The sequence below is a fragment of the Corapipo altera genome, unplaced genomic scaffold, assembly GCF_003945725.1.
Source record: "Corapipo altera isolate COAL_440 unplaced genomic scaffold, ASM394572v1 1, whole genome shotgun sequence".
Lineage (NCBI taxonomy): Eukaryota > Metazoa > Chordata > Aves > Passeriformes > Pipridae > Corapipo > Corapipo altera.
The window spans coordinates 8,250,324-8,363,073 of record NW_020884873.1 but is presented as its reverse complement, the minus strand read 5'-3'; the positions used below and the strand labels follow the sequence as shown (position 1 = coordinate 8,363,073).

Genomic DNA, 112,750 nt, shown 5'->3' with positions numbered 1-112,750 from the left:
CTTCTGCTGTTCCCATTTTTCGTATTTATAGCTTTTTGTTTATATATAGACCAGTCTAGAACTATTTGTCCTGGTCGGAAATTTATGTGTCACCTGAACACAAGTTATTTAAACAAGTTTTTAATAGTAACATTGTGAATTTTCTTTCATCTACGGAGAAATTCATTTGTTATCATATTACCAGAGTTCAAAGCAGGTAGGAACCAACCATAAGCCAGCAACAAGGACACACCATGAACAATTAGTTCTCTCTGATGTTAAGCATATCAAGATTTCCAGCCTTCATATCCCATTAAGTGAAACTGAAAAAAAATACTAAGCTTTGAAGAATGCAAAGAAATGGGTCCTAAGCGTTACTTTAAATGTCCTAAAATGCAGATTTACATTTTAAATACTAAGTGGAACCATATTTATAAAGAAAAGGAAAAGGGAAAAAAAATAATGTAGCATTATTCCACACTCCTGCTGGGAAAATTGTGCAATGTATATGCATGATTCAGGGTATCAATCCCCCGTCCAACCTCTGGACACAGCTGGAAACAGCTGTCAGTGCCAAGCCAGAAGGAGGTTGATAGGCAGTCTGGCATCAACAGGGACCTTGTTAGTTGCCATTAGTCAGAGTCATCCCCTAACGGTTTTTAAGCTAATTTAGACTATGAGGAAAGTAAGAATAACATTAAATTAATTATTACTTTCCCTCTCAGCAAGCAAAAGCAATATTCCCTGTAGTTGTAGCTGAAAACCACAGAACAGAGCTGAAAATAGTCAGCTCAAACAGCTATGAAGTTAGAGAATGCATTTTCTTTCCCTGATACAGGGAGATGAAACTAATGATAATACAAACACTTTTATGTAGAGAAAAACAAAGTTAGGAGCAGCAGTTCTCTAAGAGAATATTCTAAATTCATAAAATTGCTCTTTAGCTTTCTACACAATAAATTGCTAAAGAGTAATTTTAAAGAAGTTCCACAAGAAGAAATTAGCATCATTATTCCTTCTTAAACAAATAGCACAGGTGCTACAGCCTTTATTTAGTTATGGAGTCTTTAAGCAATGTTGTCCTCCATTAAGGTGCCCTTTTAGGCAATTGCATTCATTTAAAGTGACTTTTGAAGGTTTTTTTTTTTCTAAAACAAAAAGGCCCATCCATAAACATCACCAAATTAATAGATGTAGATTCCACAGTGCCATAGAACCTGGCTAACAACCGAAGATTCATATTAATTTCAAAAATTGGTTCCTACATAAAATCATGGCACTGTCTAGATGAAATAAATAGAAACTAGTATACAAGACTTGCTATTACTGAATGGATTCATATGTATTTATACAAATGTGTGTGCTTCAGATATGTAAGTTTACCATTCCATAGACAACCATACAACATTCCTTCTTTGCCTGTAACCCAGCTCAGGTGGAAATTCAACGAATTTTAACCTCTAAAATCCTGAATCAACTATTGGTAAATCACATCAGGGATTATGCCTAACTGCTCCACTTACATAAGGATAGAAGGTATGTCTGATAGCATCTCTGTGTCATTTACAAGGACTGAAGTAACAAAGATTTTAAGTATGATTTTCAATCAAGAATTTAAGTAGTGGAAGAACAATGCACAACACACTCCCTTAACACGCCTGGCTTAAACTCCTATTTTTCCAAGCAGTTATACTAAGGACTTCACTGTATAGGATTAAACTGCTACTCTGTCTTTCTCACTCTCATATTTTCTCTCTTGAGAACACATAATGCTGAAAAGGCATTATTTCCCATAGAAATGTAGAATTCCACAAATGGGTTAGCATTCTTCCACCAGCATATGTAAGAGAGTGAGGATCTGAATAAATCAATCCTTAATATTCAAGATCAGGTTGGATGGGGCTCTGAGCAACCTGATCTAGTTGAAGATGTCCCTGCTCATTGCAGGGGGCTTGGATTAGGTGGCCCTTAAAGGTTTCCTGCAGCCTAAATCATTCCATGATTGCATGATTCTATAATACTAATTCCACTCTCTAATTACTTTAAGCAGGAGTGTCATAGCAATTTCTGGGGAAAAAGTATCAATTATGAGTTAAAAGGATGTGTATTTGAAGCTATTACAAATCATGATGAACATGTCAGTCTACAAATGAATCTATGATGCTCTGGTTCTGTCTTTCAAAATGCTATTTTCAACACCATTCTGCACACCAGTAATTAGTAATTTGTATGTATCTTTATCTTGCCTCACCTTTTGATCCTAGAGACCATTAATTGGAGCAATTCTTTCCATCACCATTTCAAATAGTTTTGTACAAAAAAAGTGACAGCTGAATTTTTTTTTAACACAGCCAGGACTAAAAATCATTTATGGTTTTATGAGATAAATACAGTGATATTAATCTCCACCAAGAAATGAAATGCACATCAATACATCCTGCAAGATCTTCCTTCAGAATGGCTTCCTGGTCTGTGAATGCTTTGAATGAACCCATATTGCCCTGCTCAACTGATTTATATGCACTTTGTGGGTTTTGAGACAGTTGTAGCTTCAGCCCTTTATTGGCAAAACTTTGCTCTTAAGGACGCGGAGATAATACAGGAGTAGATCTGTTCTTTATCTCAATGCTCCAATAGTTCAATGGGCAGTCTATTGATTTGTGCGATTAGGGCATGTCCTGTAGTCCCTGAAATTGTCCTCTTTGTATGATCTAAAGACAAATCAGAGTTAATGTGCAGTAGATATGCCTGAAAGATAAATTTGTCCCGTTATCCTGACATTCATCACCACTTGCTATGCCCTGTGCACCTTAGATTGTTTCCAGATTCCATTAAGACCAGCAAAACTTGTAATTAATGATTGATTCCATTTGTTTTCTGGCACTGTACCTGTAGGGTTGCTGTCAAAGGAGTGTTGCTGGATTACACCTTTACTTATTTATTTACTTGTTTCATTCTCAGTGGTTTAATGAGCCTGCATCACCTCCAGAAAACTGATGGTAGGACAGTAGGAAAAATGTCTGCTTAGAGGGACACAGCCTCTGGCATTTTGCAGCCCAGCCTGCTTGTAATGCTCTGGAACCTGTGTATGCACACACTCATGGAAAGAGCAGAACATCTGACCATAAAATTATGACAATTTTAAGAACATTTCTTTTTTTCAGGTTAATTCAATTTTTACAGAGTTTAAAACCACAGGAGTATTTAAACTATTCTAGAAATCAAGGCTAGCTGCTTTTCCTACACATACATACCATGCACTTAATACAACAACATTCCAGTTTCTCATAGACATTAGGGAAGGTAATATATGCCTTTAGAGAACATGTGAGACTAGGAGCAGCTATCTATATTTTGTTCTCTCTCAGATTCAGTTTTCCAGATAAGTCAGCATTTACAGTGAATGTACTCAATGCCAAGGCCAGACCTTCAACAGCTCTAAAGGGATGTTCCTTTACCTCAATTACTGATATATATCTCTAAATAATCTTTCAAAACCTTGTCCTTCCACAATTCTGTAACTGGAATTTTTCTTTCCAGGAATCTCTGAAGTGTAAATAAAAACTGAGATAATTTTGCAAAACAGGTCTTCCTCAACAGCACTCGTAGGAAAGGTCTTAAGAATTTTAGAACCCTTCTTAAGTGAGTGCTTTTATTTAACATGCCCATTGTGAAATTGCATACTCACTCTGAATAATTCTATAAAAGTACATGTTTTAAGGAATTTAAATATTGGCTAATTTTATATTGAAGCTAACTATAATATATAGTTTCTACTGCAAGCAAAATGAGTTGAAAAAGCACAATTTAAATAATAGTGTTATAGAATTCATATTATCTTTATGTTTGATAAAATCCTAACATATATATATAGTTTCATTCATACACAACACTTTGACATTCACAATTGAAGAAGCTGGTGAAAAATAAGTGTAAATTTGAAACAAATTTGAAAATTATAACTAATTTATCTGCAGCCCACATACTGATCTTAAGTGTCCTTTTCTCAAAGAACAGTCTTTGCATATCAACCAAATAAATAGTAGTTGAATATTTTGTTTCATTTAAGGCAACAAAAACACACAGGGTCACTGTGAGAATATGTAGGTTGATGCAATGTCCCAGCCCACTGATGAAGCTAAGGAAAGAACAGTCAGCTTAGCCTGATATAAACTCCTGAAGCACCTACATCCTCAGGAAGGAGTTGCAGGTCTACTTGCCTGAGCAAATGTAAAGTATTTTCAAAGTGTGTTAGAGAGTTAAGTGCCCTAGAGATTCCCTCATCTTTTCTGAGTGGTAGAATGGAGTATCACTCCCACTTTTCCCTCTCCATTTTTGTAGTGGTTTTTAGGAATAGCATTATGGCAGACGCTACAAAAGATATCAAGTAAATGAAGAAGTGGAGGTGGGTAGCAGTTGTACTAAATGGGACTTTATTCTATGCTCATGACCTTGACCTTTTGAGATCACAACAATTTGTGTATATAGAATGCTGAATTCTTAGCCTGTTTTATGGAAGGAAAATTCTCCAATGGAGTAATAAGATAAAACATCATTACTTCAAACTCATAATTTCCATATGTCTGCATGAAAATTATCTGCCAAGGGAATAATAAGGCCCTTCTTTGTGCTTCTAGCAGTATAAAGTGTTGCTAGGAATTCAGCTGAACAAGCCGACCTTATTTAAACTTCAGTCTACCTAAATTCTGAAAAGCACTTACATCTATAAAATGGCATTCAGTGGATAAAAGGAGAGAAGATTGGAGGAGTGAAGTTTTCCTGTCTTTCCCTCTAAAATGCCAGTTACTCCTCAGACTGCACACCATTTGCTGAGCCTGGTGAGTCACAACCCTGGAATACTCCAATGCTCACCATACGATTGCAAAGACTTGGTTTGTAACAGACTACCTAAAGTAATCTAGCCAAAACAGGTTTAATTTAATTCTATCATTGATGAGATTTAAAACTGGTCCTGGCAAAGCTGCACACAAGCAAATCCCCAAATATCGTGCCAGGACTGAACACAGAACACAGAACAAAGGTCCAACTCAGCAGTTTTCAGAGCATTTCCCCTTCATGGTATCACTCTGGTTGTGTCAACCAAACCTCCCACCGAAGTCCTGAATGTCATGTTTTGTTCCTTTTGTTTAGAAATTCGATTTGATGTTTCTGTGCTCGTCATGGAGAAATCGGGAGGGAAAAGAAAAATGCTAACAACTCTTTCACTTATAACTGTTGTGTTTTCTGTGAAGTTCTGCTACTCAGCATGTTAGTGCAAGTGTGTATGAACTCTTCCATATCAGTAACAGAAGGGGAGAAAATCGTGAATTCTTAAGAGATGAGAGTTAAACCTGTAGACACACATGATATTAGTACAAAGATATGCATTGAATCAAATTGCCTGAGTCTTAACTCATTCATGGCCTTAAATATTCAACAGGGAATCTACCATAGAAAAAAAACCCCACACTTACTAACAACCAGTAATATTGGAAAGGATGTTGGGACCACCATTCATACCTAATCAGGACATGTTCTAAGTTTTTATTATTTCCTTGGCTAGTATATGGTTCTCATTTCTATGGAGTTACTTTATGGAATAGTCATTACTGTGATAAAGCCTAAACCATTATTCTTAATGATGCAGTTGTTTCTTAAGTCTTCTCCCTTGTTCAAATGCCTTTAAATACTAATCATGGAAGACACAGTTGCTCAAATTCTGATCTCACTAGAAGTGTCATAAACTGAAATATTTAACTACATTGAGTCAAAGGAATGTATTCAAATTTATAAAGGTACAAAAGAGAAAACTGATCAAGTATATCAAAGATAACCAAACATAAAATTCAGTGCTACATCCTCATGAAAACAGCAAACTACAAGGACCTGTGGACCTTCTTGAAGAAAAGATAAATGAGTGGGTAACTGATCCAGAAACAAAACAAAATGAAAACAACATTTATCAACAAATATTTAAAAAGTGCTGAACTGCTCAGAACATAAAAAACATTACACACGGACAACATCTTCACTTCAAATGAAAAACCTACGAAATCAAAGCACTCTCTGAATAAAGGGAGCTAAAAGTAAACAAATTCCAATCCAGCCAAAACAGAGTAAAATATTGAACAGATCTAGGGAACAAGGTAGACTCTGGACCAGGCAAAACATTAGTAAACAAAATGTTAGTAAAATTAAACATAATTTTGAAAAGATTAATTTATAAACTGTCTAAACTATTTCAGTGCACTCTTCTTAAAGTATAAAGAGGGTGTGGTTTCAGAACTGTCAATTGAGGGGTGTTTTAGAATGCAAAAGCAGTAAAAAAATAACATGGTACTGCTTCTGAAAAGAGGAGCTGCTCCTCTCCCCATTTTCTTCACCCTCAAAATAAACTAAATGCAGTCATTTTGTTTTGTTTGAAATTATTTGGATAATGGTTGTTCTTGTAATCTTCTGTAGCTTATACTTCTTCCCAAATTTAACTCACTGTGTACTATCTGAACTTTGATACATCATCTACATACCACTGTACATAAAGAGAAGTAGTAGATCGATGTGAACTCATTTGATAACAATGGCACTGAGCAGACAAAATACTACTCAGCTGCCTGTGGTCCTCAGGGAAAAAAAAAAAAACAAAACAAAACAAAACAAAACAAAAAAAAAAAAAAAAAGCAAGCAACAGTCTAAAGATGCCTTCCTTTCTTCAACTGTCAGGTGAGGAGTTTTATGTGTAGACACATAAAACAAAGTGTACAAAATGCTGCTCTTCTTGTACCAGTTAGATTGGTAACCAGCTTTCCTAGATGATGACCCTGACTTTCTGTGTCACTTAGCATAGATTAAAAACACAGCAACAAAGTTACAGATCTACCAGTGAATTTCTTTGGACTCCTGTAGCTGGAGATGTGCAGGTGGAGGGTCTCAAAGCCAATAAAGACCCTGAAGTAGTGCCCTTGCTTGCTAGTGGGCTTCACTTTGGGGGTTAATATGGTTAACCTGTCTTCCTAACTGTCTAGAAACAGATGATTGCTCTTGCTTGCAGACACTGCAGAAGGTAAGGACTGTCCTTTGAATACTGCAGATTGTCTCAGTGTGAGCAATTTTTCTGCCACAAAGATCACCTTGCTGTGATGAATTTTTAAATCTCCAACATTTAGACATCTTCTGGGAAATCTTCAGATGATTAGTTATCTTGACTTTCCAGGTTCTTTGTTTCACCACAATCATTCAAAATAAAGTCAAAGATCAAGTCCCTGACCACCTATTATTGCCCTCTGTGGTTTTTGCATTCAAACTTTGCTTCTTTGCTATTTTTTCTAAAGTCTTTCAAAAGTATTTTCTTTAATTCAATGAAAATCGTTTGCTTCTTTATCACAGCTATTTATATTTTAATATTTACCATTTTCTAGCTTTGAAGAAATGAAATAATAGAAGTTTCACTTCTTTATTTAAAGTCAGGCTAATATGTGATGCATGTTTTAGACTGTTAAGGAGGCATAATGCTTTCCAGAATTCATTCAGTTCTTGTGTTTAATGTCATAAACAAGCTTTTAGGTCTCTCTTTTCCCAACTCTGATAATTACTATATTATATTTTTTCCTGCATAGCGAAATACAGATTACATTGCAGTTCTTTCATTCCAAATCCATCAGGAACACTTTTTAAAGCTGTCACTTTGTTAATCATTTTGTGGAATCTATAGCAATAGAGAGAATTTTTTTTTTGTTTCAGTTGATTTTGACAGGCATTATGAATTGTCATTTATGCATAACCTTTTCATTGCAATATTATAGCAGCTTCAAATCAACTGATAACATATAACATATTATCTAATACCTGCACCTGGGATTTTGGGCAAATCTGTACTGACCATTTGTCACTTGTAGAAAGCCCTGGATGAAGAAAACTCATCTTTTTCCTGTCATGATGCATAGACAAAGCAAAATTTAACCTAGATATGCAATTGGACCCTGCAGTTGCTAACATATCTGAAGAAGAATTCACACACACTGAGTCTTCATATAGAAATAATATAATTCAATTTAATTAAACCCATCTTTGCCTTTTCTGCTTTTGTTTCCAAATACTTCCTGCTGAAGATCTCAATCTGTCACCATGTCCTATCTGGTATAGTTCCTTTTCCCACCATTGGTCTCAGAAAAGCTGGTCACAAGCAAAGTAACTCAAAAGATGGTGTGATGGGTTGACTCTGACTGGATAGCAGTTGCCCACCAGAGTCCCTCTATCACTCCCCTTGCTCAGCTGCATGGGGGAGAGAAATATTCGAGTTTACCCTGCATTTTCTCCCATTTGTTCAGCATATGTTTACCTGTAATTTACTGCCAAATGCTGCAAGTGTTGGCCAGATTCTGGCAATCTCATTCTCACCAAAACATGTCATTATTGTTAAAATGGCCACATCAATTTCCACACTGCCAAATCCGTACATACTTAAGAAGCTACGGAATGTGCTTAAAGTGCTTCATATGAGTAACCAGAAATAGCTCTTGTAGAAATCCTACAGAATGGAACAATCTTGTTCTCAAAATATTGGTGCGAAAGATCATCAGTGGAAAGTTGTTTGTTAATGGATTCCTCAAAGATTGATTTTGTAGTGTTATTTAACAGACATTGCATCTGGATGGACCTAAGTTTCAGGCAAAAATTGTGCAACTCTAGGATTTATATCACTGCCCTGGGATAGACAGTTGTAGTTCCAAATCAGAGGTGTAAGTAACAGGGCATCAAGGTCTCTCCTGGGCTCCTTGGAGCTGGACTCAAAGCTTATTGCAGTTACTTTTCTGGCATCAGAGCACTCTAGTACCTTTCAAAAATTAGATGACAGGCTTAGATTTTTACTACCTTACTTGATTGGTGTTCTATATTTATAATTGAATTATTCACTGCAGTATACTCACTGTTCTGTAGCTGAAGTATTATTATTTTTAGCCATTGATGATTAGCACTTTGTGTTGCTAAACTACTGTTAAGGTAGGTAGCCAGAGAGCTCATGAAATGACCCTCACAAGCTCATGAAATCATGTTGCCAACCCCCTTCAGTGTTTATTTCAGCTGCAAAGTCCCTTACCTGATTTCTTCTTTGTTCCAAAAAATGATCAAGGAAATACTTTGCTACAACACCAAAGCGAAGAAATTGATTTAATTGGAGGGGAAGATGCCCTCAAAAGCCATTCACTTGCTTTCACTCGTTGTCCTCTCCTTGTTAATAACACTTTGCAAATGGAGACAGAACTACAAAGAGTCCTGATCATCGCAAGGCTCAGTATGTCAATACTATCATTATCTTGGGACTTGACCTACAGTGAAGGATCAACGGTCTTGACCTAGGCCCCTGAGTTCCATTTTAACAGAAAAAGGAAATCAACTGCAATATCTCTAATTTTAATGATACAAATGACACCTTTACAATGATTATAAGGAAAATCTTAATTTTCCCTTCTGTAATGCATCTATATGATGGGTCTGTTTCATAGGAACAAGAGCAACAGTTAAAAGAAATTTTAACCTTAAAGTACTACATTTCTAGGAGAGCTTTACTTTTTACATTTCTAAAGAAATTAGAAACACTAGACTCCTGTATATGTCCACATTTCAGAAAGTATCAGAGGAATGCAATATTAATACAGCTGGAAGTCTCTATATAAAGTAAACGTAAGTTTCAAAAGCAGAAGCTTTGAAAACTTTATTGTCCTGACTTTGGGAAAAATTAACCTCCTTACGTAGCACTGCCTGGTTCAGAATGTTCTCTTGCATCTATAACATAGTTTTAACCATGCAGCTGCACACCATTCTTCTCTCTTTTTTTCTGCAGCCTGATCAAGATGGCATCCTCCTGGCCTTATAAATAACAAGTACCTCACATAGAATCACACACTCAATTTTTCATTCTTTTAAGCATAGCACTTTGTTCCTGTATCAAATAGAATAACAAATTCTGGAATTCATGTAGGAAACTTCGCTATTTTCTGTAAAAGGAAAATCTCATGCTATCTCACCTGTGTGCTTAATAATCTTGCTGCCTTATCAAGCCAGAGTCAGTAGCAGCCATTCAACTACATTTCTCAGCAGTAGAAATGATAGGTGAGCTTTGGAAGATCTTGCTGCAATAATTTAAGGCATGACAGTGCCAAGCTACTTCATCCAGTCTCTTCTCTTAAAGTTACTGCTTTCTTCCCTCTAGCCCTCCAGCAAAGATGGCAGGGGGCTGGCCATGATTCATATTGTTGCAGTCATTGATCAGCATCTGCACTGAGGGTGAGTTTGCACCGTGTCACCAGACTGCAATACAGAGCAGCCAAGCTATGATCACACAAGACCAGTGTGACCTTGCTCTGCATCGTGATCTGCACCGGTAAAAGGCTGGACCAGACTGCTTTGGTGCTGCGATTCAAAGTTCCATTTAGAAAATATATAAAAATGTGTACATACTATGGATTCAGATTATGAGTCTAAAATATAATCCTCTGGGGAACAAAATCTTAATTTTTTTAAAATTTTATTTTTTTTTTTTTTTTAAATCAAAGGCGTATTCTGAAGAATCCTGGCTCTGGATCTGGAAAGAAAAAGTCAAGAGGGAGAGGTCCTTTGGCAGCTACTAACGCAGTTAATTGGTTGTAAATCAGGAAGGTCATTAGAAGCTGGTGGATGGAGAATGATCTTGCACTCTTTTCCCAAAGGAAGTGCAAAGAACTCCCCATATTTCTTGCAGCCTTTCTCAAAGCATCAAATACTGGGTACTGTCAGAAATGAAATAGGGAACGAGATGGACACTGGTATTAAACAGTCTGACAGCACTGTGACTACATTCTTTTGTTCTCCTTATCATACCTGTGCTGGCATCGTTAAGCTAATGCACAAAAGAATGTAAGTTTGGGGTTTTTCTTTTTCTGTTGAAATATTTGCAGTGACTTGTGGCTGTAAAGACGTAAAATGTTACAGCACAGTCAAATACAATTCAAACATAAGGAAGTTTACAAATGCCTAATATTTACTCTGGAGGTAGAAAAATTATCTCAAACCCATTGAATCATAGAATGATTTGGGTTAGAAGGGACCTAAAAGATCATCTAGTTCCAACTCCCCCTGCCATGGCAGGGACACCTTCCACTAGACCAGGTTGCTCAGAGCCCCATCCAACCTGGCTTTGAGCACTTTAAGGGATGCGGCATCCACAACTTCTCCAGGAAACCTGTGCCAGTGCCTCACCACCCTCACAGTAAAGAATTCATTCTCTCTTCTCCAGAGCCAGGAAAAATCATAACCCATTCTAAGACCAATGTTATTTTACTTCTGTTGTAGAAATTAGTAAGTAGGACAACTAGTATCCCATGTAAATGTCAAGTAGAATTGAAACTAAAAGTGTTTACTGGGATATATCTGATTTGAAATCTGATGTTTCTGGCCTGTGGAAGTGTCCTAAGAAGCTTTCTTCCAGAAAGTATTATTTCAATGCAAGCTCTAAATAAAATTATAAAAGGTGAGATTTAAAAAAACTGTCTGTATAAGTAATAAACATATTTATTCATTACACAAGAACTTAAGGTATGTATTTTCTTGAGGTAAATATCAGCACAAAGTTGGTGTTACAAAAATTCCATCTCAACACTGGGAAATAAAAGGTGCCAAACCTAACACATGACTAGTTAGCTATAGCTTGGTAATTGTTCTGCCTTATGCTTACCATTGGTAAGCAGAGCCATTAAATCTCTAAATCTCTTGAATATCGATTGGATAAAGCGGTGCAAAGACCACAGTTCTGCAAATGGCTTTGTGCTCGTGATCTCCTGTAACTACACAGAGACCCAGCAATAGAAATCATGTAGGAAAATTTGCAGGGTAAAGTCTTTGCTCTTTTACCAATATATTTTGTTGAAAAAATAAGATTAATATAAAAAGTATTCATATAATGAGTGTTGGTTTTGATTTCTATAATTCCTCATGAAGCCCAGAAAACCCATGTTGTTGTGGCATCCATCAAAACTTGTGCACATTTGAAAACCTTTTTTGATGTATCAGGCAGTTACAGTTTCTTCTGCATTCCCACTTTTTATTCATTTATCTAGGCAGTTGTGCCATCTTGACAGAAAAATCCACATAAGACAGTTTACAAATGTGTTTGGATGAGGACAATGACATATATAAGCAGGAACAGACATTTTGAGAAATCATGTTTTTAATAATGTAAAACGTGTTATGTTAGAAAAAAATAGATAAAAGTCTTCTCGTGTTTTATTGTGCGGTTGCAGTACATGGTATTATGTAAAAGGACAATGATTCCTCCAGCCATAATTAACATTTTATTTTTCAAGTGAAAATAATTAAGTTCCCTGAGGTTATTAATATTTTAACATTATAAATATTTTTTAAAACAATCAAAAACTACGTTGTCTGTTATTGAAAAAGCACACAGACCAAATTAGTTCTGGGCAAAGAGTGTAAAACCATTTCTAAGAAGATTAATTTTCTCTCACAGTGCTTATAATCATGAACCTTTTCACGTTTGACTTTTACAGCAAATGTCCTTTTGGTAGAAATATATAAAACATTGAACTTTTGTTTTTGTGGAAAACAAACTGAATTTATAAACATAAATATTCCATTCCCATCCTCAATTAATCAAGATATGACGCTTACCATCTGATCTGAATATACATTTCAAATCAACCAACACAGTACAAATTTCAGATTTTTAATGCTTGTGATAAACTGCCTCTGCATGATTTATGGACCAAGAAATATTACTGAAAATTTTTAAGATACCTGAAGTGTATAGATTTTGGGGGTTTTCGGCACGGTCTGTGTTACAAGTGGTACAGCACAAAAGAAAAGTCACACAGGGTGAAACCATGGGTGCTGAGAGCCCAGTATCCACATCATGTTTTAAGGAGGATTAAATTGTTCCCCTGATGAGTGAATGAATGACTGAGTAAATAGTGGATGGAGGATGTTAAGCACTCTCCTGGATCTCTTCTTCCAGGTTCTTTACTTTAGAAGGGAATCCCATTCATAACTCTGACACCACCCCGAGATGCAAACCAAAGCACAGAAAAAGGGAAAAACTGGAATTACACACCTGATCTGAAACAAAACCAGGGCTGTAGGTGTACCTTATATGTGCATTGCTTGTTGTCAGTATTTATACTGCAAGGTACTTCTATGCAACATGGAACAAAAATTACTCATTTTTCTCTTTATTTATATTCCTGCAGTAGTCCTAAGTATTATTGTAGGAATCTCAAATACTTGCACATATACCTAATATACTATAAACATACAGATATTTCAAAGAGCTTAACCATGTATATGTGTTTCTTTTCAGGTCACAGTCTTCAAATATAGCACATAATTTTACAAAACACATTCAAATGACTTTAATAAAGATTTTTTTACCCAATAAATCTAGAGCACAGACTAGATTCCTTTTATGAGAAATGGTGTGTTACTTTAATTTCACAGTATGTACCTTTCTGACATGGAGGAGAGATATTATAATAAACTTTCTTCTATGATGATCTTTTAAGTCAATATCTAAATCACCAGGGTTATATATTTCAAAAAATAAAAGCCTTGAATTATGTCACACAGAGATACAGGACTGGCTAAACCCTTAGAGTTAGCAGTATGGTAGATTAGTTTTCTAGCTTTTCACCTCTACAGAAGCAGCTTCACATCCTGGTGCCAATTTAGCTCAAAAATAAAATGAGTTTGCAATTTTCCTTCTAATACCCAGTGGTTAGTCTCAAAGAACTGGTGCCTGGTTCTGGATGATAACCAGTGCTAGTTTATTAGACACTTGTCACTGGCATAGCAGGGATAGTGCCATATTAGTGAAATAGCTACTACTGTCAGTGCTTCTAGTCACCAGGTCTCAAAAACAGAGTGCTAGCAACCAACCTCAGCATGGCCATTTTTCAACAAGTTATGCCCAGAAAGAATCAGCAAGCAGGTGGAATTTCTGTCTTCTCCAACAGATCAAATTTGAATCTCACTTTGGGAAAAGTGTAAAAAAATTTACTGTTTTGATGTACCTCCTCTGTAGATAAACAGTGGCAGTTTTTCTATTTTGCAAGGATAAAAAAACCCCTGTAAAAATGTATAAAAAGTATCATTTGAAGAAATAAGTAAAAGTCTGTGATTAATGTTTCTTTCAATGAAGGTACAGGTGAATGCACCCCTCTGTTTTCTGGGTTTAATCCAGACATAATAGATGATAGACACTTCTTTCCATGTAAGCATAGAAGACCTTCCTGAGCAAAAACTAACTAGGTGTTCATGGAACGCTTTTGTGTGTACGAAGCTTGTGGGCTCATGTTAGTGAGTACAAACTCACAAAGCATCCATTTCATAAAGTACAGATACATATTTTGAGTTTAGATACTTGTATGAAAAAATAAAGCGAAACCAAACCACAAAGAAATATATCTTCTCTTTCTATTTATAGAATAAAATGGAGCTCTTATATAACAACCATATGAAAAGTATCAGAAGTTTTCATCCTTTAAATTTCTGTACGTTTCACATCCCCTTGTAAAAGGCTTATAAGTGTCATAGGTCGATTATTTTCTTGAATTTTATTTAGAATATCAACATTTTCATAAAAGCTCCTTTGAATCTGCAGTATTTCTTTATTAAATGCAATATAATCAAATTGCTTATCCAGATTTACACTGCATTACTCTTTTTATAACGGTTTGATAGCTGCATTCACTAGAGTTATACTGGTACAAAACCTAGATAAAACTAGTGAAGAATCAGGACCCTTTTATTCCTACATATAGATCAGTTTTTGCTGGAAACAAAACCAGAATGTTTTCAACTTTGCATATTTTAAATTATCTGTACCAAAAAAGGGAATAATGTCTGTTGCCAAGACCTATACACACTATTCATTATGTCTGGAAAGAGAGGACAGCCTTAGTTCATTAAAAAGTTGTTAAATTTTTTATTAGACCCTGGCTAGTTAATCCATTAAAAGGAACAAACCGCTTTTTCTCAAAGTTTAATAGCTTGCTTACATCACGCTGTGAAACACATAAGAATGTGCACAAAAGACAGCTCAAGTTTTGAAAAGTTTTATCTTTTTATACCGTTGCTTATCATATTAAATAGATGTAAATATATAGTGGTCTTGTTTAAGACATGGTAGGGTTTGTTATGAATATCTTGCATTATGTTTAGTATCTTTTATACGTTATTTTGATCTATGATTTGTTCTGAGTGCCCTCTACTGAAAAGTAAGATGAAGTGATTAATTATTTAGTACCCAAAGATATAATGCTTTCAAAAAACATTAGAGAGTTGTACATTCTTAAAAGACATACCTATTGATATGTGAAAGGCTTTAGAGAAAATTTACTGCTTCAAAGATTAGTGGTATGTGTATGTGTTTATATATATATTAAAATATGGTGTGTTTGTTCCTTCTGCTTCCAGTTCTCTGAAAATATTTTTTTATTTTTATCTAAGATTGTATAACAGCAGAAATCCAGTGCAATTGTTGAGTAACAGACATCTCCTGAGAGCTTGCTCCAAAACCCCTGGAACTCACTAAGAATCTGCTCATTAGTTCAAGTGCCTTTGAGTTGGTCCTAAGTAGGTATTGTATAATATTAATCAGTTACAAAGACAACGGTTCTGCTTCTGTAGGACAATATAAATTAGAGAAAGCAAAAGCAGCAGGTGGTTGAAATTTGGAAATTTAGCAATCAGTTATAGATGCATATGTGTGTGTTATGCATATATACATAAAAATATGCATATATCTTTCTCTACAGAAGTCAAAATGAAATGTTCATCCTCCATACTAATTGAATTCTTACTGTTCAACAAGCTTCCCATCAACTAGGAACCACCATTGTCTTACTCAATAGAGATCAAACAAAATTTATACTTTGAAGTGCTGTATTCTAATATTTTTAAAGATTTTTAAAGCATCATTTCATATATTTTTAAAACACATATTAATAAGCATATATTTTTAAAGCATGTTTGAGAATAGCATTTTAATCAGTGCTTAAAAAAATTGCTCATGAACTGTAGGCATGCACTGTTTTACTGCAATACTATCGATGTGCATTCCCAATCTGTATTTCAAAGGAACAAAGAGGTCTCTGATGTGATCTAACTTCACTCCCAGGCAAAGGACATACAGATTTTTTTGTTGAGATAGAAAAAAAAAATGGTTTTGCATAGTTTGCTGGCTAATAAAACCAGCAAATTATGATGTTTCCTCAGCCTACTGTTCACTAAGTGTAGGTAAGAGTGATTGCTGTCCGGTACTGCCAAGCAAAATGTAGGAGCTAGAGATTCCTTGCTAGCAGAACACGACCCCAAACTCTCTCCATCATACTGTAATAAATATGATGTGTCACCTACTCTTGAATCAAAAGTTCCTCAGAACTTTATTGGCCATCTTCACTAATTCTCTCTTTACATAATACATTGTTCACTAATATATTGGTGCCAATCTCAGCCCCCTGTTCTAGCCTGCTTTTCTACTTTAGTTCCTCTCTTACCTTTTAAGCAAAGTTTGTTGCTTCTTTGGGGTTATTTTTCTAGTCAGAACAGGCATAACTTTATACATTCATTTATTTTTTATTTCCCCAGTTTACTACATTTTCCTTTGATTCTACCTTTTCCAATGTTTTTCCTTAGTTCCTCTGAAGAACTTCTTCTTGCTAATTTTCACCACTCAGGTAGCTGATTACAACTGATATTACATCAGTCTTTTTTCTAATTTACACTGCATTTGTATTAGGTTTGTTCACCAAATATCACATAAATGTTGTGTATTGCAAGATTTTCTAAACGTGTTATAATAAATCTCTTAAGCGACTGTCTCCATTATGCCTGCATTCTGATTTTTCCATGAAAACCATTTTCAGTTCATGAGTTTCACCATCACTTCCATAAAAAATACTGATAGAAAAGGATTAGTTCAATAGCTCCCAGTCTCACTGTCCTCTCTAATGAGCTCAGATTTCCTTCATATTTAGAAATTATAGAATGTTATATTGTTTATGATGTGCTAAAATTGCCACAAATATAATTACTATTTAGGTTTGTTCCTCATACACAATGTGTATAACACACGCATTTGCAAGTGTGCAGACACACCCATTTACTCTATTCTTGTATTAGGGCTGTTCCAGTCCAGCCTATTCCAAGTCATTCTGTAAACAGATTTACCACTCCATAGAGGGCACACATATATTCGTTAGAAATAATTCCACATAGCCACATAGCAATATCAGCTGTATCCATGGATCCATATGCTTTGTCAGTCAGATTCTCATCCTCAGTCTAAACTCTGCTGTCATTCAGGCAGCTTAGCAAACTAAGGAATTGCTCTGACACACCTAAAATATGTGGGGTTCAGGGAAAAGAGCGGAATCCCAAAGAAGGTAGTTCCCCTTAGTGATTGCAAAGCCATTATATCAACAGTGGGCTCTCTACAGATGTCGGAACTGCCAATTTTAACATGTGCTGCCCACGTGGGCCTGTACATATGCAGGAAATCTATTACTTTTTTAGCCTTAGGCTCACAAGACCAGCATGAATCAACTGTTTGTCACGTGGATAGCTAGTCTTTGCCAGGGAGCTTCAGAAGATATGCGATGTCAGTCATGTTTTGAGATCAAACCCCGCTCCTGTAAGACAGATCTATCAGAGTGTGCTTTCTCTTACATTAGATCACTCAAGCAATTTAGAAAGGAAAGTGTCCCTTTCCTGATGAGGATGGGCAGTATGCAAATACCATATCAGTACTCAAGAATCTAGTTGCTATAAGCATCTCATGACCCACAATAGAGCCTCTGCATGTTCTTTCAAGTGCCGGTCACAATCCCCAAAACTGAGACATGGTTGCTCCAGGGGAAGGGAAGTTAGGCAGGGAAAACACAAATGTTTTCAGTTCTCCCTCCCAAATCAGTCCCCACCCCATTTCCTGCCCACCCAGCAGCTGTCCTTTTGCCTCTCTGCAGCAGGCTGCCAAAGCAACCACTGTATGCAGGAGGTCAGTGGAAGGGTTCTGGCTTCCTGGCAGATGAGTAGCTGAAGGACAAGGTTGTACAAGGGGACCCCAGGACTACCTTGGCCCGTGGCTTCCACCATGTTCATCAGGGAAAAAATCCAAGGACTCCCATGAGATCAGACTGTGTGAGGAGCTGGAAAGCTATTGAAAGGGGAATCACTTTCCCCAGAAACTCTTGTTTCTATAGTTTCATGGTATATTGCAACATGTTGATGCTTTCTATGAGCGTCATTACCTTAGAGGAGTGAAATTCTAAATCTCAGAATTGGACTTATTGTCCTGCACTGGGGTTCATGTGCCTGTTTGAGCCGGTCATCCCTTCACAGTCAATGGAGAAGACTGGTTATACTAAATGACAAATTTATCTCATGTTAAGGCAGACAAGTAAGAGGGCTCAGATAATTCACAGCACAGTACCCACTTCTACAAACAGATGACAGATGAGATACATGCATCTACACTGTAAATAGTTAAATGTAGGTAAGACAAATCCTACTCCTAAATTGTTCTGCAATCTTTTTTTTATAGGCTAAGGTCTACAGCACTCAAGAGCTGTGATTTCTAGCTGATTTTCAGCTGATGGACAGGCATAGTGGAGTCACAATCTATTAACTTATCTTAAAAAAGCTTTTAGGCTGCTCTCAAATAGAGCAAAACATCAAAACTTCATCAAAACCTGAACATAGTACCAGTCTCACAACTAGACCTAGACCTTTTTGTGAGCTTCTCTCTATTAAATCAAATGACAACTCGATATGGAGAAGAGTGTGGTGGCATTTTTATCTCTTTTGGGCAGAGGAAATTACTGTCTATTGCCTGACTGAGAATTTATGCAAAAGCTTTTGAGTTTACAAAAAAACTTGCTTTAATTTTTTTTTTTACTTCTGCTTTAAAACCTGCATTTTTAAAGTTCATCTTCTTAGAAGTTCCTCCCTAAGTGCATCATTCACTGTTATGAAAGCAATATGAAATGTTCCATATTCACGGTTATTTGGCAGTGATTCTACCCTAAAACTGTGGCTCGATTTCTGAATTTTGACAGTGACTGAGAGATGCTGTATTACAGTACTCCAGAAGTTTGCTCTCAGCCAGTTGATTAAAGTTATCATTATATTATTTTATCATTATATTTGTTGCCTTTGACTATGTGCATTATAAACCATTTGGGAAAAACTCATGTTTTTAAGAGAAAAAGTACTTGTGACAACTAAATGTGAAAAAAAAAATAAACGTAGGAGTGCCATTTTGCAGGTATTGATTTTCTTAAGGAACTTTGAAATGGTAAAGAATCTTCTACAACTCTATCATGTTCCTTCTCAAATAGGTGTTTTTTGAATGAAGTAAATACAATATCTCCCTGTAAGATCACAGAAACCAGATATCAAAAGAAGCTTCCCGTGAAAGTTAATGAGCCACATGTTTTAGAGACTCAGATGTACTAATAAGAATGTCTGACACCACTTCCAGCCCTTTGACTTTGTGCCTCACCACAGTTTATTTCTTTAAATACTGTTCATATATATGCACAATGATTGAATGACAAGTTAGAAACCCTGATATGAAATCTTGATACGACTATTCATGATTCAGCCATGCTTGAAATATGATTTCTTTACATGCTTGAGTTGTTACTGTGGTTATCCTGTCCTATATCCTTATCCATTCTGACATCTGCATATACATCACAGGACTCCTATTGATGTGGTGGGCCAATATGACAGCATATTCAAACAGACTGAAAAAATATTTTCTTTCCTTAAACACCAACAAAAATTTCCTTAAAATAAAATAGCCTTCATACAGCCTTCACAATTACCAATAGCTGTGACCTTTAGGCAGGTTCTGATGCTGTGAATTTCCTCAATGGTCACACACTAGATCAAGAGATTTGTAAATATTGTATTTTGCGATAAGATGATAAATTCAAGATGGGTCACCAGACTTTGGGGTGGGGTGGAAGGAACCAACATTCCTAGCATTTAGTTATGCCATTTGCTAAACCACAATTATTGTGGTTTTCCATCAGGAAATCTCAGCCCCCTCAGGCTGATTTGCAGCACACTTCTTCCAGTGCACCAGACTTGCCCATTTGGTGAGTCAGGGCTGAAAGAAAAACTGATACCATGGGTCTATGTGCACCCTTCCAGTCCCTTCTGGGAAAATATGTGCACTGCCAGCCCCCATCCCTTCCAAAAACTTCAGCCAGTAGCAACCCCACTTTGCTGATGAAAGACCCCCAGTTCTCTGCATGGTGCTAACACATTATCTTTGAATATTTTCTGACTTATTCCCTGACTGTAAACAAAAGGGGAAGCAATGATTCATGGCTAGAAATAAATCCTTGAAATGACTGATTATGCAGAATTGAAGTTGTGTCGATTAGAATTACCAGAGTTTAGTTCCTTTCTCTCACTGGAAAAAAAAATTAAATTACAAATTATTAGAGAATAGAAAACATCGTTCTAAACCTAACAAAATTTATTTACCATGGCATAGGTAGCAAAGAGGCTCAGAACCAGCACATGAGGTATCACTTTATGACTGGGTACATTATTGTGGTCCCATGGTCCAGCCAAAGAATGATGCAGCAGCTGTTGAAGTGCAAAAGACTTAAGCACAGGAGGGAGAACCTGATTAGATCTCAATTACCTAAGAGGACTGCTTTGGTTGAGGATGTTCAAGGAGTACTGCATTCCTGCTGCCACCATCAGACCTTCAAAGAACATATCTCACTGTGCAAATAGCAAACCTGGTTTGCAGGACAGGTCAGACACCCAGTTAGGTAGCTCTGCTTTTCCCCCAGCAGAATGTAGGACAGGCGGCAGGGACAGGAAGAAGGTAGCAGGATGAGATTCATCCACAGATGCGTGATGTATGAATAGCATCTTCTCATTCTAGAAATTAGTTTTCTGAGTTTATTTTCCAGCATCTGTTGTGAACAAGGAAAGTGAATCATGAGCCACTGGTTAAGAGCTGAGAATTAAATGAAGTTCTGACACAAATGAACATAATTTCCGTCGTGAGTAAATGACATTGTACCCACTTAAGTCAAAGCTGAATTTCGCCAGCAACATATACCAAGCTCCAAACTAGTGATGACAGAGATAATTAAGAAATAATGACAGTGGAATGGAACAATGTCACAGGATAAAGGTCTCCTGCTCTCCACAAATGCTGAAATGAGGTTCATTTATCATGAATGAGTGTTGAGGCAAAGCTGCTATCTTTTAAAAGTATGAAGCTTTTGACAATGCTGAGTAGTAATTATTTTTTCTATTATGTGGAACTAAATTCTTTGTATAGATGTAATATATTTATTATCTACACGTACATCTATGCAGTGACAATCGATGGTGTAGATGAACAGGTATTTATTTCACAATAGTTGATCTATTTTATTCTAATTCACTTAGGATATGTCTTAATATATTGTAGCAAAATAGTGTTGTCCTTCAAAACAAATGGTTTTGCTGTATTTGCACTATCACAAGTAATTTCAGTGGGTTTTGTACTGCTCCATTAGGACCTAATCATACATTCACCAAATAGTGCTGCTGTTGCTGCGAGAGCAGGATGCAACAAACTGGGCCACAATATCCTTAATTTATCAGGCTTTTTAATTAAATTTTTTTGAAGCAAAATAAATTTGAAGGCACTCTACCATGAAATATCAAGTACAGAGGAACAAAACCAGAACAAAAATTATAATCAGAAAACAAACTACTTGTGTCTGGGCACAGGTTGATAATGGGTCTGGGAAATCAATAAGGAGTGTGCTCATAGCCATCTCACTAGAAGGCACAGAGACATAAATTCATTAGATGCAGAGGCATAGCCCAAATTAATCAGTAAAACCTGGCTGCACTGAACACTTCTAGTAGCAAAAAATACCTCATTTCACCAAAGCTTGTATTACAAGAGAGAGGTTATTTTAAGAAAGTTGGCTTTGAGGAAAACTTTGAAAAGTATGCTGAGAAAGAGAAAAAAAATAGTTTTTCTCTTATTCTGTGAGTTTTTCAAACCCACCTACTTTGCAAATTGTGAGATTATTTCAGCATGACTTCTTGTCCACAGCTGAAGAAATCTCACTAACGCCATTACAACCTCGTTCCTCCTTCCAAAAGAAAGCAAGGAAGGTAACAGGAAGAAAAAGGCAACAGAGACTGTTAATATGCTATGATTCTACAGAATATGTCCTTTTAAGACACTATGTCATAAACACGTGCTTCAAACACATTGATTCTCTGTGACCTTGTCTTCTATTTCCAAAAGGAGGTGAAAAGTGACAAAAATGAGAAGCTGAGTGATGCAGGTGATACAACCAAGTGCCACAGGCAAGGAAGCAATTCTTCAACTGAGAAATGGCAGATAAGATGGGCTTATTAGCCCGAAAAATATTTTACCTGGTAAAAAAAAACCCAAACCAGAAAACAAACAAACAAACAAAAACAAACAAAAAACTATCAGAGAAGAAAATTGTCTCCAGACCACCATTCTCACCTCTTCCAACATGTAGTTAACCATCACACATCAGGAGTCACTGTTACCTTCACTGTCTGACACCAGCCTGGAACCGACTCCTCACAGAGCACCACAGCTTCAATCACTGTCTCACCCCACTCAGGACTGAAGGTTCACCAAATGAGGTTTTCTAAGCACTCTTTACTTCCATCTAATAATAATTGTGACCTTTTATGTAGCAACTGTCAAGTCCCCAAAGGTGCTGCCACTCCAGACCATCCCTGCCCATTCTCTGGGGCTCCTCTCACCCTGCCCACAGCCCAGGACTCAGTGTCAGCCCCCGTGGCCATCAGCCCCTGCCCCAGTAACACCTCAGCAGGGCCCAGCTCCAGCTCCCCATAGCCCTGCTCTCCCTGGCCCCTGCCTGCACCAAGCTGGGACCACCTGCGGCTGTTCTCCCTAGACCAGGAGAAACTCTAGGGATATGCTGGCTTCCCAGTTAATTGCTCTGCTGTTCCTCCTGCTCAAACTACCACAGAAAACATCACACCACATCCTTATCAATTTGCAGTGAAAAAAAAGGAATTTTATGTAGTTACCCACTGGTAGCTAAAAAGCAAGCAACAATTCACAGTGGATGCAGAGCTCCAAGAGACCAAAAACTTGTCCATCTCATGTATCATTTACAGAGCACGGTTTGAAATAAAATAGAATAGTAATTGTTTTGTCCTCTGTCTCTAATAAATTATTTTCAGAAATTAAAACATCTTAAATCTCCATAAATTATTCCATGCTATGCATCTTTTACAAAGTGTTTCTGCAAAACTGAAAGCATTGTTTGCTACTGGCTATCAGAAGTTGTTTCAGCTGTCTGTGTAGGTCCTGAAGGACTTTCTTTGCTCAGATTTGTAGCCTTAAGTATCAACAGCACCAAATCAAGTGGAAAAAAATAATGGTTGCTCAAAAAAAAAGTTAAATGGAAAAAAAAGTAGTGGTTGTTCCACATTTCTGAAAATCGAGGAAGCATCTTTTAGAATAAAATATTGGGAGCTCTCCTTATGATTATGGGTTTTTTGAACAGTGAATTGGAAATCAGAAAAAGCAACCCAGATGAGGACTCCAGATATCATAAAAGCGTGGAAGCAAGAAGGGCAAATTAAATGGTAAAAAAAAAATTAAACTTTTTTTAGTATTCTAAAACTAAGGTAGATTTCTGGTTCATCCATACTCAAACCCTACATGGAAAAGAAAAATAAAGGATGCCAGAAAGAATTACTGCTATCATCCTATAGCTTCTAACTCTGGGAAGTTAAGTATCTCCCTCAAAGTCACAGGGACAGCCTGAAGACTGTTGGAAGAAGAGAACTCAGACTGGCCCTTCACTGCTATAGCCACAAGCCTCAGTCCTCTTCCAAGAAGGCAGTTCTGAATATTTAAAAATCTAGAAGTTCTCTCTCAACCTATTCAATATTTGCTCTACTGACAAAATGATGCCAAGCAGTTACCTTTCTATGCCACAAGAAGGAAGGCCATGATTTCATGTGTTGGATTCCTGTGCTGGCCTTTCATCTTATGAGCAGACACCCATTCTGACCAAAATGATCTCATCTTCATTCAGTTAGGATGCAAAGAATAGCAGCATTCCCATATCCAGCTGACATGATGTTTCAGTCTGTTATTATTAACACCTTTGCTGGAAGGGACACAGCACCCTTCCTCTCTAATTTGCAGGTCAGGAACATTCCACTTTGACTGTCTCCTGGATTGCTGTATAACTGTAATAATGTCAATCAGACAGCTCTCTTTTTTTTTTTTTTTCCACTTCTTACTCAAAATTAGACGATTAAAAATATGTAGATAGAATAAAGCAATCTTTAAGGTTTCAGGGTTTATATTACTGTTTGTAAGGGATGTAAAATTATGGAGATACTATCATAGAATAAAAAAAAATATATTTGTAAATGTTGCAAGACAAACTGTGTTTGTAACCAATGTTTCCAATTTTTTCTTGTACTCATAACTTCTTAAAAGCTGATTGTTGAAATGCCTCTTTTCCCCAGGCCCTGATGCTTTTTTGATATCCTTATTAAATTCCAAATTAAGAGACCAAGGCCAAAATCTAATCTGAGGTAAAAAGAAACACTTGAAGGTTCCAAGTAAGACCAGGTTGTTACCTTGTTAGAACTACAAAGTTCTTATGCAAAAATAAACAAGCATGATGTACGAGAAGCACAACAGGGAGCTGTTGAAGATTGAAGAGCAAATCATGGTTCTCCCTAGGTAATTCTACAAAACTTCCATTTGCCAAACCCAGCAGTGCCCTCAGAGCCAGCCTCTGCTTGCAAACATGGTTATGAATGCAGGCAGAGACTACTGTCTGTTGCTGACATTTTTGGCATGGTGCACTGGCACTCTAGCTGAATGTCATAGAAATTCACTTCAGAAAGTGGTCAAGAGCTAAGAACTGCAGAGTGTACCACTACTATGGCTACTCTTACACCTGCTTACCATCACCTGCAGAAGAAAAAGTACTTTTGATTCAGTACTCACTAGACTAGCCTATTCTTCCTTTGCAAATTACTAGGCCTCCACTCATTTACACCGGGTAATTTGTAGCCTTACGTTTAGTAGTGCAGCTTAACCATGAAAGACTTCTGAACCTTATCTGCCTTTGGGCTACCTATATTGACTAAACTTCAAAACTCCCAACACAGTGTTTGTTCAAGGATACATCCTACAAAACTGGGTATTCGTGCCATGGTCTTCCCCTCCAAAGCATAGTACCCTAATCACTGGTTGAATATTGCATGGACAGTGTGAAGATGTAAATACATGCAATTAATTGGAAAGAAGGGAAATTTTCTTCCTTAATCAACATCTTTCGACAAAAAGCAGTCAAGCCAGTTTGAACTTGGTAATGACCATCAACCAGTACAGCAAGAGTTGATAAGGTCTGGTCTGATTCCACTGACTAGAACCTGTGAGGCATGAGTTCCCTGTGTTCTAAAACATCATATCTGGCGACACAGACTGAGACCACTTCTGAGGGGGCAATTAATGGTCTTTGCGGATACAAGGGAACACAATGCAACTGCATATTCATTTAAAAACTGTGATGCTATTGAAAATCAAAGCAGTGGGAGTTGAAGCTAGAAAACAAGCTGTTATATCCTTTCATATGCAGAAAAAGTAGTTTTCCACTGAAAATTTCTACTGAAATAACACATTGGAAAAAATTCCATGATTCCTAATCTGAATTCACATTTCAGACTAACCTCCTCAATAGAAGAGTGAAGCATTTCCTTCATCCATAACTTGACTCCAACAACAAAAATTTTGTCTGGAACTGGTTTAGGACAAGTTTGTGAGCACATCTCACAAGCAGAATCATTAATCTCCTAGAGATAATAATGTCATAGTACTTAGACTGAGAAAAACTATTTTGTTGATGAATTTAAGTTTACATCTATGCTACTTACTGAAGAATGAGGTTTAGACAGTGATGCATTTGATAAAGATACAGTGAGACTACTCAGTGTAGTTGGTATTTTCTGTATATCTAAAGGCATTTTTTAAAATATTCAGAACAGCTAAGAGAGATAAGAGCTGGGTACATGTCTCCAGCTATCTAACTGAAAATCTCAGTCTTTAAATGCTTGTTTAGATTTTTGGGGTTTTGGTTTTGTTATTTTGGGGGGGTTGTTCAGTTTTTTTAATTCATTTTACTTATGTAGAATGTACCTGCTTGTACTTTTCTGTATCTGTGTACTTATCAATACTATCAATAGTAGTAAGGTGGTATCATCTTCACTGAAATGAAGTTCTTGTGTGCAAAGATGAGCAATATAAGAAAGCATCAAAGTCTCGCTGCCTAAATAAACAACTGGGGTAGCAAACTGATCCATGTGCAAAACTTTGACTCTACTATAATCAGTGGTAAAACTGCCAGTAACTTCAGAGACAGAAAATTTCATTTGTGGACTGCGTGATGCATCCATGGGCACAGTTGGTCTGTAGAAAAGTTCAGAAATGGAAGAGCTTAGCTCCCAGCCTTTAGGTGCAGTCCTTACTCTCCTTAAAATCAATTTCTGTTTAGGACCCTTTCTTCATCAGTCTGTACATGCATCTCCTGTCAGCTTTTGCTAGAGTTCTGGGTATGTCTCAAAGATAAACAGACTGCTTAATTATTAGTTGGTGATGCATGACAGAATTTTGAGGAGAGGACTGTAAATGTCACACAGATAGTAAATATGTTCATATTTTGAAGTTTGGACGTAGGCATCACTTGCCTTCACTGTAATGAAAATATGTACATATCTTTTTATTGCTAGCAAGCTTACTTTAATGAGATAATTATACAGATCTAAGTCCCTATGAGGGTTAAAGAAGTCTTCAAATAAACCTACACAGTTCCCTGCCCTTACTAGTTACAGTCTAAACATTCTAAGATTCGTCAGAACATTCTGCAGCTTTAACACAGGGTTTTGACAATGCCAGTCTCAGGGAATGATTTCTTTAGTAGCATCTGATATTTCTGAAATACATTCTGTATCTGTGAAAAAGCTCTATGGAACAGATGTTACAGTTTGTATACAACACAGTCTATTACTTTCCTAAGGTTTTGAAAAACGCCTGTGTATGAATTCATATGCATAAATGCATGAACCTTCAAAATGCCAAAAGCCTGTTTTTGAGAACTATCATCTTGTGTTTTTAACAAGTGTCTATACTATATTAAGTACAGAATCTCAGAATTAAAACTGGAATGATCATTTATTGTATAATTTAATAATTTACAGTTATTTAGTGATGGTTATAAAGCTTTTGACTGTTCAACTTTACAGTTTGTTAAATTTGTTAATTTACTGGTAGTGGATAAAAAAATTCAAAATCCAGAGGGGAAAAAAATAGCACAGCAGTACACAACTTCTCATTTTTATGAAACCAAGACACTCAAGCAGCAGACTACAGGCAGTAATAAAGTTTCCTTAGCTGCTAAGTAAACTGCTAGCAGACTAGTCCTTCAACTATGCCTAATTAGAATTAAGTATTATAAGGCATATGTATGCCATCGAACTAGAAGAAATTTTCTTCACATATGTAAAAATGTATCAGAATTTCAGCAAGTATATGAACAAATTGACAGCTAAAGTCTTGTTCAGCTCCACAGACAATAACTGAAACAGCCACTAGCGGTATATGCTGTGCTGATTTTCAAAAGTGTGTTCAGACACACGTTGGAACTTTTTATCTATAAAATAACCCAACTTTACAGAACTTCTTGAGGAAATAGACCAGAGAACCGCAAGGTTCCTCTAACTCTTTATAAGATAAAGAAATAGCCGAAGTTAACTGTTTGGTAATTCTGCTGCTGGGGAAGCGGAGTGGAGACGGCGATTTGGTTAACGAAGTTATCTGACGTGGCTCGACAGACCGTGCCGAAGATCCCACTGCCCAGGTCACCTCAGAAACAGCGTTGGGGGAAGAATGATCGGAGTGGTGGGGAATCAACTCTGCCTCGTCCTCCCGGCGCGATGAGCAGCCGAAGAGCTCCGCCTGGAGCGCCCCGCTGCCACCGCTGCCCCGCGGGGCCGGGGGGTTCTGTCGCGGGGAAGGGGACGGGGGAAGGGGACGCCAGCCCCACCGCAGCCCCCTCACCGCCCCGCACCACCCGTCCCGGCACAGCCCCTGACCGAGGCCGCCGCCCACCGCACCGCGCCCCGACCGGAGCCGTGGGGCGGGGGAAGGAAAAGTTTCCCGGGGGATGCGAGGGCCCCCCGCCCCCTGCGCCGGGCTGCCATTGGCCGAGCCGCCTGCCAGAGCCCGCAGCCACAAAAGGCGTTGCTAAGTGGATGTTTATTTTTTTCACCCCCTTTTTATTTTTTTCCCTCCCCCCCCTTTTTTTTTTGTGTCTCCCCCCCTCCCCCTTCACTACTTCTTCGGTTCACTCGCGCCGCTCCCGCCGCCGCCGCCGCTCCGCCCCGCTCCGCTCCCCGCGGGAGGCAGCGCGGGTCGAGCGCGGAGCCGTCCCGCTCCGGCCATGGCCTAAGCGGGAGGGCGGCCGGGGCAGAAGATGAGTTTCCAGGCGGAGGACGGCGTGGGCAGCCTCTGCCACAAGGCGCTGCAGATCATCTCGGAGCTGTGCCTGGGCGGGCAGGTGGAGCGGGAGAAGTGCGCTGGCATCTTCCCCCTGGAGACGGCCCGGCAGGGCATCGGTGGCACAGGTACCGATACACGGGACCCGCCGCCGGGCTCGTCCTGCCGCCGCCGCGGCGCGGACAGGGACGGCGTGGGCGGCCGGAGAGCGCAACTTTTTCCTTTGCTTTCCCTGCGTGCGGAGGGGGCGGAAGGGGGGCAGGCACACAGCCAGCTTTTAAATCCTCTCCCTCTCGCAGACCGCGGAGGCTCCCGAGAAGCAGCGAGGGAAGCGCCAGGACCGCTGGGGTGGGGGACAGCGCTCCGGGGGGAAACGCGGGGCAGCGGGCGAGGATGCGGGCGTGAGCGCAGGGAGCACCGAGAGATGCCGAGGGGAGAGAAATCGCCGCCGGCGTGCGAGCCTCGCCGCCGGTTGGAGCCTCGTCTTCGGAGACGGTCCCATACCCCCCGCAGCTCCCTCGTTTGCCCCCTCGCAGCTCCGCTCCGGCGAGGTTTTCCCCGCGGCGGGAGTTTCTCCTTAGGCAAAGCTCGGACCCGGGCTGCTGCGTGTATTTGCGGGGCCGTGCGCGCGGGGAGCGGAGCAGAGGGGCTGCCTCTGATGTTCTTGCCACGGGTGGGCAGTGGTTCCGTGCGACGGGCGCGCCACACGTGGGCTGAACCCTCTCGCCCTCTCCCTTCTCCCCGGCCGTCCTTCTGCGTTTGGTGGGTCGCGCTGGCGGCCCCGGCAACAGGTTGTGCGGCGGGGCGGCGGCGGGAGGACGGACAGCAGACACGGCTTGGGGCTCAGCCCGGGTTTGGGGCTCAGCCCGGGTTTGGGGCTCAGCCCGGACTCGGGGCTCAGCCCAGGCTCGGGGCGCAGCTCACCAGTCCGCGGCTCGCATTATCCCAATTCTGAGCGGGTTTGAGGTATTTTACACCCTCTCCGCTAATCGCCGAGGGCGGCAGGAGAGCTGTCTGGCGGTCGGTGGGAACCTGTGAAGTCAGGGCAGCACTCTGGTCCAGGACTCATCCAGAAAAATTTGGGGAGGGTGGAAGGAGGGAATTCGGATTTATTCAAGCATTCGGAAGCCAGGAAAATTGTCGGTATCGAAACCAAGATTTTGAATCCTAAAAGTGGTATCTTTGATCCCTGATTTCTGGATTTTCTGCATCTTTCGGAACTGGATCTGTGCTTTTACATTATCCTGTGCAGTACTCCCCGGACACCTTGCTTTCCTTGGCACTTTTTTAGGAGAGGGCTTGAAAATTAGTCGAAGTTCTTTGCTTGATTTCTGACGGTAGGGGTTGATAATCTCTTCTGTCTGCCCATAAATGCAAATGTACAACTTGCATTATGGCCAGCAAATGCCAAGTGTATAGTGTAAATTAAATAAATTAACACCAGGTCATGTAAAGCAGCAGGCTCTCAGCGTGTGCCCCAGCTGCGCTCTCTCTGTGGCCGCAGCTGATATTTTTATTTTTTTTCTTTTCTTCTCTTCTAATATCCACAGCTTTTACTGCAAAACTCAGGGTTATTTGTAATATCTCAGATCAAAAAACCTGTTTCTGATCCTGCCTGACCCAGCCCGGCCCGACCCAGTGGGTCTCGGTTCCCCGCGGGCGCCCCTTCCCCTGCCAATCCCGCCTCCGGGGCAGGGCAGGCAGGCACCGGGGGCGCGGGGGTCGCAGCCTACTCGTCCAGCACGGATCATTAACTTATTGTGCTTTATAAATGCCAAGTACTGAACATGTTCTGATCGATCATTCACTGTGTTAGCCGTCATCCTCCAAATAGTAAAAGGGTGAATGAAAATGACAGTACCCTATGGAGCCTGGAAACTTGGGCTCTGAAAAGAGTTGATCGGATTTTTAGAGAGTACTGCACAGAGAGTCAGTGTCATATATTAGGTGACATATAAAAACAAAGTTGTTGTATGAACAGGTGGGATATGAAGAATACAAAACATCCCATGAAGTAGACCAAGATCTGCTATTTAGAAAATATAAGTCTTCAACACTTGGTTTGATATTGCATTGTGTACAGTAACAGGAGCTTCTTTTTAAACATTTCTTGAAAGTCAAGGATCTTGTTGGTCTTTCATTTGTAAACCCTAACTACCTTGCAATTGTTGAATTAAGAAAAGAAATTATAATTAACAGACCAGGGGCTTGAACAACTGGTCCCATATCTCAGGTGAATTCCTGAATGTCACTTTTTTCTCCTTAAAAGGAAACTATCATTAGATGATGGGTGTCAGATTTATTGACATGCACATTATATTGAGCACTGTCTCATTAATAACACTGCTAATGAATGTATATTAATACTTTATGTCTCCAGAGGAGGAACAGACACACTGTCGTTGTTGATAATTGACAATATTTTAATATGTAAACACTTGGACAAGATATAAATATCACTTGCATCAGTTTTATGAACAGAAAAATTCTAAATACAGTTTAGGCTGAGAGAAATGTTGTCACTGAAAGGTGAGCCATGCTCTATTTCTTCTGCTCTTCAGATGCACATAGAGCTCCTTATCGTCTCTATGGATAAAGCTAATGTTGTCCAAAGTGTTGAGCATCCATAGTTCCTGTCCATTAAAGGTAGAAATGTCAAGTGTTCTTCATAATTGTTCTGAGAACATAAGTCATAAATATTTGTGTTTGTCTGAATCTGTGCCTCATACATAGGGTGGAAGCATTTGGTGTGAGAATCCATATCATGTAGCCATATCCTTCTTGCCTGAGTAAATTCTCCACAGGTCTGTTGTTATGCAGCTGTAACTGTATGGTAGAGAGCCTCGAGGAATGGCTAATTTAGCCCTATCAGTTTTGCTGTAAATCCCAAATGATACTGTGGAAAGCACTTTCCCAGTGTATGCCCACACTGGGTAACACGCATCACGGAACCTGTTCAGTTATCTACTCTCTGGGGCTCCAGCAATAGCAGTGTGTTGGGAATTAGCTCCTGCAACAAGGACTGAAGTGTGTGGAGAAAAAAGCACTGTAGTAAGAAGATAATTGAGTTGTAAGGAGGACTTGTGCAGGGCTAAGAGTTAGACGCGATGATTCTGGTGGGTCCCTTCCAACTCAGCATATTCTGTAATTCTGTGACTTTTGGAATATGTGAGGAAGAGAAGACTCTGAGATGGTTATTACAGAATAATGGCTTATTATTATATGTTGTTATGTTATAGAATCACAGCTAAACTTTCACCCTTCAATGGAAATCCAAAAAGCAAATAGCCACAGAGGCAGTGTAAAGAGGAGAGAAAATAAAAAATAACCAATAGCTATATTGGGATAGCATGTTCTCTCTTTAAATGATGGGTTCCTTCTGTTTTCCTTATCTCAAAAAGATACCTAAAAGTGTCACAAAGGTAGCACTACTAAGGTTTCGTTGAAAGAAAGAACTCTAAACTTCAGTAAGCCTGACAGAGTTCTAGAAGTGTTTGGACAATGCTCTCAGGAACATGGTGTGATTATTGGAAATGTTCTGCACAGGGACAGAAGTTGGACTTGATGATCCTTGTGGGTCCCTTCCAACTCAGAATATTCTGTGATTCTGTAAATGAGGACGAGACTCATATTTGGAAAGGAAAGAATAGTGCAAAGAACCTTTCAGAAAATAAAAGAGTAGATGGTGAAAAGGAGAGCAGACTATTTCTATTTAATAAAAGAATAAAAACATGTTCTGGAAGTTGAAAATATTTGAAAATGCAGCAAGAACTACATTGATATAGCTGTGTTAGTGAGTGTGGTGATTGCTTTCTGTTCAGCTAGACCATGAAAAGCAACCAGGTTTCTAAAAGGAATCAGCTACTTGAGGCAGAAGATGCACCATCCAGTCACAGGATCAAAGCAAAATATGAGACAGTGTTGACCTCATGACCCAAGAAGTTTCACAGGGAAGCAGAGAGGCTGGGCACTGATTTTTTTGATAGTGTAGGTGTCTAGATAGGAGAAAAAAGCATGACAAAGATAACAGAATCAAACACAAAGAAGAGGAAGCCAGTGACACAATAAAAAATGGTGAGTATGTCTCTGGGAAGACAGAGTGCAACAAAATGAAGCAACAAAGCAGAAAGGAGAGATATTCATGTTTGCTGTGAACCAGAGAAATAAGAGTTTGTACTTTCTTTGTGAGTAAACAGGATTACATGAAGAAAAGACTGATTATTCAATATGTTTTTTGCTCTCAGTGACAGCACCACCACGTTAGGACCCTCAATTACTGCTCACTGCTTGGGTCAGGAAGGGATAATCATATTTAGTGTGATGGATAATTAATCTACAAAACTCATAGCAAAGAATCTTAGTGAGATAAATAATTTTGTAAATTTCTAGGAACTTTAGACAATTAGTGAAGATAGACATCTGTTGTTACATTGTCTGCCCTGGTAATTACAAGAACTATTCATTCTCATCTCAGGGGAATGCTCAAGTGAAAAGATTAGGAAGCTGTTTATGTTTATGGAATCTTTATATTATTAGATTACTATGTGAGCTTTCTTCTCAATACAATTTTTGGCAAAATGCTCGATTACATGTGCAGCTGTTTTGTTTTTATTTTACACCTCCAGAACATTTGGGTAAAATGGTTAAGATGTCAGTTGTAAGAGTTTAGGTGGAAAATAAACAGGAGGTGGATGTGCAGGGTTGCACCTAACATAGTTTATATCTGAGCCCAGTAAATTATTTATTTCTATAAGTCTCCAAAATTCATATGTGCAATGTGGTTATGCCTGTATTTTAGCTCAGGATATCTGACTAATAAAGGACTCTAATTCATTTTTTCCGGTTAGGCATACCTCCTCATTTTCAATGGAACCCAGCATATTGAAAGTTCCAGTTGTGAGCATTTCTGAAGATTAAGCAAATTACATACAGCATAATGAGAGGAGTTTGGGCATTCTGCTCTAGGGACACATGTTTAAAATTCATTTTATGTCCTCTGCAAATGGTGGTTACTTTCTACTGTCTTTGCTTTTTTTTAGGCCTGCTGGTCATGCAAAACTTTACTATCTCATTATCAGTTCTCATGGGTGACCAATGTTTATTACAAAGCTGGGAACCCAGCTGCTTCCCTGCCAGGAATGGCATACTGTAGCCCACTGGAGTGGGTAGAGAGTACCTAGAGAGTGATATTCATTCTTGCTCTTTTGCTTGTCAGACAATTGATTTTTTAAAGTTGACAGTACAAAGAGCATTGGCTTCTACAGGATCATTTGTTATTCATCTTAATATTCTACTCACAGTTATTTTATTAACATAAAAGTTTAACCTACCAAGTTTATAACCCTACCCCTGATTCACAGTTTACTATAGATTATAGAGGGAGTAGAGAAAACACTGGAGCCTCCTACACATGGCCATTCTGTAACAAAGTCTCATTCTTCCATGAAGATCAATGTCTTGTGTCCTCCTGCTATAGCTGGCATGAGTTTCCCATTGGCTGTCAGATGCTTCCCTGACAACCCTCAACCTCCTAGATGGGATCTGATGATTTACATTTAGTTCTGGTTCCTTTAAACATGCACGTGCTCATCCACACAGGCATACACAAAGAGTTTAAGCTGTAGGTATGCCTACGCTGCCTGGATATATTTAGGGGAGGAGGAAGAACAGATTTGCCCTGTAGAGTGCTTCTAAGTTCTTCTCAGCTGTGCCAAGGTTAACATGAAGGGGACAAGAAATAGATTGAACAAATGTGAAGACTACTGCTATCAATGTAGGACAGGAAAAGAATATAGGACAACGTCATACAGGAAAGGAATATTTTTCTTCATGAGAAAGTAGCAGTTGTGTGACACAATTGAGCATTCTGTTACAGAGAAAGGAAACTGAGCATCTCTGCTACAGGGAAATGCGGTAAAATTAAGTAATAAACATTTCAAGTTAGCAGACCAACCAAATTATTTACCACAGAGTTCAGCACCTGATTAGAATAATGTTGCTACCAGAGAAATATATAACCTGGTGGGAAAAAAATGCAGGGTTACTGAAATATATAACTTACAAAATCAGTGTTAACAAGCTGTGAAAATCATAAATGCATCTAATTCAGCAGTGTAAAGGCAAAGCAGAGGGGTAAATATACCACTGAGGCCAGATTTATTTACGGCAAATGTGAAGGCAGTCACAACAATGCAAAAGTGCTTAATATGCAGACAGCAGCAATACACACTAAAAACAAGAGCTTTACAACAGAATCTTCCTCTATACTCATTTTGTAAAGAAATACAGATGAAAAATGCAGAAACATTTATAGCATCTGGAAGACAAATCTGTAATAATGAAGAGACGTAGTGTTTTCTCATGTCCTGTCCTATGTCTGAGAAGTTTGTTATATAATGCTGGGTGAGAATAAACATAACCATGACAATTCAAAAATGACACTTGAGCTGCATGAACCTCTTTACAGCTGTGATATGCTTATGATGAATGGCAGTCCAGTGAGCTTATGATGTGTTTTCATTTCCCTTTCTCATCTGAAAGAGGATAATGAGGGTTTCTTGCAGACACAGAGACATCCTCACAAGTGCGAGAGCATCATGGGACCAAGCCCAAAGCTGGGGTTTTTTGTGTTTAATGGAAAGCTACATGGGCAGATCTGGGTCAAGCAGAGAGTTCCTTCCTATTGAGATTAAGTGAGAGTCAACAAGTAGAAAAGCAGGTAGGCCAGAAAAACCTTGGGAGTGAAGACCAATAGTTTACATGTAGTGTGTTACAGATGAGAGGGCAATGTGCAATGTCTTTTTCTTCCTACACCGCAGGCAAAAAAACTTGACCCAGTCAGACAAAAGTGAGAGCCATCCTCTCTAAAACAACTTAGATAAATTGATGTTGACAAGAGATTAATAATTCTTTGTGCTGTAATCATGTAGTAAATCACAGTGATACCTGACTTCATTTAGTTCCCTTACTGTCAGGAAATATGCCACCATAGAACTCTGTTAGCATTGAGAAGTGACACACCAGCAGGTAGATGGTGATGGCTGTGTTGAATGAATTAACAGCCTAGGAGGGAACACATTCACAATAGGGCCAGAGTAAAAAGGTTTGAGGAAGGTCTTCAAAGCATGCTTCTCCATGAGAACAGGGGAGGAGGTCATACCTACACTTTTAAGTGAAAGGCTGTTTTTTGTCATTTGAAATATAAGTTGGGTGTTTTGACAGGTTTAGGTTACGTGAAAAAACACGAGACTCTGCACCCTACCACTTTCTGAGGCATGCTAAAGCAACATATCCCCATCTGAAGGGATTTGGATGACACAGAGGTAATTGTGGAAGATCTGCTAATGCAGAGTAAGAATTAACACCAGCAAACTTTTGCATGCTTAAAATTTCCCCAAGGAAAACTGAACAACAGAAATGGTGGGTTGGACTAACTAGTTCATATACATGGGAATAAGGGAGATTTATTGGCCCCAGACCTTTTATAATTTATGAGGCTCTTGCTTCCCTTCAAATCCTAGAAAATCAGAGACATTAATTTATCTGATTGAGCTGACTTGTGGCATTACAGACACAAGAGTTCCCTTATTTTGGAAAGGGTGAAGTTCCTCTTGGATGATGAACAAGTTTAAAGAAAAACATATTTGAAAAAAGGTTACAGACATTGTACTTTAAATATGTAAAAGAACCAGGATCAGATATAGACAAAAAAGTGGGTCGAAAGAGAACATAATCCCCCCACACTTTTTTTCCATGTGTTCCTTTTCCACCTATTCATTTGCTGGCAAGAATATGTTCTTTTTAGTATGGTTTGCATCAGACATGTGCCTCACTCTCGTACACATGGGCAGCTACATCACAGCACTATGTGGTCTCTCTCTCTCTCTTCAGAATCATGGGTTTGTGGAGTATGTTTTCCCAAAGTTAAGCCTCAAGAGGCATATGTTGTCTGGGCACTGTCTAAAACATAAGTGACCTTAATTGGTTTGGAAATGGAAGTCTGCCAGTGTGCATGTTTGCAAATGGATTCATGGGCAGAACTTTTCTGAGTCAAGTTCCAAACAAGAAATTTTTAGAAGCCATGGTACAGAAACCATTGCTCAAAACACTACCTAGCATCCAGGGGAAAAAACCAACCAACCAAACAAACAAAACAGGGGATATTTCTGAAGTACTTGTGTAAAAGCCAAAAGACTGGCTATCAAGGAGCCTTTTATGGTAGAAATGTATCTAGGATATTTCTTAAAATGCAGAGATTTTGAAGCTTCTCAAATAGACATGCCTGTCTCAAATGAGAAATATAAAATTGTTCAGAATTCCATATCTTGAAAGAGTAGTTTGATATATAAAACCATGGGGAAACAGGGTACTTTCTGTATAAAGACTATGAAGATGATATTAAGGACAGAGGTCAGTAAAGCAAGTTTACCAGGACTGAAATGATAACTCCACTGAAATCATTGGAAGATCTTCCACTGATCAGAAGGGGGTGTTGTGAGAAAAAAAAGGATTTTCTTCACATTACTGAGTATACCCAGCATGAGAACAAGAATGGGAAAAGCATAATGCTTTTTATCTGGAGATGAATACTCAGAAAAATAATCTGTTCTGTGCAAATCTTTACCATTAAAGAAAAACTGCAATTATCAGCTCAGAAAAAGAGTTGTCAAACAACTACTTCTAATTTGAGACAGTTTTTCTTTTCTTTCTTCCTGGTGACCAGTGAGAACATTGTTCACAATGTTGACAATGAGTGCTGTCACCAGCAGAATCAGTCTCCTTCTGCCCATAAAAACTTGAGCAGTCTTTGAATTTGTCACCAGTTCTACTACTCTAAATAATATTTTGTATGTGAAGCACAACCTTTGTCTGATGACATATCCATTCTTCAGTACCCATTTTAGTTCCTAACCAGGTATCTGTGGAAGGGATATGAAGAAACTCCTAGTCTGCAGAACTCTATTATATATTCCTTAACAAAAACTCCTGTAAAAAGGTAATATAAGACACATATCCAGTCTAACACACAAAGACTTTGGGAAGCTCCATTTGATTGTTCTTCAAATGATTTCAGTCATCATGCAACAACAAACCTCTGGCAATTGCTCAATAGAGTGACTGACAGAAGTAAGGACATTAAGCAATATGCTTTTTATGTCAATTTATATGGCATTCTGATTGCTTTTTAGCAATTGTGGATGTAAATGTAATAAATACTTTCTCGTAGTGAACTATTTTTGCTCAATTTTTTTTGCAATTAAAATATGTTGTTTCTCTTTAAGTATCTGTTGCATTACAAAATACAATATGTGAGGGTTTTTAATTTATTACTAAAATAGCAAAAACGGAGACTACAACTGTTTGTAGAACTAGCTCCTTATCTCTGCTCTTCAGACTTCAGATATTTCATGCGATTATTTTAGGGTTTTAAAACATATATTTTCTGTAAAGATTTTAGGAGCAACTTCAAATTTTAAACAGTTTAGTAGAAATACAGTAAAACAGCTTAGAGAAAGCTGAAGTGCAGCAGTAGGTGTTGAAAGGAGACACCAAGTTATTTGAAGGCTTGAAAAATGTCTTGCAGTGAAAAACTTAAATTAGAATTGGCTAGAAATGCTTTGATGGAATGTTTTCCAGATGATAGTATCTCTTCATCAAATTGAAACTCTACTGGAAAGGATCAATTTTCATATATCTGGTTTTGAAATGTTTCCAGCAGTTTTAAAGTTCTTAAAACATCCTTTTTCAACATTTTCTAAATGAAAAAACACCCTACAATTTTCATTTCTTAAAGTCTTCCTCACAAAATGTAATCTAATTATGCCAACCATTTCTAAACTGAGCTGGAAATATTGCAAATTACCCAAAATTGAATTGCTTCTTCAATTTTTAGGGTTTGTTTTGATTGGTTGGTTGGTTTGGTTTGGTTTGCTTTTTTGTTTTTCATTTTGGGTGTGTTTTGTTTTGGTTTTTTATTTTATTTTTTGTATTCATTTCTGGTAGATCATCAACATTTTCAAGAGTTCTACTTTTTGTCACTTTGAGAATGGAAAAAAAATTGGCCAGCCTGCCTGAAAATTCAGCTGGTTCAATTTATCAAAAAAGTTCCTTCAGTGGGGCATACTTCTGTATCAATAGATTAAATTCACTTTTGACCATATAATGGGTTTGTGTGGCCAGGTTTTGGTAGTGAGGGTCTACAGGGCAGCTTCTGTGAGAAGCTGTTAGAAGTCTGCCCCATGGCTGATAGAGCCAACGCCAGCCAGCTCCAAGACAGACCCATTGCTGCTCAAGGCCCACCAGCAACAGTGGTAGCACTTCTGGGATAATGTTTTTAAGGGGGAAAAAATCTGTGCATCAGCAGCTGGAAGAGTGAAAATGTGAGAGCAGAACAACTCTGCAGACACAGAGGTCGGTGAAGAAGGAGAGGAGGAGGTGCTCCAAACGCCGGAGCAGAGATCCCCCTGCAGCCTGTGGTGAAGCCGTGGCGACGCAGCCCATGGAGCAGATATCCACCTGCACCTCCTGCAGGACCCCATGCCAGAGCAGGTGAACTCATGAATGAGGCTGTGACCCTGTGGGAAGTCCATGCTGGAGCAAACTCCTGGCAGGGCCTATGAACCCACAGAGAGAGAGAGGAACCTATGCTGGAGCAGGTTTGCTGGTAGGACTTGTGAACCTGTTGTCAGTCTGCTCCCAAAGTTCTACACCCAGTGGAAGGGACCCACGCCGGAGCAGTGTGTGAGAAAGACTCATGCTGGAGTTTGTGGAGGAATGTTTTGTGTGGGAGGGACAGAGAGGAGGAACAGGGGAAGAGTGTGATGGGTCCTGCCCTTGAAGAGGAAGGAACAACAGAGACAATGTATGATGAACTGACTGCAGCCCCATTCCCTGTCCCCCTGTCCTACTGGCAGGAGGAGGTAGAGAAATCAGGAGTGAAGTTGAGCCCAGGAAGAAGGAAGAAGTGGGGGAAAGGTGTTTTATTTGTCATTATTTTACACTGATTTGATTGGTAATAAATTAATTTCCCCAAGTTGAGTCTTTTTTGCCTGTAAGAGTAATTGCTGAGTGATTGCTCCCTGTCCTTATCTCAACCCACAAGCTTTTTGTTATATTTTTTTTCCCCTGTTCATCTGAGGAGGGGAATGATAGAGCAGCTTTGACAGGCGCCTGGCACCCATCAGTCAACCCACTACAGACTGTTCCCTGGTACTGAGGTCAATTCACATGCAAGAGCATGTGAATGCTCTTACTGTCTGTCATCTGCTGGAACAGAAGGACCACATCCAGATCACCTTCTAAGAATGATCATTGTCCTATTCTAACACCTGATCCATAGCTAGGAATTGGTTGGGAGGGTATAAATTAGCCCAGTTTAAAACTGTTCCAGGGAGTGATATAGGCAAGTGAGTTTTGACTCCTGGGTTTGTTTCCTGGCACAGTTTATTTTTTTTGCATTTTGTATAGGCATGCCTCATGAAGCATAGCATATCTTTTAATCTCTCATGCAAAAACATGAAAGAAGCAATGGCTGTAAATTAGAACTACAAAAATAGAAATCAGAAATGCAAATTTGCAACAAAGTGATTAACCTTTGAAAGAAACTGTAAATTCAGTATCTCTTAATGTCTTCCCTTGTCAAGACAGTCTTCTGCAGAACATGCACAAGCCAAGTAAAAATTAGTGGGCTCAGGAAAAATATCAGGGTAAATATTGGATTAAACCAAATAGCCTATTAATCCCTACTGGGGATAAATTATGTAGAAAAATCATATGTAAAAGTATCATTTGCTTCTTGTGTTACATTATTATTAGATATAATTATGTATCCATTCATTTCATGGAAGCATCTTCCAAAATTTGCTGTATGAATTTCTCACTAAGCTGACATGCTTATTCCAAGGGCTATGTTTTGACATTTATCTGCAGGTAGAAAAGGGGGGCACCTTTCTCAGGTCTGGCAGGAAATGGTCAGGGAGACATACCTGTGTTCAGGGCAGGGCAGCAGCTTGTGCCAAACTCCTTAAATCCAGGAGCACATCTGCACTTACCCCATGACACTGGCCAGGACAAAAGGCAAAGTAAGTTTGAACAGAACTGCATCTTTCAAATCTCCAGACTACAACATTTTCTATATGCTTTTGCTTTTCTCATGCTTTTTCATTATGAATAGGCCTTAAGTTCAGTATTTGTTATCTGGATATTATATATTAATAAAGAAAACATTCCCAAATTTTCTACTTCATCTTTCTAGCCTTCATCTTTCTACCTTCGTCTTTCTATATTTCATCTCTCTATCTTTGCTCTCAAAGGGACTGGTGAGATGTATACTGTCCTGTGGACCCAATACATACTGTTTTTCTTCCTGTGAAAATCTAGAAAAAATGTGCTCAAACCCTCTTTGCACTTTTCCACTCCTTCAGTTTAGTAGCCTGTAGCCCAGAGTTATGAATACAAAGTATTAGCTGTTAAAATGTCAAAACTTGTTGTAACCAGAAGCAGCAGCCATTACTTGAGGAATATTTAAACACGGTTTAGTGAGTACTTTTAAAGCTTACAAATGGCTCTTTTGAAAAGGAAAGGGATTTTTTAGTTGTAGTATTACATGAAACTGGAAAAATCAAACTGAAACATGTCACATAGAATAAAACTCCTAATTAGGGCTCAACTGGCAGTGCTGGTGATCCACCATCCCCTAAAATACAATTGTGTTCACAGAATTTTGTTGGTACGAAATCAGTTTCATTTTTGGCCAGGCTATTGGATATCATAAGCAATTGTGTCAAGCAAAAGTCAAATACAGGGCAGAAGGGATAGCTAAATATACAGTATGATCTCTGTACAACTCAGGGCATCTGGATAGTGTTCTGTGAAGCCAGCTGCGTTTTCATAGCAGAATTTTAGATATTGATGTATATGTGCTGTCTTGGTTTAATGCAGTCTTGGTCTAGAGCTGAAGATTTAACCCTAGAAATTTCTTATTTATGACAGACTTTATCCTGTCCCTATTTACACCACTTAAATATTAGGTTTTCAAATGTTACTGAAGCAGTTGGCATAAAGAATCAAAAGTTTGGCGAGTCCTGAAGAAATCTGTGTATCAGCCTGGCAGTTTAGATCTGGTCTATCTTCGTGTGCACTGATATAAAATGTTGAAGGTGATTTAACTTTTTCATCAAGATGCGTTCTTGATGTTCTAAATATGTATTCTAAAGGATTAAACATCCATAACCTCTCACTGAAATCAAAGTTGTTGATGTTTTCGGGAGCTGTCTGTCTTCCACCCAAAGTCAGTGAGCAAAGGCATGTGTACATTACTTATAAGGAGAAGGCTACCCATATAGGTACTTATTATTAAATTTGGAAATCTAACTCTGGGAAGAGAATCTCGTGTATTTGCTTTAAATCTTAGTGAAGACATTTGTTGTTTGAGTATAATAACTTTGCTTTAGCCCTGGGCAATATTACTTTTACCTACAGATTTCTAAATCCTTTGACAACAACAGCTAAGAGTTTTGAGGACTGCTTCAGTAGATTCTTACTTCCTTAGAAGTATGTCTGAGTGTGTGGCTAGATACTGGCCCTTGGTCTGAACAACAATTAATGCAGTGTTTGTGAAGCAGATATTAGAAAATAATAACATTTTAAAGTACAGGCTTAGATAGCAAAAAAACCAAAAAGCAAACAAAAAAAAAACACACAGAAAAATAACACAACCTTAAATAGGACCTTAAAGTTCTATGCAAAAATAATGATAAAAATGCTTCTATGCCCTTGCCTGTGTCATTTTTAATTATATTTTTCTCTTCATGTTTGTCTGTCATGATGATTTTTGTTTCTAATTCTTTGCAGACGTCTCAGTCAGTCTGTTAGCAGTAGTTGTCAGCTTCTGTGGGCTCGCCCTGCTGGTAGTCTCGCTTTTTGTCTTTTGGAAGCTGTGTTGGCCCTGCTGGAAGAGCAAACCTCTCACTTCCAATGCCAGTAATGTCCCACAGAGCAACTCCAGTGCTCCTACAGAGGTTATGGAGACCAGTGAGAAAAAGGAAGTTAAAGAAAATGGGAAACCTACAACAAAGGTACTTGAAGCTGCACTGAAAATTAGCCACACTTCACCAGATATACCAGCAGAGGTCCAGAACGCACTGAAAGAGCATCTGATCAGACATGCTCGCATGCAGAGGCAGATCACTGAGCCCACGTCGTCATCAAGGTAAGTCAGAAGCACTCGAGTTTGTGGCACATTTCCTAGGAACAGGTAGACCAGAAATGCTCTGCTGGAAGTTTCCAGGATCCTTGAAATCCTGATTCACAGGTTTCTTCACAGTTGCAGGTGAAACAGTAGTCACGTGAAGGCAAAGCCTCGCTGTTCTTTGAACAGAACATTCTGAAACATACAGTGTACCTTCACTTACACAGTTATTTTAACATATGAAAACAAAACCTACTACTTTGTAAGTACATACGTTGCTACTTTAATCATTTCCCTTTTGGGTTTTGACTATAAGAAGACTGATTTCAGTGTTAGTTTTTAAAGTACTGCAATGTCTTTTGACAGAGGTAGATAGATACATCTATTGCTTTACAGAAGAAACTTTTCCTCTCCTATAAATAAATTATAGATTCACTGCTGATGGCACATTTCTTTAAGACATGGTTTGCCAATTATGGTGTCTATTATGAAGGAATTAAAACCCCAGACTAAGTACATAGGTCCTTATTGACAGATCTTAAAGCAATAGTGATTCTATATAGATCTTTAAATAAATGACATGCATGCAGCATTCCTAAAATGATTTTTTTGGTATTAAAGAGGAAACAAACTTTTATTTTGTATTAGGTACCACTTTATATTGAAAAGTAGTGAAGACATGCAGGGACCTATAATTTCAAATGGGATTTTCTTCAAATACTGTGAGCAAATTTAATGCATGGAAAACAGTGAACTGCAAAGATCACTTTCTACATTGAAAAAGGAAATGTTTTATAAACAAAGAGTGGAGAAATTAAGGCTGGAGGAGGCATCTGAAGTATTGTGTAATGCCATAAGTTAGAATACTGTGTAGGAAGTAGCTTTCTCTCAATAATCCATTTGCTAAGTAAACACATTGTTACCAAAACAAAACAAAAAACCCCAAACAAATAAAGGCCTACGCTCGCAGTAATCATTAGAGGCACGAGACTGGAGAAGACACGTGCTTTACTTTTAGTGGCACATACTTTGTTGGCTTTCTGTGAGTCCCTAAGATAGTGTTTTGCCAATTGAGTGTGCTCATTTTGGTGGTGAGTGGTCAAGTGCTTTTTCCCAGCTATTCCAACATCGTGAAACAGCCAACAAGCAGCCACAGGAGGCTCCCAAAAAATGAGAGCACTCCAGCCAGGGGAGGTCAGACTGACTTTAGCAGCTGAACTATCTCCTGAATTATGAGACTGTACAGATGGCTTTAGGCCACGTTACCCTGGCTATGCCTGGCTCCAGCTACTGTATCTGTCTGCTCAGAGAGGGAGCACAGCATCCAAGCCATTCTGAGGAACATTTGCCACAATACTGGGTTGATAATTTTGAAATTGTAACTGTTACACTGAACGCAGAGGGACCAAAACTGGTACAGTTTAGTATGAGAAGGCTGTTACCCAACTCAGTGTTACCTAACTGGGTATTAATTGGTGGAGTTTTATCCATCATTTACCGACAGGTAAATCCAGGTAATCAGACTGTCTGACTTCCTGAACAGACAAAAGTAATAGCTGGCTGGCAAAGGACTTAAGTAGTCCCTGTGGTACCATAGGGGAAAAAAGAAGTTCCAGAAACATGATCTAGAGCTGCTTCATGCTGTGAAAATATTCTCACAGACCTCTAGAGTGATTTGGACTGGTATCTAAATGCCTATGAAATATCTGTGACCAAGGACAGTTTTATAAAATTAAACCCTGCTATCAATCCTACTCTTTCTGCATATGTTGGTAACCTTGTAAGGGAGTTTTCTATTTATTCTATCTGGATTATCAGGGTTAAATCTTTCCTGAAAGGGACAGTTTCTTTGCTTTGAGTAAATCCTGATTGTTGCACCATAGCCAGTCAATAGCAGTGTGTTTGGAGATATCACCTTCTTTTACAGTTTGCTGAAAAACTCTGCATCCTTGCCACAAAATATGTTAAGAATTAGATGTGTCTTAAAAATTACCCAGTAATAGTAATCTCTCTGTTTGTAAATCCATTTTATCAATACCCCTGCCTGCCCTAAGGGAGTCTTAACTCACTGACAGCCCATATTAATTATTGCTGCCAAGAACATCATGTATGAGAAGAAGGCTGGACATTTAGACCAGCTTTCTGCATTATTCCTAATTGTGATTTAGTCCCAGCTGGCAACTATGTACCAGCAAAATGTCTAAAACCTGCCTCTGGTGTTCTTCATTGGGGATCTCTAAATATAGGAGTGCCATTAGCAGAGGCAGCACAACTTCTCTTGCATTGTCTTCAATGCAGCACTGCTTCCTTGTCCTCAGGAGTCCTGAGTGATTCAAATGCATTCTATTGACAAAGGATCAAAGGAAAATGTTTGCTGCCTGGGTTGTCTTCTCTACACTGGTCTCACCCGAGCTGGGGCAAATAAAAGGGTTGTAACCTGTTCTGTGATAGGTTCATAGAACCATCAGCTTCTTAATAAAATAAATGAAATCATATTAGGTCATTGTAATTGAGCACAAAGATTTTAATAAGCCACTGAGAGCAACAATAAAATGCACCTGATCACAATTTTTAGACCATACATTTAACAAAGAGACATGTTAGTGTAGTGAAATGATACATTTCTGGTAGAATAGAACTCTGTCATTTTTATACTTCCCAATAATCTGAAAAGACCTTCTTGTTAAAACTCTTTAGTCCTTGATCCCAATTAACCAGTACACCATGACAGAAGAACTGCAGCAGTGGTGTTCATTTGCAAATATTTCTGCCCTGTGTTATTGCGAAACACTCTTTCCACTACTTTGTGGAAGTATTCTGCAATATAGTTTATTGCTTCTTCAAATGTTCACCTGTATTTTCAAAGAACATACTTTTGGCTCTCTAGCATTAGCATAGCATGTTGAGTTAGTCAGTCCTCAAGAGGCACAAGGACAAAAGGGAGGTGCCTGGAAATGTTAAAGCTAAAGAAAAATGAGCATATGTGTTGACTTCAGTGTTTGCAAGGAGGAGACAGCAGTCTCCTTTCCATCTAAATAGCACAAGAACATACTTTTTCCTGGATTTGGTCCAAAAGATTGCTCTAGTGCCATCTAGAAAAGCTAAACAAGAGTCAGCCCTCATAAATCTGAAGTTATGTCATAAATCAGCATCCTATCCTTCTCTTCTTTCATACATATGACATCTTACTGAGTTAGAAATCAGCTTCACACTGTTACTATTCCTGTGCAGCACAGTTTTATGTTAGAGATTTACATACAGAGATTTACTGTCACTCAAAATACATCTGTTCTATGCTATGGAAGGCAAGTCTATTTATAGGAGTCAGTAGAGGTTGAGGTACCTAGATTTACATGTTAGTAGCTTTGCCACATTTTCACAACCTGGTTGTCTGACATCCTTGTACTTCATTATCACAGTCATTAATCCCTTTGTTATTGCAGAACAAAGGAAGATAAATATGTTGCCATGGCAACAAGGAAACATCTTAATAATTAACAGACCAATTAGCTGTCTTGGTGAAATGCTGTGACTCAGAGCAGATACTTGGCACTATGTAATTAGGACTATGGCTTCCTAGAGCAAAAGTGCTGCTGGTTCCCACAGGGGACAGCCATACAGCTGCACTGTTTTACTTAGTGACATCTTCCAACAATGACTACATTCACTAGTGGATCTTGCAGTTTAAAAATAGATTTGGTATTTTATGTATTACTTTTACATGTTTTAAGACAGATCTTCATAAATGAAAGAGAAGTTGAAGAAAAGAGAATTTGTCATCTATCTGTTTTCACCCAAACAGGAAATGTCATACAATGAGCTTCACTATTTCCCCTACACAGGCAATTTTATCCAGTGCTTATGTACAATGGGGTTTAAACATGATACCTCCATGGCAGAGGGATTGGGATCTTTAGGGTCCCTTCCCATTCAAACCGTTCTGTGATTCTATGATTTTCTGGGCATCTCAGTACCACAACTGCAGGTACAAGGAGAACTCAAGAAGGCCTATCTGCAAAAGTTTCCTTAGGAATGATAGAAGCAGGAGTAACACAGGTCTTCCTGGACCTCATTAGGAGTCAAAGATACTAGAGAGATGGTACCTGCATTGCTACCTGCTCAAACGTTTATTGCACTACATTTTGGGCAGAGTTCAGTTACTCCCCTGTGTTTGTCACACCTATGAGGTTGGACTTCTCAGAGAAAAAATGCTATGAAACTCCCTGGGGACAATATTGTACTTTTCTGACCTGTTGGGGCGTTTTCATTCCTCACTCCATTCCAATGTGGACATCATCTACTATGAATTCAGGGAGTTCTAACATTTAAGAGAAATGGAAATCTTTCAACTTGTCTGTCTGTGAAGAAAGAAAGGCAGAACGTGTTACATGAGGGTTGTATAGTTCATCTAAATTTGAGATCACACCTGGATTTTTTGGAGCTACTTCAAATCTAGACTATGAAATTCTCCCTCCTCTATTCTTGTGTAGTGCTAGGACTGCTCCCTGCACCTAGCAGTACTGAAACAGCTGAAATGGGAAATGTTCTTGTCTATTATTTAATAGCTGCAGATTACCCTCTTGTATCTCTGCTCAGCAGAACTGCGGTAGTTTTGTGCCTCATGCCTTCTGCAACCTCTTCACTTACAGCAAAAATACAAATAATATCTACGAAATGAGTCCTGGTTGCTTTCAAATGGACAATTTGCATTTCTGATTTAAAGAAAGAAACACACAGCTGTGACACCTCTTGTTTTCAGAACACAACACCACAGGGAAACCAAGCAATAAGGCAAGGCTACATTTGGCATTAATAAGCAATTGATTGCAAAAAGCAGAGGAAATTCTGACAATCGGATTGCTCTGTAATGGCAACTAAGTGTGCTAACAGGAGGATGTAGTGAGCTTTTGCAGTACTGATTGCGGGGGTAGTGAAGTAGCAAGAAAATGTGAAAATGTCCAGAACATAAACTGGAGAGTGTAGTCATAATGGAATCTGCTGCTGATAAATGCTATGAAGCTTTTTGACCAGTGTTTTTATATTACTGTAAGGTTGTATGGTATGCCAGGGGTTTGATTTCAGTCACAGTAGGAATGGCACAGCTTTCCATTTATGTTCATGAGCCAAGTTAAGCCCATAAACACATATGCTTATGCAACACTGTATTCAGAATTACAAGGATTTTAACATATTGTATGTTAGTACAGGGATCAGCTTTCAATATACTGCACAGCAGACAGTGAGAACAGAAGGAAAAAAAGCTGTCACAGAAAAATACTGACCAAAACTTTGAAATGTATTGCAGCCAGAACAAAATGTTCCCGGTCAAATTGGAGAAGGCAGCCTGTACCTCAGTGTAGCAAATACCAAGCAGGTGTATATAAAATGTTGTAGGATGGCAAAACACTGTGGCGAAAACCTCCAGACATAACTGTCCCTTTCAGGCACCTTTCACGGTCATCATTGTGAAGCTTGGTAAATATTTAATTGGAAAACCACCATGGAATGCCTCTAAAAACCAGGGAGTGCTAAAGACAATTCTGCAAGTGCCTTTTTTTTTTTCTGCCTTACTGTACTTTACTCAGGCCCTAGCACAGTGGGATAAAGCAATTCTGGAACTGTCAACTTGTTCTGTGAAAGAACATGAATTCAGTTTCAGCTGCATAGTCTGAAAGCAAGGTCATAAATATATGTATTTCCAAGATACTGTGTGTCTCTCAGGTCAAGAAATTAATTCTGAATGATTATTTCTCTCAAAGATGTTTAAACACTTGCAAATAATTGAGGGGGGATTACTTTAAAATAATACTTAAGATAGGAACCCTTATTAATTTGGTCTTCTTGTATTTTCTGTTTAGCAATGGTCTTTTCTCAGAGATAACCATGGCTTGTTTTGTGTGTGTGTGTGTGTATGTGTGTGTGTGTGTGTGTGCAGGCACAATTCTTTCAGGAGGCACTTGCCAAGGCAGATGCAAGTGTCCAGTGTTGATTTTAACATGGGGACAGATCCGATTTTGCAAAGGGGAGAGACGACAACCAGCATTGGGAGAATAAAACCAGAACTCTACAAACAGAAGTCTGTGGATTCTGATGGGCAACAAGAAGATGTGAAAACATGTGGAAAACTTAACTTCACTCTCCGGTATGATTATGAAAATGAACTTCTGGCTGTCACAATTGTCAAAGCCTTAGATCTGCCTGCTAAAGACTTCACAGGAACATCCGACCCCTACGTTAAGATTTATCTGCTTCCAGATAGGAAAAAGAAGTTTCAGACACGAGTTCACAGAAAGACATTAAATCCTGTCTTTGATGAAACCTTTCAGTTTCCTGTAGCCTATGATCAACTCAGCAACAGGAAATTGCATTTCAGTGTTTATGATTTTGACAGATTTTCTAGACATGACATGATTGGGGAAGTTATTCTTGATAACCTTTTTGAAGTCTCAGATCTCTCCAGGGAAGCCAATGTATGGAAAGACATCCACTGTGCCACCACAGTAAGTAGTGTGTTCCAAAAGCATTGATATGATATTTTCATTTCTCTTTTGTAGTTTGTGGCAGTGTATCCTGTTTATCAGCAGAGTCTTGAATAAAAAAAATAAAAAAAAAAATAAAAAAAGTTGTCAGTATTTTCCTCTGAGCACAGAAAATAAGATGCTTGGGAAGCTATAAAATTTAATTACTAAAAAATCTTCTGGGAACATACTGTCATCTTTATGTCTCACTGTGTATATATAAATTATGTTTATTAATTAAATACAGCATCATGAAAGTCACTGCCTAGCAAGAACTATTAACATTTTACTGTTAGCAAAACACCTGGTCCTGCAAAATGACCATCTATTAAGGAAAAGGGCACATCCCATACTGCTCTTGTTAGTAGATTTTCATAGGTTAGGAGTCTTGCGAAGGAGAAAAGGCTAAAACTACTTGAAGTCTAAAATGTTCTTTGCTGACTGCCCTGTGCTTAGGGTCCCCAGTAGACGTATCTGCGTTGCTGCTAGTTATTAGCAGAACTCAAGAGACACAAGCAAGTAGAATTAGGAAATAGAAATTAATTTGTTTACTGTTGCAAGTAAGAGAAGGAGGCCTGTGCATGGATGACTGGACAGATGGCATGCTACCAGAGAGAAAAGCAACAATCTCCAAACATTGTCTTTATTAACCTTGAAATCCAAACTCATCCTCCCCAGCTGGAATTTGAATGGAAAAAAAAGCATTTAAAATCTTGAGATGTAGGATGTTCGTTTTGGTCTCGGTTTCTTTTTAACTATGCTGTTTATATAAACGTTTTCCCATCCCTTGCTCTGTAGGTATATCCAAAACAGTCTGACTCATGACTGTTTGAGCACAGATTAGTCTTCCATACGGGGATGAACAGAGGGCAGAGCAACACTAGACATTGCTCCAGCAACAGGAGCTTCACACCATCCCTTCATTAGAGCTGGACACTCCCCACGCCTTTCTTATCAAACATTTTTGTGATGTTAGCACCTGCTAGACAGTGAAGTCTAGGTCTGCATGATTAGAAAGACAAAGAGGACTGGTATGTCCTCACCAGACTGAGAATTAGCCCTGTGTTTCTTAAGAAATGAGAAATACCAGGTAGTGTAGCTTAGTGGAGACAGTTTTTGAATGTGAATTCACAGCAGCAGCTATTTATTTTAACTGCTGGGTCTATCAGACTGGTCTGAACAGCCTTCGGCACACCTCCAGAAAACTGAATCTGTGTATGCTTAGTTTGATCTAGCTCAGATTTCAGGTAAATCTAAGAGAATTGTGTTTTCAAGCTTAAAATTGAATCTATGTTTAAGGTCTTGGAATAATAGTCCAGTAACCATTTTTAAAATTTTCTTCTAGCTCTGATATTATCTTTCATACTTTAGTAATGACTTAAATGCTCACTGGTCCTTTACAGCAGGCATGTGTGTGACATTTTTTCGCTGATAACTAGAATGGTTTCAGAAAATTAGAATCTCTGGACTCTTTATCACTGGTTTTGAGTAGATTGAATTGCCATACCAAATTATGCAGTTGGGATAGATACTAATATACATCTGGATGAAAATGGTTGCTAAACTTGGCACTGAATAGTAATTCAAGTTTCTTCCTTGCTAAGGGTTAGTACATGCAGTTATAGTGCCTAACTCATTCTGCTGGTGTTTTGATTTGTATGAAGCTTAAAAGAAAGCATGAAGTTCTTGTATTTCAGCCTTTCAGCCAGTATAGTTTACAATACTGCACATGAATGGAAAAGTTGTCTCCACTTAAACCATTAACGATAAGCATATAAAATTGAGATATCTTCTAGTATTGGGTGACCTCATTAGCTTCCACACGCCCTACTCTATTCTCAGAAAATTATCTAAGAAATTAACTGAATTGATTTTTTCCTGGAAAAATTAAACCCTCCCATAAGATGTCCTATTATTATATGTGCAGTGTATTGCCCCGTGTTTTGCTTGAGCTGTTTCATGTAGATTAAAATTGGCTAATAATACAGGGTTTTAGTTCTGGCATTTCAGAAACTGTAAGCTGAGACAGCCAAACCTGCACAGGAGTAAACACTGCATGAGATGTTAATCAGTAGGGACTTATAGTCTTAGGCACCAGATCTAAAGTTTATCAAAGTCATTAACTAGCAATTAAATAACTAATTAACATTTGACAGAGTCAACTGAACTTTGATTAAGCCTTGAAAAAAAATGATGCAACTAGTTCTACAATTGGTGAAAAATAACTCTACTGCAAGCAAATATACTTTGATGTTCATAAAGAACCTTTGAAAATCAAAGAGGCTGTCTCAGTGGAAAAGGCCATACTTACACAGTAGAGTCCAGGAACCAAGATGCCATTCTGCAAATATATTTCTCTCACGCTTTTTTCTTCTTCACCTTTGCTCTGTTTTGTTGTATGTTCTGTGAAGTTTTTCATCCCTTTGCTTAGACTTGTTTCCTACATTCGGTGGTCTGCTCATGCTGTTGCTAAATGATAGATGGTGGAAAATGATAGAAGTGATAGATCAAAGTATTAGTCCAAAACTTAAAGGACACAGCAGAAGTACCCTCTCCTGAGCTACGAGTCTTTTACATCTCTTCCATAGTCAAGAATTTTCTATTCAGAAGGGAAAATGAGGGTAAAAACAATTCCTATTACCTGCTTGAAAAGAACCTATTTTTATGACACAAAACTACAGTCTTGAACACTACTAGAGAGGTTTACAAAGAAAATGAGTTGCAACATTTTACCAGTGAAGGAAATTAACGCAGGAAATCAGGAGATTCTCTGTTATGCAAAGACTCCTTTTCATTAGCTAACATAATTTTTAAAAGATTTACTTGCACATCCATAAAAAGTTTTTATTTGTTGCAGGAAATAGAGTCTGGGAAAGATCAGGCTAGATGGTTGCACTGCGTCTTTTTGGTGATGAAACCAATGGCTGTATGGGAATCTACAGTTTTAATACACTTTTTTTGCTCATAATAATAATTTGAAACTATTTTATAGAAGTGCAGGATGGGGCGTACACACTCATTTTTATTCTTATGGTTTTCAACTGCTGATATATATTCAAATAAATATGTTGTGTTGAAAACCTATAACATTGCATAATGTATAGCATGTACCTGTTGTAAGTGTTAAAGTATTTTCATTTCTTCATGTTAGATTATCAAGGTAAATTTGGTGTAAAATCAGTTGTGGAAGAGATATATCTTAGATATCTGATGATATTAATATCCCCAAATTTTGCTGTTACATGGATGATTGAATTTTTAATAAGTATTCCACCATTTACTTCTGTTCACTTGATTGATTTAAAAAAAAGAAAAAAATCAAGAGACAGCTTGGGACCACCTGTGAAAGTTGTTCAGTATATTGGAATACTGTAATTCTTAATACACTTTAGAACATTAATTCATAACATCAGAGGCAAACAAATAATATCAAATGGATTGTTTAATCAACATATTTTTTGTGAAGTGCTTGTAAATTTTCCATACATTTCTGAGGTTTTGTTACTATCAAAAATATACTGCATACTTTAAAAAAAAAAAGAAGACTCATTTACTGCAATTGCTAACAAGTACTTAACTCCTAATATTCAGTGTCTTAAAATTGTCTAGGCAAAAAGTCCACCTCTTGTGATCCAAAAATTTCTGAATGTAAAAGTTTATTAACTTCCTATAATACTTTTTAAAATTATTGTTTGCTTTGAAAATCTCTGCCTCTAATGTCATTGTCTAAAAAATTGGCAAGTGACTGTCAGAAACACTTTTTTTCTGAAGGTGTTCTGTGAAGTCTGTTAGAGTAAGCAATTATAGGAAAGTATGCAATTGGGAAAAAAAATAGAGCTCAGAATTCAGATAAAAACCATTACCAGTACAGTGGTAGTCTCTTGGGGATCTTAGCCATCAAACTGTCATATACTTGTAGCCTCTTGAATTATCTCATGTAGACAGATGGAACTCGATTATTATTTAGTTCTCCAACACCAGACATTTCAGAGCTGCAGTTTTCTCATTTGTGAAGTGGAATATAAAAGAAGGTTTTGTAAGGACGTAGTCTTCATGTGATGTTCATGGTGTATGATTGCTGTTTCTAAAGCAATTGAAATGTAAGTGAATAGTGTCACTGGGAAAGAGAGAAGTGCTTAAATATACTTTTTTAACATTTGTCTCAGTTCACTTATACTGAACACTGGCTAGAGTAGTATATCACAAAGGCAATCCTGCTGGCTGTTGGCTTCTGTTATGGAAAGAGATTCTTCTGACTTCCTGATGAAACAAGAATGATGCCCATCTCTGAAGTTCACCCAGAGCAATTACAGTCATTATCTTATCTTAGTTTTCTCCATAGTCTGCTGCTTTGTAAGTGGACAAAAAAGTGGAACTAGTGGTAGAAAGCTGACAAACATATGCTATTAGTGTTTCTGGAAATGCACCTAAAAGCTTTAACAGAACGTTAAACAGGTCTGAAAGAATAAAGGGTTGTCAGTGTAGAAACATTTATCATCTTTACAAGGGGAACAGCCCCTTCTAAGCTGAGAATTGCTGGCACTTGTCATTTCTGCTCAGGGCCAAGTGATATAAAGGATACACATGGTCACTGCTGCTGCTGAGAAAATACTCTGAATGAGTCTTAAGAGGAAACAGTTTGAGATTTTTAGTTTAGGTTTGGGACTGCTTAAAGTGTGGGTGATAACTAGAAAAAGCAATGGAGAAAGGGGAGGGTTCCATCCAGTTACTGAAGTCAGGGAAGGTTTCTATTTACTGTTCAATGTTTCTTTTCATTTGAAATGACAAATTATTTGAATATTCTGATTTGCTAGAGGCAAACTATTACTTTCAGTCTATCTTGAAGGTAATAAATATTAGACGAATGAAGAACATGGTTTCCTCAAAGGATTTTAATATCTCTGCATCCAGACAGTACTGTCGCAGCTATGTTAGGGTGCATGGCTTGTCTCGCCTGCTGTGCCCTGAGTGCTCTCTGAGTTTCTCACTGCAGATAATCTCTTTGCAGTCAATGCACTGTGGCTTCAGAAGAGCATCTTTATGTGGAAAACCATATATAATTTGGTTCCTTTGAGTGTCAGTACATGCCACGGTTAGTTCACAGAAGTACCTCTGTTCTGAAGCAGGAATGGGTTTCCTTGCTGCATGGCAAGATGCAACTACCCCCTGGGTGCACAAGGCAGATGGTTATGTACAGAGGGGGTGACAGAAGAAGCACCCAGGAGTCTTGACAGGTTGCTATTGAGAACATTCAACCTGCTGGACCCTGTGCACAATCTCAGGGAGTCCTCTCCCTGTAATCAGGACTGCAATCAGCAACTGTGCTTACCCAGAGCAATCAGGGTGTGAGGCTAAAACAAGCATTAAGCCTCCACAAACCAGAAGTCACAGTCATCATAGAGCAATAGGCCCCACTGCTTCCATATGGTCTTCCACAGAGGCAAGAACAAACACAGACTTAATTGATTCATTTCCCAGGACAACAGCTCAAGCAGTAACTGCTACTGGGAGAGAAAAAAGGAGCTGAATTCGATATGCAAAGAATAACTAGAGACAAAAATAAATATTAGGGGTGGGGACAAGGTTTCCAAAGTAAAATCACCTTGAGAAGTGGTAGAATTAGGTCTCCAGTTTGAGTTTCATCTAGTTTTCAACAATTTCTGTCATGGCATGGTTGCCATCAGGTTCTGAATGCGTAAATGAGAAAACAGGTTGGTAGATTTTTGTTCTGCTCTTTGCTATCACTCTTTAAACTCTTGATCTATACTTCAAAACCAAAAATATCTTAATATGTTCTTAGCTTGTCTGAGGGGTAAGGCATCCTTCCTCTTTTTTTCCATTCAACTCCCAACATTAATAATTTTGTTTTATTTTATCCCTGATTCTTGAAGCTCGATATCAGTAGTTTTTACTGGAAAGCAGAAAAATATATATAACATGCTTCTAAATAGAACAAGAAAGAGAGAATTCCTTTGGGGGAATTATCTTCCTGCAGTATTCAAGTAATCCAAAGGTTCAGTTGTACCAATGCATTTTTTCTTTAATTTTTCATAACACAATGAAAAACAATTTTCAGTGTGACTAAAAGAAGCAGTCAAAAGTCTAGTAATATAAATGCCTGAATAACTTCTTAGATAGATAGAAAATTGCTATTATTATTATTTATTACAGATGCTTACTCAAAATACAACAGAAAAAGAAGAGAAAAAAATTTGCAAATCACTTGTTTAGGAATTAAGTGCAAAGGGAATTCATGCTACTCTTTGTATTTTTGCTAGGCTACTCTTACATGCAGTCTTTAAAACATCATTTAAATTACAGTTAATAAGAAAGTAGTTCTGGATATTAAAATTGAGATTAAGAATTGAAATTACTACTGTGGGTTATAATAATCTGAATGATAATAAAAGTAACAATAACCAAGTTTCTGAGGGAATTTAATTTCTAATGTCCTATTAATTATGCAAATGTTTGTTATTTTAACCATGGAAGTTAATGACAGACCAGTAAAAATAACAGCATACAAATTTTTTAGTTCCAGTAGCATTTACATAGTTCACTGTAAGAATCCATAGCAAGTTGCTCTTTTAAGACTTTGTTTGAATTTCAAAACTTGAAAAGCTAGGGGAAAGGAAGAAGAAACAAACATCAATGAAAAAAGTGGCCTGGGGTTCATTTGTGATTCAAAAATGGCACCTTATTTCACATATCAGCTCCCCATATGCTTTTCACACCTGCTGGCATAGGAAACCAATTAAGATGTTGGCATATAGAAGAGAGACTACAGAAGTTCTTACTCTGACAGTATAGTCAGTAAATACTTTTTCCTGTTCAGTTCAGGATTATAGGTGTTGATATGTGAGTAGAAACTACCCTGAACATGGAAGGACCTATACCTACCTTCCCCACTGAATTTGTGGAGGTTTCTGATTAAAAGTTGTCTCTCCTATTGAATTTAGTGTAAAAAGCTGGGAAAAGTAATTGAAGTAAGTGACAGCAAAGCTTTTTCCAGCAACAACAACTATAAGAACTCGATCAGTTTAATTGATGCTCCCCTACAAGTTCTCCAGACTTCTCAGATCTTTCCACTGTTTTTCTGTGTTATAACTGGGGAGCACTCATGAACCTCAGGAGAAATCCTGCTAGTTCTACAGGTATAAGTGTGAAAATGAGGGCACTGGTGTCCACTGGACATGATAACAAATATAATAGGATAAGGAACTTTTTTCATCTGACTTTGCCAACTTCTGGACTGATTTCCCAAGAGCCCATAAAGCAGGGAATACAGACATATCTTAATGGATCTCTCCTAATGGAATTAATGGAAAAAATTATTAGCACATCCATTCACGTGGTTGTTTGTGTGAGGTGAGAATTATGCTGTTTAAAAAAATCCATATTCTGTAGATAAAAAAAAATGAAGTTCATCTGAATAACTGACATGCACACATGAGATCATTGTTTTCTTCATTTTATTTTTGTTCTACCATCACCATACCAGAAAATGTATCAGATAGAATAAAATCGTAGCTATGAAAATAACTGAAGATGGTGTAGTATTTACCACTGTTCCAGTTCCTTAGTACTGTGTGATGACTTTTGAACACAAAAAGGGAAATAAGTGAAGAGATATGAAGTACCAAGAAATGCTTCCATTTGCATTAGTGCAACTGTGCTTAATGCTGGTTTGTCTGTACCTGTTACTGGAAGTCAGTGGGGAGCATTCATTACAAGCATCTGTAAAGCTAGTTGTTAATTGAAATCTAAGTTTAGTTCAAGAAAAAAAAAAAAGAAATGCTCAAAATAGGTCTAGGAAAGAGATAAAATTTCATGGGAGTAATGTAAGTAATGTGCAATTCTCAGTAAATATAAGATACGTGTAAGACAATCTGAGGCATAGCTAAAAATTTGCATGAATGGCAACCACGGGGTTCAGGACTGTGTCTTCTGAGTTGTGTTTTGTTTGAGGTGAACTTTAATGCAGACGTGATTGTTGAGGGCAGTCTGTGCCTTAGCTTCCTCAGATTTGCTTGTGCTGAAGGGTTCCTGTCAGATTACTTGTGTGAACTTGATTAGCTAGTGTATTACAAAGTGAGAAAAATATGGATTTTCTAGACCACTGAGATTCCAAAGCAATTTGCATTCTATTTATAAATCTCAGCTAAAATCAATAATGCTTAAGGATCCTGGGAATTTAAAAATATTACTCATGATAATCAATGTGATAGACAAAGACTGTCATAAGAAGTTTAAAGAAACTCAAAGCCTTATGTTGTTTGTTGTCTAGATCTGAATCTGTGTTTTCAGCTCCAAATTCATGAACCTCTAGTGCTCAAGTTAACAATAAAATGGGGGGGGAAAAATGGTGATATCCCAGACATTTTATCAAATACCCAGTTTCAGATGCTATCGTATATATATAGATAGACAATTTTCATCTTAAATCTTCAAAAGAGCATTTAAAAGTTCATAAGTCTTGTGCTTCGCACGCTCATTGATTTCCAAAGCATATTTATTTTAATGATTCTTTTGAATTTCTTAATCTCGAGTTGACATATAAAGGTCCTAACAAAATAAAGTCAGCTTCACACTCATGTATGAAGAAAGACCACTATTCTTGGCAGAATAGTGGTAGAAGGCAGGGTAGAAGCTGAGTAAAAGTCCTAGGACTTTCTATTCCTTACTAATCAAAAAGACACAGTCTACAAAACTGTCATCAAACAACAGATGCCACAAATAGTATCAAATTAAATTAAAAAGATAAAATCATCTGAATTGTTTTAAAGATTCTGAAAGAAGTTGTATTTTAACTCAATCTGGGAACCATGGGAACTCCTAGTCTGTAATAGCAATCTATGACAGCCAGTTCTCCCCACAAGGAGGAGAATTAGGTGTAGTTTATGGACTAGTGCAGGGTAACTACTCATTTTGTTTCTAGTCCTTTGATCTTACAATGTCTGACTCATGAATGTCTTTGATATTGACAAGTATTAACGTGAAATATTATCTATTCTAGTCTGCTGCAGAATTTATCTATAGAAACATGAGTGTTGTTCCATAATAAGAAAGGTAGACCTTTCGGGGAAGCACAAACCACATTTTTGCTGGGTATAGAGCATAGATGTCAGAGAATTCCTGCATAAACAGTGGAGTGATAGGGAGCCTTTTCCCGATTCTAAAACCATCCCTTACCACTTCAAACTGAGTAGTCACTACACAAGTTACAGAGCTCTGGTAACTTCAGTACATTTGCCTTTCGGACAGTCTGCTGTGTGGAGTGAAAAGATCCCCTTCACTGGTTTTCTGAGCATTTATTTTTGCATTAAGGCAGCTTCCTTATTTATTCATTGAATTGTTAAAAGCACTGTGTGTGATTGCAGGGCATTTTACAAGCTCTTTTTCAATATACCTTCAGTGCATGCTGCTCAGAAAGGAAAGGAAAAGGACTGGGCATGAGACTCATATGGTTGCCATTTTATTAAGCACTGATGGTTTTCTCTGCTCTTCAAAAAGTACTGTAGAGTAACCACCACATGGAGTTTTGCAAGCATTTTGAGCAGTGCCTCTTTTAAAGTATTTAAGTCATACCGCATAGCCCTGTCAGTATTCTTCTTTATCAGTTGAGTTCACCCAAACCTTCAAGTGTCTATCTAGTTTCTCTTATATAAATAATAGAATACTCAGGTTCATGTTCCTGTCTTCAAAAGTGAATTTTTCTCTGTTCATCTCTCTGAAGAGGGAAAAATTAGGATTTTTTTATGAGCTGCCCATGTTGTTTCATATCCAACCTATCTTCATCTCCTCTCTCAACATAGACCTTAAACTTCAAAGCACTGAAATTGGGGGAACTTTTCTTTTCAAACAAAAGATGTGAGATCTGTTTGACATATGGATATGAAGAACAACAGTCAGACTCTGAATTCAGAAAGTAATGTTAGTAACAGAAACTGTGCTTTAAGCAGTTTTCAGATATGACAAAAACTGTAAAATATAAGAGAGCACTTGCCACTTTAACAAATGAGTGAAAATAATTACACTTAATTTGTTCATGTTTTGTTTTTATTTTCTGAAACAGAAAAGTGAATTTGGTAATTTGCCTTGTGCCACAAAATTCTATGCTCTTCATGTCAAAGAAAGGGGTTGGCCTAAGGAGATGTCAAATAGCTGTATTTGTCCTGTGTGGACTGAACTAGTTAAATCATTTTGAAATCCTGAGAAATCTGAAATACTGACAAGCATGAAATTTGCCCATAGTGCATGTTCACACGCTTATCAATCTGTTAATTCTCAGAAAAGAATCTCAGCAAAATGACTGAACATGTGAATTGACCAACCTACACAAAAGTCAATATTTATTACCAGCACAGCAGAGAATTTAAAGCTATTCCAAAACTGCATTCTTCAATCTAAAGTCTGCAATGCAAGGGGAAAAAAAACCAAAAAAACAAACAAAACAAAATACAAAAAAAACCCCAAACCCTGAAGCATGTGATTGAGTCTGTCTTTACTCAAGAAAGATTAAGCAGGTGAAGGGCCTATTTCAATGTAGACAGAGTATTAACCCAAAGGAAGTCAATAAAACGCTTCACATAAGCAGCTGAAGAATGTGAACAAGAAGCCCCAGTCTTGCTTAATAACTATAAACAATGTGTTTGTCATCTACACAGCAATCATTATTTTAACATGATCCATTTAAAAATATATCATGCTTGCCTTCTGAAGCCAGAACAGCTGTAGGATAAATCCAGCAGGTCTCAAGAGAATCTGTACTCTCAGGGTAACTGTAGCTTTGACAGATAAAATATTGAAGCTGAGCTGTTAAAAATAAGCTTTTTAGTAGTAGTCAAAAAAAAGGTCCTTTGAGATCACATGAGCATGCTTGAGAGTGGCTGCCTTACAGAAGCAGCTTCCTTACATGCTCCTTACAAACTCATATCATGAGTTCTTAATATGCAATTTTCTTCCTTGTTTTTGGGGTTTTTTTTTGGGGGGGGGGTTGGAAGGGGGTGTTAAAATTTAGAACAGGAACAATTTAGAATGTAACTAACATTTTCAAAGCATAAACTTTTACAGTATTAGGATAATTATATAACTATGAGAAAAGAAAAAAATAAGAACTGATGGAAACTCTCTTCCTTAGGTTACATTTCTCAAGTATTGTAGAACTATATAGCAATATCATATTGCATAAATTCAGAGCACATTGTCTCAATACAGCAACTGTCTCTTTGTGAGGATTATTAAGATCCATGTGGGCCTTATCAATCTTTCTGAGTGTATTATCCTCCAAAAAAGTTGTTGTTGAGCCAGGAAAGCTGTAGATGCTATTCCTTTACTTTACTTTTCTTCTAAAACAGAGCAACCCCCCAAAGCACATTAAAAGCAGTAAAGACAGTAACTTTTACAAGTAAGTTCTTCTTTGACAGAATTAGCTTTTCATTCATATACAGGTGTCCAGAAATAAATCTCCTACATAAATTCCAGTGTTGTTGATAGAGTATGAGTTTTTTCAAGAGCAGAACTTGACATTCTACATCAGCACCTTTTCATTTGTGTAAATTCAACACAAAAATATCAGAAACACAGAAAGTTTTGGTTCTGCTTTTGTTTTAATTTCTCAGTTTATTAATTGTACATCCTGTCCCTAAAATATTACCCTGTTGTTACTCTTTCTGTACTTTATAGAAATAATTTTTGAAAATCACATTTGATGCTGCAAAAGAAGCCTCTCTCCATGTTAAAAAAGAAATTCTAAAGTTTTGCATGATCTGTACTGAATTGTTGGCAGTATGATCAGGTTTTTAAGCATTGCTTTTCTTTTTCAGGAAAGCATAGATTTGGGTGAGATCATGTTTTCCCTTTGTTATTTGCCTACTGCTGGGAGAATGACATTGACAGTCATCAAATGTAGGAATCTCAAAGCAATGGATATAACTGGAGCATCAGGTGAATCTACTTCTTTTTTTAAATAATAAGGCAGAGTTTCTTCAAGAAGGGGATGAATAAGAACTCCTTTGGTTTTCTGTGTTTAACATGATTGTGGAATGGAAATAGCAGGAGAATGGATATAGGCTCTGTTTAGATCCACTGGCTATCTTTGGTCTGGCAGTCACTCTGTTCAGAATGCCCATACCTTTCCTTTGCATTTACAGCATGTTGAAAGCAACGCTTCCCAGGGTCACTAAAACCTTTGAAATTTCCTATCTTATCAATATTACATTCCTAAACCAAATATTGTCCTTATGCTACACTTTTGAATGACTTTGAGTCCAAATGCATGCAACTGATTATCTGTTACTCAGATCCCTATGTCAAAGTGTCACTGATGTGTGAGGGACGAAGACTGAAAAAACGGAAAACCACCACAAAGAAGAACACCCTCAATCCCGTTTATAACGAGGCCATCATCTTTGATATCCCTCCAGAGAATGTGGACCAGGTCAGCCTCTCCATTGCAGTGATGGATTATGATCGGTAAGCACAGTTTGCCTTCTGACTGTTAATCATCAGTGAGACGATACCTGATCATTGCAAGTCATTACTTTCTGCCTCCTTGAATTTGTAAGCAGCTTCAGTGGCACAAAAGATAAAGCTTTGGGGTTTTTTTCCTGGAGAGGTTTAAAGCTTCCACACCTTTTAGCCTTTTATCTGTGCCATAAATAACTGTGATGAGGGAGAAACATGGCTTAATCTTCCTATGGACACTAGCCTTTGCAAACATTCCTGTACACATCTGGTGGCTGGACTATGTAAAAACTTTATAAATCAGGTACGTCTTCCAGTTTAAAAACATCCCTCACACCTCTTATTTCTATTTAAATGGCAGGTATTTGAAACCAAAGAAAATCTGAATGACTGAAAAAGAATTAGATGCTAATTGCCACATTGGAATAAGTAATAATTAATTCTTTGGTTGATTCAATAAAGTAACCTTTGAATATGTAACCTTTGGGTTCAGCCCTTGCTGACAACATATCTAAGCCTCAAATATCTGTGTCCTCCCCCAAGACCTGACAGGAAGAGACTCCTGCTTAGAGTGAGTCAAGGACTGCAGGTTGAACTAGACAGTGACTGACAGAATTCTGCCTGAGTCAAGTCTGCTTCATTCAAGTGCTATTAGTAATGAGTTCTTGAGATTGCAGGGCAAATAAATGCTGAAAGTCCAATTTAGTAACATCACCCTTCATTCAGACTGTTTTCCTTGCCGTCAGATTTCTGGTTGTCCTCCAGTTTCTGTCAGTAAGACTTTCTCTGTCAGATGTGAAAGAGGCATTGTGGTCCTGTTAGTTGTACAGTAACTTGCACAGCAACTTGCACACTTTCAGTCCTCCTCAGCTGCTCCTTTCTCAGCATTTGCTAAGAGGAAATTAGAAAACATTATTGTAAGGTACATACAGTCAAGGTACAGAAAATTGCTTTCTGGAGTCCCTCAGTAAGTCTATGGCACTGCTAGGAGTATGAGGTATTAAGGTATAGCCTATTATAACTTTGATGCTTGCCTTTCACATTTTTGACCAAACTTCCAAAGATCACAACAGCTAGGACTGCAAAATAGTTTATGAAATGATGTCCGAAGGATTTGCAGCATGAAATGTATACCCCATCATTTTTACCTTCCTCTCCCACAAAATTCAAACATGTTTTCTTTATAGATAATTTTGTGTATTATGATCTTTTTCTGTCCATGTGTCCTTTGGGTTGTAACCTTTTAATGGCAAAGGTTATATTTTCATTACTATTTTTATAGCTGCTAGAAGCAGTCTGATAGTGGCTGGAGGTTTTTGATGTTACCAATACAGAACTTAATATTACTATACTACCATTAAAACTAATATCTGTAACAAATGATGTGAAAACTTTGGTCATGTACTCTGTGCCACACTAAACCAGTAACAGAATTGTACATCAGATGTTATTAAAACTATTTTTATTAAAAACAAATTCTGTCTCTCTACAATTCTCAGAGTAGGGCACAATGAGGTCATTGGGGTGTGTCGGACAGGCATTGATGCTGAAGGGCTTGGAAGAGATCATTGGAATGAAATGTTGGCTTACCCACGTAAACCAATAACTCACTGGCATCCACTAGTGGAGGTAAGAAATAGAAAATTGTCTCATTCTCAGCGTATTGAATGGTTTTGCCTTTCACACTTACGTGCTTCTGAGAATAACAAAATCAGTGCAGCATCTAAATATCAGCTACAAGATCCTTAACACAACCTAAATCTAGGTGCATGGGTTTATTGATTACTTAAAGGGACCACTTCAAAAGTTTCCCTAATGCTCTAGCAGCACTGCAAAATTACATTAAGACATTTAGAATTTCTAGAGTTTATGATAAGGAACTTACATCTACTTACAGATCATTTGCAAGAATTTCAGAAGGTATCATGTCCTATTAAAAAACCTTTAGCATGGACAGTTGTTGCTAAAACACTAATCTGAAATTGGCCAGTGAATTAGGCTAAATTCAAGCAACATGCCAGCAGCAACTTCCACAGCTGTTCAAAAGACACTTATTGGAAGCTTGTTCAAATGCATGGGTCATTATATCTCTGTGTCCCTGGACATAGGCTTCAGGCTTCAGGCCACATATTGCTGGTGTTCTGCATACAAAATGCTCATAGCTTTGGATTCAGAAAGACACATGTGGAAGCCTTAAGAAGCATCTGGCCTTGTTTTGGGAAACAAAGGACACACTGTTTAGCTCATCCCAAAAGCAATCTTTGTTGAAAAATGAGTAGCTGTCTGAGGCATCACAGCCATTTGTTTTCCTCACTCTGTAGCACATGGCTGCACAACATGTCTGGTGACAGGTAGCAAAAGCCTAAAATGAAGACTTCAGTAAAACACCTAAAGAAGAGTGTGGGGGCAAGGAAACTCAGTCAAGGCAGCAGAGAAAGTTTTAGAGGTTTATAACTCTCTTTGGTTTATGTAGGTTTGAAGACAGAGGTACCACCCCTGACTGGTGAAATAAACCCACTTGTGTGAAACAAGTCAGAGGCATTTTTAGGAGGTCACTTAAGAAATTTTCTTTCCATTATTAGTTCTGCTAGAGACTTTGATGCTACAGACTTTGACCCAGAGGCTAGGAAGGGTCTGGGATTTGAGTCCTTTTTTGAGAGAGTCTCTTATCCTCTGAAATGAGTGTGGTACACAGCCAGATTTGATGACATTTGTAAAAATAACACTTTTCTTGCAGCTACCTGGCCGAGCAACCAGTTTTGATAGCCAGGGATCCTGTTCATCACCAAAACCTCCACTTACGCCCTAAGGAACAAGAGTGGATTCATCATGTTCGGTGTCCAAAGCTCCCTGTCGTCTACATAAACAGAAGGTTCGGCTTCCACAGATGAACTGTATCCATATTTTTTTATTAAGATACATTTTTCCTATTCTAAGTCTTATTATGCAGTTTATAATAATTTCTTAATGTATGAGTGAAGCTGACTCAAGTAAAATATAACCCTTCCTTGTGCAAATTCATTCACCTATTTTATTGCTGGCATGTATCCAGTGTCATAGCCAAGCACTGTTTTGATATGACCTGTATCTTTGCATAGACAAAGAAATCAGAGAAAAAAAAAATCCCTTAAGCAATTCAAAAGTACTGCAGCTTGTAACACCTAATTCTTTTGAGGGAGAGCAAATAGTATATATATATATATCATATAGTAAATTTCTTCTAAATTGCACTAAATCCTGAGAGACTTTGCAAGATAGCATTCCAAACTGAATGTTGCATGAAAAAACAACTGTTGTCATGTTTTGAGTGTAAAATCAGCTCATTCCTCGGGCAGGGAGAAAGGGCTGATCAAAAGTCCACCAAAGCCAATGACAATGACCTACTGGCTTTGCTGGGTTTTAGTTCAACCCTTATGGAACAGGGACCAGAACTGGATCTATGCAGTTATAATCTTCCAGCAATCACAATGCCGGCTGCCCCTTGTTATCCTGTCCAGCAAAGCAGCCAGGCAGGTGCCCCCAGGCAGGTGGCTGCCCTCAGGAGATGGTTTGCTTCAGCTGCCCAGTGGCTGACGAAGAGCTGTTTGGGGTGTCTCTGTGTGGCACTGACAGTCCGTGTACGGGTATCGCTGTGGAAAGCTAATGTCTCTGCAGTGAGGTGTGTGGAGGTGGATGCAGCTCCACAAGGATGTAGGTGTCTCCTGATGAGGTGCATCCAGCCCCTCAAAACAGCCCAATTGTTGCTGACAGTCCTTGCTTGATGTTTACACAAGTCAAACTAGTGTAAACTAGGAGAGAATGCTCTGAAGTAAAGGAGTTGATTTAATGTGTTTTATCTGTTCAGAAAATTGAACAAATACTGCTGTTACCCAGAACACTTTTCAGATTCTATGGTTTAATGTGATAGATTTAGATTACTTTGAAGTTATTTTGACTGTGTGCATAGTGCACGTGGAATAGCTTCTGTTCACCTGCTGGATATCTCTAGAATTATATACTAAATATGAGTTTGAGATATGTTTTCTGTCAGTATATGGAGAGAGAAATTGAAATGTAGCTATTTTATAAACTAGTAAACTCATTTATTAGAATACACAGTGACAGCAAATGCAACAAACTGTTGGTTGTAGTCAGATGCTTTAAAAATTAGAAGAGAACTACACATTATTTTGTAAATTTATCTCTTTTAAACACTGTAGTTTACCTCAATTGGATAAATCAGATAGTTATTTCCTTTTCTCTTTTTACTATTTTTTGTCTTTCTGTGAAGAGCATGGCAAAGACTGCATAATTGGGTCTGAGATTTTGAAAGCTGAACTGTAACTAGAAATAAGTTGAGGTAGTGGCACTTTTTGTATCTTTGCAATATATAAAGAAAACTGAGGAGATAGTGTTTCCCAAAACAGCATTTTTACAGAAAAAAGGTGTCATACAGAGGATTGGGTTAATATAATGAAAGAAATTATGAGAATTAATCTAGATATGAAGGGAAAAGGTAGTTTTGGCAAAATTCTGAAGAACTATTTTGGTTTGGTTTAGCCTGGCTGACACAGAATATATTTATGAAGATCCAGTCCTAAGGCAGTCAGTCATGACTTGAAGTGTCTTAACTGCTCCAGGAAAGTTAGGAAGGCTGGTCCTAACATTGTAAGTGTTTCTAAGTCAAAAAAAGGAGGCGGGTTTTACACCTTGCCTTCTGTGACTACAAACACAGCAAACAAGGAAATAAATACAAAAATCAATCTTTCAGACAGACTTTACAAATTAATTACAAAAAAAAAAAAGATAAAAGCAGAAAAAAAGAAAAGGCTCGAACCCAAGTTTAAGAATGTTTGTTTCAGGTTGCTTTTCATGGCTTCTAGGCAGAAATGGTTTCTCCCAGAGAGGGTTGGTAATTCTGAACACTAATTCTCCCTGCTTAAGATTTCATCACCATAAATACAGAGTGGCCTTGCAGAATTTCATTCCTTCATTTGCTCTGGGTGAGTAATTTTTTTAACAGGAGAACAAGCTCTCCTCTGTGAGCTTTTTCCTCCTATCATTATCTTCATGAAATTCTGTGCCCTAGTTCATTTTCAACATGATTCTGCAAGGTTGATATAGAAACAGATATATATATACATATATGTGGAGATTGAAAAACTATTTTGTGTATACATTTATCTTAATATAAATTATATTAGCAGTGGCCTTTGTGGCCTAGAAAATACTTTTTGTAATGTGGTACTGTAACAGTTAACTAAATATTCTTTGCACTTTTTTGCACCTAATATCCAAAAAGCTAACAATTTCATGATCAAATGTAGCATAATTGTTCAGCAATGAGCAACATATTTTTAACTATTTCATTGTTCTCTCTGAGTATTCTGTATGTTTCATCATAGGTAGGAAGGTATTTCAAAATTCTTTTTCTTAAATTTTAATTGTTGTCAAATACCAAAGGCTCAGTTTGTGCCCTCTTGTTGTGTTATTTTTGATATTGTTAATAACAATAGTGAATGACTTCTGTGTCTAAACTTGATTGATGGGTGCTCTGCATCTAGGAAAAATCAGGCTGCAAAATTATTGGCACACCTAATTTCAAAGATGATGCCCTAATAAATTATATTTAGTCCCTTAACGGCGATTAATAGAATTCATGCAGAAGATATTTTTTCCCAACTGCTTTCTTAACTATCTCAAAAGACAGAGTATACACTCAGTATAACCAATCTATTGGCTTTAGAGCCTGGTTCACAAGTTAGTCTGAGTGTAATCACAGAAGCCTTGAGGAAAAGCTTAGCACAGTTTAAGTCAAGAAATGTGTTGCTTTACGTATATCTTTATTAAGAAATTTAAAATATTTTAATTTGGAGAAGTTGTAAATTTCCTACTCCCACCCTGAATTCTTTTTTGATTTTGTTGTTGCTTATCCACATTTCTACCATATCTCACACATTAGTCTAAATTGAGAAAAATGAAATCTGGCAAATGTTTGGTGTAAAATATATTGTAGTAATTTTACAACCATTTGAAAAGCTTAGTTTCGTAAAAACCTGAATTATTTTTATTGAAGCAGTTTACTGGAAACAGCAAGAGTACTTAATAAGAATTGTATTTAGCATGGCATAGCTTTTTTATGCTCAATAAGATGCTCAATAAGATGTCAGTCACTTACTGCACTCCATGACCTCAACTTTAGGTGACAGCATTGCACACTTCTGCTCATATGGCCCTTCTCCTCACCCTCCCAGCCAGCAACTACCCCTATCCCCACCATCTTTTGTCTATACTGAACTTCTGTTCAAGGAGTAAAAAACTGACCCTTACTTTTGTCTGCAGTGCTCAAAACTGAGTCCTGGCCTTAAAAAATTCGCAATATGAAACATGTGGGATCTTGACCAAAAGGTGAAGAATGCACCACTCATTTTCAAAGAGCTGTCAAGGAAGTAACCTCCTTTCTCTACAGTCCTTTGTGAGCATCAGACATTCATACATCAGCAACCTTGCCTGATGTTCTGCTTTGAACAAGCCCTTAAAGAGCAATATACATATCTCAGGGATGTGTATATTGGTCAGAGACAGATAAAGTGGTCAGAAATTCCGCCGTAAAATTTTTTCTTCAGTATATGGAATTCTTTGGACTTCTTGTGTTTAAGTGACAAAACTATACATTTTTCTTAAAGAATCCCAACCACATTCAATATTTTTGAAGAAAATGTTGAGCAAACAGGGAATGTTTCCGTTGAGTTGATTTTTTCCAAGGGGATAAGCAATCACTTACCTAATTTCTTTCTATGGATGCATTTTTGGAGCAATATTAAGAAAACTTTGGGTTTCAAAAACAAAGACATTTGATCCATCCTTTTCTCCTCCTTCTTTGTTTTTTTTTAATTGGCTTCAATGTAATCTCCTTTTAAAAATATTTAACATGATGATGCACAACATACACATGATAGTCTAGTTCTAAGATTATTTTGCTGTGTCTTTTTATAAACTTTTATATGTACTAACTTTTTATTACGCTCCATTAATTTAACAAGCTTTATACATCTGAAATCATTTGACTGTATTTTTTAAGTGAATAAACACTTAAAAGGAGGGTGTTTTAGAACTCAGCAATAGAGTTCTTCTCCTGCTGAAAATGTAAAGTTTTTCAGAGATCCATAAATGTGCCTGCAAAATTTGAAAATCACCTTATTGGAGCATGCAAAAACCTAGGTTTGCACATACAAGTATTTGCACTTGCTAAATGTACAATCACTATTATTTAGCACTTCTCTTACAACGGAACACCCACACCTAATCAGAAATATGTTTCAATTCATAATAAATACTTGACAAATCTGTGCTGAGTGATAGTTCTTTGACCTGAAAAGTTCATATGACATTATTTCTACAAATGAATGTGCTTGAAAATTCTGTAGGTGTTAAAATATGATTTATGTGTTACTCAGACAGTGAGGTGACTTTTGGACTAAGCTCATGTAGTATGCGTTAGACCATCCAAAATATGGATAAAATGTAGTATATATGACAGGAGTATTAATGCATATTTTGATGGGAAATATTCTCTCGTATTCACACCAGTGGAGATTTAGTTTAACCCTTTGCTTGAGATTCACTTTCATCTAGCTTCTGAGGCTTGCCAGTCTAAACTGAGCTCCCTGGTGTCAGAAAACAGCTAAATCATGGCACAGAGCAGACCCCAGAGCTAAGAAAGACAAAGGAAAATGAGGCAGTAGGCACAAAGCTGTTCGATGCAACTGCCAGTGCTCTGAAATGGAAACCTTCCTTTCGAAACATAATAATTACAATAGTCATATCATTTGTCCTTTCTTTCTGTACTGTAAAACAGGACAAAAGAAGCATGTCACTGAAAAAGCATCAGCATTAGGCATAGGAGATAATTGAGGTGCTGATCAGAGCCATTTGCCATTTCCAAGGCAAATAATAACTTCATTCCAAAAAGTATCTTTTGTTTACTCATCCAAATGAATAAACATCTCCTGCACAATTCCCCTTTTCCTTAACTCCAGCTGGAAACTGGCAAATTTTAACAGCATGCAGGAAACCAAGAGCTAGAAATCTAAGAGAAAGTGAAGTTGGAGGTGGGATTTAAAATATCACAGGGGAATCTGGTCAGGGAAATGGAACTAACACCTTCAATCTTGTGCTGAGTGCTAGGGGATGCTTGATGATAACAGGTGCTCAGGGCTGTGATTTTATGTTTTATCTGATAGTACCTCTACAGTGTTGCTGTTGCTGGGAAACCTCTTTACTGGTGCAGAGAGGAGAATGCCTCTGGTATTGCTATGTAAATTTTTTCCTCACAAGTATAGACTGTAACTCTTATGTCACATGTGACTCAGTCCTCTGGAAGGGCAGAAAGCATGTTAAATTTGCAGAACAAGAAAAATCAATTAAAGTTTGGCACTGTGTCATCATGAGGACTATTCACTTTGCTGATACTAAGGACAAGTGTTGGTGCCTTACTGTTCCAAGGGAGGACATTTCCCACAGCACTCTGTATGTCTAAGCCTGTGTTGCCGTATCAACATTGTCAAAATATAACTAATACATATAAATACAGGTTATATAGGTTACCAGAACACCAAAGCTCTCTCCTGTGGGAAAGGCATGATGAAACATAAGACAGTGTGCTCTGGAATTTGGATCCGCAGGAAGTCACATAACTGCTGTGATGAAAGTGGAGCTGCTCTGTAATAATTTATGAATACAATATGTTGCCTTGGCTATTGGTCTTGAATTGAGTTCACAAAGTAGACTTTGGAGAAAAACAGAACAGGCAGCAGATCTTTGACAAGGGGACAACCTCTCAAAAGAAAGTGAACTTTACAAAATGTTAATGTCCATCTTAGTGTTCTGGGAGAATCTACTGATGATAGAGCCACTCTGAAAAATGCATCTCAACTAAGATGTTGAAATCTCAAGCAGGCATCAGGAAAAAAGCATAGGAAAGACCAAGAGATCTGATTGAGAAAGGACATGATTTATGACTGAGCAGGCTGGGAATGCAAGCTACTGCTGTAGTTTACAGAGAAAATAAGCTTGGTTACTCTGCCTCTAATGGATAGGAAAGCTTGAGGCAGGACAGATACGCATATAGATTGTCATTTTCAAATCCATTTATTTAAAATATTTAAGTTTGCATATTTAAGCTTAAATATTTAAATACCATTCTATTTTTAATGAAGCGGAGTATTCACAGACTCCCTGAAAGAAAAGTTGCAAATCCATTCAGACTCCTGGGCTGGCACAGTTATGAGAGAGACAGCAAAAAGAAAGGAGAATTGTGAAATCCTACCTCTCCCCTGGATAGGTGTAGTCAGGAAGACTGGTAGAAAAAGAGAACTGAAGACAGACCAAGGAAAGGACAAGGCCACAGCTATCTCATGACAACTTCAGGGTTCACATAGTCATTTATTAGACAGAGCATAACAAGAGTGCCAGAAGCATGTTTTCATGGCAGCAACATACCCTTTATACAGTTTTTCTCTCCCTCAAAATACAAGCATATAAGTGGTTTTGAGACATTCCTTTTAAGTAGTTCAGGATCTTTTCACACCTTAGAAATTCAAACCCCTGAAGTAAAGCAAATCTATCTGTGCATCTACTCATGAAAAAAAAAAAAACCAACAAAAAACAGGAAATCAAAACTTTCTGTAAAATCAATAAAGCTCTAGAATATGCTTAAGGTTGCTTTCTGGTGTAGAATAATTGTATAGATTTAAGATCTGATGTCTTGAGACCTCTTAGGCTAAAAATGAAAGGCTGGTTTTCCAATTATAAAGCAATATTTTCTGACAGGTGTAGAATTCCTAGTTGCCTGCCCCTGTGTGATTTTGAATATCAGAAATGTTCTGACAAATGCTTGTCAACATAACAGACAGACATTTTAGGCACTTAAGATTAGCATTGCCAGAAAAGAATCTGTTTTTTTGGGACAGTTTCTAGGTTAATTTCGGGGGACAAGAGATTGTAGGTTGTTCCCTGTTCTCGTGAAGCAGATACATTTCCATAAATACAGTCCGCTGGAGGAGAGAGATAAAGAGTGGGGTTGCTTTTTTCAATATGCTATGAGTTGAGACTGATAATAGTTTCACAAGTGAAGAGGACTGAACAGGAAGACATTTAAAACCTTTTGTGACAATTGAGTCATGAACAGGAGAGAAGAGAGAAGGGGAAAAGCCTATTGAGTATGTAAAGAGCCCTTTAGGAAAAAAAACCCAAAACCCTGTTGAAAAGTGGAAAATATAAAAAGGGGTTGAATAGGGAGTCTTTTCAAAGACAAACATGTATGTGTAGCAAACATTTCAAAAAAAGGGGGATTTTTAATGTAATTCTCCTAATTTATATCTTGTATGGCCATTTGCAACCTCGCAAGGTTAGTGGGAGCCATGCTATAGAACATGAGTCAGTTATTAAAATAAAACCAGCCCCCCACACCACAGATCATGATCACAGAGGATTCACTGTGCAAAGAGCACTAGTGAATGTGGATGTGCTCATGGCACATCCTTCCTCCCTGATCTTTTTCTTTCAGCATAATTGAGGCAAAAAAGGGATGCTGCTAGCATGCACTAAACACATCCTCTCTACATGTTGTAATGGCCCCCTTTTTTATTTGCACCTGGCAAAGGTTGGAAAATCTCCAGTAGGTGAAAAATAATTTTTATATAATGTCACCTCTTCACATTATCAAAGCTTCTGACAATCAGTACTTGAATTACCAATAGAAAACACCTCTGAAAATGCTGCTGTTGTACACAAGGTACTGGCTTTGTTTTCAAGTCAAGCCTAAACTAATACCACACAATGATGGACGAGTTGTTGGGCCGTTGCAGGTGCTAATTCTCTGGTGACTCAAAAAAATGAAGTCATAATTACGGTATATTTCCCACCTAATACCCCACGGGCCTTTGTGTATGAATAGAGTCCTGGAACTGATGTCTCAGACAAATCCCATCTCCTCCTGTTCTTCCTATTCATGGAGGTTCAGCTGAATAATGAATTCTTATTCCTTTGTCCCAAATTGTCATATAGTGCTGGGTGTACTGTGAATGTTTTGTCCTGGGAGTGGCTGCCTCTTATTGAAAATCACAGTGACCAATAGAGGACCATTACTGCCCTCACCACAGATTTCTGAGGCTTAATTGTGTAATAATAGTTATGAGGGAAATGACTGCATAGCTGAACAAGACAGAGAATTGCCAGCTGTAATTATTTTTGTCAAATGGGTGTGTGTGTATCTTTCTTCTTTATGTAAATGGAGAATTGGCTACCCAGAAAATTAAATAGGAAATTTTGTGGACTCTCCAAAGAGCACTTCACACTGTTACATTTATTCCTTTCAACCTTTATGTACTCTAAGTGTTTAATGATCTTAATTATCCTTATAGCACAAGAACCTGATTCATTTATTTAAACCTACAACCTTTTCAGTTCTTAGTCCACAAAGGTAACTTTGGGCTAGAAAATCAAAACCCCTAACAAAAAAAATATAGCTTTATCTTAGCCAACAACTGAATCTTCACAGCTGGACTTTTTCTGTGTTACTCTGAAAGGGAGCCTGGCACTATTGCACTTTAGCTACTTACCAGTAGCAGACAAACAATTGTAGGTCATAACCAGGTTTCAGAAAAGTTCTAAGGATTAACCCCTAAAATCCTGGGTCTGATTCTGCACGCCCTCCAGACCCAGGGCAGCCCATGAAGTTGAAGAGGGCTTGATGATGAGCAATCTGTCCTGAGAAAAGAGATTTCATTCAACTATACCAACACATCTTCTAGATTTTTCTTGCCTTGTTTTATGCACTGTTGTTAAAAATGGACTTTTTCTTAAGACAGAACTTTATAATTTAATCTCTAGCAGGGCAAAATGTGGTACTAAAGTACCAATCTACTCATGCACTGACCATAGTATTGATGCAAAAAAATTAAAAAGCCTTTTAGCAAAAGTATCTGTGGCAGCAAAACATAAAGATGCTGACACATAGATATTTTGCTTTTTATGTGACTTTTTCTTAACAGAATTAGAATACTCCAGCTCCAATTTTGGGCTATCTCAAGAAAAACACAAAATGGTAAATGTATTTAATGTAGTTTTAATATTTATTAAACTAATATAGCACATAAAAGGAATTCAATTCAGCCTCTTAAGGTGTAGTATTAACAATACATATTTATATATTTTGCATTGCTGCAAAAGCTTACTAAAATCTATTCATGACCTTATTTCCAATATACAAAAATTGTTCTTGTGTTAATTAAAATGAATTTTTTTTTTAATATCGTGACAATAGACCATTAAATATATAAACCAAAAGCATCCTGTAGGTCTTTTTAATATGTCATTTCATTTCAAAGCACAGCATTATGTACTTGTCCAGCCCAACACTGAAATCCAGCAGGACCACTGCTGTTGATTTCAGTTCACTTTGCATTAGGTTACATGTGGTGATATATCATAGCATCTTATGAAATGAACCCCATAAGGAGTCTCAAGGCAAATAGAATGATTTCTCTTACATCCACCACGGATTTTTGTCACTTTCTGACAAATCAGGCTATATTAGAAGTCTTCAGTGTATCTCTAAGGTATGAACTATTATTGCAAATGCTGATTTTACTAATACTGGTAAGGAATTTGAGCCTCAGCTGCCTGATTTAGAAAATAAAAATGTCTAGTTTATGTAGTCAGGCATGGAGGTAACATATATTTACAGGACTTTTCCTTTTTAATGGTGGCCTACAGGTTTCCACATAATGCCATCTTCTTTTTGAAGCTCAGAGGGTGTCTGTACAGACTAGTTCTTATGTAACTTTTAGATAGTCCTGTTGCACATTAGATATAAAGCACTTCTTTTCAGTCTATATTTCTATGGAAAAATATTGAACAAAATTTACTTTTGTTAAATAAATAGAAAACTATTTCTCGAGAGAAGGAAAAAATATAGATATATATTTAATATTTTTCCTTGTTTCTCTTTCTTCCAAGTGTGGGTCTACTTTCTTTTTATTCTTCTGTGTTTAGGTGAGTAGTTTCAGTAAGATATTCTGGAGTTAAATGCACATGTCTAAGGATGGGATATGGCTAGTTCTCTACCCTAGAATAGGCATTGTTGGCGTCCTGAGCTGGAAATGCACTTATAACTTGTACTTTCTCCACTTTCTGGTGGAAATCAAAAGGGCCTTTATTCAGCAAACCATGTGAAATATTTTTCAACTATGACCTGCTAATCAAGTCGCTGTACAGTCACAGTGTCTTGGGTGTGCACACTGAGCAGAGCAGCCACTCAGGTGCTTTGCTGGCTGGGATTGGAATGATGTGGGAAGTCTCACAGCCAGTCTATGCTAAAAGCACATCTCAGCACCCTTCACACTAGACTAACCCTGCTAGCCAGGATGAGAGTGGACAAAGCCAAATTGCATCTCTTCGTTGTCCTGCTCTGCCCAGTCCTCACCACCCTAGGCAGCAGGACTGCAGCACTGGTTCCTCTGAGCCCTCCAGATGCTCCTCTAGCCACTACAAGAGGAGTCCAAAAAAGCTTCTCCTCGCTTTTCATGAGCTTGTAGTCCATGCTGCATTCAAGCTGACTGACTTCAGTGTGCCCCTCATGAAAATTGAAGCGGGGAAAGTAGAATAGAAATTAGCCACATCTTTTCTTCATCACAGAACAATATGTTTCTCTAGTATATGCTTGTTTGTGGGGAAGGCATTCTCCAGAGTGTATGCTTCAAAAGGTAGGAAGTTAAAATGGAGTTCCTGGCCATAGGAAATACTGACTGCTAAAAAAACTCCCACTCAATATTTAAACACTTCATATTTTGAAATATTAAAAGAAAGCATACAACATAATGTCTGTCAGAATAAACATATTTGCTGTGACAATGAGAGGTTCTGCATTAGGCCCTAACTGGCCCAAACTCTAATAGAACTCCCTACCTTTAAAATAATCTTTATGATTAGATCAGAAATATTGCCAAGTCTATGTAGCTTACAAAGAACTACAGAGTTCTTCTAAGCTTTTGTTTCTTCTTGCTATGTGGTGTTGGCTGACCAAGATCTAATATTAAATTCCTGACTGTTTTAGTACCCTTTATTCAGTGTTCATGATGTGACTTTTTAAATGAAGTCTGTGATTTGATACCTAGACATTGTTCAAGTCAATATCCTTGGCTTCTGCATTATAGAGACAAGAAAACAAAACTTTTTGAACTTGTGTTACTGGCTTTTTGTATGCGCTAAATGACCATTTGTGAAACTTGACAACATAAATTGTACTACTAATAGTAAATGGGTTTTTTTGCACTAGCCTTTGAGAGCTGTAACACATTTCAGTATTTTTACAATGTATTCTCTGGAAAGTGTGAATCTATTTGTCAGTTCTGAAAAAAAATATGTAACAATGAAACCTCAAAAGATGTTATGAAGTGTACAGTTTGTGATAATTTTATATTAAAAAAAGACAAGAAAAATAAAAAAACTCATTTGAAATAATTTTATTCTAATTGTTTCATATGTATTTTGAACAAGAAATAAAGTGATTAAAATTATTCTTTTTGTCTTTCTTACAACAGCAAACTGTTCAAAAGTAAATAAGGATCAGAGGATTATAATTGCAGAGGTTATTTTTCCTGTTTATTCTCTCCCTTTTCCATGCTGGAATTGTGCACCTGCAGCATATTTTCATTGTCTTATTGCCTTAAGATCAACTCTAAAAGAAAAATCAATTCATTTTCATTCTCCATGGGTGGGAAGAGGCACCTTTTGAACCTTTTGGCCCCAAGCTGAGCAGCCCTGACTATATCCAAGTGCCATGACAAGATGTTTGCTTCTCGTGAAACTGTTACTTTAAAATTCTACACCACGAAGAGGTGTAGGACATTTTTGCCACCAGCTTTGCAAGGTTCAAGACAGAATGCCTTTGAGTGAAAACAATTAAGTCAAGCAGCTCCACTATTAACTAGTACTTTGTGTAATGTCTTTCACATTATCTTCCATTTCCTGCGAAGATCATGTTTACTGTAATCTTCGAAGTCATTAGACTATATTTTAAATAATGGATTGATTATAATTTAATATTATTAAAGTATTTAAGAATATTGAAGTATTTCACTTAAGGACACAAGCCTAATTTCCATCTTCCCTATCCTTATTTGCATAATCATATAGATCAAAGAGACAAGAACTTTATCACCATTAAATATAAAAAATAGCCAGATTTGGATAGGATGCAATTTATGTTTAAACTGAATTGATGTTATAGGCAATAACAAAGCAATGATGACCCAGGGTGTACAGGTTCAAGTGTGTCAGACCGTTGTTGACACTTATAAGAACAGTACTATTTAAAGATGAAAACTAATCTGCAAGTGTTGTTTCAGTTGGATGGGGTCTTTTTCCCTTCTACCAGATGCTTAATTCCATATGATAAACATTGGAAAAAAAACACTAGTCTATCTGCAGCACTGGTGATTATTGTCTGGATAAAAATAGTATCCAAGTTCAATATACAAGCAATTGCCCTTTGGCAGGCTTTTGTAATTCTCCTGAAGTGAAATTAGATATATATTATTGAGGTTCCAATCCTGTTTCTGATCTCTGGTGGCTGAACATTAATCTATCCTAAGTCAAATTTTTGCTAAAGTGTTAAATGCAATTCAGTTCTCTGCTTCAATCCAGGGACGTGGTTCACATCTGTGATTGAAAGATTCAGTTTTCTTTGAAAACCTACTTGTCTTTCTCTAGCAATGGTAAGGTCATTTCAGTTTGCCATTGCCTTTAATCTTAATATTCCCCCTTTCATATATAAAATACTAATTTTTAGAAGGATGGGTTCTAATGGTAATGAATTTATTTTGGAAATTTATCTGTAATTTGCATAGAAACAACACCACTAAGATTTCATTGCAGTCTGTGAAATACGATTTCCACTTAAAGTCCTAATCCTTCTACTTCAGTCAATCCTGAATATATCTGCATTCCTTACATTAATCAAATTTACTAGCCCACAGAGGAGCCAGAGAACATGCAGCTTAAAATGGTGCAAAAACCAGAAGGGAAATCAGGAGCTGATTTGTCCAGAAAAGAGGATAAGAAAGGAAGGCAAACAAAGCCCTGAGAGATTTGGCCTTCGTGTTAGTTCTGCACCAAAGAAGCAAGAAATGGGTGCTGTCCAGGGCATTGTGGTGGCTTCTCCTCAGCTCCCTGACACATGGGGAGGGTGTCAGGATGGTGGTGCAGGTGTCTCCCCACTTTTTGCAGTGTCACGAGTTCAGCACTGGGTGCAAGTTGTGCTGTCTGGTGGGAAGCTTTGCCCCTACCCCTCTCCTGCACCTGCTCCTGCAAGTGCAAGGGCTGATGGCACACCATGGTAAGTTCTTTTCAGACCTCCATGTGTTTTGAGACAACCTTACAGTTTAGGTAAACTTTTGGCAGCTATCTTCTCCTTTTCAAACTTGGCTCAGAAATGCACTGAGAGTTACACCCTATTTACTTTAGGAGAGGATAATGGCTCCTGCGAAAAGCCATATTGTTCTACACTTCAGCCCAGTGAAAAACTTACATGATATAATTTTGCAAATTATTAAGTATTCTTGCACACACAGAAGAACACTGTTGTTCAGTCAATCTACACTATTACCACAAAATTAAAAGTGAGGCAGAGAGGATGAGGGATCAGAACAGAATCCAGATCTCCCATCTTCTCAAAACTACCATTCCTCTTCATGGATCTGTACTTTGCATGGAGTATATGAGAGTCTCCCAAAGGAAAGGATGTTATGCAGAAGGAGACAGAAAATGATTTTAAGAAAAAAATATAAATAGTAACCTCTTATCCTGCTAAAATACATTGGTTCAGATAAGCAGAGAGAAATATGATTTTCTCACAATATTGTCTATTCTGTCATTCTGAAAGTTGAATAAAAACCCTCCTGCCACTACTACTGTAGATAACAGAACCTGTTTTTTAAGTCAAATGACAGATATATGTATTTTCAGAACAAAAAGTCCCACATGAACTCCCTTCTCTGTGCTGCTTGTATGCAGCTCGGTTGATCACAATGCTGGTTACAGTAATACAAAACAGATAATTTTAAAAACTTTAAGTCTATGGCATTATAAAGACAAAAATCTTTATCAACTGTCACATTCTGAAGGTAGCATTTTAGAAGCAGTGCAAGTGCTCTGATTTGCAAATGCATTGATTTTTCTTAACATGCCCACTGTGCTTAAATTGCTCTATTACTCTCCTCTTTGGAATTTTAAAATGGAGCAATCACAGCCTAAGCCCTTCTGCTGAAGTGATGAGCATACTCACTCACACTTAGATGCTTTTTTGCATTCTCCAGCATATATATTTTATGCCCTCAGCCTTCACAGTACACATCTTCATAAAATAACAATTCTCTTTGTGTCTGTGTCATACATCCCATGGAACAGTGTTTTTCCAGTTAAGGTGACCAGTCATAGTTTCCCATTTTAATTTTTTTCATAGCTTTTCAATATGAATTCTCTTTTGTCTAATGCTGTTTCTCAAGGAAAATATTGAAGACAATTGCTTTGTTCCGAAGAGTGAGTGAGATTGACAAGAGACAGTTGTCTGTCCCAGCTCTAATATAATTTCAAACACAGAGCAGCATGTCAGGTTAAAAATTTTCTTTGCAGTGAGTGAAGAAGACTTTCTGTTGGGTTGACTGCTATAAAGTACTCACTGCGATTCAGGAATCAAGTCAATATCTGAGACTTTATGTATTAAATACCATAGGTGATGTTATAAAAAAATGGTTATTTGTAAAGTCTTTGCAATACTGAGATTGGGTAGACACCTTTTATCCAAAGTTGATAGTGTTTCATTCATTGAATATTACTTTTTTCAGTAGTACAAAAAAAATCCTTAAAAATATTGGGATGTAAAGTATTGAAATACAAAATAATGGCTTTGTACTTAAATATAGATGAAACTAACAAAACAGAAGTATGACCCATTTATACTCAGATTTAATTTAACTTAGAATTTACATTTGGGAATTCTTGGCATTTCAGCTCTTCATTTCTGAGCTCTGTGTCCATTAAGTCCACAAAGAAACCTACCTAATAAGTTTGTCTGTCCTTTAGCCTTGTTCTTTAGGTTATATTTGTTAAATCCAACTGGTTAAAACCAAGTCATAACTATTAGTTTTGGACATCCCTGAAATATAGGATCATTAAATAGCTTTTTTTTAAGAAAAAATTCTGCTAAAATCCCTGTGATACCAAGTCAGTCTGAAACCATTTTAGTCACCCACCATCTTCCTCATCATTAACAAATAACAGCCAAACAAAAAAGTACCTGTACCCAGGCCCTTAAGGCCAGAGCCCTGACCAGCACAGCAGCCAACCTCACGAACCTGGAAGGTGTCCAGAGAGACAACATCAAGCAATTCCTTGCTGATTTTCCTTTGTAGCTTGTGCTTCTGGCTTAAATGTGCTGTGATTTGGACAAAGTCAAGTCTTCTAACAGCTAAGGTGGACATGCTCTCCTGGCTGGAGAGCAGCACCTCCAGGCAGTGCACTGGCACAGGGAATTGACAGTTACTTTTTCCTGGGCACACAATCAGAAGGAGTAGTGTTTTGCAGGAGGGAGTTGGAGCAAAGCTTTGTTTTGGAGTTGTGGCTGTTGGCTAAAAACTGAAAGTAGATGTTTCTGGAAATGTATGCCTGTTTTTTACTTATAAAATTTTATTCCTAAGCTGTTGATCAGTTCTTAATTCCCAAAGCTTGATCAAATCAATCCACTGAGGTTAAAGGTTAGGAACTGATCCCATCACACAAGCATAAAATATTGGCAAGCATAAAAAAAAAAAAATTCCCTTATGTTCTTCCCAAGTTCCATGAAATTACTTATATATTCAAAATGACCATTCACTGCAATAACACAGGGGATCATTCTTGTTGTCTCACAAATATTTTCATTGGCAGCAGAAATTGGCTCACGTGCTTTAGCTGTGGCACAAAGGCTCTTAATGAGATCAGCATAACCATAAATTCAACCACTATTCATGATGTTTCAGAGAAGCAGCCTTTGGGGTGAGACAGAAGGAAGAAATCCAGGAGAGATAAGAAAAAGAAAACAAAAATGTATTGTCAAACTACACAATGTTTTGTTGCTCTCAACTGACTCTCATTACTTCCCTTGGCCTGATTTTAAAGTGACTTTACATAAAATATCTCTAGCAGAAAAGCAAATGTCAGTCAGGCATATAGAACCATTTATCTGAGTAGCAGTAGAGCTTGGTTTCTAATTCTTTCAAACCAGAGAAGGAAAGCTGCCTGATGCTACCCATCCATGGTCACACATGGGATCTTAGCTAGGGGATGGTGATAACCTGCCTACAGCATAGTAATACAAGCTAATTTTGGTATCCATTTTATTGCATAAAGAACTCACAAGCTAATACGAACTCTGATTATCTTCCAAGTGAACTGAATTATGTGTAATTTTGACTGACATTGTTGTCTGGTAATATTTATCTGTGTGCTTGCCTGCTAGTAATAATTAGATTTAAATATTTACATTGAATTCTTATTGAATTTGGATATTTAAGGTCTATTATGCAGACAAATACATGCTGCATACTCAAGTAAAATGATATCAAGCATAGCTTTCAGAAAACTAATTGAACATCTGCAAGTAATGTTTTAAATGTCTGTGCTGTATGAATGACTGTGTAAGCGTACTACAGAATTAAAGTCTTTTAAAGCATCTATTTTTTTTTCTCCCACCTCAAAGGTGGTATATGTGGCTAGGGCACTCACATCTAAGTTCTTTCCTATTTACCAATGAATATAAACTTCTGTTTTGTTCCATCTAGAAACCCTATCATGGCAAGCTGTGGGATTGTACTGAAGGGAACTATTGTGTCGTCCCCTTTCAGTCATATGACTCCATGAGGAGTTCTGCACTCCTCAATTGTTTCCTTTCCTTCACACTTCATGGCTGATATTTAAGTGACTGGATTGAGCCTTGCTTCTCTCCCCAGAGGAAGAACTTCCTATATCCAGGATCAGCCTGGGGAAATGTATTCAATGACATTTCTTTGTCTTTGTGCCTTCTCTTTTTGCTTCAGGAAGGAAAGCACAAGGTATTATCTGCTCAATCCAGGTCATTTTCGTTTGAAATGATACTTTGAAAAAGCCAAACTTAGCCTTTTTCCTATCTTCTCTGGTTCCCTACCTGTATGAAGAGGAAGAACTTGACCCCACTCTCCTCTGAATGACTGCAGCCATGACATAGAGCACTTGTAGAAGGTAATGTGGGGTGCTGGCCTGTCTTTCTCTACTGTGTAAGCAAGTCCTCAAAGCAACCAGCTGCAATTCAACTCCTCTATTCCCAGCAAAAGTGGAGTCCCACCAGCACTTTATTTCCTACCAACATAATTTTCAGTTGCAAGTGTGACTACTTGCCTAGCACTTTAGTATCTGCTCTTGTTAAAAACTTCCAACCTAACTAGATTGATGAGGAGTTGAAAAAAAAAAAGGGGGGGAAAGTAAGGAAAAGGGAAGGAAATGGAACATACTAAAATCTAGTGAAAGTCATATGATTTTGATTCTATAACTGTTATCACAGCTGGTGTTGCTTGGTTTTGTTTATACAACTTCGTGTTCTCAACACTGCAGACTGGCAAATGTGTCTAAATAAGTGGTTTGCCCAAGAAAGTTGAATTTAAAAATAGAACTATCTTTAACCTGATTGTGCAAGGTGAGGTGCTAAAGAGTAAGAATATATTGTTTCACATCTTCAAAAGCTTTCAAAGTTCCAGCTGATTGTCTGGTGAGTGATGACACTTGCCAAGCGCTGGCTTCAGTCCTAGACTCATGAGAAATCCACTAAAAATATTTTTCTATGTTGAATTCAGTCTGCTTGCTGCTGTCAGGATTGGATTAGTCACCAGAATATGTTATTTTTCTTTTGGTCTACTGGCACAGGCCTTGATGATGTCAATATTAATCAAAATGCCCTAGGGTAAGAATAGAGGAACACAGATACATTTCCTTCAGCTGTTTACTTAAGAAACAGAAAAAGTTAAGGAGTTTTATCATCTATCTTCAGAAGCAATGCTTGGTGAAAGCAGTCAGACAAATTACTTTGAGTGTTCAGTGTCACTTTGTGTGATTTAGATTTAATACATCAATAATGCATTTACTTTAGATCGTACATTCAAATTGCAAGCATTTTGATCAAAATATATCTATGCATTCCGGAGAAGCAAATGAGATATATAGAGAGGTATATCATCTCCCTGCATACAAGGTGTATTTTTCCCAGGAGAAAGGGCATTCTTGCTCCCTGCATTCAAAGGAGAGTTTCTGAATATACAGGTGGATTCATTGTAGTTGACAGTCCTGTTTCCATAACAATCCTATTGCCCTCCATGATGAGTAAGGTCAAGGTAACATTGTTCAGTTCTTGTTTCTGAGGAGCACTGGTGCACTGGCTGCTGTATACAATCTGTAAAGGTTTTTCAAAGAGACAGATTTAACTATTATCTTTCAAGATTACCACAGCCTTTGTTTTAACCTTTGTATAGGGCTTTTGTCTGTACAAGGAACATGAAAATGCAAGGAAATGAAAATACAGACCCGATCCTTTTGAACAGGGATTTGTCAGATACCTCAGCTTTCTTAGGAATCCTATGGTGTTTGTTCTGAGGGTTTGGGATTTTTTTGTTTCCCAAAACTTCAGTGTTTGGTCCCACAAGAAAGTACCAGGTTTTAAGCCTTTATTAAAGTAAATGTTACCATTATAATTGTGCCATAAATTTGAAAGTGCAGCTGTAGCATACCTGGAAGACTACAAATTCAGATATGTGTAAATGTTGACATTCACTATCACATATGTTTTTAAATAATCCTGTGAATTTGTGACTATTGGAATTGGGAGCATTGCATTTACACTCATGAAAAGTCTGTAGTTTCCATCACTTCTGAAGTATTACGGCAACTAAAGCTAAGGAGTTTTTGGGTGGATTACTGAAGAAATTATGTGCAAGAAATTGCAAGATAGCTCCTTCTTTATGAAAGGCACAGTTAAGATCCCTGAGCTGTAGAGAGTGTGAGCAGAGCCAAAATTACCTTATTAATTCCATCCTACCCACCTGCATGAACAAATAGTTCCTGTTCTGCTCATCCCTGAGAATGTGAAACTATTTCTTACAGTGGTAGCCTCCAAACACCCTCAGTCTCCCTCTACCTCCCTCAGCTGCATCAACTTCATATTCCTCAAGCTGCTGAGCATTTATTTAATAAACATAAAGGTAGCATTTTCCTCTTTCATCACAGAAAATGGAAAAATATCCCTTTTGCTTTGCTCCATCTTCCCTTCTACCCAAACACTAAAATGACAAGGCTGACTGGATGGTACATCTCTTCATGGACTGCAGTCCCTTGAAGAGGTATATGAAGATTAAGGTTACTTGTGTCATGCTATAATTATTCCTACTTTTTATGAGACTATTTGTGTAAAATCAAATCATTACCATAACTAGCAATTGGATTTTCCTCTGCCTATCCTCATACCCTGATAACCTGTTGATTTCTAAATCTGTGACATTTATGTTCCATGTTCTTTGTTCCCTCTCGCTCTTTAAGATTGTTTACTTTGTTGAATCTGAACAAATGCCAAAGCTGAAAAAACTCTTTTGAACTACTTTTTTTTTCTGTCTCATTTTACATACTGTCAAACTGATTACTGCTTATAAATAATCATTTTTTTTCTTCATTTCACACATACCTGCTTAGAACAATCTGTATCCATTAAAATGATTCTGGAGCTTCCTATACAGTAAATCTCAGAAGATTGGACATGAAAATTGCAGACTTAAATCTTACAGACATGGCCTTTCTTCTACCTTTCTACCAGTTTCTTCCCTAGTGACTCCAAGCATTGTGTGCTACAGGATGGGGTGCAAGACACCTCATTCTTAGATGACTCATTCTTAGACAACTGGCTGCCAACACCAATGATACTCGTGATCTGCTTGACACCTTTGCATTCGAGTGAATAAGATTCTTTATGTTTAAGTTACTCTATTCTTACATCTAATTACTCCCTGATTCTAATTAAACCTCATCTACCTACACTAACTCTGTTGTCAGCTAGGCTTAATTTTTGCTAACTCCTATATTCATGTGCATTCTGCAGTCATTTGACACATTCTGAATACTTTCTCTTACTACTTTTCTTCTTACAGTTTTTTGCTTTTCACTAGATTTTTCACTGCCTAAGTATTTTGAAAAAAAAATTCAAGTTTAGCTTAAATATGAGATCCTGTGAACAACACATACTACAGAACTAGTTGCTGACTAATATACCTGGTGATGCCTCCACCAGGCTCAGACAGCAGTGACCAATTTGACTTGCTAAGTTGCACCAGAAGGACTACATGTGCAAGTAATGTAGATTACAAATTATAAGATCATCTTCTTAGGCAGCTCAACCAGAAAAAAAACCCAGAAGAAACAAAAAAACATTAAACCAGCACAATTTTATAGCCATAGGTAACATATAGTTTGGCAATGTGGCATCAAAACAACAAATAAATTTTTTGCAGGTTTACCCATTTATCACTTGAAAAAGTTTTAAAGTAATGCTACAGGCTAAAAAAAAATTGAGAAAGCAAAAAAAAACCCTCCAGCTTGCCTCACTCTTGTATTGCAGTTTGTACAGACATGTATAAATGTACAAAATCCCCACTCAGCCTGCAGTAAAAAAGATTTTCTGTGAACCAAGGGATGATGTCCCAGAGAGGGACTGAAACAAAGCAATGGGGCAATCAGCTGCAATATGAACAGATCCCCTTAACAGCACCCAAATCAATTATTTCTGGAGACCAACTCTCATCTTCCAGTCATGTCATGCTCTTCCAAGAGAGACTTTGAACACAAGCTGTACATGTCCTAATATTTAGATTAGGTCGTAATCTTACTTTTATACATATCAATAATAAAAAGCTGAATAGTTCAGTTCACAGTGGCTACCTGGGCTAGGAAAAGGAGTATAACTGTATTCCAGATGCAAGATTAATTCTTGAATGAACAAGGAGAACATTTGCAGTAGTGAGAATTTGGAAGCATGCAGTACTCCCGCTGTCAATTTATAAAGCATAAACTGCAGCAGAGAGCCAGGAAAGATTCAAAATAAAAACAGCAGGAGGAAAGAAGTTCTTGAGAAATAAAAGAGAATGCAATTCCTTCTGAAGAGAATATTTCCTCTGAAGAGAATTAAATTTCCCCTGTGTTTTCTCCTTACATATAAACTGTAATTCCACCTGCGAGTCTTCAGTTCTATGTCTGTGTTTCTCCACAAAAGATATTAACATTTTTGCCAGCAAGCACAGTGCAGACAGATTCCTGATAGATGACTACTCCAAGAACACTATGTCTAAGATGACTGAAGTTCAATTTGATCTGGTCAATAAAATGAAAACAAGCCCTCTGACAAACAGCTAAGCTGATTTGATGCCTTTTGAAATATTTAAGAAAAGTAAACATATTCTTCTTGGATCCCTTCTTCAAACCCTCTTATATACCCGGAGTTTCTCATGTAATCAATACTAGATGCAGGTAATATGCTGTTTTATCTGTTTTCTAAAATTAGCCTATGGGTACCTGCCTACAGGTACCTGCCTACGGTAGTAATCTTGATAGTCACAGCTGACATTCACTACGTGCCTAAAATCAGATGGTTTGGTTTGATTTGGGTTTTTTTTAGATGAAACAAATAACCTCTGCATTCCCAGATGTGAAATTGTTTGCTACATCTTCTCTGTCACTTAGTCTACAACAAGTTTTATCAAAGATTAGCATCTTGTTAAAGGTGATATGCATGTTTTACAGCCACAGACAAATGTCAAGGCCTCTGTATCAACAGTGCAATTTAGCAATAAGCTTTTGTTAGTATCCCCAATGCACAGAGATCTGCTATGGCAAGTTGTGAGCTTACTTTTATAAAGGTTCATCTAGTGAATGCTGTTGGATAATTCTGAACTTGCTGTCACATCTGAGCTGACACATACTTATTGCTGTGTATCAGATCTACCATTCATATCATCTCAGCTGAGCGTGTGCTATACTGGAGTATGCAAGGACACATAGACTTTTTAAAGACTCAAATAATTACCCTCAGTGGAAATTTTGTGGAAGGCAATACTTGGAAAGATGACTGAACCCAGGCAAGAATTTTCTTTCTACAGTTTGCCTTTTGGGTTTTTTCTATCAGAAAAAAATATTGTGCAGTTATCCTTGATCTCACTGTGAGTGCTGTGGCTCACCTGCCTCCTGTCTGATACAGAGATTTTGGACCTAAGTGCAGTTCCTTGCAACAATTTCCTTACCCTGCCATTTCTGTGCACTGGATCTCATATTATACCTGTATTTTCATAATTAACTGATTCAGATTAATTGTTTCTTAACTGACCTGAGGAACATAGAGCCCTACATGAACGAGATTATATGAAATGTCAGTGGATTTATCTATATCATCACTACAAAACATGGACTCCGATAGAGTAATCCCCATCTCTGCTGCTCCTAGAGCCAATGGGCAAATGCACAGGCTAAGAGGTCTGTGATTGCCCACTGTCCCTGGCCCATTTAGTCTAAAAAAAATACACAAGCCAATGTGAGGCAAGCGTGTAAAAATTATTTCCATAAATTTAATCCTGTTCTCAAAAGCAAGGGAGAAACATAATTTTGCATTCTAATTTATTTAAATGCATTTACGTGCTCTTTCTCATCAAATAAATGGTGTCAAACAACCATCCGTGTAATTTACTTTAGTCACAAACTGCAGCTATTTGCAGTGACTAATATCTTGCTGCCCATCACCTAGGCTATTACAATGCCAGATATGCTAATTACTTCCTTGAATGTGCAGTACAAAATGTGCTTGGCTTGAAATCATTCTTTAGACAAGTAAAGCATGTTGTTTTTTTAGCCTGGCAGTTTAATTGCACGACTGTCAGCTGTATCAGAGCAAACATCTTTTCCTTCCTCATCTTTCATGCCCTGGTCTGTCTGCTTGCAGTGTGCTTGCAATTTCTAAGTAGGTAAAAAAACAAACAAACAAAACCCAAGAAAAATGAAAGAACATTTACAGCTTATAAAGCTACATATATGGCCATCTTAATACATGTATAAGTAGAGTTGAGTAACATAGGAAAGAAATGAGAAATCATTAAGAATAAGCCCAACTTCCATAAACGTTGCTGGTATGTCCATTCTACACAATTGTACAAAGGCCATTGATGTAGAAGGGAATATTTACACCAACAGATATAGTATTTGATCTGCCCACATTAAGTTACATCCACCAGTGTGAAGACTTCCCACGGAATTTAAGAACCACTTTGCAAATGAGCAGGGATGGAGGTCAAACTGCATGGCTGACTGCTCAGGTGTCATCAAGAAACATCACAAAGGCTAGATCAGGAAAGTGGATCATGGGAGGGTAAGGACAAATGTCAAATAGTGGCAGGGTACAGTCATCCAGAAAGTTTCTACTTTTTATAAATATTATATAATATGGACTCATGATTCTAGACTAGCTAGAAATATCTAGCTTTTCTAATTTTAGATGCTCAGGATAATAGTTTTGTCTTCAAATAACGCACTTCCACTATTTTAAAATTGCTCTGAAAAACAGTTTTTCCTCTCTTCATTATCTCCCTTACTCCTCCAGGTAAAAATAGGAAGGTCTCAGAGTTTGACCTCAGCTCAAGGTAAGACTCACTACCTACTTCTACATTTCTGGTTTAGGAAATTACCAAGATCAAGGCCAAGTCCTTCATCTACTTTGTCTACCTCAGGGGCATCCTTTGGTCCACATGAAAGCACTCTCCATGTAGAAAATACCCAAAAAGGTTTTTACTCTTTGTCTGGCCCAATAGCCTCCATCTGTACTCTCTGCCTGTGTACTGATGTACTGTAACCAACTCCAGGTAAACAAGACAGACTATCATGCTTTCCTGCTAGAAAAAAATGGTGGTGAGGGCTGAAAAGATAGCTGGGATCTGTATTCTTTTGAAATTCTAACTGAGCAGCTATTGCTAATGTGGTCAGTGTGGACATGAGACGGCAGGTATCCAGAGTATGATAGGTATTCAAATTGCTTTGGAGAACAGCTATCTCAGATGTAATGTTAACGTAGACTTGACACCTTTTCTGTCTTGTTCATGCATACAGAGCCCAAGAAAGGCCTTAATATTTATCCATAAGAAAAGTACTACTTTAAATTATATAATTTTCTTCATTTCATTCTGCTTCTATGTTGAGATAGGAAGCATCTTTGGACCTTGTTTCTTGAGAGTATTAACATTTCTGCAGTCAAACTGAATCCTCTCAGTTGTTGCTCAGATCCTCTGTAAGGTACAATATGGCCTTGTATGGATTTAAATATTCAACGTAAAACTCAAAGTAAGTTTTACAGTTAATTTACACTTATACTGAGTTTACATTTACACTTTTATTTTTCTCAATAATCTCTGAAAAACAATCTCTTTCTGTCAGCCAGACCCACCATAACCAAACCAGTGATTCTGACAGAAAATTAGAATACCACTATCCTTCATATAGTTCACTGAGAGAGAAAATAGCAGGACAATTAGCACAGCTGAAAACACATACAAAAAGGAAAGCCTAGTGCTTCCTATTAAAAATATATCTATGTAAACTGGTGTGCAAATTCCTTCTATAATTTTACTGAAGGGTTTGTAGGTATCTTCTGAAGTGTTTCTGTCTTTGAAGTGTGTGTGTCTTTTGCATGCACTGCATGCTGATGGGTTGATAACACACATCTTGCCTCAGGCACATCTTGAGTTGGCTTCAGCTAGCCAACAGTTTAGCAGTTATCTACCAGTCTAGCACAGCCTGACAATATCCACAAAAGCAAAAGGACTACACAATGCAACATTGCAAGGGAGTGAGGGGAAGAATGGTGGGAAATGGCAAAAAAAAAAAAAGAAAGCCTCAAAAACGGAGGTTATAGGATATGTTTCTTGTTCACTTGCAATTAATTTAACTTTGGATTTCTACACATCTCTCTCATGCTACTGAATTCCAAAACTGAAACTCTGGGTTAATAGGCACAAAATCAAGAAATAAAGAGAAAAATGGTATTGTAGTGTGCTTGCCCTGATGCTTTTTGTGCTGTAAATTAACATGTGTCAATCAGAAGAAGAGAAGCTTGTTATTTCTACTTCTGTCATTGTTAAGTTTTGCTAAGAAAACACAAAATGTAAGCCCCATGCATTTAACATTGGAGGTGTAACTCATTGCAGGAACTTCACATTTAGGACTTTCGTTTATTACAGTGCCATCCTGGGAACTTTCCCATTGTGTACTTTCAAAAAGATGATTGTCATATGTAGAAGAAAGAATAAGCTTCAGCTAATGACTGTTCACACAGCCAAAAAAAAAGGTTTGACTATAATCCACTTGAAGAGGTAAGAAGAAATGAACTTCAATGAATATATGTTCTTTTGAAGTCCTGCAGAGGAGTGATCTGTGTGGAACTGAAGTTTTCTGTTTACATGAAGCCCATGTCTCAGAAAAAGCCAGTCACTACATCAGTGAGTCAGTGTGGGCTAAGCCAACGCTGCATGGATTTGGGAGCAATGCATTGCCATATCTGTCAAAGAAAATCCTAGTACTGAGATCCTGTCCATCTTCCTCATCTCCACCACAAGCACTTATAGCATGCAGAATTCGTGCTAGGTATTGCTTGATTCTTCTTCAAGTGGAAGAGGTGTTTGACTTTTGCATAGGTTTGTTTCTGTCCTCATAAATGGAAGGTCAACATATACCTGAATCACTTTTGTGTATCATGAAAATATGGTATAGAGGAAACAATTATGAAAATAAAGGAGGAATTAAGAGAACCAGAGAACAATAAGGAAAAATTATATTAATCAACACTGAGGGTAGGTGGAAAATAGAGCCTAGAAGAATAGACAGGCAAAATACAACTACATTGTATAGGAAGGCTTTCATGACGTAAAAGTGCCTGGGTCAGGTGAACCAAATTCTCTCATTGAAAGAGGTGTTTTATACCTCTCCTCAGCAACTGTCACCCTGCCAGACCTCAGGGAGCCATGATAGAATAGTCCCCTCCACTCATGGGACCCTACAACACTGGCCCAAGTTCACCAGTAATCTGAGTGGTTTAACAAAGAACATGGATAGCTTTCCAAAACAAATTTTTAACATGGAAAAGGAGACACGCTTATGTGCAACACAAGCTGATCATGAATAGCGGATCACCCTCAAGGTTACCTTTCCTAAAATTATAATTTGAAGTCACTGTCATTGTACATGTAGCATGTGTAAATTACTTCTATTTCTCCTCTTCTCTACAGAAAAATTCCAGCAATATATTTTTTAATAAAATTTTGAGTTGTAATTGTTCCAGTCCAGTCTTGCCCCTCTGGCAGATTGATGTGGATTATTTTAACATCCTTCCCTACTGGCTGGCTGTAGATTCCCTTTGCGGTGCTTATTACTGTTTTGTTTTCAAATCAATGGTAATGGCAATGCAAAAATAAAAACTCAGCACTGGTTTTACGATGTTGGGTTCTACTGGTTTCTGTATTGTCAGTTTTACTGTTTGATTGTTGTGAGGCTACAAATAATCCTGAAGTTTGGGGTTGAGCTTTTCATTTTCATCTTCATTTACAAACAATGTCATAAAAGTGAACTCTATTCCATAGCCAGCTCAAATCCACTGACTAGAGTGAACATTTGGCCAGAAGTCATGGCAGAATTTAACTCACGAAGTTGAAAAACACATACTATATATCTTAGCTAAAATGTTTTTATTTGACAGCTTCTGCAGAAAATTTCTTTGCTAGAGGTCAAACAATTCATTTAGTAAACAACTGATCTGAAAATTAAATGCATAATTAGCAGCTTGTGTGCATTATAAATAATGCTTAATTGCAAACAAAAATAGCTTTATTTGACATGAATTTCCATAAAAAAACCAGAACTGACAGGACAAGAGACTGACAACTGACTGAGAAGGATGGGCAGAAAAGTCTAAGGAAGAAGTTATTTACCCATCAACAGCTTGGGCATGCTAATCATTACAGTCATATAAAACTTCATTCTGCCAATCTGGGAACTACTAGACATGGACTTCATTAACTTTTTTGTCTTTTTATGATTAGTCACCTCTAAGTACAGTTCCAGGATGCAGACCCTAAAAGGCTTCCATTGGAGGTGGGCATCTTTACATAGTAGGTTTAAGCCAGCAGGCTCGCCTTTCTTGCCTCCTTTTTACACTCCAGGTACCCTGGGAAATTCTAGAATAATTGGTCCAGAAGGAAATCCTGCAGGCCTCCTGGTCCACAACTCCTCACACAGGAGGGCCAGCTTCGAAGTCAGATTCAGCTTCGAAGTTGGATTCTGGTTCTCAGGGTCATATCCAGCTAGAAATTCTTTTAAATGTTGACTTAAGAGTGTGAGGATGAGATTTAGAGTCAGACCAGATTAAGAAACTGGGTGCTCGAGACAAAGTCACAGCCTTCATTCTGCTCACAGGTATAGACATTTTGAAAAATAGAGACCTTAACACCAAAGTCTAAATTTCATTATATGGTGATTTTTAGATCTGAATTGTGCAAATGTGGATTCTAATATTGCTTCCTTGGGCCAGCATTTGTCAAATATTTGACCAGATTCCCTACAGAAATATACAAACATAACTGAGTCAGTGATACTATGCAGGGGTGACACCAAGAGAAACTTACTGGCAGCAACGAAGCTGCTCTTGATTGTCTATGTTTTCCTAATCACCTGAAAATCAAGGAAAAGTGGATATAGGATGGTATGAGGCATCTATATTTTCCCTGGGGCAAATCAGCAACTTTTCTAAGACAGAAGCAAAAAATGATGAATTATAAAAATGAAATCACACAAGGAAAAAAGCTGAAAATAAAAAAACCCAATCCTATCTGTAGGTGTTTAGGTGTTAACAAAGTATTTCCTTAAAAATAATATATGTATTTATATATATAAAATTTTTGTTTGTTTGTTTATCATATATGTGGTCTACATGTTCTTTCAAGACTTGTCAGTTCTGTTTTCTGTTGTTTTCCATTTAAAGTTTCAAATTTTCTCCAAGAAATCCATAACTTCTTTTTTAAAGTCAGACAGCAATGTTACATTAGGTTTCTCGTCCATTTGTGTAATAAATTAAATAAATATTATATACGTCTTATATAAAATAAACCTATAAAACATAGAACCCAGAGGCATTCGCACAATAGCAAGCCACCTTTTAAAACAAAGAACTCTTTCTTTGAGTCAACCATTTTCAAGTACAGTGGTTTAATTTACACACAGAGGACCCTTCAGGGAAGAAAAATCTTGTAGAAGCTGTCTGGATAGATGCTTCCTTCTTTCTTTTACCTCCCCATGGAATAACAGACTTATTTTCTGCAGAGTGAATAGACTTTTACGAAGTTTCCTTGTGTTAAATTGATTTCTTTAGCACTAATCAGGATTTTCAGACCAGACTTTGAAATACAACTTTCCTCCTCTCAGCAGGGCATGTTATATTCATGTGCCCTGAAAAAAAAAACTGTTGATATGGATTGGTACTTCACTTCAGTAAACCAGGTAAGAGAAGTCCCAAGTCTATAAATGAGGTCTGTAGGATTCAGTCAATGAGAAACAGCATGTGAGAGTCCTACCCAGGGGTATTGGCCGCCTTGGCGCTGTAGGAAAATATATTTGCTCTTATATGATAACCTGCTCAGAGGGATCAATGCAGACTGCATGCCTCTGACACTGCATCCTGTGCTTTGTTAAGCTGGGCCCTGCATATGATGGATGAAACCTCTCAAAAGGTACATTCATTATACATAAGTATAGGTCTGTCTCTAGATACGCAAATACTTAGGTATTTATATGTACGTATATATGTATGTGGAGCTGAAAAGGTAGATAATTTTCTGATGGTTATTGCTTTGTCATGCCAAGAAGGTGTGATTGTAAGAAAGCCAATTAGTAGCAGACCAGAGCCCTGGAAGAAGCACTTTTCTCCCACCTGCCTGTGACCATCTGATAACCCCACCTGCTCTTCTGAGAAAATTGAGCTCACATTTACCTGGAGATCAATGCTCTGTCATGAATTTAGCACCCTAAGTCACCTTCCCAAGACTGCTGAACTGATCAGTAGGAGCCTGGCGTGGCTGGCCCCACAGAGGTGGCAACCATTCATTCTCTGTGTCATCTAGGAAGGTAGATATTCACACCTAGATGTGAAAGGTGCCAGGTGGCCCACACAGTGCCTGGTGGACAACGTGGCCTTGGGCAGTAGCTCCTACACATGTGCACTTGATGTTTTTGTTCATTTTCTTACAGCATTCAAAGCTCTGAAGTGGCACATCGCTACCCAGTTCATCTGTGGTCTGCACTGGACCTTCAGGACAAACTCCTGAGTTATTCTAAATACATATTTGCAAGTCACCGGTTAACATTACACAGGCAGAACTAGCCTATTTGGCTGCTTTATTTTGAAGATTATTCTAATATCTGCTGAAAAAATGTTTTATTTTTGCCTACCTTCTTGTTTAACAATAAAAAATTTTAAAGGTTTTTATCATCTTTGTATTTGCAATTCATATACACATAGAGATGAGCAATTTTACTGCAGACACTAACTTTTCTTATAATGTGACTGTGTATTCTTCCATTGTCTCTTGATAAGTGCTAACAATTTTAACAGCGTTAGTATAACTCTGTAATAGCTACAATTTCTATAATACTTGCAATTTCCCTATGTTTACTGAATGGCACATATTTTTGAAGTCTATTATCCAATTATTTCTGGAATAAATATGTATAAGCTTTGTTTTGCTTGATCTGCAAGTGAGCACTTTCTTATGCACATATATACTAAATTGAATTCTGTGTTCCCTAGTAGCCAGCACGCCAAAGTACACTGAAATATACAGGAAATCAGGGCAAACTGCTATTAAGAACTGTTATTCTGTATTAACACTTACAGATCTTTTGAGATAAGATTCAGATTGTATATTTGCTTCCTATCAAAGAACCATGAGTGGAGCTCCATCACAAAGCTCAAACCCTGACCCAGGAGCCAATGATCACAGTATCTAACAGCTAAACAAGCTTTTCCAGGCGTATCAGAATAATTTTCTGCTTACTGCTCCTCACAATTTCCCTATTCAGTGGTTCTCTCGTTAGAAAATATGGGTCTTTGGTGCTGTTCTTCTGTTCTTATGGTTACTCAGTTTGGATACTCAAACTGCCAGTTATTATTGGGAAAGAAACAGGAAAAAAAAAAGTCTACATGGAAGTAGTTGCAGTAATGAGTCTCAGTCACAGAAAGAGGAGAAACACACCACTGCACAGCCAGAACAGAACCACTGAGTGCAGTTCACAGGACGCACGCAGAGAAAGTAGAGTTACTGAAAACACAGCATACAACTCTCCTGCTATCACACTCTGTGCTTCTCTGATGTCTGGCTATCTGGAATACTTTCAGAGCTCCTCCAGACTGTTTTACTTTCCTCTAACTCGTTTTTAGTTCTTGCTACATGCACACTGTGAGAAGAGTCCACAGTGTATTGAGCTTATTTGCTGTTACTCTGACCATCTTTGAGTGAACAGTGTTCCTCAGGATTTCGGTATGCTAAGGCTGCGTGTGATGTCGTCTACACAGAATGATATAATGGTCTTCTGTAGGGACTTGAGACAATCTGACTTTGGCCATTTATATCTCTGAGATAGAAAATAAATAAGCAGCAGTAAATAGTGGAATATATAACATTAAAGACTCGGTAGACTGACGAATGAAATAAGTAGATGACGACGCATTTTAGGCAGTGATAAATGATATGCAATTATATGTTAGATATTATGGTTTGAATCACTGTATAGCATGATAAGATAAATTGGTATGTGTAACTCATAGAGTTGTAGCAATTCTTCTAAAAATTTCAGGAGGAAAAAGAAGAATTGTTGTTCAGGCTCATCATCTGTTTCTGTTTTAAAATTAGACCAGAAATTATTTTCTCCCAAATAATATCAGTGAAGTTCTATGGAAATAGTGTACAATTCCAGTTTAGTTTTTGTCATTCTGATATTTCCACAATTAAACTTATTCCTTCATTTTAAAACAGCATGCTACAATTAATGAGTGTTGTATTAAATAAAAAAATAAATAATTTAACATCTAAAACAAATCAAAACATTCTATTTCAGATTTAAAAAAGATAAATAAAGGAAGCTATTCACATTCCTGCAAAAGGAAATTTTAGGCAAGGATTCGTTCTTCTAACAATAGCGTAACATCCTTCTGGGTTTTCGTTTGAGTCACTGAGGCATCCATGATTTTTTCAGTTCCAGAGACACATCAATTATGGAGTTATGCATTCTGCACCTTATCCATGGAAATTGCTTGTCCTTACATGTTGGTTTCAGGCTTTGCCTTCTGCTTTAGTTGTTAAGCTCACGTTTTTAGCTGCAAAGATTCAGACCCCAGTCACAACCATCATGGCAACGGTTACAGATAGTCATGAATAGCATGATGAAGGAATTCAGGTCATATATTGAAGTAAATAATTTAGAGTGCTTAATTAATTCATAAATGCATCCTCTTCTTCTGCTTCCACCACCTCCTACTTGAAACGTTCTCTCCTGTATGCTCTAGAGCAGTTTGTGCCTCTGCAGGGGACTAACAACACTATAAATAAATAAATACCCAGCAATGTTCATTTGGAGATTGCTTAAGAATTATTAACTGCAGGTCTTGGATGCACAAAGTGCGGTTATGTAACAGGAAGGCATCAGAAAAAGTTAAAACTGGAAAGTGGAAATGTAGCACAATCTGGCAGAATGAACATGCCAAACCCAAGCCTGTCTTCTTCCCCTGCCATGTATTCCTTTGGGTTGGCAGGAACATTGACTTTAGCTTCTCAGTTCCCCGAAGTAACATGTAGACAATAACATATGTACCTCTCCTTTTTCAATCACTGCTTTTAGGACTTTCCAGTTTCAACAGTTTTTGATCATTTACACATATAAACTCTTACTGAATCAAAGAGCCCTTCTAGCTCTCATTAACAGGTAAGCCTCCCACTGACTTCATCATAAGTAAAGGTAGTTCCTAAAGATTTGTCACAGTAATGGCAACATTTTATCCATTCAATATCCATTTCCTAATTCTCTATGACTGCAGAAATCTCAGTGGGTACCAAGTACTTGTCCTTATAAAAATGAAGCCCTTCTGAACTTATGTCACACAGGATGACAGCAACTTCAAAGGTTGTATTGTCCATCACCTTTTCCCACAAGGTGACTAACCATACCTGTCAGATATTTGTCTAGCCTATTTTTAAAAAACTTCATGATAGGATTCCATTACATCCTCACACAATTTTCTCTAAAGCTTCACTATTCGTGCAATTATTAAGTCATTTTAATGTTTAACCTAAACCTCCCTTTCCAGAAATTGGCAGATTCTTTTTATCTAATTCAAAACGGACACAGAGAAAAAGTTATTCTCTATCTAATATATTCCCAACAGTCTTCAGGTATTTAAGACTGCTATAACCTCCCTGTTTTGCTTTTCTTTGCTCTAGGCTCAGCAGCACTCTCCTTTACATCATTCTTCACAGGTCATCCTGAACTTTCCTCACTATCACTGTCCTCTCTGGACTGTCTCCAAATAGTTCAGTTTGTCAAAAAGTTAGTGCCACAAACAGTCTCCTCCTGGAACTCTTACCAGCACTTCTGAGTAGACATAGAGCTGCTGGGTGTCCAAGGAGCAATCATGGTTTGATTGCAGATTTCTGCAGAAGCAAGATGCAATTGAGCAGGAGTCCCCCAATGATCAAGTGTGTATTAGCAACAAGCATGTTGCATTAGGAGAGAATCTGAAGTTGCAATCCCTTGTCCATGCTGCGTGTGCTTAGGGGCATTACTTCAGATTAGCTCTAGTCTGGTCCCAGGCAATGAATGCCTGCCAAGAATTGCAAAAATTTGCAAACTTGAAACCACATTTCCTGGTTAAGTGTGATCCAAAACTCACTCATTTCTCCTGCTCTATAACTGTTCCATGATGCTATGAGAGGTACAGTAACTAAAGATGTCTGAGACATGTACTTAAGAACATCTGAACAAAAATGTAATGTTAAATGCATCCAGTCATATTTTTGGATATGCATTATGGTTTTCATAAGTGTGTGCTACGGCTTTCAAAACCAAAATGGCTCATTCCAGACCTCAACACGTGGGCTGATCACCCCAGTCTGAGAAGCCTGAAGCAGGTGAATCAAACAAGCATCAGACCATGCTCAGGGAATACATATGTAAGGACAGATTTCCACTTGTTTTCCTGAGTGAAGGAGATGGACTGGAAGGGGAAACTAGGTTCATTGGCAGTTTTATTACAATTTATAGTGGTTTCTGTGTTTTCTGCTAGATTTCTTTTAAGCATCAGAAGGCCAAATGTTAACTACAATCAAAATAAAATGTGCTGTACATATTTTTTATAAGTCTTGTTTTGACATTTTAGGGTAGCTTTAGAAGAAAGACTGTTCTGGCTCTTAAAGGCATAGTCTTCTACTTGTACAAGATTCAATCTCTTGTGTTGAATGTGCAAAGACAGTAATTTAATTTGAAGTGAGAAGAATTCAAAAAATTCTGGAAACACAAAGGAAGCCTTTCTTTGAGAGAGAGGTTATTATCCTTTGAGATATCACTTGCAACTCCAAAAAAAGAGCACAACACACATTTGATTTTATTGCTTGGCAATAGGGAGTAATTCTTTCTCAGCTGTCTCTTGAGATTCCTCTCAGTATTTTATTGTCTTAATTCCTAAAGAATAGCTCTTTTCCCTATCCTGGCTGCTTCTCAAACTGAATGAAAATTAGCCACCTAGGAAACAAACTTAGCGTGCTACTTGTTTTCTGCTCTAATTCTCTGAAACCTTAGAGACAACCGAAAATGAGAGGTAGTTGTTTAGTTTATTTAAACAAAAACCAAATTGCCTTATTCTCCTGGCTTTCAACTGTGTTCTTCGAAATGTAAATGTTCTATTGCTGTAATTAGTGAATTTGGTTACTGGGATTTGTATGGATTGGTTTTCATGGAAATGTCAGTTTCAAGGATTAAAAAGAATCAAGACATTTTTCCTTGACTTACAGGAGAAGGTAAACAGAATTAATTCCTTGCACATGTCTTCTCTCTCCAATCTCCTAGAATGACCTAGAATAGAGAGTAGAAGATGAGACTTTAAAACACAAGTCCTGGTCCCAGGATTATTCATCCTGAAAGTCCAAATTAAGAGATTTGATAGAAGACACCAAAGCACTACTGGAAGCGTCTATTTCATTGATATGGTCTGTTGAATAGAAATTAAATAGCCTGAATTTGGTTGCAGAGGGATCATGAACTTGCATTAAATCAATACAAAACCTTCGATGGCAACAGAAAAAAATACAAGAAAAAGAAGAAGTTACCAATAAAATACTTTTTCTTTGCCCTCCCCCTTACTCCCACTCTGTAACTGCAATGTGTATATCCCACTCTTTATTTGTAGTTGTTGCAAATCATACTGCGATGTGTTACACCTGTTCATTTGTAGATTCATTTTTCAAGTACATGGGACTTCCCCATCACAAACTGTGCAGAAATAGCCATATGTTAGAAATCTGAGCTTGTGAATATTCAGGTCTGGAAAACATATTGTTATAGTTTTAAACACACGTCCTGCAGAAACTTTAATTTTCCAGACTCTGCTTTAGAAGCATTTTTACTTTTTTAACCATTCAAGAGGAGGGAAGAGAAAGGTAAATTTTACACAATATTAGTGGAATAGTTTGGCATTCTGAGGAAACATTAGCTAGATCTCTACCACAATGAGCCAATGTTCTGTATTAGCATGCACAGACAGAAAATCGGTTGCAAGATGTGCTACAATAATTACATTTTTAATTGTTTCTTCTCAGTGTTCTAACCTGTTAGGAATGCTAACATAATCATGCTACTTTTCATATTTTCCTTTCTGCATTCCTTCAGATGTTCATCCCTAATATTTCTGCTTATCATGAAAAGGCTTGGTATGACATTGTTTCTCCTATTTGTTAGGGTTTCCAGGACATAATTTTAGATATACAGGTGATTACATCTTGAGTAAAATTATCATGAAAGATCAGAACCAAATATGAACTAAATACAGAATGCTTATGTGATAGAAGGACCCAAGCTAAAGCATAGCTGGTGGATCAAAACAATACCAGCAATATACCTAAGCATTACTAACTTTTAGTTATATCACTCAATATCCATCTATACAGATGTGGTAACATTTGTCTATAGTCAGACTTAATGGGGGATGTCAACTAGGTCAAAACATGAGTGCTCTACAACACTATTTATATTGTACATGAATTTCTACTTTGCCAACTCTCTAACTTCATTAACCTTCTTGACCTTAATTTTTATTTTTCTAAATTTGAGTGGTAAACTTTCAGTTTAGCTGAACTGAGTGCAGTTTGAGACAATGTATAACACAATGTAAGACAAGGTTCTATTCAAGTATATATGAAAACTCATATACTACTCAGAGTTATTTTCCTGGACCATTTGCTGTGATTCCTACCAAGTAAATAATAGAGAAAGTGTCTGTGAATGCTCTTTGAAGTTGTGTTTATGAAATCAGCTGGCACAAGTACTAGCAGAACTTATGAGTATTGGAAATTAATGCTTGCATTTCTCTTACATTCTTTCTATTTTAAATGTAGGTTTTCATTGTGCATGTCACTACCATCCCAAAAGTGTAACTCAAATAAATCCTACCATTAATAACAGAAAGTTAGAACATATCTCAGAATCATAGACTTGTAGCCTGAAAGAGACATCCAGAGGTTATTATCACTCAGCCTCTTCCTTCCCCTATTTTGATAATTATTCCTTTAATAAAACAGGACTCATTTTGTTCACCAGTGGAGTGAACTTACAGACCAGTTGTATATCCAAAAGTGGCCTAAAGGCTGTTCAGGTATCTGATATCTTCCACACACAATAATCAATCACAGAAATAGTCTCTCTGAAAATGGCGTTTCTCGAAATGACGTTAACACAAACTGAGAAATATGACAAGAAGCAGGATGACTGATACCAAAATGTGGTTTCTCATAGAGATGTACTCCCTAATCACACAGCCAGTGTCTTTCATCACTAGTTTCTGAACATGTATTGCTAAACTCAGGTGGTGAAAAAGCTATTCATTGACCTAAGTTGCCTTTGCTTTGTGAGCCTTTTGCTTCACAATTTTGAGCTTTACTTCACAAACATGATGTTTAGAGACTTTCTGCTGAAACTCAAGATTCCCACTCGGTCTCCTAATTTTAGAGGTTGGCAAGATGGGGCTTGCAAAAGGGCTAATCCCCTCTAAGACTGGCCTAAATCTAGACTACATGATGCCCAAGTGGTACCTTATATTTCTTAATTGTACTCTAGTAATTAGAGATTTCTTAGGCTGACTTCCTATACATTCAACTATTATTCAGTCATAGCTGGCTTAGCAAGAAAATTCCATGTGCTCCTGTGCAAATCCTCTGAATTCTGTCTTGCTCTGTGCTGGTCACGGGTCATTTTTCATTCTTGATGTACACCTATTCTGAAGTCTTCTGCCAGATTTCAAGTTTTGAGGTTTTAGCTTGATTAAATTAGTGCTTTTAGAGCATACTAATAGGAAGCAACCAACTCTGAGTTCACTGTGAGTTTTTTAAGAACGCTTGAATACAGGCCTATCTGCAACACAGTTCTGAAGAAATACTCTTCTGGTGGCACATAATAGGGACAAAAGAATCACAGAAGGGTAATAAACTATTTCTGCAATCAGCTGTTCTACATGAACTGCAGCGTCAATACTGACTTTTGGATATTTTGTGCTCCTAAAACCTCTCTGAGTTCCTTTGGTCAGCACAGAAGAAGGGTAATATTAACACTCTATGCCACTGTTTCCTGGCTGAGGAGCACCCTAGCCCTTTCTGCTCCTGAAGTTCAAGGCCATCTTTATCTCTCTGGCATTTCAGCAGAAGTTGCAAGAGCAGTTCTGGATTGCATTCCTCCTCTCCCCTTTCTCATATTAGAGGAGCAGAACACAGCTTGTACCTGATCTCCTGCTAAACTCTCCTGCTGGTAAGAAGTTGATGTATCTAAGTTGAAGAGCTCCAAAAGCATTTAATGACTTGCAAATGTGAACAGCACTTAGATGATTCTTTATTTATGAGATACATTTGGAACATTGTGTTCCATAGACACTGATGGAAGAGGTGAGTGCCTTTGAAGAGCTCAGTGTAAGTGTCAAAATAGTACATCAGAATATGCAGGAGTTGTTAATGCATCAGTCTTGAAAATCCAAATTGCAAGTCAAATATTCATACTTACATCCAAAATCTTCCTCAAATACTGACAGGTGTGTATTTCTTGAAATTATACTATTCCATTACTCATTCTCCTTTTTCTTCTTTCAGGAATGTTACTTGTAATAGAGAGCACCTAATGTGAAGTGGTCAGGTGATATTAAAGCTAACACAAGTCAACCACAAGATATTCCATACATACCACCAAACATATTCCTAATATGAATGCCTGTACCTAATATTTGAAGATAATTATTGGAAAGATTAGCAACATTGAGTTAACTGCCTAGTGAAAACATATCCTTAGAACAAAGACCAATTTGCTACACTGGTTTTCGATTTGTCCGTGGAGGCATTTCCATACATATGGATATGATGCATCCACACTTCAATATGCGACTGCATTGAATATCTCCCAGAGACAAAGCAAAATCTTTGCCAGGATTCAAATCCTGAAGATGCAACTAATGTAAGACAGAAGTCCCACAAGTTCTTAACCTACTGGAAATTCCAGATCCTCACTGGCTAGTAAACAGCACTTTGATTCAGTTTCCGTCCGGTAGCTAACACTGCAGCACAATATTTTCTAAAACAAACTGAAATTAATTATATAAATTAACCATACAGTTGGGAATTCAGGAATATTCAGAAATACATCCAAATCTTAGTTGTGACTATTTGACACCTTTGTTTAATGAGGAAGTAAAAATGCAGTAGCAATTTTTCTGAGGCAAGGACTAATCTCATAATTTAATACCAAAATGTCTGTGTTCCTCCAACTAATAATTTGTCCAATCTATACAAACCAATTCACAGAGAGCTGAAGAAGTCTAGAACCACTGTGATATTGGTATAAAGAAAGTCATGTCAGAAATTTTAATATTTGCTTTTCCACTTGGACATACAGTGTTGACAATCTTTCTGTCTGAGTTTCTATGGAAAAATATGCCTTTGGGGATAAACACAAAACCAGTATGAAATATGAATAGAAGAACAGAAAGAAAAGCTAAAACACCATTCTATTAAGTTCTGAACTGTCAGCTAGATCACATCAACCTGGGCTGGACCTTGTAAAGTTATCAAATCAGAATAAGCATTTGGGACAACCATTTTATTCCCTCTGACTAGAAAATTCCATTCCTGTTGAATAAATATACAAGGCATCTATCAGCTTTTCCTAATTTAAGACACTTTACATTACATTGTGTTAAAGACCACGTCAAAAGCTGGTTCATCAGCTCAGATATGGCGCCAATCTTTCATGTGTGAAGGTTCATTATAAACTTTCAGTCTCTAAGAAGGACTGCCAGAAAAGTCCTTTTATTCTTGGGAGGGGAGTTCTTCTGGTCTGACTATAATCCTCTCAATCTCTCTCTTTCTATTTCTTTTTCACGTTATGAAATCAGTATCCTTTTAGTACTGTTATACACTCATGTCTTATGCCACCTTCTCCTTTGGGCAGACTAAAATTTCACTATGTAAGTATCCACTTTCAGTACATGAGTTGATTCTCAGTATTTTCACCCTTTACAGCCATATTATCTGTTGAGAGAGAAGTACATGCCATCTTGAACCACACTGAAGGAGGGGTTTTTTTCTTTTTTTTAATTAATGTCTGCAGTGGCATACGCCTCTGGTCTCAAGGAAGCAGAATTGATAGCAAGTGTGGTTTGTATAGTCTTGTGTATGCTCTATCTCACTGATGTTATGACTACAAAGTGCGTCACTTTTGTTGCCTGAACTTCTGTAATTCACTGCATACTTCCAGTATACATCCACTGTATACTTCAGTCCATTTTTTTTTGCTATCTTCTCACTGGGTGATAATATTGAGTGTTATTTACTCTGACATTCACTGCAATGTGCATTTGACTCATCTGAAAGTGTCACTTATCTTGGAAGAATAATTTGCTGCAGACTCCAGAGAAAATATGTGCATTGTCCAAGTTAAGAGAACAGCTCATCTCCACCACAAAAAAACCCCAGCCTTTACTTCGTATACAGGCAGACAGGGAATCTGAGGATGTTTCCTAAACATCAAGGTTCAAGGTAGGTCTGAAGACTAACACAAGAGTTCTGACATTTACAGTGTATCAAAATCATCTTTGTTGTCATCATTAGCTTGTGAGAAAGAGTTTTGTTTGTTATGATGGCATTTCCTTAGTGAAAGCTTTTGACAGCACACAAGCATGTGGCACAGAATCACACAGTGTGGAATCGCAACCATAAGGAACCTCCCGAAGGTGTCTTCGGCTGGGCCATAAAATCTAGGTGATGCCAATGGTCCAGATCAGACATATCTCTGAGAGACTTTCAGGTTGCCCTGAAATCAGGAACTGGCATTTCTCAGTTTTCAATTACTGTGGAGTTTTTCTGGGGACTGTATACTTAGGAATTTAGCAAGATTGTCTCAGCTGTACTGCATTGTGGAATGTTACCTACAGCCAGAATGCTGGTAAGTATTTTATTCCAAATATCTAATTCTCCTTATGCCAAACTGTGCTTGCTTTCACTGCTACTAAACATCCAGCTAGGTACCATACACTTCAGTTAAAGATACTTGGGGTTTTTTTTGTTGCAGGGAGGGGTTGGCCTTTTTTCAAAGACTTCTCTGATTCTACTTCACTTTTTAAATATACATGCTCAAGTCAAATAGATTTGAGCTGAGAATGCTGGAATTTTAGAATTCTGGAATTCCTTTTTGAAAAAGCTTTGATGAAATAGTGTCAAATTGTAGATGTGAGGAGTTGATACCTTCCAATCATAACATCATTCAAACAATAGCGAGTTCCTTTCTTAGAAAACAGTGAAGTTGTTGATTTGGGCTGACATTATCCCTTTACACCAACACCAAGCTTTTCTATTTGGAAACAGGAGATCCTAAAAAAAAAATTTTTTTTTTAATAGTTTTGGGTCATAATTGAATTTATAAATCAAATAGTCACATGTTGAAAATTTACAAAGACGTGACACCAGTTTTATACACAATTAAGATGTGTTGAATGTCATAATAAGAGAAAATGCTGCTTTTTTTCAGTCAGTAGTGGGCTCATGTGGACTCTTGAAAATGTGAGATCCTGTAGGTATCCCTTTAGCAAATCATCCAAAACTGCTTATTCTATATTTACTCCAAAACACATTTTAGGAATCTCTCATGGGATCTGGGGAAGAAGGAGAGGCAACAGTAGGCTGTTTACAAATCAGTATTTTCAGCATTCTAGGTGATGTTTGAACTTCCTTTAATAGGTGAAAGAGGGTTCATGTAAAGTGTTTAAAATGCAGTTTCTTATTCCCATTATCCAAGATTTGCTGTCATTTCAGGTATCACAGGTTTTATGCTTTACAGAATAAATATTAAGCTTAACTACAGTGACTACACCTTCAACTATGTTATAGATTTTGAGTACCCTTAAAATAATTGAACTAAGGAGACTGTAGTATTTAATTTTGCTTAGCAAAATGTTCGCCACAGCTTGGAAGATGAGCGTTATTGTAAAACTTTTCCTTCAGCCATAATCTTTAGTAGTCTGAATGTACCAAAAATCTTGATTTGCATTATTTGCCAGCCTAGTTGACACTGTGGTTGATACAGCTTGAGATGATCTATATCGCCCATAAGGGAGCATCTTCCTATGCTGAGCACATCTAAGAAAGTTAGGTTTGGTAGCATAAAATTACTATTGCTTATCTTTCACTCTGTGCAATTATATTATGTAATTTTCCTTTTTTCCCTAGGAGAATAATTGTCTTACAATTGTGATGGTCTGACAGGTTTAGAGTTATACATGTTCTCTGTAGTGCACTTTTCCTGATGAATTTATCAGCAAATTACTTTGTTACTGCAGCAACCGTGTAGGGATGCTGAAGCAATGAAAGAGAAAAATAGTTTGGCCAAGATACAGGAGAGTAGGAATATTACTGCAATCAGTTAAATTCATATTAGTGTTCAGTATTTTGTGCATATATATATAAAAATGGGATGCCCTCTGTTCTAATAAATATAAATCAAGGATATTAAATGGGATTGTAGATCACCAATTATCTTGGAATTAAGCTTTTCTTGATTCAACAAAAATTACATATTTTTAACACTTAAAATTTAATTTCTGAAGAAACTCTAAAGAATACATCTTTCTTTTTTGGTTTTTTGGTTGGTTGGTTAGTTTTGGCTTAATTGCTTTAAACTTAACCACATGATCTATCATTTTCTCTACTGAGACTTCCAGTTCTCGTGACCTCATGTCTAAATACCTTTTGGGCTTGCTGAAATTAGTTTAGTAAAGTAGAAAGGATATTTTCTACAACAAAAGCTGGGGATGAAGTTTGAAACTGGCCCTAGGGTACAAGATATGCACAATTCTTATCATCCTTTCACACAGAATTTTTGGAGTATTTCTTTGGCTTAAACAAGATTTGCTTTTGATAAACTTTCATGCTGGACAGTGTACATAATATGAACCCTGGGAATATTATAAGCTAAGTATATGGCCCTGTAAGAAGGACTCATCATTCAGCATGGGGTTTTTATGCTGTTAATTTATTTGGAGAGTATTTCCCTGGCAGTATATATATAATCTCTTTTTCATTTCACCTTCTGTTTTGCATCCAAATTTATGCAGTCTACTTTTCCCAACAGATATTTTATGTGTCCATCAGTGGATGTGGCTCCTAGAAACTTGGGAAAAGATGTGAATACAGTGTCCCTTTCAACCACACTGTACTGAAGACGGGAGTATATAAGACATAGACATGTCTTTTTCACAATTATATACCTTTACCATTGTGGTACCTTAGTTGCAAACATTATATGTTGCTCCTTTTTTGAAAGGCAATCACTGGAACCACTGCAGAAAAGAGCAACAATAAGGTTATTGTTTCAACAGCTATTTCTGTATTCCTCAAGAGCTAATGAGATACCCGTTTACTGTTCTAGAAATTCTAAAGAAACACTTCAAATGTATTCAACCCTCTAAAAGTGTAATAGTAAACTTGTCAGCTTATTTTCTTCTCTGCCCAATCAATCTGGTCTGGTCTGGCAAATCACCACTAAGACTCTCTTGACAATTTCTCTTTTCAAACTAGGTAATCTCAGAACATTTTTTTTAGGCTAATTATCAATGAGCCCCAATTTCTTCTATCTGCTGCTCACAGAAAAGAGCAGCAGTCAATGCCTAAAGCAGATGATATCCCAGACAAGTCCCTAAATGAGGGTAGCTTGTTCAAGTGCCTCACTTTCCTCAAGCCTTCCTACTTTGTTCCTTTTACACCTAGATTATGCATGGTCCAGATATCTCTAAATTAAAGATGAGTGCCTGAATCTGGGAACCTGGAGCCTGTTGTGCTGGGAAACACAGCTGGGAAACAGCTCCTGAATTTTATATGAAAAATGGGATATTTTTCCAGGATAATTTAGAATTTTGTTCATTATTTAAAGAAGAAAATAGTAACTTATAAAATATCCATTCTCATATACTTGATTCATTTCACATTTTAAATTCACTGGAACAGCTGAGATGTCATGGAAAACAGCCAAGGACAAGTGCACTTGCTAAATTTTCACTTCTTTCCTTTAAAATACTAGGCTTTCTGTACGTGGGGTGCAACACTAGAAAGTCACATTTTTCAATTAAAAAAGAATCGTTTCATTCTCTGTTTAGAACCGATCATTTGACCCTTTAATCTCCATCGAATTACCTCTTCCCTTTGTAAAATACATCAACCATTGCTGGCAGTTCAGGCTGTGCAGTCATAGAGGTAGGAGGTGGTGTTCTAGTTTCTGATTTCTTCCACCTCTTCCTGTAGCTTGGACTCATCCAACTTTGTGGCAGAAGAAGCTGACAGATGATACTTGAATTCCCATGGGAGGAGGAGTGTGGTCATACCAGGGAAACGTGTTCTTTTTGTTTGTTCCATAAATGGCCAACCTGTCACCACTTACAGGGAGTAAGTGCCCAAAACAAAAAATGGACTAACACCATTTATCTGCATCTACGCTTTTCTCTGGTTGAGATGGAAAGTATCTGTGTGTCTTTTTGCCCCAGCTTCACACATATGTATTGAGGCTACTGAATTACTCTCCTTGTCCCAGTTCTGCTAAAACCAAGTAGATGTGCTGCCTAAGAGCAGCCACTTGGTGATGAGGTCCTGCAGGGTTCCCCGTTAGGACCTTCACTAACAAGAAGCTACATCCTGGATGAGTTTCCCAGTGATGGAAGAAGCCCTTTTCATTCTTCTTATCACCACAAATAACTGCCAGACTAGTCGGGCTGGGGCTTTTTTTAAATATAATTCTGCAGCAGGTGCTCATTTGTCCCAGTGATTTTGTCCTATGATTCATTTTGGATTTTTTACATGTAGCACTTCACCTACTTTTGAAAGGAAGAGTACACAGAGAGAGTGTTCTTAACCAGATTAGATCTTTGAAATTAAAGTTCAAGACAATATAACTTCTCTTACTTAATTTTTAAGTAAGTGGTTGCAAGTATTTATCAGCTTGGAACAGCTTTCACTGTCTGAGTATATATTTTGTAGATTTAATATCAGCATCTGGTGCACTGCAGTACTAAGATTCTCCTGAAAATACAGTAGCACAAAATGAAATTAAGCCCCCTCACGTATGCTCTGAAACTAAAAATATTCTCTGTTTACACTGAGAGGTTTTTAAAATCTATCTTCTTTACAAATGTGTCCTAAAACACAGAGCCAGGGTTTACCCCAGTCTATGAAATGTTAATTCAGTGAATTCTTCCTCATCCAAGCATGTATGAGAGACAAAGAGGGAGGAGTAGGAGTAGTGCCAAGTAGAACACAACATGTTTAAAGCCAGGCAGAGCAGTCTGTCATTCTGAATGTTTGAAATCATAGCAGAAAAATATAGATTATACTTCTATTTTACTATATTATACAAAAGATTTTCCTGTTTTCAAAACTACCAGGACAAAAGTAAATGGAAATCTTACCATTTTCTAACTAAGCTGCAGGAATGTAACTAAACTCAACCCTTTTGTTTTTACAGTTGTAACTTTGGGTAGAGTGAAAAGCAGATTCTTGAATATAGTAATAGACAGTAGAGGCTTTGGCGAGGTGAGACAGCATTTGCCACAAATAACTGAGTGTCCTCTAAGATTTTCTTCATCCTGACCTCCAAGTGTGATTCCAGCATGAGGTGTCAGAGTAAAGAGTAGAGGTACCATAGAAGTGCTACCTACAACAGTATGTTCGAGTTCAAAGGAATTTCTAGACACTCGGGTGGTGGGGGGGGGGGGGGGAAGAGGTGTGTAAGAGCTTTCTAATTATCAAAGTTTAAGTGAAAGAATGAGGTACCTCACAAGTAATTGGGAGTTAAAGTAAACAGGGAAGATGCCTTCAGATCACAGGACCAAAAACTTCCTGATGGTGATTAAACACAAAAAAGCAATTTAGTTTACTCAGTATTCATTACTCAAGCCTTTGTTTGCTGAGGTTTAAGGTTTGCTATCGCTGTTAGGTCATAGTTTCAGCAAAGATTCAATTAACAAGTAATAAGGCAAACCCTGCACTGGAGATGCAAAGCTGCTCTAAGCTGATTGCATTAAAATGTGTAACACAAATTGGGTGGCTGCTGTGTTGAACTAGTGAGATCAGACAGGTGTAAGTTCAGGCAGTGGGTATTTGAGCAAGCACATTGCAAGTGGCAAACAGACAGCGCTGCTGAGCTCAGCTTTTCAAGGCTAATAGAAATGCTCGTTAACACACTAGATAGCAGTCATAGCAATGATGCAGCTGAAACCTGAGGGAAAGAACAGAAAAGAAAAAGTAATTTTTTTAAAACAAATTTTCTGTTTGGACAACAAATACCCATATGAAACTACCTCAAGTGTCCGTGGAAAGCAGAAATTTTTTTTAATATGCTTTGCACATAAGCAGCAGATCACTTTCACCATTTTCATGGCTATTGCTCTGCAAAGCTGTCCTTGGGCCAATGTAGTTTATGCCCTTTCCTGTTGAACTTGTGGTCTGTATTTACCTCCTCTGACTGTGATGGGAGCGGCAGCAAGTGATTTAGTGTTCAGTAAGTGGCACAAATGCAGATTTGAAACAGGTGAGTGAACTAAAATATGCTAGAATATTACTTGGGTAGACAGAATTTCTACTGGTAAATGCAGTAGCATTGACCACAGTAGGTAATTTTTTTAAAAACCAATAGTTATCTCTAGGCCACTGGAATAACAGCCTGCACCCTCTTTTTAATCTAATTATTTTGTTGCATGAATTCAACACCACGGGTTTTCGTCCTTACTTTGCTGAGCTATATGCTGAGTCAGTCCCTAGAAATTCAGAACAAATTGTGCCATGGGCTTCTGAAGAAAAATATTTTGAAATTCAATTGGTCTGTATACAGGATAATATATTGCAGGAATAGAAACTTATTTTATGGTTTGCTTGCCACCTTACCTATTTTGTCAGCATTTCTTACACTCAGGAAAAGTATTTCTTTCCTTCCTAAACACAAACAGGAGTGAAAAAGAGGGATGAGAAGATAAGCATAGAGCTGTACAAGATAGAGTGATGCCTGTTCCAGGGTTCCTTCCTTTTCCTTTAACAGTATGGTAATTGAGCTCTGTCCAGTCAGCAGGCCACAATAACGAGTAGCAAATGGGAATTTTGGACAAGCTGGTTCCTGAAGAAGCTTGAGTGTACTTTTAAAACATTAAGACAATCTATATCAAGTTCTCTCAGGAGTCTGGAGCTTCCCTTCATTGCCCCACAGTTACTACTGATTGCCTGTCCTGCGGTGTTTCAACCAGTCATCTCAGGCTCTGACTTGGTGCCGTAGGTGACAAATATGAAACAAAATATTCAATGATAGCGGAAATTACTGAGAATAGTAGCTCCATTTAAGTGTGCTGAGGGCATCCTGGGTCACAGTACTTGTCAGCCATGCAGTCAGTGCTGTAGTTTCACCAGGGAAGCTGTGTTCCTCTCAGGAAACCCATGAAGGTTTCAGTAATCTGTCACACACACACACACACACACATGCACAGAGAATATTCTGAGTTAGATCAACGCTGAGTCTTCACTTCTTGTAGTTCATGTGGTAACATGAGAGGTCTCAAATAATGGGTCCCTTCAGAAGTCAGGTTAGCTGTGCCCTGTCATGAGGAGGATCACCTGGCCAGGATGCTGTACTCTGTAATGAGCTGCCTGCTTCTGATGCAGCACATGGATATTTCAGCTTGCTGACTGTACCAGAAACTTTAGTCTCCCTGTGTCCCTCGATATGTACAGCACACATGGATGCATTATTCCTATATCTTCTCTCCTGAATGCACTCAGTCTGCTTTGGGTGCTTCCAAAGAGTGAGAGGGAAGCACAGGGAAACATTGTACGTTGGGAAAAAAATCAGAGTTCGTGTTGTGGTGGATATGTTATTTCAAATGTAGAGATTTCTTTGATCACAAATGAGGGTGAAAGAAGTGAGGAACCAACAACACCTGGAAGAATTTAATGAAGGAGAACAAACATGATGGAGGACTTTAAGATGTACTAGAAGCAGTGAAAAAATAATTAACTAGATACATATGGAGAAAAATCAGATAAGAAATAGTTGAATTAGTTTGAAAAGAAAAATAAGTGGAATAATATACTCAAAGAAACTATAAAAACCTCCTTGCTTATGTCTTTTTAAATTCAATAGGAAAAAACACATTCAAAAATATAATTTCTATAGAAAATAGTAATCCTATGGTGCCAGTGAGCTGAAATAAATGAGACATTGGAAATCAAGAGTTTTTTCAGACTTTTGTAACTCTAGCTTTTATAATGGCTGAGAGGCTTTTATTTCCAAATTTTTGTTTTCTGTATAATGCTTCTACATATTTAGTTCAGTCTGCATTTACAGTGTGCTTAATTCCTCAGCTCATATTGAACAATTTAAAAGAAAATACAGACTAAAACATTTACCACAACTCCATCTATTCTTCTTTAAATACTACAAAGAGAGAAATCCAGGAGAGAAGTGCTGGAGTGACATCAAATATCATAACTGATTTGACTTCTCAAAACTACTTCTCTGAAAATATGATAATGTATGACAGAAGAGATAACTGTAAGTGCCTTATCTGTGCTTGAAGAAAAAGGTCAAAATAAACGTATTAAAAATTTAGACAAGACCATTTCCTTTGCCAGCCAAATTCATCACAACTCTAAGATAATATCTAAAGATGGGCAAGGAATTGGAAATAAAAAGTGAACTAAAGGCCTGCTGAAAGTTATAACTTTAAATAACAAGTAGATTTATAAGCAAGTTCTACTGGATCACTGCAGTTTATCAGACTTCAAGGGTAAAGTGCGAAAACAGGGAGTATGACCTTCATGGAAAGCCAGACTGGGGATTATTCATTTGATAAGACCTTTAGGATGTGATTAGTCAAATCCCAAAAGAAACATATAGGTATAAAAAGTGCAACCTGTTCCAAAGTAGTTTAGCAGTGATAAAGGAGCCCATGTTTTATCAGGCTCCTTTGATCTGCTTCCTCATGACTCTGTCTCCTTCACCTCA

At 37.6% G+C, this 112,750-nt stretch overlaps 1 protein-coding gene across 1 annotated transcript; it reads left to right on the top strand.

Annotated features, from left to right (window-relative positions):
• The first annotated feature begins 28,504 nt into the window (after nucleotides 1-28,504).
• SYT10 (synaptotagmin 10) lies at nucleotides 28,505-74,014 on the top strand. Its single transcript, XM_027659647.1, has 7 exons — nucleotides 28,505-28,722; nucleotides 42,446-42,803; nucleotides 48,718-49,282; nucleotides 61,126-61,246; nucleotides 61,603-61,774; nucleotides 63,265-63,394; nucleotides 64,503-74,014. The coding sequence occupies exons 1-7, from the start codon at nucleotides 28,572-28,574 to the stop codon at nucleotides 64,572-64,574; spliced, it is 1,569 nt and encodes a 522-aa protein (XP_027515448.1). The 5' UTR covers nucleotides 28,505-28,571; the 3' UTR covers nucleotides 64,575-74,014.
• Nucleotides 74,015-112,750: the final 38,736 nt, after the last annotated feature.

Coding starts and splice junctions, on each gene's coding strand:
- SYT10 (XM_027659647.1), top strand. CDS start 28,572: ATGAGTTTCCAGGCGGAGGACGGCGTGGGCAGCCTCTGCCACAAGGCG. Junction 42,804..48,717: donor GAGCCCACGTCGTCATCAAG/GTAAGTCAGAAG, acceptor GTGTGTGTGCAG/GCACAATTCTTTCAGGAGGC. Junction 49,283..61,125: donor ACATCCACTGTGCCACCACA/GTAAGTAGTGTG, acceptor TTTCTTTTTCAG/GAAAGCATAGATTTGGGTGA.